Source organism: Strix uralensis, chromosome 2 (genome assembly GCF_047716275.1).
Source record: "Strix uralensis isolate ZFMK-TIS-50842 chromosome 2, bStrUra1, whole genome shotgun sequence".
Classification (NCBI taxonomy): Eukaryota; Metazoa; Chordata; class Aves; order Strigiformes; family Strigidae; genus Strix; species Strix uralensis.
In genome coordinates this window covers 128890014-129034192 of record NC_133973.1, presented here as the reverse complement: position 1 = coordinate 129034192, position 144179 = coordinate 128890014, and the positions used below count along the sequence as shown (strand labels likewise).

The window sequence follows — 144179 nt, the reverse complement described above, 5'->3', positions numbered from 1 at the left end:
TGTGATCAGAGCCATTGAAACCTAGATGAACAGCTGGTGGGTTTTTTTCTGGGAGATTAATATCCTGGCTCTTTGTCTTATTAATGTAGCAGTCAAAGGCAGTTCAAAAATAAGCAACTACTTTGACTATAAGATACGAATTTTTTTTTACACCCTCTAACTCTGTTTTTAGTCAGGTGTCCTAGATATCAAAGATTTTCGAGCAGAGACTGGAAATGAGGTTGCTGGATTTTCCGCCTCTGCTCAGAGAGCTGTCTTCTGCCCTACAGTATTCTACAATCAATCTCTGTGTAGAAGAGCAGAATGTTTGCTGTCACCAGAGGGAAGACATTGCCTCCAGCCCTGCCTGCCTGACAGCCTGGTGGTTAGGGTACCCTCCCATGTAGCATGTCAGGTGAGTTTAATTCCCTGAGGTTGGGGAGTACTTTCATCATTAATCTTCCAGCATCTTGCCTGTATGCTCTCACTATCAGGAACCTGAATGAAAACAGATATCATCTTATTCTGTATTTGAAAGAAAAAAAAATCCAATAGCATTTAACAAGTTCCCAGTTTGAAGAGTTTTGAGAAGACCTACCAGATGTAGCACAACTGTCATTAAAATTTTAAGATGAGAACATGACTTGGATGAGAGCATTTCATGGGCAGTTTGATACCTGCTGGGAACAAGAGATGTCTAGGCCTGGGCAGAAGGACAACCTTTAAGATGCTTGAGAACTGCCAGGCTTAAAATGATCTGTCTAACAGAGCACGTAGTAGTGACAGAGCTCTGATAAAGTGGAGATACCATCTTACTGTGCAGAGAGAGAGAGTCAGGAACTGTGGTAATTAGGGCCACGCACATACCTTCGGCATCCGGAACCATAAGCACAAAGACTGAGCAAACTGACACAGTACCAACAGAGTGGTTTGGGGACAGCCCCAGGGAACAGACATTTGTGTGAGAAGGTGAAGAAAGATTTCAGAAACCTCACAAGGTTGTAGATGACAGAAAAAATTGGTAGCAGACTGACTAGTTAAGAGAATTAGAAGGGGAAAAAAAGAAGAAAAAAAACCCCACCTCTCAGAAAAAAGAAACAACAAAAAAACCCATGCCATCCTTTCACATTAACCCAGACTCACTGTAGGACAAGATGTGTTAATCAGGCTGTTTCTTTTGTCTTCAGAACACTGTCTCTACTCTTAATCTCTTAATAAATCTTGTTGTTTGGGTTTTTTAAAAAAATTAGATCATTTGATGGAGAGTGGTCAGCAAAGTAACCATCTTGCTGTTCAGATTTTTTTTTTTTTTTTTTTTTTTTTCCAATCCTCTTCATCCAGTGTGGGGCATCACACTTCTCTGCACTGTATGACATATAGCATATTCTGTTTCCTCAGGAGCTTTTTTATTGTGTGCATTACTGCAGAAGATAAGTGTCTCTAACTTTCACAAATTTGCATGCAGCCTTGTGAGATGTCCTCATTTTACAGATAAGAAACTAGAGCGATTAGTCCCTAAGATGCTTACTGGTTCTGGGTGGGTGAGGTTCTTCAGTTCCTACATCCTTCAACTTCCCTCTTCTGATCTCCAGTTATGCTGGCTTTCCACTTGTTACATTACAGGCTTTACAAGACCAATAGCCCTCCTCATCTTTGTGCCTCGTCAGTGCTAAATAAACAAAGCAGGATGACAGAAGATAATTTTTTCCCACACAGATTGAGAAAGAATTTGTGGTTCTGGCCATCTTGCCAGGCACATGTCAAGTATTACTTAGTTAAACAACAGTTTGGAGAAGAGAGAAAGTTTGGACTCTCAGTACCTTTTCGTTGCCTCCACTTTTTCAAAATAGTTCTCTAGGCTATGCAACATACAGGCAGACTTAGTTCACAAGGGAATTGCTGTAGGAACTATGTGCTTTCCAGCCCACAAGTAACTGTATTTTTGTAGACTAAACATAACAGAGATTCTAGCACTGGAAAGACGGTCCAATTTTCAAAGTTGACTGTCCTGGAGACTCCAGTCTCTGTGCAATGTTAAGTGACCCAAAATGCAGAAAGACAACATGTAATTTGTATTATTATTTATTGAATTACAAACATCCAAGTCTGGATTCTAAAAGCCTGAAAAAATGCTTTAGTGTGCAATATCCATTCCAGGTCAGGCAAATGGCCTCCTACACTGCCCTGTCTCTGAGGGTGGCCAGGGTCAGATGCCTAAGAAAAACACAGAAGAAAACAGTGAGAATCTTAGGGGATGCTTCTGAAGAATAATCTTCCAGCATCTCACTATTTATGGTCCAAGGAGTTCCTGAGAGTCAGTCCTTTTTTTAATCCTTGAGGTCTTTTTCCTTCCATTGATTGTCCATTGCTTTAAGAACCACATAGACTTTCAGTGTCCACTACCTCCACTGGTAAGAAATTCTACAGCTGAACTACAGATGAACAAATATTTTCTTTGCCTGCTTAAGACCACTTACCTACCAGTTTCACCTGACATCTCCTGTTTATTGTTTTAGAAGTTGAATTGTACTGTACTAATGTTTACCAAAGCACTCAAGATTTTGAAGATCTGTATGTACCCTCCTCCCCAAAGGTATGTTTCTTCCTGTATAATACTCCCCAATTCTGCTATTAGTTATTTCTCAAACTTGAATCACTCTGGTTGCCTTCTCAGTTGTACTATAACCTTTGGAAAGGGATGGACACTGTTTGTGTAGCACTGGTCCAACAGAACCCTGACATTGTTTCTGGACTCTGTAATTCAAATATGTGTAAGGAACAAAGTTTTACATAGAAGAAACTGAGAATTTTAGAAGTGCGAGAGATTTGTATAATCCACTAAGGCAACTGTCAGTTTTAGTCAGAATAGGACCAATTAACAGCTTGATGAATAAACCCAAGAAAAAAATACTGTAATGTGTAAAGGTTGTACTGAATGTGCAGAGCAAAATTTTACTTTAATGTGGAAAGATGTCACACTGTAGTGCAAATTTATGAAACAAAATGAAAAATTGAAATTAAATAAGAAAAGCTTGTGGTTTTTTTTAATGTTGACTAAACTAGAAAAGATATGCATCAACATTTAAGTGACATCAAAGAGCTGCAGGTGATGGAACAAAGCTGATATAGAATCGTTAAAAGAAGCAGTAACCAAAGTTACAAACATTTCGGATGGTACTGAGCCACTCTACCTACTAAATGCCATCAAGAATCCTACTTGCTAAGTGATGGTATGGTGTGGCCTAACAGGAGAGATACTAAAGATAATCTAAAGAAAATGAAGACTTAGAAATAATGAGCAGTGTCAAAAAGTACGTGAAAGTAGAAACAAACTGAAAAGAGACATTATTGAAGAAGGATGGTACTTCAGGGATCTTCTGAAAGAGGCTGAAGAAATAATTTGTGAGAAGATAGTGAGGAGGGAAATGTTACTGCCAGCTTGGAAGAAGCTGCAATATGACAGCCTCCAATCACATAGTTGTACAGAAGAAAGATAACTAAACACAGACTGGGAAAGAGAGGAAAATGGATATGATTTAATTATCTGAACAACAGAGCTGATTTTAGCCACATCTGAAGACAAATAGAAGAAAGGTCATCTGAAAGAATGTGAAGCTGCTAAGAAACAAAGGAAATTGGTAAACAACGTTTTAAAAAATGAGAAATTGGAATAAGGAGTGGAAGAACTTCCAGTCCTTGTCCTTATTAAATGGGATTTTGTTGAATTTAATCCTGTAAAACATTCAAACATAACAAACAATCCACAGAAAGCATAAAAACAAGGATCAGGCTGCTGCAGAAGTTCATAGAGTGATTCATCAGGCCTGGACCCTAAAATCAACCAAAAGCTGCAGGCAGGAGGAGAAAACTTTAAAACACGTCAGCAAAGCCACCCTAAAGACTGCCTTAGACTTTTGTATCACTAACTTGGAATGAGGATTCTTCTTGAAAAGCCAGAGACATGTCAAGGATTGTAAGACTATCAAAGTCTACAGATAAATATTTATGTTATGATCAGTTGTTATGAAGCCATAGAAAGTTTCACAGGGCAAATCACACTGGAATGGGAAAAAATCAGATCAGACTATAATGCAATTGACTTCATAACAGGAGGGTCATCCTGAGGTAGAAAGCAACACAACCAAGCCTCATTGCATTTCAAAATGCAGTTCAGATCCAGACAAAAAGAGTGGGTTTGTCCTCAAAAAGAATAAAGTTAATAGAAGTCATTATATAATAAATCTCCATTGTTATGGAGGAAGAACTGAGAGTTCCTTGAAACTGCGCTGAATTCTCATTTGCATTCAAAGCCATCTTATAACCCTCATGCGCAGGCGGAAAAAGGAGTGAGAGCAGCATCCAGAGGCTCCTGGAGATGGAAATCTGCAAGTCTGAGTCTGCACCAAGTGTCAGCTGGGACAAGACATCAGCAACATGCATTTCTGCAATTTATGCCTTATTGTTTCTGAGGTTTTCTTTCAAAACAGTGTTTCTAGTTTCATAGCCAAGAATTGAACCTCTTGCTCTGCTCCAAATCAAACTTACTGTTTGCAGTATGAGCTCTATTTAAAGTGAATTTAGGTGAATCTTACCAGTAAAAGACATCCTACGTATTTGGGGGCTACCAATTGCAGTAAATTGCTATAGGTGTATACTCCCTCTGCTTCATGTAATCCCCACTGTGTGTCACTTCTTTATTGCAGTGACAGAGGAAATGGTCAACGCACAAGTGGTAGGAATAGAGCCAGGACATGGCAGAAGGCAAGTGACAACTTTTTTTAAAAAAAGAATGCATTAAGGGAGACCCAGCAGGAAGAAGAGAGCAAGTGGTTCCCTTCACACTCCATAAAAGAATCATCATTTACTGTGTCCATAATTCTCACCCTAAAATGTTGTAAAGAACTTTACACTCAGAAAAACTTGGCAGCTAATGACACTGACTACATATGAGTACCCTCAGCATCAACAGGGATTCCTACAAATCGTTACACATCCTTTTTTTTTCTAACAACATGTTTCTGAGGAAACACCTCTTCTATCATTATTTGTCACATTCTTCAAAGAAATGGGTTTCAATGGTCTTTTCCCACTCTATTTCCCCAGCTAGCTGCATTCCTTTAGGATTTTCTATGAAGTATTGGAATTCTTTGCTTTTGATTGGAAGGAGAGAGGGCTTAAATAACAGTCTCCAAAGGAAGATGCCATTGGTTGACCAATAATGATTTACAGATATCCAACTGAGAAATTCTGTCAAACCTGATGTATGATAGAGTGGGGATTCCAACAGTAACTACTTCTCAATAAACAGTCAGCATTTTAAAAGCAATATACTATTACGGTCATCCTGCCTTACTTTTGGAGTATTACAGGTTAAAGGACTTTATCCAGCAATTCCTACAGTGAGCACATAGAAGAAATACTTGATGCCAAAGCCATATTTCTTAAAGATACCCACTCTCATTTAAACACTCATGATAAATAAAAAATATTCCACAGCCATTGGTTCTTAGTTTATTAACTTCCCTGTTGAAATGTTTCACTCTGTTCTCAATCTGAATTGATATGTCATCAATTTCTAGAGACGGGATCTCAGGCATACCTTGTTCTCCTAGATCAAAGAGAGTGTACTATCAGATTTCTTCTGTTGGTATATTGAGAAAGTACCTTCATCAACTTTGTAATATTTCTATTTGTAAACTAGTTAGGCTCAGTTATCACACCTGAAACCAAACTTTAAATCTCTCACTTCTTTTCAGAATGCTTAGGAATTGCTTGATACTTATGTTTGAAGAGAGTAACCAGATCTAGAGAAAATATTCCAGAAGTGGTCTTCTCTCTTCTGCACATGAGCATAACAACATCTCTATTCTAGCTGAAGTTCCTGTGATGGTAGATCCAAGTACTGTGTTTACCTTCAGTTACACCACCACACTTAAGTTTGCACTTCATTTGCTATGGATCATGTCTCAGCTCCTACCTCAGAATCATTTTTCCAGGAGACAGTTCCTCACCATGTGTATATGACCTTTTTCCTTGGCATTCCCTATAACTTTATGAAGAAGCAAATTATTCATAGGTACACTCCTTATCAAGACATAGAAACCAAAAGAAATACCAGGGAGAGCCTCCATCCCCTGCTAGACACAGGAGGAAACATGGCAACGAATGATGAGGAAAAGGCTGAGGTGCTTAATGCCTTCTTTGCCTCAGTCTTTAATAACAAGACTAGTTGTATTGAGGGAATCCAGCCTCCTCAGCCAGAAGACAGAGACTGGGAGAACAACACCCCGCATTCCAGGAGGAGATAGTCAGTGACCTGCTGCATCACATAGACACACACAAGTCTATGGGACCGGATGGGATACACCCGAGGGTGCTGAAGGAGCTGGCTGGGGTGCTCACCAAGCCACTTTCCATCATTTACCAGCAGGCCTGTCTGACCGGGGAGGTCCCGACAGATTGGAAATTGGCCAATGTGACACCCATATCTAAGAAGGGTCGGAAGGATGATCAGGGAAATTACAGGCCTGTCAGCTTGACTTCAGTGCCCAGGAAGCTGATGGAGCACCTCATCCAGAGTACCATCACACAACACATGCGGGACAACCAGATGATCAGGCCCAGTCAGCATGGGTTTATGAAAGGCAGGTCCTGCTTGACAAACCTGATCTCCTTTTACGACAGGGCGACCTGCTTATTGGATGAGGGAAAGGCTGTGGATGTAGTTTACCTCGACTTCAGTAAGGCCTTTGACACCGTTTCCCACAGCATTCTCCTGGCAAAACTGGCTGCTCGAGGCTTGGATGGGCACACGCTTCGCTGGGTAAAAAACTGGCTGGATGGCCGGGCCCAAAGAGTTGTGGTGAATGGAGTTAAATCCAGTTGGCGGCCGGTCACGAGTGGTGTCCCCCAGGGCTTGGTTTTGGGGACACTCCTGTTTAACATCTTTATTGATGATCTAGACGAGGGGATCGAGTGCACCCTCAGTAAGTTTGCAGATGACATGAAGTTGGGTGGGAGTGTTGATCTGCTCGAGGGTAGGGAGGCTCTGCAGAGGGATCTGGACAGGCTGGAGCCATGGGCTAAGGCCAGCTGTAGGAGCTTCAATAAGGCCAAATGCCGGGTGCTGCACTTTGGTCACAACAACTCCCAGCAGCGCTACAGGCTTGGGGAGGAGTGGCTGGAGAGCTGCCAGTCAGAGAGGGACCTGGGGGTGTTGATTGACAGCCAGCTGAATATTAGCCAGCAGTGTGCCCAGGTGGCCAAGAAGGCCAATGGCATCCTGGCTTGTATCAGAAATGGTGTGGCCAGCAAGGACAGGGAAGTGATCTTGCCCCTGTACTCGGCACTGGTGAGGCCGCACCTCAATTACTGTGTTCAGTTTTGGGCCCCTCACTACAAAAAGGACACTGAATTTCTCAAGCATGTCCAGAGAAGGGCAACAAAGCTGGTGAAGGGTCTGGAGCACATGTCGTACGAGGAGCGGCTGAGGGAACTGGGGTTGTTTAGTGTGGAGAGGAGGCTGAGGGGAGACCTCATCGCCCTCTACAGCTACCTGAAAGGAGGTTGCAGAGAGCTGGGGATGAGCCTCTTTAACCAAGTAAGAAGCAATAGGACAAGAGGGAATGACCTCAAGTTGCGCCAGGGAAGGTTTAGACTAGATATTAGGAAGCATTTCTTTACAGAACGGGTTCTTGGGCGTTGGAATGGGCGGCCCAGGGCAGTGGTGAAGTCCCCATCCCTGGAGGTATTTAAGAGTCGGGTTGACCCAACGCTCAGGAATATGGTGTATTTGAGAATGGTTAGTGTTAGGTTAATGGTTGGACTAGGTGATCTTCAAGATCTTTTCCAATCTAGATGATTCTATGATTCTATTGGTATAATTGACCTCCTTCAACTTGCATGTTATCTGAAAACTGCATGTGTGTTCATTTTATGTTTTGTTTTGAACCATAATAACCAGCTTAGAAACACTGTGCCAATACCATCATGAGGAAAAATCAGATGTTTGCTGTTTTGTTTAAGCAGAGTAAGAATAATGGTTTTATCAGTCAATATATGCTATGCTTATGCACATGTGAGTGTGGTTTCTTAACTAGTCCTCAAGCAATTAAAATTTATCAATACATTAAACATAACTCGTATCATTGCTTTCCTGGAGACAGTCTTAGCAAGTTAATAAACTTGTCCACTGAGCAATTCTGAAGACTAAGCTAAGTATCTTGAGTATTTGCACTTAAAGATTTAGGATGTTTAGATATTACTATTACTTGGAGTTTAAATATTGTTATGAAGTTTTTAAACTCAAGTTGGAGAAGAGGAAACAGCCAAAGAGCAGGAGAAAAACAGCCATCAGTCGTTCCAACTGAGATAAACAGAGACTGAATAACCATGCTTTAATATCTTTTTTTCCTGGCAAGATTCTCTGGTTTTAATTTGCTAGACCAACTTGTTGATTTTTATTTTTTTTTAAAAAATACTTGCCTGTCTGGAGAGAGATGTAGATGAACCTAAGGGAAAAGAAGATGTACTCAAAACAGTAGCACAGCATAAAATGTTCAGACACTGGAAACAGATGACTTCATCCTATTTTTGCCTGAGTCGGCTGGTTGTAAGAAGTGAGCTGGCCATGAATCTGTTCCAGCAATTCTTTGGAGAACTCAGGTTCACCATTAAGAGGGGTAGTGCAGTTCCTCTTCCTCCACATCAATGCAGTGGATATTTTAGAAGTTTGAAATGCACAAAAATTAAAGGAAACAGAAAGGTCATTTCTCCCATAGAAATATTAAGGACGAATTATGATTAACATCATAAAGGAATATATCACAGTATGCACTGTAAGCAGTAAGAGAAATTATCCAGGATATTTTTTTGCAGTAGGGAAAATTATTAACAAATTAGAGCAAATAAATTCACCCCTGAATGCCTGTACTTTTCTTAAGACACCATTTAACAAGGATATTGCTTTTAATTTCTCTTCTAAAAAACCAAAGGAAAAATCTGCTTTCACTTAAAAAATAAAACCAAAATTAAAAGGATCTAATCTAAAAGTTATTTTCTAGTGAGGGTGTCTCTGCAAGTTCATCTTATGCTGTTCATATTCTTGTTTCCTGTCCTCCATCATGCTTAGATAAGTATCCTAAACCCATGAAGCTCTACAGAGCATTCAGCTTTATTGATTATCTCTCTTGACCTAGTCAATCTTGTCACAAAGTTATTTCCCCACCAAGCTGGGACATAGATTTCTGCTTTTTTAAAGGAAATGAGAAACACAGGGGTTCCAGACTGCAATGGGGCTACATGTCTTTCTCCGTGTTGTAGTGAGGCATAGGTACACATACACACAGGGATAATCTCTCTCCAATATTTTGACAGAACACAGTAATATAACTTAGTTCCCCAAAATATTTTAGGTTTGCAATTCATATTTTCTGTTAAAGGAACAAATTAAAATTTAGTTCTATTCCTGGAGTTGTTTATTCTGGGGGTTTTGGGTTGTGGGGTATTTTTTAATCAAGACAACATTGTGTGGCCTATAAATTATTTCTTCTTGGCAGCTCTTTACATGTGAAAAAAAAATGTTAGAAATTTAGGCAAAAGATTTGTAACCTTGGAGCTAAATTCTGTTGCCATTTCTTTAAGCCTAATCCAAACCAATTTCATTAAACTGAGCTGCATCTCTGCAGTGCAAATGAAATTGGTTTCAAATGTCTAAGTGATATTTGCAGTGTACACAGACACTTGTGCAACCAAATCTCTTTCCTCTTGCAATAAGGGGTTATGTTCAAAGGAAGACAGTAGCTGAGGTGAAGGTAAAAGGGCTGCATATCCTGATCCAAAGTTTGTGTGACAAATTCTCAGTGCGTTTGCATAACTAGCTAACAAATTTTGAGGTTTGTTTGTTTGTTTTTTTTTTCCTGAGAGTTTTAAGTACCTCATTCTGCACATCCTCATCTTTAATAGTGAAAACCGGTCTTCAGCCATGCGATGCTGCATGTAATGGAAGAGGTTTACATTACACATAAGGTTTCTAGGTTACATGAGCTCAGTAATGACAATGAATCACCTTCTAGACTGTAAAGCAGAAAGCATGATGGTTTCCTCCAGAGAAAACAGAGAACAGTTTATGCATCATGTGTAGCCTTGCTACAATTTTTCCCAATGGGGCAATAAAATAGTTTTAAGAAGTCATAGAAGGGAGGAAAGTGTTGCATTCCCTTTTTGCCTTTGCTTCAGAAATAGCAGCTGTGCCAAAGACATGAAGGGATAAGTGTTCAGAAGTGGAAAAATGAGCAGATTTAGGCTGCTATAATTCAAACTCTAATAGAGGAAAATCATAACTACCATGTAGAGACACAAGAATTATGAATATGAATGAGTGAATTTTATATATAATTAATTCTAATTATTTAATTGTATAATGGAAGGGAGATTTTTGCTTCCTATACACTCCTGAGCAGCAGGGTGCCAGGCACCTTGATACACCCTTACAGGAATTTCTGTATTATAAGCAGCTCAGTTGCTTCACAGAGATGCTACCCTCTCACCCTAATCTTGCAAAGGTGTAAGAGTGGGCATGGCATCATTTCCACATCTCTTCCTCTCATAGGAGGAAGTATTGCACCTCAGTAGAGGTGGCAGAGCTGTACCAAGGCATTTCAGTGCTTGGGGCAGGATGTTGATTTCCCTTCCTCCTACTGCTCCAGCCCCCAAGTCCACTGGTCCTCTTCTGCCAGGCAGATCCTGTGACCATTATTGCTCTCGTTCTACATCCCTGATACTCCCTTACACATACCAAAGGAGACCTGAATATAACTCTTCTCCCTGGAAGATATCATTAACTCAAGTTGTCCTGGGAGTTCAAGCTACATTTTCTCAGCTCTGCAAGAACTGTAAGATCCTCAGCATTTACAAAAAGTGTTGCCTTGGACCTGTGATGCACATTTTCATGGAAATTCATGTGGTACTTTTCTGTGCTTCAATTTTCTCTTGTTACTTTTTCAGGCTTAAGAGACTAAGAACAAGGTTCTACTTTCCTGTCAGAAAAAGAAACCTCAGTTTGTTAATATTGGACATTTAATAGGTCCATTCTTGGCAGCTCTCTGGGGGTTTATATTTGTTTTTATAGGCTTATCAATAAAAAGATATTCCTGTGAGCAGCAATGCTGCTGTGGCATCCTCTGTATCACTGGCTTGTTGGCTGAGTTCAAGTACAGGCAAAAAAATACAAGTGGAAAAATCACAAAAATGTCTTTTTGAGTTTGTTTCTTTACCATAGTTCAAAAGCAGAAAGCTCTGTTGATAAGTAAAACTTCCTGAAGCACAAGACTCAACAGTCAAACCCCTGTATACTGCAACACACTGACATTAATTCTTGGTGTGACTGTGAAACAAATTATTTCAGTTTTGTGGACCTTAATTGGTTCATTTCATGGAAATAAGAGAAAAAGTATTTTTATCTTTGCTTTTAAAGAAACGTCAGGTCCTTGAACATAAAAAACTGCAACTACTTAGCAGATCATTCATGGTTTGAAAAATTTTAACTGTCCCATCATGCTTTGTTTATGACACACTTCTTCATCATAGCTCATGTTAGTACTTGAAGACATGTTGTTCTCTTCAGCAGAAAATTATAATTTCAATTTTTTTCTTTGCCTTTCTCTAGGGTAGTCTGAAGTCTTGCGTCCCAGATGTGTACCAAGGCTGGATTATGACTCATTGCTGGGAAGAGACCACAATCACAGACAGGTTGCCAAAGCCTTGGTCAATGGCATTAATACTTCCTTCTCTCTGGTAGAAATATGTTGTCCAATATATCACAGCATTGTGTTTGTTGTTTAAAATTCTTTACTGAAGCCAAGATAAGGGAAATTTATTGCATCTCCTTTATTTAGCAAACCCCAGAAATCTTATCAGGGAAAATAGTTGGGTTACTGAATATTGTTTGCTCTTGAGAAATTCATGTTGCTTTTTCTCCATTTCCCACACACCATCCCATTGTTAAAGGATTTTCTTCTTCAAATTACACTGTGAAGTCTTTTATATAATCAACTCAGTCTAACATATTCAAATTCTGGTTTATCCTCTCTAAAAGTTGCGTATAACATCTGTCTCTCATCTCTCCCCTTCTTCCCCCACTATTTGGCAATAATCATCACTAATACACTCATGTTTAATGCAATCAGAGTATCTGAATTCTGGAATGAAATATATCTCATTCTCCCCATACATACACTCTCTCCCTTAGATGCTAAGCATCTTGAGATTAGCTTCCACTTCAGTTCTGGCAATTTTAATTTTCATAGCCAGTTTAATCAAGATATTGATTGAATGGAACTTGAGTTCTGACTGTTCATAAGATAATACCTGGGGCTCCTACTTAGAATTTCTGCAAAAAGGAAAACAAATGTTTCCCATGTCAGAGAGGAGTGAGAGCGGGGCTGCTGCACAAGAGAGGATGGGCTGGGAGCTGCCAGTGGCCACAGCAGAGGCATGGTGCAAGTCCCATGTATCTGAGCAGAGCAGGATGCCGATAACAGGATCCATCAGCAGTCCCAGACAAAGGAAGGTGATGAATCTGGTCCAGCATGTATCTAAGGGGTCCAGAGCAGCAAGAGACAGGCTGGAGACAAGACTAGAGACAAGTCAAGAAGCTAGGTCCAAAACCCAGACAAGAGACAGGGCTAGAAATGTATACATACAGTATAACTCAGGCAAGGCATAAAGATACAGCCTGAGCTTAAACAGAGCTCCTGGAGAAATGGACAGAGGGTGCATGGAGTGGAGGTCCCAAGGGGAGGTCAGTCAGGACAGTTAAGGCCTGCTGGCACACTCAAACATCATGGTGGTCTTGAAAAGCAGTACCTACCCTACTCCAAATCACTGCATGGACTTAACAAAAAGAAGCCCTAGAAAGAGAAAGGATGAACAACATAAACCTGAGAAAGAGCCTGGCAATAGTGTATCTGCTTGAATACTTCCTTGACTTTGACCCCTTCATAGCCACCCATTTCTGCAGACATCCATCAGACAGAAGAAGCTCTTTACTGTTTTTATTAGTCTTAGAGTGTTTTAGGACTCTCACTATGAAAATATCATGACAATAATTTGTAAAATTATGATGGCAAACCTGTAGCCTTGGACAAGAGTTTATTATTTTCATTAGATTATGACTGATTTATCTAAGATTTACTTCATTTTTGCACCAATTTGACCAATTTGAAATTCCTTTATGCTCAAATACAACCTGTAAATAAAACCTACTTGTCTTACTATAAACAGTGATCTGTTAGACACCTGCTGCATAGCAATGCATCTAGACAAAATGAAAGCTTTAAAACATCAAAATCACTGACAGTTTCTAACAGTCACTTCAGTCTTCTGTCACTTTCTCTTTTTCAAGTTGCAAGCACATTTAATGCCATTTTAAAATTCCCAGTAAGTGTAGGGGCTGGCTTAAATTCCTACTGTCAAGAGAATCTCACCAAAGGTAGTACAAGGTGAAAATGTTGTGACAATGTTTTCTGGTTCGTTGATAATGCAGCAGAAGATATACAGAGGCTGTAATGACAGGGAGTGCATATTTGGGTTTTGAAGGATTCTGGGATTTACAGGTGGAAGAACCTGAACCAGCATGTAGACGTTCAACCCCAGCCAGGGAACGCCAATGGCAACTGCTTGAGTGTGTTTGGAAGAGAGGGGGGCAGGAGAGTGGGAAGCAAATTAAGTCCTGTCAGGTAATTACATCTCCAAAGAAAATCTTTTTTCCCCTTACTAGCTTATACAGTAACATTGCTGGGTTTTGGTTGGTGTCTCCAAATCTCTATGTCTTTTTCTCAGTTTCAGAACTCCTCTTCCCTATTTTCTATTGACTGCGCTGGCACAAGTCATTGACAGGTGTTACTATAACTTTCATCACATGAGGAAGTACAAAAATCTGATGTTTTGCAACTGAAGTTGCAGTGCTTTACAATTCAGACAAGGCTGATAAGGGAACAGTTTTCTCTCAGCTCACAGACTGCACAAAGTCTACATTTTGTAGCTGGCTACAGCTTCTGTCAAGAGAAAGCAGATGGGGATGTCATGGTATTTTCATAGTGAGAGTCCTAAAACACTCCAAGACTAATAAAATCCAAAAAACCTAATGATATACAGACTGCTAATAGTTCCCCTGCTGTGAGACACAGCTTTAATTAAATATATTCACAGTTAACTAACTGCAGATTGGAGGGAGTACTGGGACTGAAAGGTCGCCAGTGAAAGATCAACAATGACAGTCAACAGTCACATTAAAAAAGAAAACAAACCAACAAACCTGCTTCTTGGGCAGTGCCTGGGAAAAGAGACAATTTCTTATGAATAATCTGTAAAGTACTCCCCATTTCTGCAATTTAAAGCATAAAATAGCAATCAAAAATAAATAAACATCACCAGCAGCACCCAAGGATGACAGATTTCAGATGATGGAGGCTTCAGCTGCAAAATAGAAAAGGTTCCCAAGACAGTCTGGCCCTGCTTTGAAACGTCACCTCTCACTCCCTCTCTCTCTTTTTTTAGCTTCCTCTTTGGGACCTGCCAAGCCTAGTAGCATTTCCTCCAGAAAAATTCTTGATATGCCAAGGAGTTACTCCCAAAGGGAATGAGCCTTCATTAGGGACCAAAAAGGGCATCTGGTTCAAATCAAATCCTGGATCAGAGAGCAGGAATATTTTGCTTTTACTGATACTAGACTTCTGCAGTTTCCAGGGAACAGAATGGGGCACAGAATGCCAACTCAATTAAACAGCACTGTTGTTTCCTCTAACTCCAGCAGGGAAGTTTGCTGTTGCAAGGCAGAGACTCCTGGGAGCCACTAGTTCCTTGCTATGTGACCTTGGGCAAGATTCTTCATATTCTCATACCTCAGTTAACTGGCAAGAGTGTTGAAGTCTTAATTAACGTGGAAGAGACATGAAGGTGACCGTAGTACAAGTGCAGTCATTATTGCTTTCACATTTGGACTAGCTGATACATTCTGCTCCTGTTGATCACCTTCCAAAACTGTTTCAGTTTTAAATAAAATACAGTGACTGTTTGAATAAGCTAATTTGTAAAGTAAGAGTTATGTTACAGCTAATCTAGTCAAATCTAGGGGATTGCTGAAAGAAACAGTCAGGGCTCCAATCTCCTCTATGCTCAAATGCTGCCTTGTGCTTATCCTTTCCTGACTGCTCCATAAACTGGTAGTGCTCACTAAGGGCAGGAAAAAAATCTATGTCCATTAAATGAATGATTCTGTTGGACTTATAGAGCAGACCTGACGCTGTCAGACCAGACAAGATCTGGAGACAGCACATAGGAAACAGCAGGAGCACATTTCCAGGGAGCTGGTGTGGTGTGGAACAGGGAATGGCACCTCCAGCCTGATAGCAGTGAGCTCCCCTTGTCCTGTCTCAGACTTATGCATGAAACCTCCCCTCTGTCCAAGCAGACATCCCCACAAATGATTCAGTTTCCAGATAAGGAGCACAGGCTCAGCAAATTCCCCCCTCCAGAAATCTTCAGAAGTTATGAGGCCTTAAAATTCAATAACAATTTTAAAAACAAGCCCACGTATGTCTGCCTGGCACCCTGTGGCCCTGGAAGCTATTTCTTGTGCTTTCCTTTGCTTACTTTTTTCAGAGCTCTTTCCAGAGAGACAGGAAGCTGGTAAGTGAGACTGGAGGAGTTGCACAGGGAAGTATAAGACTAAATTTAAAGTTTCTAATAAATATTTAGACCATTCCTTCATAATCATACTAAAACATCAAGACAGCTTGCACATTAACTAGAGCTGATGAAGGCCGAAGGAGAAGGGAGGAATTCAGTGGCATGTTTTAGAGGGAAAATACTTCACATTTTGCTCAATTTTCAACTCTCCATGTTTTTCCAGTGACAGTTGTTACAGAAAAATAAATACAATGTGGAGCAAAATAATTGGTTTATCTTTCAAAATAAAAATTCAGTGAGGTAGTTTTCTCCCCTGATTATTCTCCCATTTTTTCAATACTGATCACTCTTTTTTTCCAACAAAGGAGAGGGGGCACAGTAAATGAAAGAGAAAGTTTTACAATTCACTACAAAAATAAATAATTCTCTTCCATCTCCTGATCATTAAGCCTCCCTTTGGCCTGATGGAAAGAGAACATGATTTCAAAAGCTGAAATTTGTTTACTTAATTAAAGTTATTTCATTAAAAACTGATGTTGTTAATATTGCAAAGTCACCTAGTAGAAGGGAATAGAAGGAAAAATTGCTTCAGCAGTTGTTTTGGACCAAGGCATATTCATGCTCTGTTATCATATTTTGAAAGTAAAAATTTCCCAGCAAAGGAGAAAAAATTCTACCTCATCCAAGCTTCCTCTGATCCTACTTGTTCCTTGAAATTTAAATTAGCTCCTACAGCTACTGATGAATCAGATTAATAAATCTGCAGCACACAGGCATACTAACACATGAATCCCTTTCTTTAGTTCTAAAATAATTTAAGAATTATGATTGCTTATCCTGTGGTATTTAAAAATTAGAAATTGTTCCTTCTCATGATCTCCCTCGCTTTTAGAAGAAGCCTGATGAGAACAGAACTTTATTTCCTTAAATTTCCTTATTTTTCTTTTGCTAGTTCCCACCCTTTTTTGGATTCCTCTGAAGTTGGAACTTGTCATATTTGTTACATAATAGTTGAGTAATCTTCTATTTTTATCACCCTTAATCCTTTTTTCTAAGGTTCAGCCACTAAGTGCCATAAAGAAAAAAACCAAAGCTCTCCCTCCAGAATGGACACATTGAGTAGATAAGTTGTAAGGGCCTGTCAGGCAACATTGAAATGACAGTTCTATGCTTCACCTTAAAATAGCAGATCTAGGAGGTATTACCAAAACATCAATTAATATGCATTCACACTAATTGAGGGAACAGAAGGCATGCGTCCTTCAGAGATCTGGCCTGTCATCTTCAAACCTGCGTTTGAAATTAAGTTTAATTAACCCCAAAGGATAAACGAAGACATTTAGCATCCCGCTAAATCCATCATGAATCCCTTGGAAATGAGAAGCTAACAAACATATCCCGAAATTAAGTACTTTTGTCTTTTAACAGGGAGAGAGAAAGCAGACATTTCCTGACCCATATTAATAATAGTGTAACTTCAGCTTCAGCAACAAATATAGTTGTGTCTGCAACGGCTCAGGTCCACTGGAAGCTGACCAGTTGTCCTCCAGTGAACTAAGGATGTATCCGATGTGTTTCTGGTGCAGCAGGTATGTTTTCTTTCCATGCTGTGCATCCATCCCAACCCAGATGGTGCTTCACCACTTGTCAGCTGCCATAAAGAACTTTCTCTGAACTGGGGAAAATCAGAAGCAGAGATAATCAGTGTAGAACTTACTCAGGAAAAGTATCATAAATCTACTGTTCACATAGGTGTTACCAGAGGCCTTTCTCATAGGAAAACAGAGTAGGCTGTTGATCTGTTTCTGCAGCAGATTCTCAGCAGGAATATATCAACTAGCCAACTGGTGATCTTTCTTAGGCCTTTTCTTACTGTTGTCATATCTCTTTTCTGAGTGATAATTGCACAGGTTTCTGGAATCTGAGACTCTTCTGAGACAGAATTCATTTGGGACAGAATGGAAGAGGGAGCTGTTACCCTTAATGAATAAACCAAGCAGCCATTATGACTGGGACCTTGAACTCCAGTTAATTTGTGTGTAAGTTATAGAATTTTTAGGCATATGTGTATTTTTTTTCTTTTTTCCCTTTTTCCCTTTTTTAAATTATACAATCTCTAAACTTCCAGTGGTAAATCGAAGTAAAAAAAAAAAACAAAAAAACAACAAACTCAAAACCAACACTAAGCCTATTACTATGCACTTTGTAATACAGGATGCGTAAAATATTCAAAAAATATGGGAGGTGTTTCTAAATTTTAATCACGGTGTCAGACTCACTAGGCTACAATGGTTGTGAGATCGGCAAGGTTACAGTCTCAACCATGAAGCAGGACAAAGACTGAGGCTGTTTGCTTGTACAATGATGAACCCCATGCTGCTCTGGTAAATTATTCTTTGTACTCCAGCTGATTAGGAGAAAGCAGGAACAACAGCATTGACCAGGTCAGTGCTTCCAGCTTCCAGCTTCATTGCCCCTTCCATCAGTGAGGTGGCCCAATGACTCTTTAGCCTCATGCATTAAGAAGCCAATTTACCTTTAATGGACGTAGTCCTATCCCCTGTGCAGCAGGGACAGAAGAACTGGAGGCAGTAACTTCATCAGCTGTCCCAAGCTTTGCCATACTCCTCAGTTCCTTTGGGGCCTATGCGTCTTTCAGTAGGTCCATGGACAGCCAAGGGAACCTCCCCACAGAAATCTCTAAGACACCTGAATTTCATTAATAAGTTTGCTGTGCATAAAATAATTCACAGGGTTGTAGAAATAAATGCATCTACCTAATGCATGGCTTTATATAAAATGTGGGAAGCTTTACAGTGTTTTAATGCAATTTTAGATTGAGATTTTATTTATAAGGTGACTGGAATGCTGTGATTGCAATCCAAAGGGCATCTTCCTTTTTAAACAGGCACATTTCAGAAAAAAATGGTTAACATTCATTTATTCATAGTCTCACTTACTATGACCCAGAATGGCTCATGTTTACAAGTATCTGCATGATTCTGCAGGCCACCAATTAGCTTTTCTGCAGCTTTTGAAAGGTGCAACGACTTGCAAGTTTTACACCAATATGAAATAAGTAACATAATCACTCCTAACTACAGACACTAACACTTTAAACTGAGGCAATGCCATTAACATTACAATAATGCTTTCTTGGATTCACAATATGATGAAGCATAGGTCAGGGGTTTACAGCCTTCGGCCACCCAGGATGGGTCAAAACTTCCTTTTTATTTTTAAAAACCTATGAATAATTAAGATTAATGTACTGAGCATTCATTTGTTGTTTTAAACTCAAAATCAGGGTAAATTTAGCAGATGCTCAGATAAACATCTGTAGCTCTTGTTAAAATAATAAAAACAAAATTTGTTTTCTTGGAAGGCCAGCCTAAATCTCATTCGCTATCTGACTTACTCTCAAAGATAGGATTTCTTTGGAGAAACAATTCATGTAAAACTGTTTAGTGTCATAAATTCCCAGTCCCAAAGCTACCAAGAGCGTCTCCTGGCTGAATATCATACCTGGCTTTCTTACAGATTTGCTGATTTGTCTCACACTTTAGACACACTCTGTAATTGTTACCTTTATATTTAATATTTTAAAAGAAAGCATCAATACTTTCAAAAAAATGAGGACAGGTGGTGCTTTGAAAAATAAGCACTTATATAGTGCTGTGCTTAAACATGTATATTGAAAAAAATCCAAAGTGCAAAAAGAACAGCTTGGGTAAGGCTATATATACAAAAGTTATTTTATTCCTGCAACATAACAGTTTATTGCTTGTTAGTCATAAAACTAAGGCAATTTACTTCTCAGTACTTGCAGACATCTAACACAGGCTATCAAGTCCATCACCACTCTTCAGCAGGCAGGTAGAAAGCACAACAGAACTAATAATTTTTAATTGTACGACCAGACTTTCCAGAATCTTGGAACAAATTTTGAGGCAAGAATTCCTGTGATCTCAGCATCACATCTACAGTGCACTCTGCCACTGAGTGTGCAGAAAACAAGTTAGCTGTCCTGCAAGAAGCAGTCTAGGCAGAGTAAATCAGAGCTTGACACAGCCTAATTTCTCCTGCCGAGAATCTGAATACAGACCATAGAAACAAAACAAGCTGTGTTAGTTCGGATCTCTTATCTAAATTACACTGGATGTTTTGAGGATCCAGACACTCAGGGTAGGTCTAGACTTTCATTCTTCATTTCATTGTTTTAATTCTCCCAGCCAGACTATGAAGTTAATGCCTGTTTCATTTATAGGGTTTTTAAAATAAAATATAGGGGGGGTGTGTATAAAATATTTTTAAATATTTTGGATTATACCAATGGAACAGTATAAGAGGGCAATATCTTTCTATTTTTGCTCTTATTTAGGTTGTCAGCTTAACAGGGAAGAAGGAAGTATAATACTAAGCCCACAGGGATCCTGATCTAAACAGAGGTTTGTAAGCATTATTACTGTATAAATAATAAAAAATGTTTCAATATTTTTGAAATTTTGGAATTGCTGACTGTTAGTTATTTTGTATAAAGAATAAAAGTCTTAGAAGGCCAAACTGACCAGACCCAGTTATTTCAGTGTCATCAGTAAATGGAAGAAAGCATCCATGGATCAATCAACCAATCCTGGCATAGTTCAGCACTGCAGCATTCTTATTGCAGTTCACAACTCATATTCAAACACCCCAAATACAAATCCCATTTCTGTCATAGCATATAAATCAAAGTATTTCTAGCAGGTTCCTGTTTCTTCTTGAAGACAGTTTACCAAAAGGCAATGCAGTTTCAAAGCCATCTTTTGTCCCCAGTACAGAGTACATGCTTGGGGAACACCTTCAGAATTCATTTTAAATACATGCTGCCAGCAATAGCTAACACCGTGATGGTAGCAAAACTGTTAGTGCAAAGCATTCTGGGATGATGACTTAACTAAATACTTCCTTTTCAACACAGAAAAGGATTTTAATAACTATTCATATTAAATAATAATGCATAAATCAGGACATTTAGTGCAATTAAGCATTAGAAAAATAAGCATTAGAAATACACAGCATAAAATACCATCTCTCTGTTTGTCAGTTAGGATAACACAATAAAGTAAGCAGATAAAACAGAAATAAAGATATTTACTAATGTAAAGTAAGTGAGCCAAAGAGAAGTTCTTTACTGACTTCATTACTTAGCTCACTGCAACCTACTAACTACTTTCTCAAGTGTTATATATCAAGGACACAGACTGAAGTCAGGAGCTGGAATAAGAATTGGAGCTGGATTTTAAGGCTAGATAGTGGTATGCTTCCTTGTTTTGTGCCTTCTGTGTTTAAAAGGCAATATTTTATTTGGCTCTAACATTAAATAACCAAAAATTAGCCACCTGGATAAGAATGCAAGCGTCATCAGCATCAGTGCTAGTATTTACTTTGCAGAAAAAGATGCAGAGGTCAAAGTGAAAAGTGGTAAGTACAAAATCTGACCTTACGGTGATGTGGCACACTTACTGCATGCCCTTCACAATTCTCACTATGGAAAAGAGCCAAGACAAAGCATCCTCAGAGTATAATTCAGAAATGGCTTTTATACAGCTGCCCATTTCTGGCATGGTAGGTTGAGGTAGTATATCCAACTATCTAGCTGCAGTTCAGTTCTCTGGGCTCTAGGTGATAAATTATCATCCACTGGTATTATTCCAACTCAGTGGGAACAACTTTGGCCAGAACTTCTGTTCCCCTCTGCCCACAAATGCATCCTAAATCATTATCAGATTATCTATCCTTAATGGGCAATCTGTTGACCTGAGCAGACAGCATGTAATTTGTCTGCATAATATTCTGAGCCCATCTGTGTGACTGGTAACATGAGCTCTTCAGATTTTTCCAGTCTTTTCCTGGGCTGTTCCACTAAAAAGATATAATGGTTACAGAGAAGTGGAATTTAGGACAGGTAGACTACCTTGCTGCGTTTGTGAGGTACAGTTAATTTAGATAAACTAAAGTTTAGAAGGTTTATCTGTCAAGTATATAGACAATTTTTTACCTGTCATGTAAAATATAATGCAAGTTTGTAAATGGAGTAAAAATATTTATAATTATATGAACAGGGAGTGGTGATATCCAGGGCCAGGCAGTCACTTACCCTTTTAAAGTTCTGATTCTAATGGCATCTTTTAATGGATAGCTTCCTATGCATATCAGAAAAAATAAATCCTACATAAAATCATATAAGTCATTTGTGCCTCCTTGGAGACATGGGATTGGCCCTGAATCTTGAATTCAGGAAAAAGACCATATAAAACTAATAATGATTAATGGTCTATTTGTTTTTTTCTTTTCTTTCATTGATCAAAGTCAGTCTTTGTTGCAACTCAGAACACCATGGATTTTGACAGATTCACAACAGAACATTTGATCCATGAGGTTTTCATAAACTTTGCTAGACATGACCTGGGAAAGCAATCTTTTTTAACTGTGGTACCACTAATGAAATGTGGAAATAAAAAGATAGCTGTTGATACAGTTCCAGTTTAAATAAGCTGTATCCAAACCAAACATCTGAGATCTAAAATAGAATAGGAACTAGGTAGTACAGCTGAATTCATAGAAGTACTTAGCCTGCTAAGATCCACGCTCTCCCCCAAATCTTTACAGAATTCTAATTTCACCTCTCATGCATACTGTAGATCACTCCCTGTGGGGCCGGAATCACCAAACACAGAGATTATTTCTAGCACCAACGTGGAAACACTGGTTCCTTAATTCTAGCTGTAATTATTTAATGTTTTTTGCATAGGATATTCTTGGTTCAGTCTCTGGGATGTCAGTGTTTATATTGGTAGTCATGAATTCAGTGTCATGGAAAATGAAGTTTAAGCCTAATAGAATAGCTCTGTAATAGCTGTTTTAATTAACTCAGAGAAGAGAAGTATAAAAAGGGCCCCAGTGTTAAACAGCTTACCTCCCAAAGCACGTCTGCTTATCCATTTTTGTTTTGATGGTGATTTATGGCTGTGATTCTTGCATAGCGAAGTAATAGCAATACTGCCCTAGGCTATATGTTATGAGACTTAAAAGAAAACAAGGGTGTCCATGAGTTGTATTTCACTATGTTACACCACAAATGTGAATTCTATAGCAAGATAAAATACATATTAAGACATACATACTTAGCTACCCCATCTCTTCACCTCCTTTCAGCCTGCTACTCTTGTTTCCATTCTGATGCTCCTTTTACTACCTTAAAATGTGGAAGATGCTCAGCATCCCAGAATAGATAAGGATCAATCCCACCATAAACGGTTTCTCTTTCATCCTGGATGCCTTTTCCTTGAAATATAACTCCGCACACACTTGCAAATGAGAAACTAGCTTGCCATACCATAGGAAAAAGGGTGATGCCCAGCTTGCATCAGAGGACAACAGCTCCTCAGTTTAGAAGGACCTGGAGGGGACTTGAGAATTTAAATCTGCTGTGGAGGTGCTGAGAGACTTCAAACAGAGCAGGTTTCCCATTGTATAGGTGCTATTTGCATGGCAAGCATCTGTCTCTGCTGGAAGGAATCCACAGTGTAAAAGCAATTTGTGGCAGACTGCCCATGTCTGCTTTCCCTCCTCCGTAGCCCCAAGAGGGAAGAATGAGGAAAGAGCAGGAATGTCCAAGATGGCCATAAGCATTTTGGTCAACAGTTGTAAAACTTTTTCTTTATTATTTAATCGGCTACCATGTGAGATGTGCAGAGTACATCCCTCTTCATAGTGTACAAATGCAGACTCCAAACAAAATTACTTTAAGATTATATATTTAAAAGGTCAGTAGGAATGCATTTGACTGATCTCATACAGGCCTTTTCCTAGCATGGGACACAGAGCCCTAGCCCAGCAATTCCAGTATGCAGGCACAAATAATACTGGAAATAGACAAAATTACAAAATTTGTGAAGTGACGTTACTTCTTTTGCATCTTTACTGTAGACAAACTTGTAATTAACTTTATTCAGTTTTCTCAGTTACTTAAGCTGCCAAGAAAAAGCAGTAACATCAAAGTCCTTCATCACCTTGTTAAAAGATGACTTAATGACTGAGGAAAGATACCAGACTGTTCAGCAGACTAACAGCAACAGAGGGTATGTTCCTATTTAAATGGATTTCTGTCATATTATCCAATCAAGTTTTCTTGAAAGCCTTATTTGGCTCTCCCTATGTGCAAATACATTTATAGAGACAGATCGTTTCTACAACATTTGTCCATACACAGGTAGGTTAGAAATCACTAGAATTACTAGGAGTCTGGCTTGCTTGCTCTATACACATGGTACAAAAATTGTAAACAACATGGGATGTGTTAGGCAACTGCAGAGGACTCCATAAGCTCTCTTCATAAAACCATTAACATTCTGGCTAAAACTGACAAAACTGACAAAACTGACAAAACCGCCCTCTATGGATCAAGAACTCACCCAGTGACATGAGAGGGTATCTTGAAAAGATACCATCAGTGCGTAATACTTGGACTGAATGTGCAAAACTATATATCTATCCATTAATATGATTTGGTCCCAATTTCACTTCTTTACAACATTCACTAGTCATGATAAATAATAACAACTGGAATATTATACACTTCCCTGTCCTTTGCAGAAGGATCACTGGGTTACACTGCTATAAGTCAAGGGCACTCTTGAAGTGGTAAGTGGGAGGAAAACACAGCAGGTGCAGAAAAGAGCAGAGCTCTCTAGGACTAAAGAAAGCTGTCCTTGTCCAGAGAAAGGAAGTAATTATATTCCGCACTCTGCACAGACAGAGCACTGTTATTCACTCAGATTTTGTCAGTGTTGGTAAAGCTCGTTTCCAGTTCCCTAGAGATCAAGATTCATTGCTCAGTAGAGACATGCCTATTGAAACTGTTTTATTTGCAAAAGTAACAGTTTTACAACTGGAAACAGTAGAAAGAGTTAGGTAGCTAAAATACACTCAATATAATAGAAAACAGATGTTATATGAAGTAGACGTATTACAAGGCCCAGCTGTAAGATCAGGGGACATCACCTACATTCAGCATTGCTAGGTTCATATAGTTTCATATATGATCTTTAAATTCAGCAGTCATCCAGTTTTCCCTGTTGTGCTTACCTTTCTAAAAATTATAATTTGGTAGATAATATTAATTATAACAATAAACATTCCCCTTGGAACTATTTGTGTGTCCATAATATAGGGCTGAAATAAGAACAATGAAGGAAAATACAAAGAGACACTGTTATGTGTTTTTAGTCTTATTGCTGGACTCCTTCGCTGTAAGGGAGAGAAATTTGATGAATGCATTTCGGGTGTCCAAGCTCCACAATCTCAGCTACTTTCAGTACAGAGTTGTCAGTTTGTTCTTCCTCTAGTCTATTGCCCTAAAATATGATTACATATACACTCTAAAGAGAAGTTGCCTTTTTCTTATGCAAATGGGCAAATTCTGTCCTCAGTTACCATAACATAAATCAGTCAAATACCTGTAGACTGTAGACTGATAAAGCCTAAATGAAGAGGGTTGTTTCTGTCTGGTGCCACGGGGCTTAATTAGGATTTAGGTAGTGCATAGACTTCATTATTGCTTTCAGCTGAGAAATAAATTTCCAAACATATCAGTATGAACCATGATACAGACATGTACTTTCATTTAATTATTCTAAACAAGCAACCACAATGTTGGAAGGATGTTTATGTTCTTCTAAAAAACTTATAGAAGACCTTTAAGGTAGTCTAATTTTGAGACAGCAGCTCAACATTATTTAATAGAGCAATAAGCCATCTAGTTCTGATGCACTGTTGATTTTGCAGCACACGCACATATCATCTCTGCACTTAATGGGTTTCAGACAGCTAGGGATGATCCCAGCGCTGTGAATCCATGAACACAGGTTTGTATCAGTTCAGCTAATAACTTCCTTCTCTCATACTGAGGGGAATAACCAAAGTTCTGCCCTCAAAGGAAGAGACTTTTGTCTTTGGAAAGCAAGAACAACACACAGATGGAAATAAACCCACATTCCCTTTGTAGAATCTTGTTTTAAAAGTTCCCAGACACCCTTTTCCCAGTAACCAAGTATGTTTTGGAAAGTGGGCAGTCCTTCTAGTAAAGAGCCCTTTCATTTTCATCTCACTGTTCTGAAGCATAACCTCCATCATTGTTCTGGGCCTGGGAGGTATCCTTTGGAGTGATATGCCATGCACAGCCCAAGGTGTTTTCCCCCTCCCAAGTACATGACCCAAGTCACAAGTTGCATTTCAACAGATTTCCAGCCCTTTGACATGTCATTTGAAGATACATGGGAACGAAAAATGCAAGCCTAAATTTTTCTCAATTGCTTTGGACTGCAGCAATACTGAGCAGCTGCAACTTGGAATCATATTCTGTTCATTACTTAAATCCTATGTACAAAGGTATCATCAACTGCATTTCAATATTTTATGGAGTATGTAATCCTTAGGTGTCTTCACAGACCAGAAAGTTCTAGGTAGGCTATATGCTTCATTTCTTTTAATCGCATTCATTGCAAACCAGTAATCCCTCAGAGAGTACAGTCTAGCTATTTCAGAGGGCAAAGAAAGTTCACCCTTCCTATTAGTTCCCCTTTGACCTAACTTTGCTTCCACTTAGGCTCTGTCCTAAGTGCAGTCACCCCTTGGGGTCTCTTAAAGTTGGGTTCCTTCTAAAATGGAGTTATAGCGTTGATGGATAAGGGAAGAGCAACTGATGTCATCTACCTGGACTTGTGCAAAACATCTGACACTGTCCTGCACGACATCCTTGTCTCTAAATTGGTGAGATGTGGATTTGATGGATATACCACTCTGTGGATAAGGAATTGCCTGAATGGTCACACTCAAAGAGTTGAGGTCAACGGCTCAATGTCCAAGTGGAGAGCCGTGACAAATGGCATTCCTCAGGGGTCAGTATTGCGGCCAGCGTTGTTTAACATCTTTGCTGGGGACATGGACAGTGGGATTGAGTGCACCCTCAGCAAGGCTGGTGACTACACCAAGCTGTGTGGTGCGGCTGACACGCTGGAGGGAAGGGATGTGCCACCCAGATGGATCTTGACAGGCTTGAGAGGGGGGTCTGTGCAAACCTCATGAAGTTCAACAAGGCCAAGTGCAAGGTCCTGCACATGGGTTAGGGCAATCTCAAGCACAAATACAGGCTGGGTGATGAGTGGATTGAGAGCAGCCCTGCAGAGAAGGACTTGGGGTTATTGGTGGATGGAAAACTGAATATGAGCCAGCAATGTGTGCTCACAGCCCAGAAAGCCAACCGTATCCTGGGTTGCATCAAGAGAAGCGTGGCCAGCAGGTCGAGGGAGGTGATTCTGCCCCTCTACTCCACTGTCATGAGATCCCACCTGCAGTGCTGTGTCCAGCTCTGGGGCCTCCAGCATAAGAATGACATGAACCTGCTCGAGCGAGTCCAGAGGAGGCCACAAAGATGATCAGGGGACTGGAGCACCTCCCCTGTGAGGATAGACTGAGAGAGTTGGGGTTGTGCAGCCTGGAGAAGAGAAGGCTCCGGGGAGACCTTAGAGTGGCCTTCCAGTACTTAAAGGGGGCTACAGGAAAGATGGGGAGGGACTCTTTATCAGGGAATGTAGTGATAGGATGAGGGGTAACAGTTTTAAACTGGCAGAGGGTAGATTTAGATTAGATAGAAGGAAGAAATTCTTTACTGTGAGGGTGGTGAGACACTGGCACAGGTTGCCCAGAGAAACTGTGGCTGCCCCCTCCCTGGAAGTGTTCAAGGCCAGGTTGGACGGGGCTTTGGGCAACCTGGTCTAGTGGATCCCATGGCAGGGGGGTTGGAACTAGATGATCTTTAAGGTCCCTTCCACCCCAAACCATCCCGTGATTCTATGATTCTATGTTACTTCTCTGAAGAAAGGTGACAGCTCTGAGGGTGCTGAGGTACTTCATACAAAACCTCAACATCAGAAGCACATCTAGAAACTGAAAGTGTGGCTACTAGAGAAGGAAATTGGAAACTCTGCCATGTCTGTCCTTTGTCACACACAGACAGTTTTTTGCATCATTTCTCCAAGAATATCCCCCAACCAAGGAGAATAAGTCTACATATCCCAAATAGTAAAATCAGTCCCCAAAAGAAGAACTCTGACTTCCAGAAGAGCATGTTATAACCTGAACTTCAGAGCTAAAACTGGCATTCAGTCTATTGCATCCAGAAATTCAGTAGCTGCTCAGTTTTTCTTCTAATTCAAGCATATTAATAAGTAATTATTTAAATCAAAGAGCCGTCCTCAGGATGCATCTCAGACTGGGGAACTGCTGAGATAACGGAGATTCAGAAAACTAACTCCCCCCTTTTTACCACATATTGAAATAGTCTAGCTTTGCACCGGGGACTGTAGACCACAGTAGTTAACTTATGACCATGTCAAAAAGTGGTTTCAAACTCTGCCAAGAAATTTCAGAAACGAGTGACATCCACCTCTCTTTCTATCCCATTTAGCAAGAGATCAGTTTTAACCTTGTTTTGTTGTATAAAACATTCTTTTCCTGGTTTAAGAGTTATAATATTATTTTGATTTTACCTTTGGATAACAAGTCAGCTAGTAGAAGATTGCCAAACTCAAACATTAAAAATACATCTATGAGTCAGCTCCAAAGATGCAACTGAAAAGAAAAAAAGTGATTAAAAAAGGCAGATTTGCACATTTAAATATCTAAGATAATCTGAACACGTTTTTGAGATTTAATCAATAAGCATGAGGTACAGTCTCTTTTTTCTTTTTAAGGGAAAAATACATTAGAATTGGGACTTTTACACTGAGCAAAATGATATCTGTTTAATCAAATTCAAGAGATGACAAAAGTTTAGTATCAAATTCCATGTAGACTTTCCATGGCCAACCATTTCTACCATCACAGATCATTTAAGTCTTAACATATTTTTCCTCACATAGTTATCCCTTTGAGGCAGGGTAGTAGTGACATTTGAGTTTCCCAGTGTCTCACAACAAGTCTAGGAACAGAACTCTGGCATTGTTTGCTCTGTGATAGTCATTTCTTCACGAGAACATTCTTTCACATGATACAGTTATTTTGTTTCCAGCCCCATAGCACTGATTGAGCCAGACCTTGTTTACAGTTTATTCATCAGAACTGCTGAAATCAAGGCACAGGAATAACCACTCACACAAAACTGAAGTACATTAGTCAGAACTGTATCGCAGGGACCTTGCCTTCCATACATACATTTTATCTTCAAATCAAGCATCCTTCTTGCCATGAGAGGTAATAGAAATCATCCAAAGCAAGATATGCCCCACTAACATGACTGTTCATTATTACTGTGTATAGCAATAACTGAGAAAATCAAGAGTATTTAGGGAGACAAGTGGATATCGAAGAGACATTGGCTCTAGTCCTACATCCTATACAAGTGTAGAAAGGCATGCTGCCTGCTTGGTACTTCAATTGACAACACAAACAACAGGAATTGTGAAATTTGTCTGGCACTGAGAAGTTCTTTGGAAGCTGAAATTAAAAGGAAGACCAGTGTTTTCAGTTATGAAACATTTCCATGAAATGAATGTACTCACCTGGGAGATGAGAAATACATACTCCAAACCAGTCAGTGCACTTGTCTGGATCTGGATTTCCCTACATCTCAGACAACTGGCCTAATCTCCAGATGAACAGCTTTATCTGTAGCATGTAGAATTCTGGAAATGAGAAAAGATAGATTTATTAAAACTATTATTTCAAGAAAGATACTGGTTTCAGACAACAAATATTTCTGGTACCCTGCCTTTTTACGCTTTCATTACCTTTTCGCTCCAAACATGAGCAAAAAGATCTCAACAAACCTTACCCCAATCTTTAGTAACAGCAAGAGTCTAACTTCTAATGATGACAAGGGGAAATTGCTATTCTGAGAGGCCACTCAGGCAGATACCAAAGTTTAAGTTAAATAATACTAACAATAACAATAATATCAGTCACAGACATGTGGAAGGGAGGAAGGGTTTGATTCCATCCTCGTGGAGTTTTTTAACAACTATTTTTTCTGAGAATACTTAAGGATGAAACTTTAGAGCTATGCTGCAAAAGCAAAAGCCACAAAACTGAAGTTTCATTGTAAACAGTTGCTTTTCAAGAGCAAGCTATCAAATTTATCAGTAACAGAACTCCCAAATCACACCTACACACCTTGAAAGCCCTTCACATACACTTCAGTAACTCAAACACACACAGTGTCCAAAGCAGAGAGGGGCCCCAAACTGCGGATCAGATTTTGAAACATACAGGCGTTCAGAACAGATGTGCAGGGAATGTGTCCCCAGCTTCTGCTGAACCACAGTAGTCCATGCATTGTCTGTGTGCTTTCAACTCAGAAACATCTAGGCAATGCAGAAAGGTAGGGAACTGTTAATTCACACCAGGCCCTGCCGATACACAATCTAGCGCATGTCTGCACTATTAATATGTGTTTTCTTCAGCTCAGAGACTGTAGCATCACAAAACAGCTGTTAGCATTGGTCCTTGAAGAAGACAGTTAAGGCTGAAGAAACAATGTGCTTGCATTAAGATTTTTAGGCTTGTGTAATGCTTGCTTCAAACTTGAGTATCTCAAACTCTAAATCACCAAGAACACCATCAAATAACGAAGAAAAACAGAACAGCAAAGTAAAAATGAATTCATGACTGCAGCAGTATTTTATGTACAAGAAACCCAAATCTCAGCTGAACCTCAGAGAACCCTGAAGTATTGTATTCAGTTCTGCAACCTTCCTTGTCACTGAAACAACAAACCTACATAGGAAAAAAATGTTTCAAGACAATACAGGAGATGGAGATTTGATTGCCCCCCAAAAATACAAAGAAATGATTAAAACTTACCTAGGAACAAGGAGTAATTAAAATAAATCCCTTTCTTTACAAAACAGATAGCCCATTTATGAGGAAATATGTCTAGATTAGTCTTGACTGATGAGCCAATAAAGAAATTAAAGGAAGAACACAACAGCATTGAGCTTTTAAAGAGAAAGGAATATAGTACTTGGTCAGAAGAACTAGTGAAAAAGCATAAGCTCCTAGAATCATTAAATCCTCTGGATGACAAAGAAGAAAAATCAATAATAATAATATAATCCAACGAACCATAAAGTCTAATATTAGAAAAAAGTAGGGCAATGCTATAAGGAAACTGAAAAAATTCACAGATGAGTGGCCTACCCTTAGCAAAGAACCTGATAATATCAAAAAGAAAAGGTAAAAGAGAAATGCAGCACAAATTGAACAAACACACTCTTGGGGAGAAACTAAGAAAATAAAAGTGAACCCAGAGGAAGGAGAACAGAACAACCTCACAAAGAATGCCTTTACACACGCATATGGATTTCTCGGCAAAATTCACAGGACAACTCTCCTCCTAATATTTCATTATGATGGGAAAAATACAATATTCCGTCAACTATCCCAATTTTGATATATAAATTAGTAGAGCAAATTTCTTCAAGGCAATTGAAGTACACAGGAACCAGTGCTAAAAACAAAGGAATGCTTATCCACAGCTGATCTCACCCAAGACAGAAAAAGCACTACCACTAATAGTAAAATATCCTCAGCAGTGCAATTCACTTGCTCCAAAAATCAATAGCACTCATATTCATCTTCCCGCATTTAAGCTACCCAAACTTTCTCTGCTACAAAGTGAGGTGCATGGGGTGGAATGCAGCAAAAATACAAACACTGCCCAATTTCACCAAAGCCGCATCTCTAGATAATGATGTAACAGTATTCAACATTTTCACATCTCTATGATTTCTGTGAAGCTGCTTTCTGGGGAGAACAGCATAACAGCAGAGATTCTCCACACCACATCCCTGTTTAAGAGCTCGGTGGCTGGTCTGGACTGAGTGATAGCACTGGTCCTGGCCGAGGGACAGTCTGATTGACAGACTGCTTCCTCGCAGAATGTGAAACTCAGCCTGGAAACAGAATAGTCAGTCACACTGTCACTAACAAAGAAAATCCCATCTATGACCCTAACCACACCAAGACAAGCGGAGCTGATAGAAAAAAGTGCCTAAATGGGGACATGCATTATATCCAACGGAGAAAATCACTGCAGAAATAGTTCTCAACTTCAAACAAGTTCTTTGTCTAAAAACCACCAAGCAACAGCTCAGGGATTTTTCTATGTCATTGTTTCAGTGTGCCTTTTGTCTATTATTTCTAAGAATTAAAGCTTGATCTTTCCTCTATGTCAATACTAGCAAATAAGATATGTATCTAGATACCTCAGCTCTTTCTAAAGCTATTAACAACAGGCATTCAACTGCAAACATCCAAATTCCTCTCTCTCTCATCTTGTCAAAAGAGCTTGTGATCTAATTGATACCAATTCTAGGAAGCAGAGAAGAAAACCTCATGTTTTCATTGTGGTGTTTGTGAATTCATTTGCAGTAAGTGCATCACATTACCATGAATATGTCTGTAAGGGCTTTAAGAGCAAGACAGGGCAGTACATTTTAAATTGATTGTTTGGGAGGAATATCTTTAACCCTGCCCTGAGAATGTCTTAAATGAGGCAGAAGAGCTGGATCTCATATACAGTTTGGTATATGAACCATCAATGTCAAGTACTGTTCTATAGTCTTAATATTAACTGCAGAGCTGAAAGGCTTGTTTACATAGAAGCCTCTTGTATTTGGTGTTTGAACTGAAGAATAACCATCAACCAGAGTTGCTCTAACTACACCATTGCAGACTGGACTAATAGAAAGACAGGATCAACAAAAAGTACTTAAACAGACACACAGTGAGGAACAGGACTAGGCAGAGCATTTCCTCTGCTGTGACCCCAGATGACCAACAAGGAGATGTGTGTCAACAGTGATCATCTTGCTGGCCAAGTGCAGTTCATATTTACACCAGATTTATGCCAGCCAAAGACGATAATATGGCTCGTATTTCCAAGCACTATTCACAGCTCCCAGGCTGGAGCTGGTTCAGATCCACTCCCGTAGATGCAGCTCCCACTGCAGTTGATGGAAACTTCATCTGTGTAATTGTACCAATGTAACAATTATAAAATTGGACTTTCAATGCAAGTTTTCATTGGATTATTTTGGCGGTGCTTAGTTGACAGACTGTGGTACACCTAGTAGTTCTGTGTATTTGAACAGACCTATTAAAAGAAATAAAAAGGATATCACAGTAAGCCCCATAATAAACAGACTACTAAAATCCTATTTCAGCAGCAAGAAGCAGCATGGCCCTTCATACAGGTACCTCGTGTTCTACTAATCTAGAAGATTGTGGGAAGATCAAATTAAAGCAGAGTGAGTCCTCAGATGAATAAGAATTGAATTTCATTGTGTTCCTATAAAATCCCTAGATCTTGATCTCCAGATCTCTGGAAAAACTCTTTACATCGTGATAAACTTGAGAGGAGACTCTGGATAATCTGGCCTCTTGTATGCAGAAGCAGAATTAATTTTAGATTTTTTTCAGCTGTCCTCAAAGAAAGGACAACGTAGGGTCATAATTTTTTTTAGATTACCTGAAATAGGGATGTTTTAGTTGTTGCCATTATCAGCAGAAACAGCTTATTGTTGAAGCTATAATGTCTTCTATCAGACCTCACAGCAGCCTTTCTTTCCACACCTGTAGGAATGCACATACCTTTAGAGCCAGAGAGATCTCCAGCTGCAGTTCCAGAGTCCTGCAGCTCCCTCTGCTCTCCCCACTAATTTGCAGGACCAAGAAGACATTGCCCAGGTCCAAGGTCACATCAGTGGTACCAAGGTAGTTCCCTTCTTTAATTATACAAGAGGGATAACATCAGTTATGGGACCTAGGGAGCTAAGAAGAAATGAACTGGTTTACAAAATTCATGTTTGAGAAGACACATGTTGAGACTAGGACTGACCTGGGGATCTTCACTCCATCCTCCATTCTGCACCACAGAGTTTGGAATCTAAACTGCCTCAGATTGCCAGCAGTGGGAATCACTTGTGCACTTGTGCACATGACAGTCAAGCATGGATTTAACAACAATGCTGTTTTTCCTTTCTTATTATTGTGTAGGACAAGGCAGCATCATATCACTACCAAAGTACTGCACTACAGATAAATTATGTCGCAGCTTGACATTCTGTTAACTTTCTGATCATCCAAAAACATAACCTTGTGAATTCCAGAACTATGAAATTTCACAATCAAGAGATTAATAATTTGTGACTGTATTTCCAGAAATATTAAATTAATGAAAGCAAACCCATGCATCTCATTTCTGTTTTTTTCTTTTCATTTGGGGATTTTTTTGTGGTTTCTTTTTAAAAGAATTGTGCAAGGGAAAAACTTTAGTTAGAAAACAACCATTGAAATTTATGGATTATCTGAAAGTTGGGAATCGAAACAGCAGTGAATAAACTCATTTATTTCCAGTCATTTTCTTTCAACAGCCAGTAGAAGACTGATTTACTGATAAAAGCAGCTATTTTTCCCCACAGCCTGATACAAAATAAATTAGTTACCTTTATAATACAGTGCATGGAATTTAGTATAATGCAACTAAGGCAGAGGGCACCTGCAAATGAACCAGATGTTAGATCATGAAGATGACTGAGCGATATACTTTTGCACAGTTCTCACTGAACTGTTAGCAGTTGGACAGAACATCTGGTGCTGGGAATTCATCAGCTATTCTTCATCAACTTACTTTCTAACAGACTGGTCTAGGGGTGACTGTGAATGCTGATCGTGTTTCCTTAGAGTCCAGGGAAATCACAACATGTAAGTGGAATATAAAGAATGAAGAGAAATAAGGCAGGGCCGTGAACAACATCAAAAGAAAACAAGCAAACAAACAAACAAAGGATTGTTGGAGGAGGGGAAGAGCCAGGTAAAAACGTAAATCAATTTCATGTATTTTAACATCAGAAACCCTGAACTGATATAAGAATATTCAAACTCACTATATTAGCTGCTTTTAGCAAATTAAAGCTCCACAAGCAGCAGTACAGAAGCATCTACTCTATAGCAGACTTGGGATATACATGTATTTTTACCTCTGCAAAACTTTTACTACTGCAGTCTATTCTGGCAGCCTTGAAATCAGTGTCTTAGCAAAAAGGTCAGCACCACTTGCACCTCTGCAAAAAATGGATAAAAAGAGACGACTCTCATGCTGAGTATGCTCATGTCCTTGAGCAATGAATTCCTTTATTTTCTACTTAAGCCTTAAAGAAGGCATCAGAGTTATCCCACTTGTGCCTACACTCACTTTTCACTGGAAGAACAGCATTACAGTTTCTTCATCCACTTGGCAAATCACCCTGCAAAATTGTAAGTATTTCCTACAGGGACTCTACTCACAAGTCTCTTCCCACGTAACTGATGACCAAAGAGTTCATCTGTAACCGTTAATCATCTCTAGGAATTCACCAGTCTGGTTCACTGTTCCCTCTCATGGGAATTTAAATTTTTAATGTTGCAAGTCATTTCTTTGTTTAATAATTTATATTCCTGCATCAAGACTTCCCCCAAAATTAATAGCACTTGCACTGCCCAACATAAAAAGTTTTTTTAAAACACAGCTAGGCCAGAACAGAAACGGTGGGCACAGACCTTAAACCTGAAAATGCTACATAACATCCGGTCAGTTGCTGCAGTGATTTGCTCAGTCCATGCAGCAGTGTAGGAATAACAACAAAACTGACAGAAAGAAAGAAAGCCTTAAAATGTCCAAACCTTCTTTAATAGAAGAGTTATGATATTCCGATATTGTAAGCTTATGGAGAGCTGTGTTTCATGCAGTCTTAAATCTTTGTTAAAAAAACTATTGTCCTTCTTCCTCCTGACTCTGAATCCAGTTTTATTTTTTTGGATTCTAATTCATGTTGTCAGCTTTCAAGTCCAGACACTGCCAATCTACAAATACAGCAGCTTTTTTTCAAGTTTTATAGTGTTCTAGGATAAACATCTTGGGGAAACATGACATGTGGATTAACCCTTCCACTTTTAGCACTGAAGTACTCGCTTTAGTGATCTGTGCTATGTTGAGTCAAAGGGCATTCCACGATTTCTGAAGGGCTTCCAATAAAATTGTGCATACACAGGAGATCAGGTAAATTAGACATAGGTGAGACCTATCAATGTTAGTAGACCTGGAAGAGGCCAACAGCCCACCACAGAGTACTACTACAAAGCCTCAGATCAGACAGGTGTACAGTCCCAAATTAATCTCTAAATTATCTGCTATGAAAACAATTGTCCAAAATCTTCTATGTCTTCTACTTCCTGATGCTTAATTTTAACATTGTGTCAGACATCAGGATGAGCTGCTACATCCTCCAGGGTATAATCTATTTTACAGTCAAGAACTGTTGAAAATTACTTCATCTAATTTTCTGCAGAGTCTGGTGCTCCTGTGTTTTTTCTTAACCAGAACTATGGACTAAAACCTCACTGAAATCTTCGTAGTATTTTCTGAAGTGAACTAGAATTCCTCATTCCTACCAATAAAATAATGAGTTTGTTTAATGAGTTGGGATATCCAGTATCAATTTTATGTTGGACCAGAAGTGTTGACACAGTTCCTTGAGTCAAAACTATAATTCCCAAACAGAAATTCTGATGGGTTTGCTGTCCCTTTAATCATATGGCTTTGCACAAAACCAAATTCCCTGCAGACTTTTAGAACTTTACCCTCATCCTCTCCCCACTCCTATTTTCCTCTCTACCAGTGTTCAACAGGTGTATAGATTTTTCAAAAATCTATATTTTATAAACAGATTTTTTCCTATCTGTTTTTGCTCAAACATTCAGCCAGACAACTATGACTTCTCACTGTTTCATCACTTCTACATCTTGATCCCTTTCTTCTTTTACTGCAGAAAACTTACAGAATGTAGAGGTTCTAATAATGACTTTCCCCTGGAGTAGCTCCTGAAAGCCTACAAACCATTGCCTCAACCCATGCCAGATTTTCAGGAAGCAACTTCAGCAGACCAAATTTGCAGATACTTTCTATAGGACTATCAAGTTATTAGCCATGCTAAAATGCAGGTCGGTTTTTCCATGACGCAAACTTTCTTGGATTTTAGAGTAGTCGTATCCCATTTTTGGATGACTGCATGTTCCTGGATCATGAACTTGATTTAGAGCAGTTCTGCTCTGAACACCCCACTTCCCACATTTTTTTTAGAATGCCTTTTCCAAGACACTTCCTTTTAGCATTTCAAAAACTAACTACTATTATTCAGCTGCAGAACTAATTCATTCCTTGCCCTTCCAAATCTAGGTAGTTTTTCATTCCAGGAAAGAGATTTTCTTTGGACATGTGTGATGCTCTCTGCTAACCAGTCTTGCATTTCTAAAAATGCTTTTTATAAACAAGTTTTTTTACACTGCCAGCACTTAATGGAACTGTTTACCTTAATATTTGAATTACTGCCAATTTCCTTTATGTTTGAACAGTTCAATAGAATCTTTTGCCTGGACATGGAGCTGTACTTATGACCAGCTGTCACCAGTTATTTTCATGTTTAGCACCATAGCAAACTCCTTACTTTCTAAGTGTCACAGAATCACAGAATGCTTGAGGTCGGAAAGAACCTCTGGAGGGTATCTGGTCCAACATCCCCGCTCAAGTAGGGTCACCTAGACCTGGTTGCCCAGGACCAAAGAGTTTCTGAATATCTCCAAGGATGGAGGTCTCATAACTTCTCTGGGCAACCTGTGCCAGTGTTCAGTCACCCTCACAGTAAAAATGTGTTTCCTGATGTTCACAGGGAACCTCCTGTGTTTCAGTTTATACCCCGTGCTCCTTGTGCAGTCGCTGGGTACCACTGAAAAGAACCTGGCTCCATTTTCTTTGTACCCTGCCTTCAGGTATTTATAGACATTGATAAGATCTTCCTGAGCCTTCTCTTCTCTAGGATGAACAGTCCCAGCTCTCTCAGCATTTCGTCATAGGAGAGATGCTCCAGTCCCTTCATCATCCTTGTGGCCCTTTGCTGGACTCTCTCCAGTATGTCCATGTCTCTCTTGTAGTAAGGACCCCAGAACTGGACACGGGACTCCAGGTGTGACCTCGCCAGTGCTGAATAAAGGGGAAGGATCACCTCCCTCAACCTGCTGGCAATACTTTGTCTAATGCAGCCCAGGATACCATTAGCCTTCTCTGACACAAGGGCACATTGCTGGCTTATGACCTTGACATTCTTTAGATTTCAAGTCCAACCAAACATTCATAAATTGTTTTATTGTCAATTTAGCTTTACAGCCCTTGGTATGCCTGTACTACAGATCTCCACAAGTCCTCCATCAACTCAGAGACAGCTGACTCTTTCTTCAATATTTAGCTTTTGGCACACTTTAGCTAGCTGACTTTCTAGTGCATGTCCTGGACTTGCATCATTTCTAGACCAATCTGTTTTCTGAGAGCAAATTCTTCAGTTTTATTAGACTTTACCTTGGCCATTAAGATATGCCTTCACACCTAGTCATTTATTTGTGCTACAATGCTGAACTAAGAAAATAAGCTATCCTTATACATTTTAATGTAAACTGGGACATCCTGACCTCTGGCCAAATGGCCCTTTGTCTAAGCTTTCTTACCATTATAGAGAAGACTTTTGTAACTGTGTGTTTCAGACTGCCTAGACATTTTGCATTTATTGTTCTAACAAAAGTATTCAACTAAATACCATTTTTTTTCTGCTTTTTATGGTAATAAAAATATAATGGTCTTTGGATCATATGAAGTTCTTCCACTGTTTGTTCCACATTATTACAGGTGGGTACTGGCTCACAGCATATCTTCTTGATTTTTCAGGTTACCTTCCTGACCGGAAAGAAATGATAAACTGGCTTCTTTTAAATCATGTAGAATAAGAAATTGTGAAAAGGCTAGGTGACAGCATATGTTTGATGCTGCTGGTGGTTTATAAGCATCTGAACCCTTTGAACACAAGGGATGAAGACAAACGAAGGCATTTTCCTGGCTTAGAGCAAGCATCTTTCCAGAAGTCTTCTAACCCATTCTCCATATTTCTAAATTTAGATTGATTCGTTCTTCCAACCTCAGTTCCAACCTCTTCGTTCTCCACCTCAGTTTGCATCATAAACACCAAACATCCTTCACAGAGGTTATGTTAACTACTGAATGCCATTGCACCTTATTCTATTTTGGGCAAAATATTGGGCAGTGTTGTCTTCTATAGCTATTTTACATGAAAAGCAATGATGTAGTAAAGTTTGCCTTAGCTTTTTAATCTTATATACTTCATTGTTTATACAGTAAAAGACTTGAATGTATAAACGTTAATAGACACAGTTCTAACTTGTCTGTGTTGTCAAATAAACATTGTTTTTTGCCTGAAAGATATTTCTCAAGCACATCATCATCATATTAAGAAATTTTTTTTTCTACAAATTTCTACAATTTCTACAAAATGCCAGGTGTTTTTAGGAGCTTTATCAGATAAAGTTTTACTTTCCAGCAGAACCCTATGCTGTTGAACATAAAATAGGTGTTGTGCTCCATGCAAAATATCAAATGTGAGGGAAGCAATGAATGTAAGGGAAACAATGATAAAATTCATATATCACCAATCACTCCACCTGGGAGTCTATTAGAATGGCTACCTCAGTTAAGTGCACCAAAGCACAGTAATTCAGTTGACTGATGCTAACAGCCTGTTCAAAAGAAATGACAGCTACTTAATATTTCACTTCATACCTTCTAAAGCACAGAATTCTCAGCTTCACAAGGGTGGGGTGCAGCAGAACCTGACTCCAGATATATTGAATTCATAATGCAATTGATATATCATCTGGGAATGCCTGACAACCTTATCTGGGGTGTCAGATTTTGATGAAGTTCAATGACAGTTGGTCTGACTGATTAAGCACAGCTTCACCTATGCCTGCATTTCAATTTTCCATATGCATGAATCTGGGAGCATTCCATTCTGTCAGACTAAAGACTATCGTCTACCATCTGTATTTCTTCCAAGACACCTCTTTACATGTCTAGTATGTAAAGTCACTTAATTTTCCACATGGCAATCAAGAAAGGATGTGGATCAACTGGAGAATGTTCAGGGAACAGGCCTAGTAAAAAGTCAACTAACATTTACTAGAAGAAAGAAAAAAATTGAGCTGTTTTCTTTAGAGAGAGAAGACTGGGGAGATGTGTATTGACTTTTCAAATACGTAAGAGGTAGACATAAAAAGATAAAGGGAATAAACTCCTCTCTATGCCTACCATGGGTAAAAGCAATATTAGTGTTTTAAATTACAGCAGTAGAGATTTTGTTCAACATTGGAAAATAAAAGCTTCCTAATAATAAGGACAATGAAACACAGGAATAAGTTGTCAATCAAAGTTGGTGGAACCTCCACCATAGAAAATTTTAAGGATTTATTGGATAGGCACCTTTCAGAAATGAAATCCATTTCAGGTACATCTGCTTCATGTATACCTTCATGTATAGTGTCCTCTTCTTCATCTGTGCTCCTTTACAACCTTATTTTCTATGATCAGGTCCTCCCTTTAAGTTGGGTTCAGAGAGGTTTTTCAGCAGCCCTATCCACTTCAGAAGGCACTTAGACATCTGTCTATGACTTCTGATGTACTTCCAACTTTAACATTTTCAGATAATACAAAGAAGCATTTCAGTTGAAGATTCATTGTTTGATGTTTAAGTCATGGATTTTTCTATGGCTCTGAAATGCAATTGCAACCTCTCCAATATATGCCATTTTTTCTCTCCAGCCATTTCCATTGATTGGGTAGAAGAAGATAGCTATGGAGTTGCAGCTAATGACTCTATTTTGCTACCTAGATACAAGATCTAGGAGGGGCTGTGTGATAAGTGGATTTTAGCACTCTTTATTAGTGTCAGGCCACAGAGTTTTGATTACGCCCAGTTCATTTCTTATCTTGCCTGCCAGATTTTTTGCTGCATGAGATTCAAATATATCTCTACTGAAAGTCTTATGAGAGAGAATACTGATAGAAAATTAAATAACTGTTTATGGGATTTTCTGATATGAAAATCCCAAGCTGCCAAGATTCATCTAAATCAGTTCCGGGAAAAGAGCAGGGCTAGAATAATATTATATTTTTCTAGTTCACATGGTGACTTATTTCATTAACATAAAAATTTGCTCTAGACCCCTGAATGATGGCTGTAAAGTACAATCAGTCACCAGCTCTATCAACATAAGTCAAACTGTATTTTTGCTGAGGGACAGAAGAATGTTCCATTACAGAAAAGAAAGTATTCTGCAGTACCTTACAGAACTTATTGAAATGTTTCAGTCCATATACAATTTAAAAATTGTCCTAAAGCTCAGCGTCTCTCTTCACCACTAGAAGCCATCTGCAATTCTCTGCTCCTCATGGTATGGTGGAAGTACAGTGGAAGTTTACCTACTTAAGCTCCATTTTCTTTCCAACTCTGAGAAGATCTGAGAATCTTAGAAGAGCTGAAGTCACTGAAGATCTAAGAAAAGGGTGTTATTACAATTCTTTAACACTAAAGAGTGAACTTGGAACAAATATTTAAGCATCCTCTATAAAAAAACATAAGATACCCAGCTGAAAGTACAGAATGTGAAATGCAAGTCCTTTAAGACATTGTAGATTCTGCTACTACAAAATGCACCGATTAGTCAAGGATTGATTTTCCAGGGCAAGCTGCTCTACAGGAGATGTTTCCTGAATGATCAATATCTTATTGCTCATTCAGTGAGTGATGAAGCTTGCCAGCCTGACAGAGCATTATCAGCTCACCTGGAAACACATCTTCCCTGTTCTCTAATATGGAGAAGGGCCATGAGCAGTAGACTTCTGTGACACAAATGCAATCCACAATGACATTGCCATTATCACATTAGCCTTAGTGGTTGGATTATTCATATATGTCACTGGCACAAGTGACTGTAAAAAATACTTCAGATTATGCTCTTTTCTAATAGCACACTCATCCCTTTTTTCCTGGCACATTTTCTTGACTTTTGACATTATAATCATGAAGTACAACTGAAGGACAGAGCCCATCTCCCTGCTTAGTCATTCCCTCTCCCCTCAAAAGTCACAGAAATTTATGTCACCTTCCCTTAAAAGCCTCCAAAAAAGGAGATTATGCTCTCACTGTGGGTAATCTCCCTATTTTTCATTCATGAGCGAATCAATTAGACTGCCTAAGAACTATGCCAGGTCAACTCAAGGGTCCTTGTAGTCCAGAATTTTATCTCCAACAGCTATAAACAGAAGAGTGTAACAACAGGACAAACACACAGTCTTCTTCAGACTACACTCACTGGCTATAATGAATTCTGGCTTAGGAAATCACTGTGCCAGAGTTGCTCAATGTTTTTTAGTAATACACAACCTAAAACTCACCTGCAACAGGTAGATTCTATGTGGAATAAGGAAACTATACTGAAGAATTATACAGCCTCAGAGTCAATTCAAGATTCATTGTTGCAATTTATATTGTAGTGAATATCACTTGAAAAGCTTCTAAAGTGTTCAATTAAGTTTCCGATTTTATCACAGAATCACAGAATCATCTAGGTTGGAAAAGACCTTGAAGATCATCTAGTCCAACCATTAACCTAACACTGGCCAGTCTCAACCACACCATATCCCTCAGCGCTATGTCAACCCCATTTCACTGATCTCCACCACTATCACTTGCTACCACAGTTCTTAATAGACTTCAGTGTGCTCTGAATTGGGCTGAGGAAAAAATTCAAGTCCTAACTTTTGGAAATTGTTGCCTAGAGTAAACGAAGAGTCAATTAAAAGTTTTTACAGTAGGATTCCCTTCCCTTCTCTGCTTGAAAGTTTCTATTCCTCTTCTTTTTTTCCCAAATGGTTATCTAAAACTAGTGACTTTGTTTCAAGAACATTTTCATTTTCAAGTCAGCAAAAAGGATTTTGTAAAAAAAAAAAAATCTGAAAATGATTATTTCAACCAATAAACTCTTGCAAAAACTATGTGTGCTTTTCCCAATCTTTTGAAAGAAAAGCATTTTAAAAAATTTTCTTTTTTTTTTTTTTTAAGGAATTTTCCTGTTCCTGTCCACCTTTTTTATATATATTGTTTTCTGCTGCAAACAATATACCAAGGTAAAAAGCCAACAGTGTCTGCCACATGTAAGATGGCAAGGATTGTTAATGAAAGAAATATACACAAATATTACAGGTGTTAAAGGTAAGAAAAAAAAGTTGCATTTATTAAAATTATTGCTCATGTGCCTTTTAAAAATCATTAAATTACCATTGATCTAACATCCTCATTTTGCAGATGCACCTCATCATACTTGTGATTTTCTTCTTTATTTTGATTTGCCTGATTAATCTCTGCCTCTTGTAAAGATTAACCATTTTAGATGGGTACATTCTGCAGCAAACAAGAAGCTGGGAATATCTCAGATAGGTTACATGATGCAGCAGTCTAATACTTTATCTAACGTCAGTATAAAGATTCCTGCATGGTAAGAACAATTCTTATATTTTGGAGCACCTCTGCAGCATACTCTGAAGGTATTAAAATGGTATCACACAGTTTTGCTTGTTAGCTAGTGGATAGACAGCTGAAGCAACTAAGGAGATACTAACATGGAATAATGTCTGTTTAGTACAACTGGCCTGTTGTTAATTTACTAGGCATATTTCCTTGACTTGAAAAATGCTAGATGCAATGGAGACAATATAGTTATTCATTCATTTTCAGATGTGGCCTTATGATGTCTGAAAACCTCTGAGCAGTGATATACTTCAGATAGGCAACCGCATAAATTACTTAGACTGCCAAAAGACAAATTGAAAAAAAACCTTGAGCTCCATACTTTATAAAATACCCAAGTGAATGAAACACCAGTGCGAATTTTGGAATGCTCTGGGCTGAGAGCTGGTGATGAAGCCAAGTTATGAGGTGGTTTCAGCAAAGTTATTTTAATCTTCTTTGGATGTTTTCTGTTTCTTCCTTTCCTAGCATGGCTCCCCTTGGATGGCTTCAAGTAACAAACTAGGATTTTAGACTTTGAGGAAAAAATTATAAAAGGGAAAATAATACGGAAATTTTAATTTTTGTCACTTAAGAAATTCCTGGCAAATATTTAATGAAAAAGAATACTGGGAGGTAATTTAAATCCTTAAGACCCCTTTGTTTAGATGCAGGTCTGTTGCACTGAATAACCAACTTAGGAAGTTTCTTCTCATTTTCATTTCATTAATCAAAAATGTGGAAAAATGGGTTATCTTTTCACATTGGATGCACAAGAGTAGAACACAGATATGATACGCAAACACCATCATATATTATATTATTTCTAAAAAATAAATGGAAATTGTGAAAAGGCCTTTGAATTACACAGGAACTTATGCCAAATGAAAAACCTGACTGAAAGTCTCCACTGAAATCAGTGTTCTTAAAGGGTAAGGACATAAATATCATGTTTAAATAGAGCTATAGAGAACAGCTTTAGACTATGAACCTGCCTAGCTTTCCCACCCTGAAATACCCAAGGGCTTCATTAGCTGTAAGGTGGTATATCCAGGGAAAAAAACCTTACATTTTTAGGGCTCCAGAGAGGAAATAAAGGGCACATGCCTTTGCAAAGCTTCAGTAATGTTATTTTGATTAGAGGAAGGTTTCTTTCTAAGGAAGCTATTAACTACGGGAGTTTAAAATGCTATTTTAAGATACAGGAGTAAAGAAGTTGCACTTCAGTGAGCATTAGCAAATGATTTCTGGCTGCTTTTAAAGGGGTGCAGAGGGGTTAATTGGCTTTCTGCAAAAATGCAGAAGGATATGCTGACAGACCCAAGAATTATTTTGAAGACCAGATAAGGAAATATACATGCACACACACATTTTGTGGAAGTACTGTCAGCTAAACAGACAAGCATTGCAAGTTGTACATTCACAAGGTGTCTAAAATCCTGTAAAAACACCATACAAACCTTAGAGGAGGAAAAGACAGCCTGATGACAGTGGCTTGCTCATTTTATGGGTAAATTGAAGGGATAACTGGGATCTTCCTCCAAAGAAAGCTTGGAGGAGCGTGAAAGGTTTTTTCTGACCAACTCCAAGAGCAATGTAAAGAGAAAAACAACTACTTCATGTATTTTTTCAGGTTTGTCATTTTGCAGCAGACACCTGGGATGAGGGCTTCTGAGCTCCAGTGACTATCAAGCTTTTTCAGTCAGCCTGGATGCTTTGGGATATGAGCTAGAAGTTTTTCAGTGCTGTTTTCAGTTGTGGGTCATGTCAGTCCTAGACCCATCACATGAAAGGGGTGCAGCACAAAATAGCCCTAACAGCAGCTGTCCAAGACCTACTGAGTGGAAAGTGATTGTGCAGCACGTCTGGTGACTTTCTGTGCATGCAAGATTTCTGCACCGGGTTCCAAAAGCTCTGTAAGCCTCACTGACAGTGTTGGCCCCACCAGCAGTTTGTTGTTGGAAGTGCTAAGGCTAACAGGCTCAAGCCAGAGTTGACCTATAGATGAATCCTGTATATATTATAACTGATAACCATTGTGCTAGTGGGTATTGTACTAAGTTATAACAACTCACTTATGCTGATGTAAAAAGTGCTAAAGTGTTGAAGTACTGAAGTCTGAACAACAGGCCCCAAGCCGAAGCTGCTCACTTAGCATGTAATCATTAACAAAGTATGTAAGCTCACTAGTGAAAGATGCAGCTTAGACAGAATATAATCAGTAGTGAGGATGAAATGCTGAGAGAATGTATCCAACTTTCCTTTCGCAGCCTTGTTCAAGGCTCAACCCTAACCCTAACCCTAACCCTTGTTCAAGGCTGAGAACCCAAGTATTTCGCCTTGTTAGAAACTCCCTTGGTTTCCCCTCCTGAGCCCTGGCCAGGCTTTGGGTGGAATCCAACAGGAGAATGAAACCAGATATTTTCCACTCAAAGCAAAGGTGCCAGCTATTCTGGCTTGCTGATTTTTGGGTATATAAGGCTGGACCCGCTCACAGCGACTTTGGAAGCCTCACCTATGGGTGGATGCACCGCGTAGGGCTTCCCACTTGCCGGGACAGGCTCTCCAAATCCTCGCTGTAACCGGGGCTCCCCAGCGACTGCGGGTCTGGATGATGGTAACGGGTGCAAGTGGTGATGGATCTTTCTTCATCACTATTCTCTCTCTCTGGTAGTAATGATTTGATGCATTACCCTGCATTTTCCTATTTGTTTGCTTTAGGTGAATTATTCTGCCTTTTCTTACTGTATGTTTTCTGTATTACTCTGTTACATCATTTAGTTATCACCAGTAAAATACGCCTACTCTTTTCACTCTGGGCTCTGAGTTTAATTGGTATCCTTAACCAGCAACACATCGTTGCAGAGGGAGATTCACCCAGATACACATGCACTAAGGATATGATGCCTGCTTCTTTTGCCACATTGAGAGGAAAAAAGGGCGATGTCAATGATGGATTATCTTTCCCACAAGAACAGACAGGCCAAGACAGCATCCTTGGCATTCCAGTGACAGAAAGAACACATAGCATATCACACACTGATACTCAAATCCAGTAAGCATCTCTTTCTTGGGTTTATCTAAGTTCATCAACAGTCTTGCTTTCTGCACTTCTGTAAGCTCACCACTTTCATACTGGCACTGCTTTTGTACCCACTGTGTCTGATGCCATCAGTCAAATGTGCAGCAGAGAGTCTTCTTGTTTTGAAGTCTTTCACTTACACCCATTTTAAGCCCAAGAATGGATTGCCAGGCCCCAGGACTCCTGCTTCAAATTATACAGCTTACTTTAAATAAGCTGGCAGTAAAGTCCTGGACATGCCCTTCAGTGACAGACTTTGCTGCAGAAAGGACTGAACCCATTTCAAACTGTGAGAGTGTTTTGCATTTTATCCTCACTACTGATTATATTCTGTCTAAGCTGCATCTTTCACTGGTGAGCTTACATACTTTGTTAATGATTACATGCTAAGTGAGCAGCTTCGGCTTGGAGCCTGTTGTTCAGGCTTCAGTATTTCAACGCTTTAGCACTTTTTACATCAGCATAAGTGGGTTGCTATAACTTAGTACAATACCTACTAGCACAATGGTTATCAGTTATAATATATACAGGATTCATCTATAGGTCAACTCTGGCTTGGGCCTGTTGTCCAAGCCTTAGCACTTCAGAGAGAAAACAGATCTCAGATACTTGGTCTCTCATGAACAAAATCATTATCATTTATTGTCTCCTGGCACTGTTGAGTCAATGTGCATAGCTGAACACTAGAGGTGCATGAGGACAGATGATGGCACTTGGTTATCTGATACCAAGGTTGGCTTAAAAAAATTGTACCAAAAAATAATACATTTAATTAGACTACTGAGAGAAAAATGCTGAACTGTTGGTTGAAACAGCCTAAGATTCAAGCACTGAGTCAACTCTTAATTTCTATTTAATTTTTGTAGAAATTGTGTTGAATAGTGAAGAGAAGCTACTTAAAAAGAGGCATAGAAAGGCAGTTGTTTAGTGTGACACCCAAGGCAAAAAAAGGAAAATAACAGAAGAAAGTAGAAATACAGACAACAGGTAAATCCAGAGTCTGGCCCTCCTAGAGATGCTGATTGATATTTTTCATCCCTATTTTGGCAGAAAAAAGGTCTTTTAATTACACGTGGCAATACTGGCACCTTACTTTCCCTAAATTCTTACCAGCCAGTGTGCCCCACTGCTCAGAGAAGAAAAAACACTAATGGAAAAACAAACTCAGTCCAGTAAGAATTTCTTTCCACTCTTGCTACCCTTTCTAAAAAGAGGCAAGTACCATATCTTTGCAAAGTTCACAAATATATTCACTGATATCACTACTGTTATTAATTTCAGACAGCTACTATAATGACAAGTATAAATGTCCTGTAAGAAAAGGGTGTTGGCAGCATGATATATTATATTCAAAAGTCTTTTTGAGATTGACCTGGCTTTTGGTTAGGGACAGCTTTAATCATAATGGAGACTTTGTGACAGGGTCTTCAAACTTAAACTACTCATGAGACACACACATTAATCCTGGATAGTAAAGGCCATTAGTCCTGCTCTTCAAAAAAGCTGACAAATCTGATCAAACTCTTATCTAACGTAGAAAAAACATCCCAGTGAACCCTAATAATGGGAAGGATAACCCCACCCAGACTACGATTTATAGGAAAATATGTGAATTTCCTAATGTAGAGTTCAAACCACACAAAAAAATTCCCAGTTTCTTAGTTTTTCAAGAGCAAACTCCAATTATGCAATTCTAATTTGAAGCAGTATTGCTGTTACAAATGTATCGCTCATTTGTTCCTTAGTAGTTTCACTTTCTGGCTTTCATCCTAACACAGAACTGCAATTTGCAGGCTGCAAACACTGCACAGGGAAGTTTCATTCTAAATAAAACAGTTTCACCATTATTATTTTAAAACCACCCAAGAAAATGTATGCATATGATGTGTATAACAAAATTTAAAACCTGAATTTATACCATGGCATCAGACCACACCATCTTAAGATTTCTTCATATCATCTGTGGGCTTTGGCATCTATGCTAAAATAAATCCTAAACAAAGAGGTGTAGCTTTACTTTCAATACAGTTTGAGATTTGTCACTGACTTTAATAAAGCAGGACTCAAGTCTATAAACACTATTCAAACACGATGGAAGAAGACAGACATTTAGCCATGTAACTGACTCATATCAGATGGTACATGATTTAGAAACTAAGCATCATCTGTCCTCACACTCTTACTTTAAAATATTGCAGTTCAAAGGGTTTTTATCCAAATATCACTGCTCTGGAAATGATCATGAAAAGTATTCTGAAAGCATGACATCAGAATACATGTCCAAAGGTCAACAGGTGTTCTCTATGGAAGATATACCAAGCAGCAGTTTGGAGAACAGGTTTGTCATTTCACAGTTGCCTATTAAACGTAATGGACCAGATCCAGTCAAGAATGATAGGAAAAAAAGAATGTAAAAAAGGTTTTAATGCAACAATGCTACAATACTACTAGACATTACCAAGGCAGTGTGTGAAGAAAGATTAAATTCAGGAAGACTATTGCTGCCCTAATGGCCCAGTGGATAGGGTACAAAACTTCAAATTCCTCCAAAGAGAGAAAACATGGACCCTCACAGACATCAGAGTTTAGTCTTATTTTTAACTAAAAGGAGTTCAGACACTATGGGGACAAGGATAGCACATGAATATATACAGAAATAAAAGTCAAATATTGGGGGTTTTGCCTGAACCATTTGAAAAAATGAGTAAGCCTATTCAAAGCTCTTATAAATACTATGGTGAAAATTTTGGCCAGGAAGGGAGTAAGTTCTCATCCTCTTGATGTAAAGTTTTCTGACAGCACCTTTTACAGGAGCACAGAGCAACTGCAGAGCAATTCCCACAGCCTAGGTAGATTTGCTGACCTGAAATAGAATAGGATCTCATTTATAAAAGAGTGATGTCTGAGTACCTGTCAACAATCTGCAGACAACTAAGTCGCACTGATGCATATTGCTGAATGATGGGTAGAAAGAGGAAAAAAAAGGGTGAAGGTAGGGGGAGCTTCATTGTCTGAGTGAGACCATGGTGGAGATGGGATAGGGTGGAGTGTGTAGTAGAAGGAAAGAATGAACGTCACAGCATAGTGGGCAATATTCTACTTGGAGACTCCTTCACCTTCTGCTGATTTCTCTTATATTTCATTCACAGAGCAGTGTATGAGTCATAGTACCCTAGGGCATGTTAGAAACCAAACACACGCCGTGTTAGAAAACAGGTATATGCAACAGCACAACATTCCTCGACCTAATGTGATTACAGTGCCCATCTCTCACCTCACAGCACCATTCACGTCCTCCAGACCATTGGCCTGGAACACTGCAATGCTTTTTTTTTTTTTTTTTTATGGTATCACACACAGAAAACACTGCAGTCCTTTAACCAAACTGCCCTCCAAATTATTTTGGGGTGAAATTCAAGGCAGCAAATCTGATTAGCCAATCTGTTGATCTAGGCTGTTCAACAGACCCTTTCAGCTATGCCCGTCTCATTTTCTGCCTCCTCCCTTCGTTCCAATGCATCATTCAGTTATTCAATAAGAATTTTGGAGGCACAATTGCTACGCTATCACTATGATTGCAGGAAGAATCTTTCTTTTCTAGCTTGATCACTTTCTCCCTTTGCTCTACTGTCCTCTACATAGTGGTAACAGTACAAATGAGTGAAAAAAGACCTGTATCACTGTAACAATTTTAATTTGAGGACTGCTTTATATATTTATGTGAATGAAACTCAAAATTGAATAAAAGTGAGTGTGTGTTTATTCTGTAGAAGAGTGAGTCCCCGATGTAAAGCAGGGGATCATTTTCCAGTTGACGCAGCAAGTCAGAGCCAGAGTAAAGACAAGATCTCAGATGCAAACCTTCACACAACTCAGAGGGGCTGATTTTCCAAAAGTAGATTCTCATGCCTGTCTGCAAAATCAAATGAACAACAGCAACAAAAAGATAAGGTCTTTTGCTTTCTCTCAAATGGAATTATTGCAATAACTAGCTATTTATGAAAGTCTTAACACAGGTTTCTATTGAAGTTTTTAGATAACACTCTCTCCCCCCAAACTTGTGTTCCAGTGTGGCATATGAGAACCAGGCAAAGATATAAGAGTATATATTGTAAAGGATACAGTTGATGGGCATGTAAAGGCAGAGGCATTTTCATGTGATCTCAGGAGTAGTACCAACATTGCTCACTGGAATATAAACAGATATCTTCTGTAATAATAATAAAAGTTCAAGATGTTTATATTCTAAAAAAACAAATATGCAAGATGGAATTTCCTCATGTATAACATCTGTTAAAAATAACCACTGAGCTCTTCTGTTGCCATGCACACAGAACACATCAAAAAGGTCCAAGAGTACAGTCCTTGCACAACCAGTTTCTGAAGCAGTAGGATCAAGGGAAGGACCAACGGTCAAACTGAGCTTCACAAACATTTCTCCTGTTAAAAGCGATTGGCTGGCTAAGCACCATAGCATCATCCTTACTAATGACACCATTCACGATATCGTGAAGTATCCCAGCAGCCCAGCAAAACACCACATAAAAAGTTTGCAAGAGTACTTTATTTAACATAGAAGAAATAACTTCCACCCTCAGTGAAAGCACTTAGCAACCTCAAGGATCTTTCATAATGTAAATATTCCATAGAGTACCATTGCAAATGCATTTTTAAAGAATAATATAACTTTGGTTCTGCAGCAAAAAGGACTTTGGCAAGTAATTTACAGTTCCTGCAGTGCTCTATACCCTGTGTTCCTGTTAAGTAATAGCAATATGACATGTTCCTTCCTTCTTGTCTATCTGTCTACTGAAAGTGAAGCAGCTATTAGAGATCTATAAATTACACAATATGCATTCTAGGAGGTCAGGTTTTATCACTGCTCTACTGCAATACTAAGTTGAATAAAACCAACAGTAGCTTCACTATTCAAGACCAACCACCTGATCTTTAAGACTGGAAACAGAAAGGCACCAACAGCTCAGAGTATCTATATTGGACTCAAAACATCCTGAAGATATAAGGATGCAACATCTTTTATTTTAGTGAAGGACTGGCAAATAATATTCAAAGCTCTAACAGGCATGTTCTTTCACATTACCTAAACTGAAGGCAAATGATGACCTTGCCTTAGGACATGAAAAACATTCCTTTCTTCTAAGATGAAAATAAAAATAGTGTTGCCAGCTTTTCTCTCCAGAAGAGAATGAACAGTAACTGCTGAAATTCTTCCCGGTCTACATATGTGAAATAAAGTAGGTCAGGAAGCAGTCAATGGTAAAGCCTTTCAGAAAAGCTACCAGCAGATGAAATATGTGGGAAGGAAAGAAGTGGGCCTGTGATTTCTCATCCATGCAGTGTTCCAAATGTGTAGGCTACTGTTTAAGGTAGAACTGAGACAAGTGGATACTTTTGAATCAACTTCACAGTCATGTCCCTTTTGAAGATCAGTCCTCAGATCAAAAACAAGGATAAGACTGAAATAGCTGCTCACAGAATCAAGACTTCACTCTGCTTCAGCCTCTTACACTATCCTTCAGCCAATGAGTAAGAGAGAGGGCATAACTATGAGCAACCTATGCAAGTGGCTCCCACTTTGTGCTCCCTCCTAGGTACATCATCACATCTTCATTCCTGATAACTGATCTAACGTGTTGGCTGCAACTACTTGACCTGAGCTGCATCCCACCACCATGCTGCACCTTTCCATCAGGTAAACACAGCAAGAGAAGAGCCTGTGGCACTGCACTTCAGCTACAGCTTTACAGTCCAACAGGATTCTGTTAAAGAGCACACTGTCCTACCATGAGACACTCTGATCCCAGTACTCATACAATTTTCCATTTAATCTTGTACTTGACTTGATTTCCATCAGCCTGGAGTAACCTCAGAGTGGCACTAGAGCTTGCTGAGCCAGGAGCTTGCTGATGGCCAGGATGTCATGCTGGAGAGTGATTACACTTAGCTATAGAGAAGTAATTCTTCAATAAAGAGGAAACCTTCCCTTTGTTCATCCACATCACATGGTGACTGAAGAAAAGAAAATTATGTTACTTGGCTTGTCACCTCCTCAGCCTACACAAGTGCAAGTTTCCCCAGTCATTACCACATCCTAAATCCCTAACTGTGCAAAAAGCTTTGATTTTTCTTTGCCATAGAGAAAAGACACACACTCCCCTTACCCTGCACGTCCTACATTAGAAAGCATTTTTGGGGAAGTTCTAGCATCCTGTGTTGTCATCCGCTAATCCATGCAAGTTTTTGTTTTGGATTTAAACTTCCTTTGAAGGGTTCCTTTTTTTTTTTTTTTTTTTTTCTTTTAAGGAAAAAAAAGGCATTTAAAGAACCAGATAAAAATCCCACAGTCCTTTTAGATCAATACTCTCAAGGCTGGCCAAAGTCCAATTAGATTTAGAGCGCCACTTGCTGCCCTTCTTTGCATCCAGGAAATACAGACAAACTCCACTAATATCAAGAGATTTCTTCTGAAAATAAACAAATGTCATTTAGTCACTAGGCCTCATTTTGTTTCATGCACTTCTCTGTTATTTATGGCCCCTCCCAGGCTGCCTACCCAAATTATCCACTGAGTAGCAAAGGTATTAAAATGCTGGATTTTTGTATGCTCCCCAAATCTTGCCAGCTCAGAAAAACTCATAGCACACAGGCAAAATAAAAGGCAAATACAAACACATCTGGCAGCTCACAGGAAAAATCAGTTTCTTATGTTGCTATTCCTGTGTCCTCCTTGGACAGTAATTTCTAAATTAAGAGGCCACTACACTGAAATTAAAACCAGTTTTAAGAGCTCTAGAAAACAAAATGTTTAAGTGATATTGTTTGTTCAGTGAACGCTACAGTGCTAGTAACTCAGTTGGGATGTCTCTTGGTTCTGTCTTGATAAACTCTATGATCCATCCTGCTGATAACTCCTCCACACTATTTAGACTGTAAGTCATCTTCTAAGAAGCTCCCATCCCATGACAATTTTGCACAGGGTCCAGTCCAGCAGAAGCCCATCTCTGCAAAATGCTGACAATCATCTCTCTGACTGAAGAATATAAGAATCTGTTTTCAAGGTGCGCAAATCTGATTTCAACTTTCATGCTACTGATGATGGCAGAGTGGAAGAACAGAGGTATTTTTTTAACATTAGTGTAGAAGAGTGGAAGGCTGAGCTGAAACAAGGAGATAGGATCCTAGCAGGCTCCTCATAGGAGGCATACTCCAAGTGAGTTATAGTACTGCTGTAACTCCCACTCAGTAGGCGTGATGGAGGATAGAAGAAGGCATAAGAAGGAAGAAAAAAATGAATGGGGGCGAAGAAAGTTGAACAGTCTCTCACATTGAATGTATGAGATTTAAAGAGTGTCAGTGTAGTTGATAGGTTGCATGACACCAGATTCTGTAAAAGTAGGACTATTGTTTTCACTGCTTATGCTCGATTGAATGTGTATCACAGGCTGAAGACCTGACCTGACCTTACCTAACCAGACCAGAAAAAGAGCTACGAGAAGAATGTAACTTTCAAAGAATGAATGTACTCTACAAATTTAAATGCATGACACAGGCGCATCTTTTGCACACGTACGAATTCAGCGGGCTTGATTCCTCATTTTCCCAAATTGTAAATGCTGTAGCTGCGCTTATATAAGGCAAGTATAAGTGGAAATCAGAAGAACCAAACCCGTGATGTTCATTTTACGGTTATATTTCTTTTTGCTGACTTCGTTGAAAGCAAAGCGGCTCTGTCGGACTACGGTCTCGGGTCGTACAAGTTAAATAAAGAGGAGGCGAATATGCTCAGATTAGTGGGCAGGCTGTGGTTGCCATCTGGTGGCTAAATGTGAATAGTACAGGAAAATAATAGTCCCATCTGTCAATCATGCGTTCTTAAAATAATCTTTAAAGAACGTGCAAGTATTATCACTATATTCTTTTGTTTCGGGGTTAGTAACATGTCTAAGATATTCCAAGATTTATTACTTAAATATACAAGTTCTCAGAAATTTACTTCTTCTCTTTTACCTTTTGCTATGAGAAATCAATCATTGCGCTCTCCTTCACTCTCCCTCATGTAACTTACTCTCTGCAGACTAGCTCTAAAAAGACTTAAAGTAGTTGCATGTAGAAGAGCAAGAGATTCTCATGTTGTCCTCATCCTTTGTCTAATAGAACAATGACCCTACAGAGATTGCCACCTTCACCACCCCTGTGCCAGCACATCACTAGATCCTGTAGAATCTAGACAATATTGTTAGACAATAACAGATGGTGTTGATTGACTGATGTCCAGGAAGCTGATATGGAGGTGGCCAAGAGCATCAGAAGAAGGACTGATGCAGTTTAAGGCTGTTTCTATTTTCAAAATACCAATATACAAGCTTTCCATTCATTCTCCCCAGCTTCCCTATTTCTGTGCTGTCTTTTCAAATAACTTTGGCTTGTTCCAACAGAAGAACAAGTTGCTATTGGCAACATTTCTTTTTTAAACCCCCTCTGCAAGACTGTCTGAAGGATTTACCCTGTGGGTTCAGAATGTAGAACACAATTTCTCCAAGGACTAAATGAAAAGCTATAGTAAGTCAGGCTGCCTTTATTTAAGCTCTTCAGGTGAGGAAGAAATGATTACCCCTTTTGGTAAAATACTCATATAAAACCTTCAGTCAGGTGTGTATGGCTACAGTGCCATATTTCACAGGCATCCCTACATATGCATAGCACATGTCCCATCTGAGGCTGTAGGTGTGCCTATAACACAAATTAATAATATAGTATATGAAATGTCACATACGTTCTACAGAAAACTAATGTGATTTTATTCAGATGATCACCTTTACAGGTTTCGATGCAGAATAGAGCCAACCTTTGCAGCTCCTTCTTAGCATCCATGAAAGAACCTCTAAGTTCTCATCAATGGGTTTGTTTTAGTAGTCTTTTAGCAGCAAAACCTAAAGTCTACATCAATTTCACTGACCACCAACAGCCACTGAAGGGCAAGAACCTGCGAGTTGAATACTGTAATATTAAATACTTTGACAGACCTGAATTCTCTGTCACCAGTAAGATTCAGTCAGGACCTGCTCAGCTGATCTCCATACGTACCTACTGCCATACATCCTTTCACTTCAGTCTTCCACGATGGAGGTGCAGGAAATGTGTTTGGTTTGCACTTCTCGCATAGCAACTGAAGCACATGCGAGGAGATCTTTTTTTGTGATGATATTCAGCAATGAAAACAGACTAATACATGAATGTGACCTGCCCTCTCATGCCTGCCATTCACATCCAGAGAAAAAAACACAGACATGGTAGGTCTCACTAATTTCATTGACCTCATACTTGAAGGTTGAGAGGCAGATGGTAATTGTAACTGAACCACAGCGGTGCTGGAATTATTAAGGTATCTCTTAACAAGAGGGGAAGGAAAGGCATTTACAACTGAAGTAATTAATCTTGTAGTGACTGAGGGAAGAAGTGGACCCCACAGATCCAATTTCATTCACCCTGCAATCTGCCAGACTCTCATTTCAATCAATTTAGTTTAGTGCTGTTTCAAGCTCCACTAGAATGATGCATTTTCAACATAAAATGGCTCAGCAGAAGAGGGCTTTCCTTACACTGCTGCATAGAACAGCCAACGTGACTGAATTCTTGAAGTGAATTTCTTTCTTCAAACAATATCAAATTCACTGACTGAACATGGGGAAATAGATGTTAGTACTTCCCTTGAACATAGAGTTTCAGAGAACTGATGACTTCTCTTTAGAGGTCAGGGCAGGAGAAAGCGTTTTTCACCTTAAACTGCAGGACTTTCACAAGAGTAATTTTAAAGAGTTGTTTATTTCTTGCTTTGCCTTTCTTCAGCTTCCGTCTTTAATCTGAACTCTGTCCTTTGTTCATAATTTTTTTTCTACAGCTGCATATCCTTTTATTGCTCTCGCAATTATTTTTTTTATCAGGAGGTTGAGTGTACTTCAATTTGTCCTTCACATAGTGATCACGCAAAGTTCAGGAGTCTGATTTACTTGTGTATCTTTCCAATTTCACACCAGTGCAGTTTCTGTTTAAAGAGACTAGAGAGTAAGACTGCTGTAATTCAGGCCAACACTACAGATCTGTATGCAGTACTGAAAATCAGTGAAGTATTTAGGTGTCTGGGAGACAGTTCATCTGAGCTGCTGGGATATTTTTCAAGGAAAGACAATGCTTGAAATATGCAGACAAACGGGGGAAAAAAAACCCTCCCCACTTTTCACTGACTGCAGAAATTATGATACAGTAAGTTGAACTGTATCTGGTAGTGTTTTTTCTACACACACACAGTGCATAACGATCAAAACAACTTGCCTTTGCAGTAACAGCAGTTGCAAAGCCCAAGAAATCAGCTCATCATCTGAGAATCAAGTGTAGACATAAGGAATATTACAGGCTTTGGATTCAGGAAAGTTATTGTAGTCCTGTGGTCAGGACACAGGGCTGAGGAATCACAGCCCTTCCTGTCTGCTACAGTGACCTCAGACAAGTCAGAAAGACTGTACTTCAGACTCAGTGAGGATTAAAAGAAGTACCCTTCATAAAGTGCTTCAAACTACCTGGGAAAAAAGGCCAAGTATTCTAATTTATCCATATGATAAAAGAAATAAAAAAAGAGCATGAAATCTCCAACCACAGAATTATCCTGAATAGCACAAAAATTGAAACAGACATTGTAAACTTCTGGAGCAAATATTTATTTCTTACATCTGACCACAAAAAATCCCACTGAGAATTATTAACATCATTTCTGAGAAAATGAAATTCACAACAGGAAACTATAAAAAAACAAGCTTCATATTTTGTATTACGATGCAATCGCACAACAAACACAAATGTCCACAACAGTGGTGCCTATTTTTAATTTGTTTTTAAAATTTAAAGCTGCTATGTCTTGTTCACCAGCAGAATTGAGATGGATCCCTGCTTCTGACTACACATACTAAATCTCTTCTAGCTTCAATACAAGATTTTAAAGAATAAACAGCTAGGAGCAGACAAAATTTCCAAAACATATAACAGTAATAAACACAGCAGTACCACTATTCTGTAAAATTCAGAGAATACATATTGAGTAACTGTGACTCACCATCAGTAAAAACGGGTATTTAATAGGCAATATAATTTAAGTCTGTGTAGGTAGGCACAGAAAAAATCCCTCTTATCCTTTGCTCCTGTAGCACGCATAAACTAGGATATTAGTAGGCTTCAGAACACTCCAGTGCAGCTATGAGGAAAGCAGAAATGGTCTGGATGCTCATCTTAAAGCAGTTGCAACATAACTAAATTGCATTTTATTGATTTCTCAGAGCAGAAAGGCACATATTTTGATATCAACTATGCCCTAACACCTGAGAGGTTTTCCATGTGTACATCATTAATTCTGCTCCATTCTCCTTGTTTTCCACGTTGGCATCCCAGTCTTTGCTAGAACCACCAGAAGAATCTGTGCTTGCTATATGTGAAAGATCAATGCCCTCGGAAGGCAAAAGCTGAAAACAGCCACAGAACAAACTGCCTTTCTGTAAAAACTTGTTCACAATCCATAGAAAGATTCAAGACAGTTCAGCTATGGTAGAGTTAATTCTGTGCTAATAACAGGCCATTTATGTTCTCATGGTGACATTAACACAGGACAGCTTGAGCTAATTTAACATTCTGCTGCCACAAAAGGGGCGGATAGTCCCTGGATCATCTTTTGCCATGTCTGCAGCTTGTCTGACTCCTCCACAGGCCAATTCAACACCATAATCCAGCAGCAAACTGAAGTTGAGAGGAGTAAACACTCCTCTGTGCCATACTGATGAAGCCTAATGAATCAGTTCATGAGGAGTCCAGTGAGCATCACAGTTCGGAGAGAACTGACTAGTGAAGCCAACAGCAGGAGGAAGCAGCAAAAGCTCCCTCATTCAGTATAGCAAGCTGTTAAATCAGTGCAGGCATCTTTACTTAGCTTTATCCTTCTGCGTGTTGCAACACTGCGGCTGAGACTATCTCTGTTACAACTCAGAATTACCTCAGGTCTTTCCATGTGTAGCACAGATCCTTAGAGGCCTTCATACTAGTTCACAGTACCTTTCTCTTCCTTCTTTTACAATGTACTACCCCAAAATGCTGTGCCATTTGAATAATCAGACTCCCCTCTTCAAATAGATGAATTCTGCAGAAGCTAAAGTGTTCCAGCATTTCATTAGGAAGCCCCAGAAGATGGAAGCATAATTATTTCTAACAGAGTAACTAATGTCACCGTTCAAGACAGAAGGGAGTTAGAAAAGCACACCTGGGCAGGTAGTTACTATGGTAAATTCATTACCATTTTCACTAGGGCATAAGAATGGTTTCCCTTGCAGAATTTTAAAAGCTTGGAGAGGAGAAAAGAGGATAAAAAGGAACTCAGAGGAGAGAAGGAGGACACTGCTGCTTTTTTTGATTGCCAGCAGAGCCTCAGGAGAAGGAATGTTATCACAGCAGTGTAAATACTCCACAGATCTCTAAGCACACAGCATAGGGACAAGGCACAAACCCAACACAGAAAGCTAATAAACTTGACTACCAAAAACTAAAATTGGGGAGGTACTGTTTACACTGTTTATCTCAAATACAATGAAAAGAGTATATAGAAGGGGAAAGGAAAATACAAGTTATAGACCTACTTATTATTTGCATATCTTATATGAGTAAAAAGTGTGAAGCTGGTATTTTGAGTTTCAAAATATGAAGCTAGAACAGATTGTAAGAAAAGTTTTCTAGGTGAAAAGTCTTCTAGGTTTCATTTCCTGCTCTTCTATTGACACTTTACAACAACACATCTAATTTAATTCACTCATGAAGCATGTAACAATAACTTCCATCAGAAACACTTCCAATTTAATTACTGAGTGGTTATATAGCATAATAGAGACTTGGAACTCATGAATTTCTTTACTTTTTTCCAAAATAAATTATTTAATCCTACAGAACCCTTGGGAGCTAGGCAAGTCTTTTTATTTCACTATCTGTACCGCAAATTTGTAACAGAAACACAGAGTTTAACATTTACAAAGCAGACCGCATATTAATTTACAAGAAGCTCTCCATTAAAATCACAGAATCATAGAAAAATGTTAGAAGGGACCCCAGGAGGTCAATTCAGACCAACTCCTGCTCAAAACAGAGCTAATGTCCAAGTTAGATCATGTTGCACAGGGCTTTGTTCAGGTGTTTTGAAAAGCTCCAAGAATTTATATACCACATCTTTGGGCAGCCTGTTCTAGTGCTTACCCACTCCCATGCTGAAGGACCTGTAATCATGAGACTTCTTCTAGTTGTCTCTCATCTTGAGAGAGCAGTCAGTAGCAGATGACCCACATGATGTCCCCTGTTAACCTCTCCTCAAACCCTGGCACATAACCTCTCAGCCAGCCTGCCACCAATTCCACAGCAGAACTCTGTGCATTTGAGCATCCACTCTTTCACAGTTAAAACTCTAACAAAGACTGGCAGCTATAAGCAAACACACTTTTATTTGACAAGGTGTAAAAGCTTTCGTCAGACACTACAGTAGTGCTACCTCCACACTAAACTGGCTGTTCCTCCAGTGCATTGTAAGTGACCTAACTGGTTTCACCTTCTTCGCTTTATGGTCTAGCCAAGAGTTTGGAAGCTCCTGACCCAATCACCTATCACACTAGCTTTGTGACTCAGAGGAATGAAAGGCTACTGCAAAAACTGCCACTGAGACAACTTCTCCCCACCTTTCCCCAAATCCTGAACCTGAGTGAACTCACAGCATGCATTTAGTAGGTACATCAAGAACCCTTCCCACAACTATCTGTAAGCTTTATTTTCAGTAAATTAATGTGACAACTTTTTCACATGCTGAAGGGCTAGCAAAGAATAAAGTAGTAATCCTGCAGGTATATCAAAAGAAAGTAGCACAGAAGTTGATCTTATTGTATGTGTGTTTGAACAGCACCTTAACATACAACTAGGTTCCTCAACACCTTGCAATTGCAGATCCTACCTAAAATAGTCACATGAAATTGGTTTCAGTCGGACCTAAGGAAAACTGTGTCATGATGAATGATATGTAAAAGGATAATCCTAACCATAACATTGCTTGAGATTTGCATCTCAAAAAACTGAGTTTGTTTCTTCAGGTGGATGAGTGGAAAAAAGAAAATTTAATACACTCCTCACAGCTCAGAGATAAGAAAAATAACTTATAGTACTTTGATTAGTAGAAGATTTTCTATTAAAGCATAGAGAGAGGACAAGCATTAACTTTTCCTACTTTTGCTTTATTGAACGTTTCTGGTTTAGTGAAATGGCTTTGCCTGCAAAGTGACCTATACGATTCTGTATAGGAACAAGCATAACATTTTATGCATTTATCATGACTGTAATCTGTTCTTGAATAAAGCTTTCCTATGCCCTTTGGCTGCTGCTATTGTGTATTTAAGGGTCATAACGTCCTGTCCAAGCTCCAGGCACGCTGGAAGACTACATATATAAAATGTCTGCAAGCAGTAATTCACAGATTCTAAGTAGTGTGGGCAGGTCAATTAGTTTCAGAGTACTGAACAGCACCAAACTTTTGACAATATTCACATCTCAGTTTCCTCACTGTTCCTTTCCATCTTATTTTATTTGAATAAGTGTGGCCATAAGGCACTGGGATTGATTAAATCCCTCTGGAATATTAATTGAGAGATAAGATATGCTTTTACTCAGCATCTAGTCCCATGGTGCTTCATTAACTTAATTTCCAAGTGCTTCAAACAGAAATTAGCTGACCGAGGAGCTCTTTCAAGTTCCTGTGCCCAGAGGTGCCCTGGCCATATTAATCAGTTTAGGAATACCAGAAGACATGTCCATTCTTCAGCCCGTCTTAACTTAAACATCACATTGATTTCAGCTTCCGTCAATGAGTAGTGGTGGAGTAGTGAACACAGGCACATTATGCCCCTCCAGGTACAGAATGGGGAAGGAAAGTAGACTGCTGGGTAGAGGTACAACCTTCCACTGTGCTCATTTCCAAGCTTAGGTTCCCTATATATTTTAGGGGAGAGCTGGACATTCCAGAATGGTATCTACAACAGCCAGCACACTGAGAGCAACTTAGCAGGCATCTGGGTTTGACTTGACAACATGGCAGAGTACCCCACTCAGAGTGTCATTAAAAGCAGGGCTTTTGCACAATAGGGCCAGACTGCGTTGGATACTATAAAGCAGAAGACAGGACTAATATCACAAATACTGGCATTTTTTATAGTATCTGTCTGATCATTTGGAGATTTTTTGTCTCATAAAATTTCAAAACATGCTACTGTTGTGTCACTGGTGTATTGCTCTTTGCAACCAACACTTCTGGTTTCCACGGGGCCCATCTAGTAGTCTTGTACTAAGATTTCCTAAGCGCAATGGGCTCTGCAGATGAGGCTGGTCAAAGTCCAGTGTCTGGAATTCATCCTAGACTTAGGTTTTGTCTGCATCAGCAAGTAGTGTGGTGCAATAGGCACAGTCCTGTAGAGTGCTTGCACCTGCTGTTGAGAACAGGCTGCCCATGTTATATGTGGACACGGACACAACATAACTACAGACTTTGTGTCTTAAACATCAGCTGTGTCCCTAGCTGGCACCTGAGCAAGGGTTCTGAAGATGAAAATCTGTGCAGAGCCCAGAAGGTCACCTCTGGGTGCAAAGTTCCTCTCTATTCATGGACCTAAAGGCAGTCTGCTCCCAAGTGTGATGACCTGAGTGAATGGATAGGTTTTTCCAAAACAATACAGTGGAGATTTTAAGAGATGGAAGAAAGACTCCAGCAAAGTCAAGTGTGTACAAAGTTTGAGGATTGTCCTCAAACCAGCAGTTGGGGTGCACCGTCACTCTTTGAGGTTGTACCTCTGTAAACTGGAAAAAAAAAAACAAAACAACCCACAGCACAGTGATGTCTGGTAGTCAACCTACCTTCTGGTAGTAAGTCCTCATGGGCATACACCTCTCTGAAGAGTCTTTATAACCTTTCAGAGAGTGTTGGGTACTTGGGTATAATGTTTCATAAAATAAATCTCTTAAAATAACGGCTTTTACCTTTTTTTCCCCTCACATTCGCCAGGCTGGTGTTGCCCTCTCTTGCACGTGCTCTGAGGAGGACCGCATGGCACAGCCCTGTGTGACACAGTCACGGCAAAACGGATGTCCAAATCATCACTTTAGCTCCCCACCACACTTTGTAGCAAGTTAAAAGAAATACGAGGTGGCAGGATACCTAGGCCATGCAGGGAGTGGGGGGTGAGCACGCCTGGACCTGACAGACCTCAGCGAGAGTGGCAAGCGCCCGGGCAGTGGCTTCGGCACCCGGGCGCGGTGGCCTCTTCCCTGGGCGGTGGGGGAGAGCGGAACACCTCACGGGCGGCCCCCGGGCTCCGTGTGAGGCGGCCGGGCTGAGGCGTGAGCCGCTGAGGGGGCCGCGACCAGCGCCCGGCGCCTGCCCGCCCACGGCCGCCTCCGGGGCGGGCCGGGCCGCGGCGGGACTTCGGCCGGCGGGGCGGGCGCTGGCGGGAGCGGCGCGGAGCGGCGGGAGCGGGCTGGCGGCGATGTGGAGGTCGCTCAGCGCCGGCAAGGAGCCGGCCGGCCCCCGGGCAGCCAGCGGCCGCTTCTGGGCTGTCGTCCTGGGAGCAGCGGCAGGGTTCTTCCTCCTCGGGTTCCTCATCGGTACAGTGCAGACTGACCCTCCCTCGGGTCGGAGGGGCTCTCCCGGCCGCCCCTGGCCTTTCCAACCGGGGGAGGTGGCTCGGCGCCGGGCCGAGGAAGGGCCGGGCGGGGGGAAGGAGCGGGCGGGTTTCCAGCAACGGGGCTTTGCGCCGGGGGTGCCCGAGGTGAGTCCGTGCTCGGCCGCCGAGAGCCCCCTCCCTCCCTCCACACCAAGCAGGTGCAGTCACCGACCCCTCCTGGGATTTCCAGCTCCTCCGCAGGAGAAGGGGTCTTTGTCTCTTCTACTTGTTTTTTGATTTCCTTTTACACAAAGTAGTTATGCTGTGGGAGGAGAAGAGGTGCGGGGTTTGTGAGGAGGGCACAGAAGACTGGCCCCTCCAGCCTACTGCGTTGAAACCGCACCGGCCCAGAAAGGCGGGATGATAAATACAGGGCTGGAGGAGCGCTGACAGGAGGGGTGGAATAGTCTTTAATGTTCCACCTCCCCTCGGCCCAGACAGGCAAGCCTGTGGGTTACTGCCACAAGATTTCCCCTCCCTACCTGCCCTTTGGATCAGGATCAGTTTGGGGGAGGAAGGAAAACAAAAGAGCCACTTGTATTGTGAAATGCCTTTTGGTGTGTACTTGGGGTTCGTGCCACTGGGAAGCCCTGAGCGAATTCCACTGGTGTGGAAAAGAGCCTTTTACTGTGCCGGTGACTAGTGCCTCAGTAGTGCCAGCTTGTTACCTGCTCTGCTCCCCACCGCTTCTCTCATTTGCACTGCCCATGTAACTGCTGCTGCATTTGCACTGAACATGTCCAGCCTCTGACTTAAAAATAAAAACAGATGTCAGAAACACTTTCTAGCCAGGTGTTCCTCTCATCACTTACTCTGGTAATGCCTGCACAGTAAGGGAAGGATTCCAGAATAAGAGCCAGACAGACCAGAGAGTGAGAAAGGAGTTATAAGACATCTGTTCCTTACAAAGGGTGTCTGTGTTTCTGTGCATTTTTGTAAAGCTGCTGCCTTATTACTGAGGTGGCTGATACGACTGACATGACTGACAGCATGATGTTCTGGTGCTAAAGGAAGATAGATAAGTCTCCTTAGCATCTACAGTAAAATAACCGTGATGAATAAATATAGTATTTTATTCCCCTCAATATCTATCTAGGCAAATAAGTTCTCTTACTGTGTGGGGGACTGCCACTGCTATCACTGTGCAGCCTGTATTAGGTTGTGGCTGCTTGTCTGTGCAGAGATAAGAACAATTGTAAAATACATAGTGAAAATCCTGCAGTGATACCAAGGAGAAATGGTGTGTGTCATGGGAATGTTGCTGTAATGTTTTTACTGTTGTATTTTGCTGTGTTGTACAGGCTGGTTTGCAAAACCTACAGAAAAGAAGACATCTGTGAGTCCTCATGAGGACATGAAGGCGGCATTTATGACTGAAATGAAAGCAGAAAACATCAAGCAGTTTCTTTAGTAAGCAATGTGTAGACTAATCAGTCCGAAAAAGAAAAATTCAAGCAGGAACCAGCCCAAGGATGCCATCAGACAGAGGATGGTGTGCAGGTTTTCAGCCATAGGTTTTATCTAATGTGTCCCAGTGAGCTGTGATGGACAAAACAGTCCATCTCAGCTCCTCTCATTCTTGATTTTGTTGGAAACAATTGTCAGTAATCTCAGTACTTAAAGTAATTAAAAATTGGACAAGCTCTTGCTCAGCATTTGGTGAATGCTTGTACAATGATGCAGAGGTTCAACCTTTCTCTTATGTGTCCTTTTTCAGTCTACAGTGTTTATCTTCCATTGATTTTTATGGAAAAATCATTCACTTTAAATTAGGCAGTATGAATGTACTTAAATCAGGAGACATTAAATGAAAAATAGAGGAGTACATCAGTGTAAGAGACAAGAAAGTCATACCAGTGTTTGAGCCTTTAGTTCTTTCTCCAGTTTAGGCCTTAATAACATTGCTACTCTCCCTTCACACTTTGTTATGCTGTGACCAAATTTATGTGTTAATCTGTCACCATTCTGACCTTGTACTCACTTTCATGAAGAAAAATACGTTTCCAAGCTCTCTCCCTCTGCACAGTGAATAGCTGGAATAGACATAGTAGATATCAGCTAGTCATCTGATTAGACTGTTCATAATAATAAATCTAATAGTCTTAAAGCTTTTCAAGACCATGTTTTTTTCCTAATATTTTTTTTTTCATTTCATCTACCCTTTATATTAGGTGATTTTAAATATACTCTTGTTTCTTTTATTAAATCCTAGAAACAAAACTGCTAATATTTGTTCCTGAAAATTTAAACAGTGGAAGATGACAATATAGATATGTTAAAAATCTATTATAGTTTAATTACTGTAATTAATTTCTTAATTTCTGTAACTTAGAAGGTTTAACTACAAGGAAGATGATGTAGTATTATTTATTTATTTTAGAGATCTTGTAAACAGATACTTTTTCTCTTAGGATAGTGCGGTATTTGGTAAAAACATGTCTTTATTTGAGTCAGTAATAGACCAGAAGTCATAGTTTATTGATAGAAATTTACTTTCTGTGTAAAGGAAATGATAGAGTATCAGTTATTTTAGGAGTGATCAACAAATTTGGGTTTGCCTTAAATTCCCAGCCTGATTACATAGCATGAAGTTGTATCTTGCTGCAAAACTAAATTCCTGAAAAAACATTTTCGGTTTATAAGATTGTGGCAATACTACTGATTTCATTTTAAGTGCACTTACCACAAACTATTGCAAATAAATTAGCTGGAAAGTACGTTCTCTTTACTACATAACAGTCATGTCCTGGACTATATAAACACTGAAAACTGAAAACTTAGGATTTTTTACAGTCATAATGTGTGTTTTGGCTCCTACAAAGTCAACTGTTAAACAGCTCTGTAAAAGGACTGCTTTCTGTCCTCTAAACTCTCTGTCTCTATGCCAACAGGAAACATTGTACCTCATTTACTGTCACAGGGCCAGTTCTGTGGTGATATATGACAGATACTTAGCCACTGCTCAGAACTACCAGTACAGGCAGCGAACAGATTAGAAGAGGAAATGAAGAAAACCAATATGATTCAGTTAAATAGGAATATAATACAGGAGAACATTATTGCATACAGCAAATTTTAATGAAAATGTGAGACTTAAGCATTCCTAACTCTTACAGAAGACAGCGTTGGCTCTAACAATAACTCTTGGTTCAGAAAGTGGTACTGTCGCTGTAACAGGGACTTTTAGTACAGGGTTGGTACTCGATGTTGACATCATCAACATGGTTTTATCTAGCAGCATTCCCCTGCTAAGGATTTTGGAGAAAAGGAGGCTGAGGGGCAACCTCATTGCTCTCTACAGCTTCCTGAGGAGGGGAAGTGGAGAGGGAGGTGCTGACCTCTTCTTCCTGGTGTCCAGTGACAGGACACATGGGAATGGTTCAAAGCTGTGCCAGGAGAAGTTTAGACTGGACATTAGGAAGCATTTCTTTACCGAGAGGGTGGTCAAACACTGGAACAGGCTTCCTAGAGAGGTTGTTGATGCCCCAAGCCTGTCAGTGTTTAAGAGGCATTTGGACAATGCCCTTAATAACATGCTTTAACTTTTGGTCAGCCCTGAACTGGTCAAGCAGTTGGACTAGATGATCCTTGTAGGTCCCTTCTAACTGATCTATTCTATTCTATTCTATTCTATTCTATTCTATTCTATTCTATTCTATTCTATTCTATTCTATTCTATTCTATTCTATTCTATTCTATTCTATTCTATTCTATTTCTATAATTCTTTTAAAGTAATTTGTTTGATGGCTTGGTTCTCACTCAAAGTCAAGAATTAAAATTTTCTCCAATCTTACAACCGTTCCTTATCAAAGATCCAATTTCCTTCATTAACACCAGCTGGTGCAACACATGGTTCTGTGGCATGTTGATGGCATGATCATGATGGCATGACAGGATGAAGACATCATGATGACAACCTCATGCAGCTCGGAGTTTCTTCAGCTCATTTCACCACTGGACTTTCTCAATGATCTGGACAATTCTTTCTTTTCAGGCAATGGGTTGCTCACTATTTATTGTATCTTTCATTGTTTGTTATTCATGATGCCTGACTTTTAAGTCACAAGCTGTTGAGTTTTTGTGTTCCTTGTTTGTAAGCCACTGTGAACTCACTTTCTCTTGTTTGCTAACAAGACACATTCAGAGAGAACTTTTAGATAAATCAGTATTTATGCCAAAATTAATTAAAATAGTGGGATCCAAGGAGAATATCAATTAAAAGTAGGGATCAGAGTAATTATGCACATTTCTAAATAGAATACACAACAATAATTATACTTAATTTTTTAATCACTTTACAAGGAAGGTCAGTCTCATTATGCATAGCAGTGATTGGTCTAAAGTCACCCGGAGGACGAGTAAAGCAAGAATAGGCCCAACAGCTGATGTCCTCATGCCATTCTTGCTAAGCCACGCTGCGAGGAGGATGCAAACACCTATGATAGCTCAGGACAGACTGAAACCCTTTACCTTAACTTATGTATAAGACAGGCAAAAACATAGATTCAGAGGAGTCTGGGTACTTATTTAGCCTGGGTACATCTGGTCATCTCTAGGGGGATTTATTTCCAGCTAGGCTAAGAGTTCTGATTATTAACTGCTATGCCTGATCCTGACTCATTGCTTCTTTTTCTCTAGCAATTTTACACAGCTTCCTCACCTAGCAGGAACAAAGGAGAATCTGCATCTGGCACAGCAAGTCCAAGCTGAGTGGAAAGAGTTTGGTTTGGATTCTGTTCAGCTGGTTCATTATGATGTCTTGCTCTCTTACCCTGATGACACTAAGCCCAACTACATCTCAATAATTGATGAGCATGGAAATGAGGTACAGAAAACACCAGTTTTTGCAACCAGCCAACAAAATCACCTTCATACACCTGGGAAAACTGGGAGGGAAAGCTATCCTCTGTTAATGGTGTTGGGCCTGATCCCAAGTGCACAGAAATCAGGGGTTCCAGTTTGCCTTTATATTTTGTATTTTCATTTTGTAATGTATGTGCTAGGAGTACTAATATCCTGATTCATATAGCATACTGACATATGGATTAAAGGAGAATTATATAAGAGAGTTACTTGATGAAATTCAATTGTTTTAAAATTATTCTGTTGTTTAGAAAGAGGAAAGCAACCATGGTCAGCGTCATTATTTGCATTGATTCATTATACAGTATTGGTGATTCTGCTAAATTCAGTTTCTTGAAGATTAGAGTCTAGGCCTCGAGATGTACTATCACAAGTAACATCAGTTCATTACAGAGTAGCTCTAGTTCCCGTAGAAGCTCCAGGGATGAGCAGAATGCAAGTGGGTTTTACCATTATGATCTAACCTGCTCTTATCTCTTATTGAACTGAGACCACCTTAAGGGACCCTGTGTTCATTTAAGCAGGTTTCTGTGTGAAGAGTGGAGATGGGATTTGCAAGATCACACATTGAACCTGCCTACTGAAAAGGATGCCCAGTGCTTGCTAAAGTTTCGGCCATTCCTCCTTTAGAGTTCTAAAACTAGAGTCCTTTAAACTGCAAATGCATGTGAAATGTGCCTGAATAGACAGGACTTCTTTTCCATATTGCCTGGTTTATTTTTTTTCTTTTTCTCTTTCCCACTAGATTTTTAACACATCGTTATCTGAGCCTCCTCCTCCAGGATATGAGACTGTTAGAGATGTGGTGCCACCCTACAGTGCGTTTTCAGCCCAAGGAATGCCTGAGGTAACATAGTAGAATAGTAAAAGAAATGGAAGTAGAGACAGAAATAGAAGTAACAGAAATAGAAAAGAGGGAATACCATAGTGTAGTGTAGCATAGCATAGCACAGAATAGCACAGAGCAGTATAGAATAATGTGAATTTCCTGGGTCTTAAGCTTTAGTTCAAAACCTGACATATCACCAGTAAGAAAGATGTCCTTTATGCTTCCCAGGCTAACTGTAGGTCACCTTCCTGGAAAGTGGGAGAAACGGTCAAAGTTCTTCATACTAAGAGAGGCCAAGAAAGCAGCTCACCCATTTTCTGGGTGAGTGCTATAATCTGGGAGTTGTGGAAATGTGGTTCGGCACTGCTAGCACTATTACTTTTTCCTGCAGCTGCCTTTTAAAAATAAGTGGCAGTGACTGTGTTGAAGGTTAAATACTGTCAGAGTGGGATAGTAGCTACCTGCCTGCTAGAGTGAGACCCTGCAGAGATTTAGAAGTAGTTCCCATTCATTTCAGGTTCTCAGTAGATGGAGGAGGGAATATATCTTGCTCTGCCATACAGATTGTTAGAAAATTTAAGTTTCTTCTGTGTGGTGTATATTAACTAAATCCCAATAAACAGTTGGATGAAAAAAGTTAAGTTTTGAGCAGAAACTTTTTTAACAGAAATATTTAGCAAAAAGCAGGAAAAGTAGTGAAGTCATATTCTGTCAGACAGTAGTAGTAGTTTGGAACATTAGCATCATAAATGATGGTAAAATTTTTCTCTTCACTTCCTTTTTCAGTGATTGCAAAAGTACTCCCACTCAGTTAATGATGGTCACAAGTAAGAGGTGTCCTTTAGATCTCTAACTATGCTAAGAAAGCCCAGACAAGACATTTTATTAGCCCACACTATATTCTCAAAGCTTGTATTTTGTAATAGTTCTATAAACGTAAGGGATTTCATCACATCACCAGGAAATTATGATACAAAACTGTCACAATGCTCTGATAAATTTATTACATTGATGTAGTTCTTAGTACTGTTAATGAAAGTTAAAGAAGAAGAATTTTCAGAGATACTAAAAGAATTTAATTAAGGAAGCCTGATTTGCTGTGCACTATATCAAATAATGTCAGAATCTTCAAATAAGCACCTTTTGATGTAGTTTCAGAAATCTAGAGATTGAGTAAATTTGAAATTATTCTGCAACATCAGGAAAAATGCTATGAATACAGATTATATACTTTATTTCAGCTATAGTTGTAAGACCTTCTTCTAAAGATCAGAACTGTTCTTTATGTGATGACATCTACTTAAAGACATTACTTAAAAAAACCCTGAAAAGTGTGAACAGGTTTTCACCATAAAATGTTACTCTCATATGTTAACTTGTTTTGCACTTCACTGTAGAACAAGGGCCCTGAATGTAAGAACCCCGCAGGTTGCTATTAATTGTTATAATTACAGCTCTGTGATTATGTAAGCTAAACTATTGAAATCGACATTTTTGTATGTGTTGTTAAAAATACAATAGCCTACATATGTAGGTATTCTGTACAAGACATTCTAAAGAAATTATGTTAAAATGGAGGACCAAATTCCCCTTCTACTTAGTCTAAATAGACTGGAAGAACTGTCTTGACTTCAGAAGAGTTACACTTGATTTTACTGAGAGGGAAAACTACTCCATAAATTCAGAAAAACCTCCCCAAGAACAATCCTTGTGTTTATGAATTGTTCTCTGAACAGAGAGGACCAGAATCTTACTAGATTTGAAACTGTTTGACTTACTTAAATAGCATTCCCATCATTTAATGACTTTATTCTGAGTTCATTTTGCTTAATTTAAGAAGAAATTGTGAAACCAGTACAGTCAAAATGACCATACCACAGTCTTATCAGGACCAGGATATGCTGTATGCTGTTATATGAGACCACCTGAATGTCTAGTCAGCAATTTTTATCTGTATAAGAGATTTAAGTTTATACCTTTTTGAAATTAACTTGAAGATCTCTCTGGAGGTGTCTGGTAATATGGAGAAATGCACTAAGGAAGAGTTTCCTGTCACCTAATTTTAATTGTCTAAAATTGTAGGCATCTTCCCTAAACTAGTCTTTGAGGCTTTTTATAGGCATTTACTCTAAACCAGTCTTTGAGGTATAATAAATGAGAGGTGTATCCAGAGCTCGATTTATTCCTTCCTAAAATAGGTGTTTAAAACAGATTTGGGGTGAACTCTCCTGGACAGGGTGAGTTCTCAGAGAACTTTCCAGCTCTTCACTGGCTATGGAGAGCACTACAGGACCTTCTCAGACAATGCACACAGCTTTTAGGTAGCTGACATTAAGGAAGATGAATCACGTACCAAGTGTTGAATAACACAGTTGAAACACAGTCATGAAGAATACTTTATTCGTGTGAAAGGTGTATTTATTTTGACAGTCAACCACCTGTAGCTTCTACCGTATTGAATAAGAATCGAGTCCTGAGAATTTCAGAGGATATTGGCATCATTCAGTTTACTGCATAAAATACAATTGATATTTATTGTGGTGTCTGGGCCCAGAATACCTCCAGCTGTACAAGCCTGACTACAGCTTCAACAGACTAGAAAGAGAAGTAAATGCTGTACTCTGGTCACTTCAGGTTTCTGATTCAGAAGCCATATCTTAACATTCTCAATTGTGAACAAAGTCTGGCAGCTTTGGATGGTAGGAGTTTAAATTCATTAGAATTCATTTGCCTGCCTAATTGTCTCATGATCAAAAAAGAATTCATACTGGAGCCAGTCCCAGAGCTCATTTTTCCCAGCTTATTTTCTTACTAGATCACATACTCCTGACATATTCATTGACATTGTTGTTCCAAATTCTACCTCTTTCTCTCAGGGTGAGTTAGTGTATGTGAATTATGGCCGCACCGAGGACTTCTTTAAGCTGGAGCGTGAAATGGGAATTAACTGTACGGGAAAGATTGTTATTGTCAGATATGGGAAGATCTTCAGAGGAAATAAGGTAATGCCACTATATAAAGATGTTATTTGTGCTGTAATTCAGTTGATTTCAGGAGACTGAAACACTGACCTAAAGTGTTTTGGAGATTTTAGCATAACTGAGTTTTCATAGAGCTGTGTTCAAAGATTAATCTTTATTAGAAGATATTTGATAGATATAATACATCTATAGGACAAAAAGTAAATAAGTTGGAAAATTTTACATATTTTTATATTCATTTGCATACTATAAATTGTTCCAAAATATTACTAACATTCTTGGGAAATACACTCTAACTGTGAACTAGGCTGTTGTTGCCTATTAGTTCAGCTGTGCTTTAAGATGCCTATATTGTGTTTCTTTATAACAGTTTCTGTACACCAGGCAGAGACTATAACTATATGGAGGTTATTTTAAATTCTGTATTTATTCAATGTCCCTATCATATAAATATTTTTAAACTACAGATTTCTGCAGATTTCCATGGCCTGAGAGGAAAGGAAATAATCATGTGCATGCTTCAGGCATGCACTCAAGTTATTTCCTCAATAGGAATGTAAGAAGATAGTCTATTTTAAGTGTGTTTGGCTCTTGTACAAAAATTAGTTTGACCCTAATTTGGCAGGACTATAATTTGTATTTCTCAGTTACCTAAGGGTATCAAACCTTGAACCTCCTTGCTGGAATGCCAGATCTTATTATATGCTGTTGACTAATCTGTGAGCTTATAAATGGGTAACTCACTGGTTTACATACATACCATTTTCACCAGTGAAAAGTGACATGTAACTCATATTCTGGGTCAGATAATATTTTCACTAAATTGTTCACCACACTTAAACATACTATCTGAATGGAAAAGACTTAAAAATTGAAGAAGGTACTGCTGTGTGTGAATCTTTTCTTAAAATGAAATACAAACACGTCAGTGTTACTAATATCTAGAGGGGCGGTTGTCCTGTGGTTTGGAAATTACATGCCCTCTTTGAGACAAAGGGAAGGTATGTTAATTCTTAGCAGTAGCATTTCTAATGATTGTTTATATACTGAAGAATTCATTAGCCTGTATAAAATCTGGAGAACTGTACTGTTATTTTCTGACTTCCTAATGGTGTGAAAAAATAGGATAGAGGATGAAGGCAAGTACTGTATTTCTAAAAAAAGCTATGTTATTTCTGAATTAAAATACCCAAATTTAAAACTGTTGAGGATTAATTGTCACTCAGTCACTATACATCACTGTCATGTCTAGTAGCAAAACAGATTGGGGTGTCAGAATGACATACATTTTCTCTCTTTCACTCTCTACCAACCAGTATTATACAATAATAAAGTTGCATGAGAACACTTTTTTAATCAAAACAGCATGCAGGTCAGTCCTTCTGCCATAATATGCATAAGATACATACTCTTTGGAGTTAGTCGTTTTCACAGCCAAAGACAGTTTCAAGCTCTCCAGTAATAATCTTTCTGTGTACTCTGAACTCTTGAGATACTTTCCAGAGATCATTTAGGTAAATAAGGTAAATACATTACTAACTGAACGATAAGGTTGCATCGGTGTGATACAGTTTTTTCTATCCATGATGTGTACATTTCAATAGTCAGTTGATTGTAATGATCTGGGTGACAGAATACAAACTCAGGTTATGTAGTAATACCGTGAGGGATCTTTTCCATGTCACTGCAGTTATCTCCTAACTAAATTTCAAAGCAATAGCAAACCTCTTACTTTCATACAAAACCAGATATATGTATATATATTTTCAGGAAATTTTATGATATGAGACAGTTATGGGCCTTTTACTTACCTCAAGCACTGTAAAAGGCCCTGAGGAGTAATCACGGTCATTTATAATACTTTCGTTTGCCCCTTGAACTCTTGTGTCAAGCTATGGACTGGATAGGGACCAGAGATGTGCTTTGCAGGTGAAGAATGCTGAACTGGCAGGTGCCAAGGGAGTTATTCTGTACTCTGACCCTGCTGACTACTGCGCCCCAGGAGTAGATCCTTATCCAAACGGCTGGAACCTGCCAGGTGGAGGAGCCCAGCGTGGAAATGTGTTAAACCTGAATGGGGCAGGGGATCCCCTGACGCCAGGTTATCCTGCAAAAGGTGAGTGACACTAGAGAAGTCATGCTCTGGGGGTCTGGTTTCAGGAAAGGGGGCAAAGGTAATGGGGATGTTCTTTCCCTTGGAACAAAACACATTTTTTCTTTGTCTTTCTGTTGCTCAAAAGAGGCAGCTTTGGGCTTCATGTCAGTAGGCCACTTCTGCAAATGGTGCATGAGAGAAAGTGAGGGGATGTTAAGGGAGCCACACAGTGCAGTGCTGAACTGCTTAACTTCACAGATATACCCAAGTTAGCCCAGAGATCATGACATAAGTATTCAACAACTGAAGTCATGGTGTTCTTTCTGTTTCTGATGAGTGAGTCAGCAAGGAGCTAGGCTGCACAGCTCACAGATTTTTTTGCTTTTGCAGTTCTCCTTTCTTCAGGATTTAGGCTCCTTTCCCTCCACAAAAGCCCCTGCTGGCAATGCTGGGATCTTTCATGCTGTGACTCATGTCACCCTGGCTGCAGCTGAGGCTCATGAGAAGATGACCATTCCCCACTGGTCCATCACCTTCACCTCATGCTTCCTCAGCTGCTTATTTGAGCTCTGCCTAAGCTGTTTCATTTAGCACCTGACCCAGATCATTTTGACTGAAAGGCATTAAGAATCATTCACGCCAGCACTTGAGCCAGCATATCTGAGGGAGGCAGTCACCTCAAGAAGAGTAGTCCCTAGCGGATGGGGAAAGTTACCTCTAGCCAGCACAGCATGAGCTGGAAGAGGTTATGTGTTCACAACAGCAGCATGGCAGAAGCAGATCATGAGAAAGGTTTCTGGTTCCTCATGCTAGAGTCAGTGATCTCAGGGGTGAATCCCTGTCTGTTTTCCTCAACTATTCCATACCTGCTGGCTTGCAAACATCAAATTTTGTCCACAATGTGAAAATTAAGATTCTCATTTGTAAAAAAACCTATGATTTGTATTTGAGCTTTACCAGAACAAAAACAGCAAACCAGCATATTCAGTAGCCCAGTGTATAAGATTTCATCTGCATCTCTAATCAACTGGCAAAAATTTTTTAGTTCCCAGCTGAATGTTCCAGGCATCAGACTACAGGCTTTCTCTTTGCTCTTGTTCTTTATCTGTGGCTTAGTCTGAAGTTGTTTCCCACAGACGGAAATCTTTCTATCTAAAAGCTTTCAACACAAAAAAATTAGCAAGTAATTTTAAAATTTCCAGCCAGGTCTAAATGCATGTCTGCAGACACTATGGGAGAACCCTTGTTAGTGTCTCTCTGAAAACATATTGTTAAAGCATAAAAAATTAAATCACTGAAGAAATGTCAGCCTGTCTTCAAGGAAAGTGAAATTATCCCTGACTCCAGTGTTAGGACTATGCTATGAACTGTACAGATTTCTTCCGAGAGTTGTAAATATGAAAATATCTGTCTTTTGCTTTCAGAATACACCTACCGATTAGACAAAGCCAGTGGTGTAGGTCTCCCAAAAATTCCAGTTCATCCCATTGGCTATCACGATGCCGAGTTATTACTCTGGTAAGTGTATGGGAGACATGAGGAATTTTAAACAGACTATTTTTTGAAAGTTATGACAGTATTTGAAAAGAAATGGAAAATACTTTTGCACTGTGCTCTACTGTAGCTGTTGAAATAGTATACGTTTGTCATTAGGTGCTCTGTAGGACGTAAACTTGTTATCTATTACTGCATATCAGATACATGCAGAGTGATGTGGAAAGGATCATTTGCAAAATATCATGATCAGTCAAGTAAACTGAAGTTATAAAGTGCCTCTCAGTTTGAATAAAAGCAAAAATTTTTGAGGATGGCATGATACCTGTCTCGTGAAAAAGACCTCAAACGAAGTTGTTCATTTGTCCAGGGAAATACTTGCCATGCATGTTTGATGGGACAGTGTCTGTACTGTCCTCTGTTAAATGAAGGTGGGTGCTTTCTCTCATCAGGTATATTACATTGCATAAATATGAAGTTATGCTAGTGAACTAACATAAGGACAGTGAGGAAACTGCAGTATTATAGGGGATTTAATACACATCTACGTGTAAGTAAGTGTGCTTACTAAACATGCAAGTGACATGAAGACAGGCTACCAGCTTGCCAGAGGACAGCATTAAAATTCACAATTATCTTGACACACCAAGTAAGTTCTCTAAAAAACCTAAGGTGTGATTGAGTTTGCAAGTGTACCATTTCCCTAAAAATCTACCAGTAATCATCTGTATGAACTGCAGAGATACAGAGCAGGAAATGCCAGGTTGGCAACAGTACCATGGACAAGTGTTTAGGGCAGTAAGTGAACATAATCTTGGGTGTGTATTTGTATAGGAATTTTACATCTAAATCACATGAGCAATCATTCTGCTCTTGTCTGATGCCTCTTTGAATATTGAGTCAAAAAAAAATTCTATCTTGGTTTTCTATGCAGGTTTCTTCTGAAGTATCGAAACTATTTATTTTTATATGAGGCTGAATTTTACTGTCTTTGGTGTTTTTGCATACCTGATGTTCATTAACACTGGTTTAGTGTTTTTCCTATTTCCTCTCAAACTTTCATGGTCTAATATATCTCCAAACTGTCTTTTCTCTAAAACTTTCTGGTCATCACTGTTATGAGGATAACTTCTTATAATGATAAAGGTATAGGTTAAAAAACCCTCTTTTTTCCACTGCCAACTGGTAGTGGTAGAGCAGATTAATATGTATAAATATGAAGTAGCTAGGTATTTCTCTTCAGTAAGTTGTAAATAATTATAGAACTTGGTTTTAATAATTATGAATGAAATCTAAATCCTCTAAAAGTACTGGGTACTTGTTTTCACTTTTGTCTTGAGAAGTCATAACTTCTGGTTATTCCTGCCATTAAATTTTTATATGAAAAATATACTGAGGACTTGAAGACATGCTGAAGTTTCTGTGGAATACAGTTTGACTGAATTATGCATTTACAGTAAAGGATATGCTTTCATTTACAATAACTATATTTTGCCTTATAAGAACCAGAACATCCAGCATACTTTTCAATATTTTTTTTTGTGTTTCTCACAAGTTCATGTCAAAATTATAAATCCTTTAGAATAGGTGAATAAGAATGGGTGATTGCGATCCACTGGATTACTGCATTTCCAGTTGTGTTAACTGAGAAAAAACATCTCGCCTTTGACAACAGAACAAGAAAATGACTGGGACTGATCATGTTTCTCCAATTTTAGGCATCGTTGAAACACATCAGCTCTGTCTATGCTACCAGATTAAACAGTGTCCAGGGACAGGCACTGGAAGACAACTGCCTATGCTGTTAAACTGTTAGAATGGTCTAAGTTACTCTCTGCTAATTCAAGTGCAAATGCATTTTAAGGCAGTAGAAAGTTCCAGGGACCATTTACAAGAGGCAGTTTGTATGCAAAACCTTTGGAGGCCAACACTGTATTCCAGGATAGCTGTAGGCTGTTCCAAGCTGATCTCAGTGCTCAGGACTATTCCTCTATGTTTATTTGCTAGTATTAATGTAGCTGAAAACACAGATTATTCTCCTGTGGAAACTTGTAGTATACATTGTCAAAGACAAAGACCATCACTGTGGTCTGTGTGTGCATGTGACCTAACGAAGTGTGGTTCCTGGTTCCTCATTTGTGTTTGGTGCTATTGTAAGATGTCTGTGAGTAATAATGATTTTTTTTTTTTCATAATAGTAATATGGGAGGATATGCACCACCGCATAGTAGCTGGAAAGGAAATTTGAATGTGTCTTACAATGTTGGTCCTGGTTTCACAACAGATTATTCTACAAGGTCAGTTTTGTTTCATAAGGAAAGCATGCTTGGGATCAGAGAAAAACATTTAGAGCAATAGAATTTGACCAAAGGTAGAGTAGCTGGGGTGATCTGCATCATTCCTTTGATTATGACCATTTTCTGGGCTGAAATGTGCTCAGTGCAAAGCTTCAGTAGGTTTACATCTTGATTGGATGGATATGACTGAATTGCTTTAGTTTCAAGCCAGTCCTGAACCAGTTTAACTTGAAAAACATCTAGCCTTTGACAAACTATTAGATGAGACTGATTATTTTTTGGGGAACTGAATTTATTTGTTGTCTTTTTAAAATTCATGTGGGTCCAGTTTCTGGTCTTACCTATTGCCTTATATAAAACAGTATTAACCTACAAGTCAAGTTTTCCAGAAAAAAAGCTTTAACGACAATGTAATTTTTATTGCTTCAGATTGTTTTTAAATTGATTTAGTAATTGCAGTTTAGGACTGAAGTCCAGGTGTTTCAATATTGGCTGAGCTATTGTTCTGACTTCTTTTGAACCGTTTGACATTTTCCTTATGTCTTGGTCATACCACGTGAAAAAATCTTTCTGAAAAATATACAGACAACCCTTGAGGATGATTTGTTGCACCTCCAGCTGTGTTGTAGATAAACACACAAAGAAAGTCTCTTGATGCAACTCAGGACTTTCTGCTACCTGAGGTGCCACATCAGTATTGACTGTGCTGGAGTCTGTTCTGATTTGCACCAACCTCTAGATAATTAGAACTATTTACCTTTTTAACATTAGATGGTTTTAATTTTTCTTTCACTCTTCTGAATTTAAAAATTAACTGCTAGCAAAAAGTCATTGAATTTGGAGTTCTGAGCCTGTTATCTGTATAAATCTTACTGACATCAAGAACAGTACATAGCTTTTAAGGACTAAACGGTGTTCTCAGTTGCGCAGATATAAATCCAGAAAAAACTACATTGAAATATTTTCAGGATTTACTTTAGTTTAATGTAGGGTAAATTTGGCCAAAATGCTTTCTTTACAATTTATATTGTACACTTTTGAAAGGTGTCAAAATGTTTTATTATCTAATCTGGTGGATTTTCTTTGGATTTTCTTCCCAATACACTAGAAAGGTGAAAATGCACATTCATAGTAACAATGAAGTAAGAAGGATTTACAATGTGATTGGTACCATCAGAGGCACAGTGGAACCAGGTAAAGTCATTTGTCTTCAGTGTAATGTGAGTGTGCAGTGACCTCTACATGCACTTCATAGTTACAAGGGGGAAATGAGGAATATAGTTTTCTCTGAAATATTGCACTACATGATCATTGGTGTTGAAATGTTTATTGCACCAGCTTTCATATGGTTCAGGGTATGTCAGCACTTTCACTGTAAATGCTGATTTTCAAGGGGGAGTCATAACGAAGACAGAAATATTTGTCTTCAGGCAAGAAACTCTGTAATTGAAAGAATATTCTTAAGTGGATATTCTTCCCTACTAAAACAGGAATGCATTTTGCATTCCACCTGAAGACATCATATCCACCACTGTCTGTCTTACAGTCTCTTGTAACCAGTGTGATTTTACACTCTAGAAGAACAGATATATAGACATCCCCAGTATGATAATACATCATTTAACCTGAAACTACAGAACTTCCCTGTTGCCTGAAACACAACTGTTAACTATATTATAGTAGCATAGATGTCTAGTCTGACTTTGATCTTATTAATAACATCTTTGTCATGATTTGGACAACCCTTTTTATGATTGACTACATATATATTCAGAGAAATACTGCATTCAGCACACCTTGATGTTGTGAGTTGGCATGCTGTACAAATGTAATTAGTGGATCAGCTTTACCGTGAAACAACTATTGTAAAATATAGCAAGATGCTTCTATCTTTAGAGGAAAGGTGCAGTAGTTCTAATAATAAAAGTAACATTATGGAATTTAAGAGGTTTTAAGTCTTATGGGATCAAGTTATTGTGTTTGACAAATTCTTTAGCACTGGCTGAAAATGCAGAAGAATGTCTTTGGAGATTTAAAATGTCTTTTGCCTTTCTATCATGTATATTATAAACTATTAACCTTTGTTGTCTGATACCTACATGGAAAATTAGAAGTTACTTCCAATTAACGTCTTCATGGAAGGAAAATTTTTTTCTAAGTAAACCTCCATAATTAATTTCTCTAGACAGATATGTCATCCTGGGAGGCCACCGTGACTCATGGGTATTTGGTGGCATTGATCCTCAGAGTGGGGCAGCTGTGGTTCATGAGATTGTGAGGAGCTTTGGAAAACTGAAAAGGAAAGGTAATGTAATGAAAGAATAAAGCACACCAGAATAATCACTGCTCTCAGCAGGACCCATTGATTTCTCTGGGATTTAAGCATATGCTTAAAATTAAATGTGTATCTGATCTCTCGAATAAGCACACTGCTCTGCAGCTGTTAACTAGTTCCAGTTACATCCTTGGTATATGTGAGGTACTTTTCTACTCAAGAGAAAGTAACAGAAAAACGAAACACAAAATGAGGGATACTGAAATAAATATGACATTTATGTACAATTGGTTACTGTGTATTTGAGGCTGGTCAGACTGGTTGTTTCAATGGTCCTATAAAACTGTGGTGGACTGATCAAGGCTTCATCAGGGCAACATTGAGAGCCTTCTCAGCACTTGACTGCAGTTTGGAGACAAACCCAAGAGTAAATAATGTCTGTGTAATGCAGAGAATGAGCTGTGCAAACATAGTAGGAGGTAATGGTTAAAAATATCTCATGCCTAGTTACATTAGAATAGGAACAAATGTCAACTATACCAAGTTTCTGCTGCTGTCAGAGCAAATGCTGTCTCCCTATCTGACATCCCATGGAAAGAACCTCTGACATAACTCAAATACTGTGCTAGAGGAGCTTTTTTTGCCTACCCATTACAGTTAGAACCTACTGACATTTAGTTTTCTTTCCATTCCCTCCCACTTACTGATATCAGGGGAAACTGTCTTTGGAATGCAAGCTTAAAAAAAAAAAAAAAAAAAGTGAAAAAGGGAGCAAAAGATGAAAAGATACCAGTAGCCTCAAATAAAACTGGGCAGAGATAGAGAGGCAGGGCAATAGAGCCTTTTCTGTTTAGCCTGGGTTTAAATCAAATGCAGAACTTCAAGTGGAACATCATTGTTTTGAAGGTGGTCTGTCAAAGTTACAGTGAATTCCTTAGGTTTTGAAATCCGGCATTTGGGAGACAGGTCAAAGAAGTTCAGTAATAGTTATGAAAAAATGCCAAACACTTTCTGTCAAAGTAGACACTGGTATACAATGTGTACTAAATTGAACAGAGCAAAAAAGAGTAGAAAAGCTTTCTTTCAAGGATTTGTGCACAAGCACATTATTTTTCCTTGTTCAGAGTTTTAAATTTTAGAAAATTATCTTCCCATTAAAGCTGAGGGAAGAAAAAGAATACATTATTTGATGCAACACTGAAGTAGAATTGAGATTGCTACAAAATAAGCAAACCATTACTAGATGAGGTTAGTGAAGAAGTTAAAGTTCCTTAAACACACCTCTTTCCTCACAGCTCAGGATAAAAGATGAGCCCCCCAAAAATGACATTTGTTTTCATGTTATTTACCATGTAACAAGCAGTCTTTATTTCTGTAATACAGTTTTCATGGTCTTTTATTGCAGGATGGAGGCCAAGGAGAACAGTGATATTTGCCAGCTGGGATGCAGAGGAATTTGGCTTGTTAGGATCGACAGAATGGGCTGAGGTAAACCAATAGTGTTCAAAGAGAAGTTTGCACAGTGGCAGTTCTTTGAGAAATCTGTACTAGAAAGCAACACTTCTTCCGTCTCTCTTCCTCACTCTCTCTCTCTCTCTCTTTCATTTCCTTTTGAACTTCCAAGAATATATGGCTCCTTGCAGTATATGATGTCTTTCCCTGAAACAGCTGTTATTTCTGTGGATGGGAAAATAGTTCTGAGGAAAAAAAGTTCATCAGCCTTTTCTTCCTCTTTTCCTTCTCGTAGGAAAATGCCAAAGTATTGCAAGCACGAGGAGTGGCTTATATCAATGCAGATTCCTCCATCGAAGGTATGTAGTTTTGACCTGTGTTTTGCAGGAATAGTGATAGTATATACAGATGACTGGGAGGCATTTTGGCTTGGAGATCTGTGTAAGTTTCAATGTGATAATTTTGTTGCATTAGTTTGGGAGTAGATATGGGGAGAAACTGTGACCCAGAATCATAAAGTATCCTTCAGATAGTCCTGTTACTTCAGGGAAGAAGTCCATTACAGTAGCTACACTATTTGGGAAGTCATGGGGAGAGACGAGAAGTGTTGTGGCCCTGTCAGCAGTTCTATGGCAAATCTTTGGAGTCAGCTTCTCCTCTTAGAAAGTGTGTAATAAACATAGGGACATAGAAAAGCTCTTAAGGGTTGCTTCAGAAGCTGGGCTGTAATTCATCCTAACCAATACAAATGCACTGACAAGATCATAGGAGAATTCTACAGGGAGAATCAGCTTGTTCCTTGAGTGTAGCTGTCTAGTCCCTTTCTTATTAACAAATAATGGTTTCAGCTGAGTAAAACTTGCTCCTTCGAATAGTTTTTCCTTTTTTTCAGGAAACTACACACTACGAGTGGATTGCACACCACTGATGTACAGACTGGTGTACAGTCTGACTAAAGAGGTAATACTGCTTGAAATTTTTAGCCAGCATGTTCAGTGCTCACTTACTGGATGGGGCCCAGTGTCTAAAATATGGTGTCAGATGTTTCTTTCTTTCCTGACTGCAGTACTCCTTTTAAAGTCAGTAGCTAAGTAACTGGAGCTTTTTCCCAGGAGTGGCAAAGGGATTCAAGCTTATACCTTTAAATTATTAGCTATTCAGGATTAGGGGATTTTTCCACTCCTCCTGTGAAAGTATTCCTTCTAAGAACAAAAGAGTAAAAAAATGCCATGAGCCAGAGGACAGAAACAAGCACAAACCTGGCTGCCCAGTCCAACTACTAGGGTGCCCATGGTAGTGGAGACTTTGACTCCCTTTAGGCAAGGGAAGAAATTAGGCTTGCTACAGCATTGTTTTTAGCATGATGTGACAGGTTTGGTCAATGTGCTCAGCTTCAGTGTCCCCTGTTGGTTAGTCATGGGCTCTGACCATGATGCTCTCACACATATTTGGATGGCACACAAAATTAAAAGGCAAGGACCTTTCTCAGGCTGTAGCCTCACCATCTTAAGAGGTAAAATGTTCCTTGCTTTGACAGTGGGTCTTAGAGACTGGCACTAAGGGGTTTTTATTTCTGTTTTCTTTTTTAATGTTCATCTGAATTAAAGCATGAACATTGCTTTAGTCATCTTTGTGTGTATTTTATATACATATCTATAATATACATTCAACTACTGTATATATTCTATGAATCTACTATATCTGCGCTCATCTGCTGTATATATTCAGTCCTCCCTTTTCCAGGGTTGATAATTTGTTATCTCTTGGAACCTGGCATTAGACCGGTACAAAAGTAAAGGAAATGTAGTAATTCAGTATAATCATTTTCTGGCAATTGAAAGACAACAAACAAAATTTAACTCGGTTAAAATTAGGTGGCCAGAGAAAGATATTTCTGTCCTGAACTGCAGAAGCACTGATCACCTGCAGTTCCCATAGTAACCTATGCTAAGTGCAGGTGGTCAGAACAGTCAGAAAATCGAGTCAGCAGAGTCTCAGCTTGGACACCAAGAGCCTTCATTAAAATGTTGACCTAAATACCAGTAAATACGGTTACATAACCCTTCCTCGAGCTGGGAAGCAGCAACAAATGCTGATGAATACATGTAACCACAGCTTGTTGGTAGCTGATGTCTGAAGAGAATGCTGATCAGGAAGCAGGTCCCCTGTGATCCCATTAAAGTTAATCTGTGGCAAAAACTGTTAATGCTGTTAACACTGTTAACACTGTTCTATGAACAATTAGCTTTGTGACCAAAACCCCAAATATATTAGTTTTATTTTGATTCCTATTGTGGCATAATTCTTAGATAGTAGATATTAATATCTATTCTATTATTAATATCTATAATCTTTACTAAATTAAAGATAATAAAACCTCATCAGCCCACCAATAAAAAGGAAAGATGAAAAAATAGCCACAGTATTTAACCTGCTCAGTAATCTGGAAAGTAGTCAGAGTGATAGGAACAAACTTTAGGATGATCATGATTTATATGCCTCTGTAGCAGCTATGATGACATAAACACCAAGTACTGTACACTTTGCCCTTCTAAGGTTACTGCTGCATCCATGAAAATAACTTTTTGTGAACTAAAACAAGGTAGAAACAGTTTTGAATTAATCCATGACAAAACTGAAATTTCCTGCGTAAGTGAAAGAAAAAGTTTTGGGTTTGTGAGGGATTTTTGTGTTGAATATTTAAATTAAATTCTGAAAATCTCATAAATAAATATCAGAATGTAAATATTGACTTGAAATATTTTGCTTTCCGTGTGTTTTCTTCCATCAAAAATTACCTGGTTTTAGCAAATAAACTGTTCCTCTGGAAAGCGCTATACATTTGAAATGTTAAAATGGAAATGAAGAAAGGTTGAGGGACTTAAGACTGTGACTTATTCATTGCTGTAAAGCCATAGGCTTTATGTGATCACAGGTTGTATATTTGTTGCTTGGTAACACTTAAAATTGTTCCCTTTGTCTTTTTTTACAATATACTTTTTCTAGATACCAAGTCCTGATGAGGGGTTTGAAGGAAAATCTCTGTATGAGAGCTGGTATAAAAAAAATCCATCAAGTGAATATAAAGAGGTCCCCAGGTCAGTGACAAAAGAAAATAAATGATATACCAAAAATTATTATAACTTGTGTGGGTTTTTAAGTGTGGGTTTTAAAGAAATACCCACTTGAAAAACGGAGTGCCTAAAAGAAATGGTGTGATTCTCAGCTGGTGTAAATTTCAGAGCTTTATTGATTGCAGCTGATACACTATTGTACAACAGCTTTGTGAACTTGCCTTTGTAGCATGAACAGGAGGCTTTATATATGAAAAGTAAAGTGTTCGTGCAGTTTATAGAGATTTAGACAAATAAGGGTAGTATGCACAAGCCAGCAGCAGGCACACAAGATGCTAACGCAGCAGCTTTTCCTTGAACTCGCTTCCTGTCTCCTGGAAGGCCTTCAAGTTTGGGTGACTGGGGAGCACACCAAGCAGGATTTTACAACACTGTCCTTCAAATTTACCAGGCTTTCTCTAAAGAATCTCAGACTGATTCTATTCCATGGAGCCATGCTGATACTGTTGTGATTTCTCTGAGTTGAGAGCTCGGGATAGTGGAAGTTCAACAGGAGGAAGGTCATTGGGTCTTCTCAATGATTAAAGAGAGCGAGTTAAATTCTCCTCTTGAGAGTTTGATTTCTCTGACCCTGAGAATGATGACTGTGCTTCTCTAAGAATGCAATTGATAAGGTGCATGTAATGTAGGGGTCACAAGCAATTCATGGTATATTGACAGAAATAGTGTACTAGGGAAAGACTGTAGTGACTGCGACAGCAGAATAAAGAATTGCCACGGTACTGGGAAGCAAACTAAAATTATACTTTAAGTATTGTCACTCAAGGCATTTTCCTTTTTCTTGTTAAAAGAATAAATAAACTGGGTTCTGGCAATGACTTTGAAGTCTTTTTTCAACGTCTTGGCATCGCTTCAGGGAGAGCACGTTACAGTAAAAATTTGGTAAGTCTGTGTCTTTGTAATTTTGTCTCCCTTGTAACTGCCGGAATAATATCACCTGTAATTGAGCCATTTAGACTGCCAGTTTTTTGGAGGAGTTCGGTTTAGTGTGTCAGAGTGGAGCCCCAGTTCATTACTAGAACTCTATGTGCTACTGCAACACAAATATTTATTAAATAGGTCAGCTTGGTGTCAGTCAGACGAAAGACCTTTGCTCAGGATAAATGGATGTGCTCAAAATTACCTATGGTTGATGAAGGGTTTATAAGTGGCTTATGATGACTTTTGAATGATTTTTAATAACTTACGAAGTTCTGAATTCAAAATGGTTCATTTTTAATGGAAAATACATGTTTGACTGTGGAGCGTACTGTGAGAGGAGACTGACAAATGTTCAAGGAGCAATCTATTCAATGTGGTGTTTTCCTCTGAAAATGTGTATCCAAAGGCACAAACAGGAATGACTGTTGAGATCCAAGCAAAGAGAGGACAGGCAATCTCACCTTAATTTAGCCAACTAAAAGTTATGTGGCTGTTCTTAGCTACCTTCTTTAGGCTCTACATGGTCAGTGGAGAGAGGTATCTCCAAATGACTGTTCGTCATAGGTTGATGTCCAAGAGAACCACCACTGAGCAGTTCTTCTCATTCGACGGTCTGCAGTAGCTACATAGGGTTAGTGTGACCTGAACACTGAACTTTACAGTGCCTTGAATACCACAGCAAAGGTTTTCAAGCAAAGCTGAAGTATCCACAGCTGAATAATGGTTTTGTTTGGGTTGGTTTGTTTCAGAATGTAGAAAAATATAGCAGCTATCCAGTTTACCACACTGTCTATGAAACCTATGAAATTGTGGAGAGGTTTTATGATCCCACTTTCAAGAATCATCTGACAGTAGCTCAGGTACGGGGAGGGCTGGTGTTTGAATTGGCCAACTCCGTTGTGCTTCCTTTTGACTGTAGAGATTATGCATCAGCTGTGAGCAACTATGCTCACATCATCTATAATTTGTCAAGGAATCATGAAGAGGAACTGGCAACATACAATGTATCCTTTGGTACGTACAGGCTTTCATCGCACTCCTCTGTTAATGCTAGCAGTGCCTTATCTTAATGCGTATCTTAGTCATGACCTGGTATTTACCTTGCATTGAATGAACAGTAAATAAAATAAGTGCCACACCCTCAAATAATTTGAAATTTGAATATTTTGTCACTAGTATGCCTGTGTAGAGACTATGCGACTGCCAAGTAGAGCTGACACAGTTACACATTCATGGTTCACTGATGATGGCAACAAGATATCTTTGTCTTGGTCCCTAAAAATAATAACACTGCTTTGCAGTGTTGGATAGTTCTCTGTCCAACACTGATCATAGGATAACTCAGGTTAGAAGGAACCTCAGGAAGTCTCTAGGTCAACCTGCCCAAGGCAGGGTTAGCTCTGAGGTCAGACCAGGTTGCACAGAGCTTTATTCCATCTGGTCTTGAAAACCTGCAAGGACAGAGACTACAAAACCTCTGTGGTCCGCAGTGCTTGACAGTCCTTAGGGTAAAAAGATTCTCCTTATATCTAGTCAGAACTTCTCTTGTTTGAGTTTATGTACTCATGATGGCAAGTGCAAGCACCATGAGAGGTTTGCCTCATGGCTTGGTCAGGCAGGAATGGTTCAGCCCTGTGCCACAATAGGGATCTTCTACTGGCATGTGAAATTTTATTTCATGTTATAGGGATTCACAATACGCTTCCTGCCTGAGAAGCCTTTATTTTATTTGCAACATTATATACTATTCAGTTTAGAACTTGGCTGCTAATGACCAATATCAGGTATGTGTGTCTGCGTGTGCACACACACAGATGTACTCTCAGTCTTTCTCAAAACTCTGTATGTGTGGAGGTACATACCAGTAAAACACAGCTTGTTGTGATTTATAAATCCCGGACCTACTTGAACAGTCTGGTTCTGGCAATCCATGCTCTAGTTTTTGGTGTTTCTGTACATTCTTCAAGTAGGAAATAATAATATTTACAAAAATACTGATTTCTATTGTCTGCAAGGCAAATTTTCACACAGAATTATGTAGTTTTTAATGTAGAAATATGGGGTCATCTGATTTTCGATCAGTGAGAACTGACAGATCATGATCACAGTGAAAGATAAAGCTTTAATTTGAAGAATTTGATTTGTTAAATGATTTCTTTGGAATTTGAAGTTAAATACTTCCTTCCTGCTCCCTCCAGATGCTCTCTTTTCAGCTGTGGAGAATTTTACAGAAGTTGCTGCTAGCTTTCATGACAGACTGCAACAAATAGATACCAATAAGTAAGTTTAACTCTTTTTTTTTCTTCCAGTCAAATGCTCCATTTAGTCCTCTGAGCTCAGAGGGCATAGTCTTCACTTGCATTTAGTCCCCTGAATAACCTTGGTGACAAATGACAGACAGTCATTTGTTTCATTTTAAGTCCTTATGGAGTCTTGTCTTTAAGGATCTGGTTACTCTACGAAAAAAAGTATAGAAATGTTGGATTAGTGGGCATCAGAGACACTGCAGAGCCTGGGAATCTAGCCATGTCAGCTTCAAAAAGTGTCCAACTAATTAGTGTCAATTCTTGACAGGTTTTAGTTGAGGAGCAGTGCCAGGATGATACATGGATGTAACTAGAATGTTGGTTAGCATAAGCAGAGACAGCTGAGGTGTGTAACTCCCTCTAAGTAGAGACACGTCCTAAGATTTTGTCACTGGATTATCTTTAAAGGATGAATGTTGACTCGTGATCTTCGTTTGCCAGCACTCTAGTTTTCAAGATACAGGTAGCACTTACTGAAAATAAAAAAAATTGCTGTACCGTGATTGTGGTTGTGGTAAGCTTTTTTGATGAGCTTCCAAAAAATTCTATACACCACCTATACCAAAAAGTCTAATTTGCATTTGACTAATTTGCACTTTCTTTGTAGGCCATGCCCAGAATGACAAACCAAACTTTCTTTTGTACATACATATGTGTATGTTACAGTTCTTGGGAAGATTCTAATTTAGTCATTAGTTTACCGTTATGGAAGACTAAGTGAGAATAAAAGCCATCTTTTTAATGGCACCCACTTTCAAGATAAATGACTTAACAATAATTTCTTATGTAAAATATGACATTTATGATATATGACATATATGTGGCATTTTCAAATTGGTATCATTGATGGATGGCTTAAATCTAAACTTTAATTCAACCACCCAGTTTCGTCTTCCGTTTACACCAATGTAAACTTGAAACAATTTCATTGGTGGTAGTAGTTACTCCAGCCTTACTGTGATATAAGTTTTACCTTTTTTTAATTGGTGAATGCCTTCAAAGCTTTACAGTAAGTTACTTTGGATGTAAACTACCAACCCCACATATATTCAGTATAATCTTCACAGTTCTTTTATTTGTTAAGCATCAGTAGTATGCTCAGAGCCATTCAAAGCACACAGACACAGATGGTCTCTGCTCTGGGGAATTTACAATCTGCTGTCAGAAAAACACAATTCTTGGATGACTCAAAAGATGATTCTAACATCACAAGGTTCCTGTTTCTCAGATGTTGTGGTTTCACATAAAAATAAATGTGATTTTATTGAAGTAGTTCGCACCTGGCTGGCTTTGTGGAAAATAGGGTCTTCAGAAAGCTGTTGTACAAAGGAAAATAATGGTCTGCCTAAGCATCCTAATGAAAAGGAGATAAAGGAATAAGATGCAATATGAGAGAAAATACCTGAAAGTCTCCGTCTTCTTTGATACTATTCCTTGGCCTTTCAAAACAACTTTAAGAGACTTTAAGGTTATGAACCAGATTGTCTCACAGTACATATCAGCATAATTCTGTTGTGTGGGTTAGCTGTCTTTAGTGGGCTATACTTTAAGTTCAGCATCTTGGATCTACTGTCTTTCATAAATCAAGAGCTGTGTACATTGGGGCATGGGACGAAAGTGGGCCAAACACTCTGTAGCTAACATATTCCTGTTTTCTTTTTAGCCTACTTGCTGTCAGAACACTAAATGATCAGCTCATGTTGCTAGAAAGGGCTTTCATTGATCCTCTTGGATTACCTGGCAGGCCATTCTATAGGTAAGAAAGGCTTATTTTTCACTTTCTGCCTGGAATACATTATGAGAATTCCTTTAAGATTTAAAGGTCTCTAAATGGAATTGTAATTATTTTATTCAACATGGTAAAAGTAGATTAAACAGGACAAATAAGATTGAAAAGGGAAAGCAACATTAGGGGAAATTTCAGTGAGATACGCTATACAGAATGAGGAAAAGTCTTGTTGGAAGCCTATGCAGATCAGTAAACGCATTTCCATTGATTTCATTAGACTTCTAAACATATCTGTAAGTTTGGCCCTGGACTCAGTTGAGTAATTTCAGTGATAAAGGATCTTCAGGAAGTTATTATTATTTGAAAGTGAAATAGGGTATAACTGAAGTACCTACAATTTGATCTATTATAGCAGAACAGTCATGCAGTACTTCAACAGCAGTGAAGTGAATTCAGTAGTCCTTTCATCCAGTTCAAGAAGTTAATCTTGTTTGAGAGGCAGAACAGTCAAGTCTAACTTTTTGGTCCTTCTACCAGTCTACATAATTCAGAACAGTAATCTTTCCACTAAAAAGTAACTGTAGAAGGAGAACTTGAGATCTACAGTCGTTGTACCTCTGATAGCTTGTGATTAAAAATCTGTGGAGAACAGTCTCTTGTTAAAGCATCAGCTTTCCTTCCTCAAAACATACCTGTATCTGTTGGAGACTGTATATCTGTGAGAAAAGAAGCTGGCTTTTTTTAATCTCTCCATTTCATCTAAAATGAGAGAAAGGTAAATATTTTAGTGAACTTCATCTCAAGTCCTCTTAGCTATAAAGTTCTGGAATTCACATGGATAATGTAGTTTATGTTATTTTCTTGCTTCATAGATTATAGGTACTATTGCTGCAATAATCTCATTTATTTACATCTTCAGTGTCAAGAATTTAACAGATGACACAGAAACAGATTAGTTTTATCCAAAAAATAATATGTTTTGTTTTCCTAATGCAGAATATTGGTTTTTTTTTTTTTCCTTCAACTTCCCTACAGACATGTTATCTTTGCTCCAAGCAGCCATAACAAGTATGCAGGAGAATCATTCCCAGGGATCTATGATGCCATGTTTGACATTAAAAACAAAGCTGATCAACATGAAGCCTGGGAAGAAGTTAAGAAGCAGATTTCCATTGCAGCCTTCACTGTGCAGGCAGCAGCAGAAACACTGAAAGAAGTAGCTTAAATATCAACAACATAATCATCAATGAAGACTACATATGGCAGTTTGCAGAAGCCTTAAAAACAGAGCATTTAAAAACACTAGGCGGATTATTACAAAGAACACAAAATCAAAAAAATCTTGTTCTTTGCAAATAATATACCCAAGTAGAATGCATTTAGCAATGTTAACAATGTAATGCACCCCATTCGGAGAGCTCAGGCTTTAGATATCTTCTGAAGTGAGAGTGAAAAAGTTTCATGTTTTCGCTCAGCTTCATGTTTTAAAAATTGCTAACCACTGGATTTATTTTCAGAGCTTTGAGTTTTGCTAGCCTGATTATTATGGGAGTCTTCATAGTGCATCAGGAAACCAGAAGTCATTTCCTGTTTCTATCAGTTTCTAATTTTGTTGTTGACTTTTGATTATTTACCTTGGAGTTGCATAATTATACTCCAGGATAGCCCTTTCAGCTCTCCTTTTACACAAAGATTCATGTATGAAGGTGGGAAAACTGTCACATACCGTGTGCAGGATGTATAATGATCATAACAAGTTTTGGGCAGACAGCCCAGAATACTCATCCATGACGTTCTTATCTTCACATGCTGAGTCTTGCAGCTGTTTGCAAATAAAAGGCAAGAAGCCACCTAAGTCACCAGAGTAAAATCAAGGCAATACATCTTGTCAGACATCATCTCACAAAACATGTCTTTCGAGATTCAGACCTACTTTTATTCTTTTATCCAAAATCTACCCATGCTATGCCTCTTCCATATCAAGGTATTTTTAATATTAAGACAATTAGAAGCAAAGAAAATTCATCATATCCTTAGTTTGAATGTATACCAAATTATTACTGTCTTTGTAGAGTCTGTATTTCTGATTTTGGTGTGCAGCTTACTCCTATGACAGGCTGCTCAAAAGTCTACTATCTACTTTATCGCTGCTGGCTGCTCCACTGCTCCTTTTGCCAGTGGAGAATTCATTATGATGGTCTATAAGCCACCTCTGGTGAAATTAGCCAGGTTAGTTTAGATCATCGGTTAGGTTGACCTAGAGGATTTTGTCTGCAGTAATCAAGGGAATGATAACACAAATCCACCATGCAGAAAGGAGCAGCAATAAACAGCATCTGTTAACTAGCTGGGTACAAAAAGTATTTTTCTATTGCTAAGGAGGATGAACTGAAGCGCCAGACTCCAAAATTGTGGTGATCTTTCCCTAATGACCTACCTGTAAACTTCCTCAGCAACTTTTTCACTCAGCCCAAAAGACATAATTTTTTAATCTCTGGCCTAACCGTAGCATTGTTCCGTTTAAGTTTAATTAGAGCCCTTTTTGGGAATAGCTAGCAGATAATATACAATGTCAGGGCCGAGGACCTCACAAAATACAGAGATAGTTACACTCTTAAAATACAGCAACATCCATTTTTAAAAAAAAGTCTGTGGGCTGTCACCTAGTCACTGCAGGGAATAGGATATAGGAACAGAAGTTCTCTCTCTCCTATTGACTCTGTTCCCCTGCACACAAAAAACTCAAGACTAACTGGTCTAGAGAGAGGAAGCAACTGGTTGTAACGCAGTGATTTACATGATGTTTTGGTAAAGTGGAATTCAAACTGTTCAGTGCCTTCTCACACATTTGGGTCTGCTTTGTGACCCATCTTTGTTCAGTGCAAACCACAACCTGTAGCATTTGAATTTGTAAAGCAAATGGAGCCTTGCTTAATTTTTTAAGAGAAGAATATCTTAGATTGACTCAGTCCAGCTCGTTCTCCAAGCCCTAACCCAGTCTCCTGTCAAAGAGATCTAAGACCCTATGCTCCATGCTGTCAATGAGGGTCTTTCCCCAACTCGCTTGTCAGCATGAAGCTTTTCTGAACTCCATTCTGAGAAGCCTAATACTAGGTGCTGACTTATTTTGAGACAGCCACTGTGATTCTTATCCTTAGCTTATCCAGCATCACCTTGGATGTTCCTGGTCCCACTACACAAAACCACCACAATTTACAAATTTGTTATGACAAACCAGCACTCATTCTGTTTTTCCTCAATATACTGGGCTGCAACTTGTGCCTGTTCAACAGCATCTTCAACAGGTGCTAAGACATCTTTGCATGTTTATCTGGGCCTTGCTGAGAGAGGGGAAGACAGACAGTGGGTGGTAGGCAGGATGGGTATTCTATGGTAAGCTGTCTGTGCTTGTAAGTGTATACCTCAGACTCCTTCGTTTCTGTGAGGAAGGAAGCACAGGTGTCTAGTTCTGCAAGCCCCAAGTTAGACAAGGTAGCACCTAGCATTTAGACACATCATGGCCCATTCTAAAGTTCTTGATCAGTTTTTAAATTGAAAATAAAGATGCTTTTTAGTCTTCAAGAACTTCTATGCAAATTCTGGCAAGAACATTCTTCTCACTAAATCATTTCTTATTGTCAGTCTTCCATGGAGTCTAGATAGAGCCACTGCAGCCTTCAGCTCCTCAGAGATTATTCCAGGCAGAAGTTGCTGGTGTTATTACTGGACAGCAAAGGGCAAAGCTTATGTAGCTAATTACTGAAGCTGCATGATCTGTAGTCATCTGTCCAACTCATATGTCAAAATATATGCATGGATGCATATGCAACTGTCCATTTCCTATGTGTGTCACTAGGATTATGAGTTCTAAACAAAAAGCAAAAAATGAAACAATAGTGTATGCCTCGAGAAATGTCATTTCACATGACTCATTTACCAGGATGATACAAAGAAACAAGGGTCACATTTCACATTTATGATCAAATTTGGGCCAACTGACATGTGCCAGGAAATGAAGACATCTTGTTTCTACCAGACAAGTGGGAAACAATGGTTAAATAAATAAGTAATATGCGTTAAAAGCACTGTCTGTTAATATGTTCTTGCAAACTTTGTAGCTGCACTGAGAAACATTTCTAGTCCATTGATTTTTAGAGCTCAGAAAACTGTCTGAACCAGCCACATGTGCAGAGAGGTGGTATGCTATGGAGTAGTCTACTAAGAAAAAGGCAGACAATGAGAAGCCAGATACAGGAATAACTACTTTTTAAGCATCTGCATTTTTTGTTAGATCTGCCAGGGTATCTCAGGGGCATACCTATTAGCTAACTCAAACCCTGACTGTCAAATCCTTTCCTACACGAGGAGTCAAGATAAGATTTATATGCTAATTCTCCTTCAGCAAAGTAGAACTTTAAAGTCTTTTTCTAGACTTCTACAGTGAGTTGAAATTTAACACTGCCAAATGCTGTTGACCAGATAGCTGATTTGGCTCTCAAGCTCTGATACTATTCCACAGTAATTGGCCAACAAAGACTGTTGAATTAAATAAATAAATAAAAAAAATCGGATGTTAACAGGAACAAAACCCAAAATCAACTAAGTATGTTGAATTTATAGTTTATTAATCATCTAACCTGAGCCAGCTGTTCATGTAACTACAGATGTTTTTAGCTAGAGATGGCCATTAGCAGAGCTGTTTACTATAATCAACTTTCAGTTCTTTTATTTTCTAAATATGCTGTGAGTAATACTTGGAAGAACTAAGATCCTAATGCCAGACAGCTCCTTGCAAACACTCATTTGGCTTTTACAGTTATTGCAGACAAACTCACCAAGTCATTGATTTATATACACCAGCAGACTTAATTACAAGACAGGAGCTTTAGAAGCATTTAGCAAGCAGAGGGAGGAACCTAGCTGGCACTGTGGCATTGTTGAGAGCATCCTTTCCAGTTTGAGCAATTATGTTAAAGAATCTGGAGGTGAAATGAAAAAGTAGCAGTATTTTTTGAAGAAAGTACTTCCTATCATGATCATAAATTGGATGGTCTGAAAATTTTTCCAAAGAAGTCCACACAATGACCATCCTAAATGACCATCTAAATCAAGTTAAATGAAAGCATACATGTGTGTTGAAAAGGTAGAAACTATACTTGTGTTAAAATGAATCCTTGCTTTCATGAAACCAGCAGTCAGTGTTACTTTGGCTGGAAAGTCTGTTGACCTGGCAGCATAATTTCTAAATTAAGATGCTGTTGACACAGATCTTACTTCAAGTGTTGATTTAGCTGAGACAGAGCAATCACTGGTAGTCAAGATCTTTGAGATGGGACGTGTGCTCATCTCTGCTTGTATGAACAGTTTGAAATGTGCTGCTGGACTACAGACAATACCATAGTGGAGCAGAGCAGCCAACTCTCACAGCTGGAGTCAGAATAAATTGTATTCTTTCACCTGATGGACAGCAGCTCCCCAGTGCAGGGGATTGTAGTAAATGGAAGAATATCACACAATTATAGGATCATAGGATTGGAAGAGAACTCAGGATGTCTCTAGTGCAAACTCCTGCTCAAAGCACAGTGAGCTCCAGGGTCAGACCAGGTTGCACAGAGTTTTATCAAGTCTAGTCTTGAAAATCTCCAAGGATGGAGATCGCATAACCTCTTTGTGCAACATATTCCAGTGCTTCACTGCCCTCATGATGGAGAAGCTTTTCCTTATATCCAGACAAAACCTCTTGTTGTTTCAGTTTATGACTGTTGTTTCTCATCCTCCTGTCATGCCTACTGAAGAGGCTGGCTCTGTCTTCTTGAGAAACTTCTTATACATGCAGGAAGATATTGTTTGGTTTATGTTCAATGCACAGTCCTTTACTCTGCCTCACTAGATACATTCCTCTTGTAGAAGAAAGGATCAAAGTTTGCAAGATGAACTTGTCAGCTGACAACAATGTAAACTTTATTTTAACTGGAGTCTGATAATGGACTCCTGAAGTTCAAGATAACAGAGACTCCAAGCATCGACATTTACTACCCTTTTAACCTGATAGTCAGATAGACTGCAGAGGCCGTGAGAGAGTTTTGGGGAACTGCAACTGGCAGAGTCAGAAGGAAACTACTCATTTGAAATTGCGCTTGAGCATTCCCCTGTTGCCATTTTTCCTGCAAGAGCTGCCTTTTCCACACACCAGGGCCCTTTGATCTCTCAAGCCACAAGTTCAACCTTTAGTCAAACAACAGGTCAAGCAGCACAACAGTAGCATATCTTTCTTGCTGCTGATATTAACCTTTGGAGCCCAGTTGCTGAGCAGCTACAACCTACAATTTACAAGCCCTGTCATTCATTCTGTGTATTATGTGTTTTTCTGTACTGTTGCTGGTTTTGCTAATTGGCTGCATAGCATAATTATGCATTCAACAAAAAAATGCATGCTAGTTTTGCATTTGTCATTCATGTGTATCTGCCATTTTTGGAGCTTTTTTAGTTTACCACATTTTGGGGGGTTTTTGTTGTGGCTTTTTTGTTGGGTGTGTTTTTTTTTTTTTTTTTTACTAAGCAGAATATATGTAGCTATCTACAAGTTCTGCTAGCTTCAGCTGAACCTCACTCTTGTTTTCACTCTCAAATGTGCAATTCTCACTACTCCTGAGCTCACTATGAGGCCTATGCTGTAACTGATAGTTTTCTTGCTAGTTTTAAAAGTGGTATTAATTTGAAGAAGTACTGTGTGTTCAGGAGTTTGTCTGTATTTTGTACTTTTTTTCCAGTTTTGTCACCTGGTCTGAGAAAATAAATCTCTCCTAATCTTTTCATGTTGCTTGTCTTGCATAATTTTTGTGACTACTTAGGACCGGTTTTATCTCCCATCAGCCTCAGGTCTTAACGTTGATTACATTTAGGCTAAGGTTGGTATTTTCAACATTGAATAAAATACCCAATTATTCTCAGAGAAGCAGCCTTAGCAGTATCTCGCAGATAGTAGAAGTGCTAGCAGGAAAAGCCCCTTGTAAAAGAATAGGGTGACTGACAGATGCAGTTTTGGTTTGGTCAGGAAGTTACTCAAAGAGAGATGAGTCTTATGGGATACTGATTATGTAAAAGCTCAGAGCTTTCTCCTTGGCTGCTAAGTGAGATGCTCAGTAATAGCTAAGAGTGAGATGAGGTTTGGTTTGGAGCAGCTTTTTACACCTCCTCACAGATGTGATTTTGCATTCTAGGCATGCTGTAATTAAGATCTCACCATAGCAGGCTCATTTTAATCTGACTCCAGTTGTTCTGAGGAGCATTTGTAAGACATGATTCTAGAACTTTGGCTTTGTGATTTAGTAACATGTATAGTGGGTTATTTAGGCCATGTCCCAAGACTCAGGAAACAGTGAACATGCAGGATAGATACTGCATTCCTTATGCTGCCTATCTTGGAACTGGTAGTACCAGCAAAGGGGAGAAAGTAAAAGAAGTACAGAAAAATAAAAGAGAGGGACAAGAAAGGAGCAGCAAAACAATGCTAAAGAGAACCACCTTTTCCAGCGTAAGCACTGAGGAAAATGGAAGCTGGTATATGAGGAGCTAGTTTTATTCCCCCTCCTTTCTTTTGGAAAACTTAGTTCTAACTCCTCTTTGCTCTCTCCCCACATTCTTTAAGAAGCATCTGGATTTCTGCACCCTGTTCCCCCTTCCAAAAGGGAAGCCAGTAGCATCTATAAACTTTGTTATCAAACCAACTTTAAACTTCTGTTCTCCTGGGTGAATGCTATTTATTTTGCCTTTATATGCTCTTTTTCTCATCTTCCCAGGGAGTGTGTAGATGAGATAGCTCAGAGATACTTTTGCAACATATGAGCAAGCAATTTCAAATATCTATGTATAAAATAGATATGACCCAAGAGGGACAACAAAAATTCTTGTGCAGTAATGTCACTCCTTACACTGGTGTCCACAACATACCAAGCTGATTCATAGAATAGAATGGGTTGGAACAGACCTCCAAAGATCATCTAGTCCAGCCCCCCCTGCCATGGACAGGGGCATCTTCAACTCAATCAGCTTGCTCAGAGCCCCGTCCAACCTGGCCTTGTATGTTTCCAGGGATGGGGCATCTACCACCTCTCTGGGCAACTGTACCAGTGCCTCACCAGCCTCACCGTAAAAAATTTCTTCCTTCTATCTAGTCTGAATCTACCCTCTTTTAGTTTAAAACCATTCCCTTTGTCCTATCACTTCAGGCCCTACTGAAAAGTCTGACCCCATCTTGCTTATAAGCTCTCTTTAAGTACTGAAAGGCCACAATAGGTCTCCCCAGAGCCTTTTCTTCCCCAGGCTGAACAACCACAACTCCCTCAGCCTGTCCTCACAGGGGAGCTGTTCCATCCCTCTGATCATCTTCACAGCTCTCCTCTGGACCCACTCCAAGTCTATGGAAGAAGCAGTAAATAATCCCTTATTCAGCTGGGAAAGATAAATAAATATTTCAAGAATTTAGGGCTGGAAAGAACCCAAAAATTCCAATGTATGAAAATAGGAGGTTTCAGAATGTGGCTTTATTCAACACTGGAGTAGGACTACAATAATTCATGAGAGAGAGACCTACTTGTTTTCAAACAGTTGATGGCACAGTTGTTCGGTAATCTGCTCAAGCAATACATATGTGAGGTTCATTACTTTTCTATGCCTGATGAAGAGCATGAGTTTAAACATGACTGGATAAATTTGCAGGACTGGTTTATGAAGACTGTGACTTTCTTTCCCAGTGAGTATTTCACTCGTTTACAACACCTGAAGGAGTTTAGGAGAGAAAAAATTAGCCCAGATTAACCAATAATTAGAGCACCTCAACCTAGTCAGAATGACAATTTTTTACAGAGGACTTCACTTTCTGAGGGAAATGTTATAACTCCAGGGCTCTTCTGAGTAACAAACTTCCCTGCCATTTATATCAAACTCCCACTCTTGCTATGGTATGTCTGAGCCATCACACAGCCAAGGAAACACAAAGCTGCTCAAACATTTCCATCAAGGCATGGATCAGTGCAGGGCACCCAAGAACTCTGTTTTTTTTCCACCCACTCAACAAACTTCCTCATGAAGAGGAGGAGGAGAAGGGGGAGGAGGATGAGGCGGTGGTGGTGGTGGTGGAGGTGCTCCAGGTGCTGGAGCAGGTGTTGCCCTGCAGCCTGGGGACGAGGCCGCAGTGGAGCAGATCTCCTCACTGCAGCCGGTGGAGGACCCCACACCAGAGCAGCTGGATATTTCCTGAATGAACTGCAGCCTGTGGAGAGCCCACACAGGAGCAGGGGAACAGTGGGAGGAGAAAGGAGCCACAGAGAGGGGCAGTTAGGTACTGATCATAATCCCCATTCCCCACCCCCTGTGCCGTGTGGGGTGGGGGTGTTGGAGGAGTCAGGAGTGATGGAGTGAAGGTCAGCCTGGGATAAATAGGCAGGGAAGCTGTTGTTTTAATTTTTGTCTTTGTTTTCTACTACCAAATCTATTTTAATTGACAATAAATTAAATTAATTTTCCACATGTCAAGTCCGTTTTGCCCGTGACAGTAACTGGTTGGCAATCTCTCTGTCTTTATCTCAAACCACGGACATTTCCATCCTCTGTTCTTCTGTCCCACTGAGGAGGGGGAGCGAGTGAGCAGCAGGGTGGGACTGTGGCCCTTAGCCAAGGTTAACCCACCACAGCTGGGAATATATCTCATTCTTTCTCAACCTTAATCACGACTATCGTAAAATCTTCTTCAGCAGCACAACATTTTCTATCTGCATCCCTTTTTGAAGCCTGCATATGCAGAGAGATCATGGCCAGTTCTGAGCAGCCACTTCTTTTAATGGGGTTAAGCATTTTGCATTGCTCAACAGCATTCATTAAGATCAGCTCTAGTTCAGCATAAAGTATTAATCTGAACTGAAAACAGAAAAAAGGATAGAATAAGTTAAAATGACTTGAGCATATGCAATACAAGGCCCCTTGTATTGCTCATTCTTTTCACTGAACTTCACTTGTCCATGCTTATATCCTAGTTATGTCCAAGACTCACTCTATAACGAGAGGAGAAGAAAAAAAACACTTCTAAGGTATAACTTATTTCAGTCTAAATCAATGCCTGAAGCAAAGCACCTGTTTCTCACCACCGATTTCTGAAATAGGAAGCCTGCTTCAGAAGGTGAGGAATTGGCATTATACGTCTCTAAATAAGATGAGATGAGCCTCACCTCCAATGCCTGCTTGGCCCATTCTGTGCTGGCTTACCAACACTTTTAACAGATACGTAAGGCAACATATGCAGGGTCTCTAGGTCAACCCACAAAAATTTAGTACTCTAGGTCATAAAAGATGTGGTCCGTGGAAATGCACAAAAAGCAGTCTTTAGAGTTTATCATTTGAATGACACTCAATGCTCTGTGAAGAAGCCCTGTAAATCTATGAAGGTATATGGTACAAGTAGGATATGAAAATATTGATCACTAATAAGGGAAAATAGGTTCACAAGTCATACGAGGACTGTGAAACCCCAGCTTGGTACTACAGAAATATGAGACATCAGCTTCACAGACCATGATGGAAATGAAGCAGAATGATCAGGCATTCCTAGTGTGATCTGGTGACTTGATTTCATGTTTTTTAAAAAGTAATCAAGTCAATGTATTATTTACTGGGTTTGCATCATCGTTCATAAAATAGTCACTCATGTGAGGTACCTTAACCTTGGATTTGAATCAGGTTTCTACTCTAAGGAAAGACTTTGCTTCAAATTCAATTCAGAAGTCTCTCCTTTGTGGTCTTTGTGTCTTTGGATGGCAGACTGGGAAAAGGCAGCTTTCCATTCAGCCTAGTCCAGTCTAAACCAGTAAAGCCTACACGGCAACTGTCCTGGTGTTACTTCAGCCCCTCCAAGTGATATGTGTTGCACCAGGACTAACATTTATCATGACAGATCTTTTTATAATACTCTTCCTATTGTAAACCAATATATTTTCTCAATGCTTTCTGATTAACATGAGAACGTCACACTCGACTTTGCAAAACATGAGTTTTATGCACTTCCTTTATATGCATTGACATTTCTGGGACAGGTCTGGCTCAAAAATCAGTCCAGGAGGAGAGGAAACAACAGCATGGATGTTAAATTGCCAATGAGTTTAAGGCTCAGAGTCTCCTCTAGACAGTATGACAGTTGTGTCCCTTAGTTGCATCGTATTATGTAATTAGAAATCTCAGCGATTCAAATAAGAATAAAAAGAATCACAGAAAGGCAGCAAATGAGATTGCCTTATATAGTCCCTTACATAGGAATTAAAAGTGTGTCATGCCAGCTCTCACAACATAGTCTGCCCAGAGACACCTGAATCACAAACATTGACTTATATGCTTTGGTAAAACTTCAAATTTCACTGTGATTTTGAGAAATTACTAAGATATTAGTAAGATACCAGTATTGTATTATTGACATTGACTTAGATTTTAAATTTCTGAGGATTTGAGGGTGGTTTTAAATCTATATAATGAAAGATTGGAAAAAATCTTCAGTAAAAGTCTGCCCTGGATTGGATGCAATGTGTGGTAATGTTTCAATCAAGAAATTCAGAATAGCAGCCACATACATCGGTATGTGAATCTGTAAGGAATTCCACGGATAATGGATGTTTTCTGAGACAGAACAGGTAAGAGAATGAAAAGTTTTTCTTTGATGGTCTCAGATGAAAATTACCAGAGATCAAGCGCAAAGCATCCTCGTTGTGCTCTTGACAGCAAACAACCTTGTTGTGAGGTCTGTCTGGAGCCCATATCACACAGAATGCCCTCAAAATCCTTCCTCATCGGACTGACTTAAGGACGTGACTCTTGGCTCATGACCTGCATGTTTCCATACTGCTCTGTGAGTGACCGGTCGGTATGTTTTGAAACTGTCATGCCCACATGATCCTAAAGCACTCTCTGATTGGCTCTGCGCTTCCTTTAGATCAAGAAGTGCTCATGTAGAACAATATGCAGATATAGAGAGAGACATTTCTGTATATGTGTGGACAAATGTGTATAAATATATATTTATTTATACATAGATACACTTTATGTGTATAAATACATCTATATATGTGTATATGTTGCACATTATATATATTATATATACACATATATATCAATATAGTAAGGAAATAAGGATCATAAGAAAAGACCCAAAAGTTTTCCCAACCCCCCACGCAAACCAGAAGAGCCAGCCAATGGGTTCATAAGTCAGAAACTTTATTTCAAGGTTGGTTCCGGACAGAGAAGGTGGGTGTCACGGAGCTCCCCCTGTCCAAGGCTGTGGGGATCTTCCAGCTGCCTGTGGGACCGTGGTGGGGTGCGGACTGGGGCTGTGTGTGCTTCCTTGTCCTCGGGTCAAGGGCTTTGCAGAAAGCTGCAGAAGTCTGAGGAGGGAGGGGATGGGAGTGTGCCAGGGTCTAGTCCTGTCCCTGTCTGGGCCTCAGCCTGTGAAAAATAGGACAATATGTACAAACAGTGGGAGCAGCCACCCTCAGTGACCGTGGGCAACCCCTGCCCAGGGCTCCCCAGCCTCAGGCCAAGACTGTCAGTCCCCATCTCCCTGGCAGCCTGGAGACACCCGTCCTGGGGTGGCCATGTCACCAACCCCACCACCAGCCTGCTGCCCACTGTGGCACGGCCACTACATTGCTGAGGCTGCTGCCAGGAGCAGATAGCTCCAAAATGGCACCAGCCAGGTGTTATTTTGATTCCTTATCTTTACGTCGATGTCCTTGTAGAAGACTGCAAATCTCTCCGGCTGAGTGGCCAAGGACAGGGGTGTGCCATGGTCTGGTCACGTCCCCTCTGGGGCCTCTGGCCCTAGAAGGCAAAGGAAGAGCAGCCACTAACTGTTGCACCCCAGGCAACCCCTGACTCCCTGCCTGTGGCCCAGCTGTCGCCTTCCCTGCCCTCCCACCTCAGCCTTTGCTCACCCACCAGCTCGCCTCCAGCCTGGCTCACCGCCCAGCCCTTTTCACACCCTCCCTGGGCCAGCTGTGTCACCGACCCTGCTGTGACACGGCCCTTGCCCACGTTCTGCTCTGACAGAGCCACTCTAGAACCAGGGAGGGGCTGCCAGGGGCTGATGGACGGCCCAGCCCTCAGCTGCCCAGGGAAAAAGGGCTGTTGCTCTTCAGATTTACTCAAATGCAGTGGGCCAGATGATAACTCGGGCCTCTGAGGAAAATGGCCAACATGGAGAGCCCACTGTTGCTCCTGTCTGTGGGGGACAGCCTGTGACCAGGGCTGCGATCACATCACAGCCTCTCATCACCCTCAGCCCACCCCACCTCCCCTCATCCTCCTCCTTGCTGTCTGGGCTGGGGCAGGGGGCAGTGGAGCCCAGCATGAGGGTGCAGACAAATAAATGTGGTGTCTAAATGCTGGGGAGAAATCCAGGTCTTTAATACTGACCTAGTGCCACTTTGGCTGTCAGAAAGCCTAATGTCCTATGAATAGACATGAAACCAGCAGACTACTGGACCTGAGAAAAATGCTTATCCAGGTGGGGTATACTAAGGCATCTGAAATTGCACTAAATACTTATTTCAATTCCAGTTTTATTGCCTGGAACTCCACTGGCTCTGGCTCTGGACAGTTAGCTCACACCTGCCTGCACAGAGCAGGATTCAGTCATCTGTAAACAGGCTCTGCAGTATCACTTTAGGGGTTGTGAGAAGTCTCACCTGACCTGTAGCCGCTACACCAGAGCAGGGCAAGCCTGATATAAATGCTGCCCTGGACTGGTTTGCTCTGTCTGGAGGTCTCAGACACTCCATGAGCTCCCAGGTGTCACGGGGTACTTTTCTGTTGGGAACTGAACACTTTCTGTACAGAATATTTGAAGTGCTTAAACTTAGGTGCTTAGCGCACTTTAGATATCCTGGGGCTTGATCCCAGGCGGCCTCCTGTGTCGTACATGGCAGCTCTATGGCATAGAGGAATCAGGAGTTGACAAGTAAAGATAAGCTGAATAAATTGGGTGTGGTGTAGGAGAAGGTGTTTTAAATTTTGTCTTTATTTCTCACTACACAAGTCTATTTTAATTTGTAATAAATTACATTATTTTTCCCTAAATTGAGTCTGTTTTGCCTATGATGGTAATTGGCAAATGATGTCACTTTCTTTATCTCAGCCCATGAGCTTTTTCATCTTATTTCCTGCCTCTGTCCTGTTGTGGAGGGCATATGATTCAAGGCATAGATTTAGACTGTAAATTATACTTGCATTTAAATGGAACATATAATACTCCACCAGTGGCCAATCCATGAAATGTAAGAATATGCCACAACTAATAGTACTAGGACTTTATTTTAAGTGGTAGAAGCCACTTGGTTGCTGTTATTATTCAACCTCAGCACTTCTGATGCCCTTATCACTTTAAAAAGACATAGGCATAGAAATAAATACATTTCAAACTTTCTCACTGCTGCTATACTTACTTCTTCCTCCACTGATGTTATAATTATGTGATGCCTAATTTTAATAGTAATCTCCAAAAGCCCTTGTCACTTTACTGTCTATTATGTGCCAGTCCTACACCTGTGGTGCTATATAAATGCTAATAATACATCAATATGCTCATTCTTTATAAGTTCTGTAGGTGGAATTCCATCTGGTTTGTATATGTCAAGTGAGATGTTGGTGTGAAAAGTCTTTGCTGTTCAGAATTTGTGATGGCTTATGAGCAGTTGGGAAATGACAGAAAAAAAAGATCACAAAACTGGACGTGCTTTTCATTTGAACAAAGACATCCAGACGTATGCTTAAGACAGTGGCTGTGCCTGGTGCAGAATACCCAAGTGGTGTAATTCTTCTCTAATATCTGCAAAGCTTTAGTGAAATAATTTGGACATTAAACAGTTTTTTCAGCTGTTTCTGAATATTTTCAGCTCAACCTAGTGTATTTAAGAAAGTTTTGATACTTGGAACACTGCCATTTCTTTCACAAAATGTATCTACTTGGGAGTGAGTGGTAAGAACTCAGAGCATGTCCAAGGTCCCGGAAAAGCTTTCCTGTCTTCAGCCAGATAATTGGTCTTAGATGGGCAGGTCCTCGGTTCCAGAAAGATCAGCCTTGGCTTCCATGTAGCCTTGCAGGAACTCACCAGCAGGGAGTGATGTGCAGGGCTAAAGCAAGTTTGTACAAAGTATGATGATTCTATGAAAATATCTTGACTATTACCTGGGCTGAAGTTGGGTCCTTTCCCATGACATGCTGATGGATTTGGCTGAATTAGACCAGGAAAACTTGATCCTAAGAACCTTGTAATCCAAAATGTAAACAAGCTAGAGAATATAGGAAATAATTTTGCAACTTTTCCCAGCTGAAAATTGGATGACGTCTGGAAGTGTCCCCATTGGCTAATCCAAATTGTATTCTGAACAGCTCTAAGTATTCATCATTTGCCAAGGATTAATACAACCACAGATTATAAAGGGGAACCATTCAGTGCATCTTTTGTAAGGATAAAACAAGTTTTCCCTTCCTCCATTTCATCTCTTGGACACTTCCACTGGAACAAATACTGATTGTGATTAAGGCTAAAACAGGAACTTTCAAAACCAGAAACTCCTGATAATGAATAGAAATTAGCCTTTAAAAGAGTACTTATGCATTGCTTCGTGCACAGTCTAGAGGTATATTTGTTACAGAGATACACATACAGCTACATACAAACTGTCTTGTGGGGTGAGACTAAGAAATGAATGTTTTCTTGAACTCAGAAACTCACATTATCATCATCCAGGGATTAAGGCTGGTTAGGCAGCACGAGAGCTGAGAAGCACAGAAGCCAGGGACAGCCCTGGGGCTGAGGGCGGGAAGAGGAGGAGGAGAGGGAGGAGGAGGAGGAGGAAGGCAGCTGCTTGTCTGCCCTCCTCGCAGCCTGCAAAGCTGCCGGCCACCCGTGCCCGTATGGCCAGGAGCAAGGCCACCGCCCGCACATGGCTAGGCTGCCCGGGGCTGCTGGGCTGTTTCTTGCTGGGCTTTCTTGCAGGTGAGTACAGAGACACGGGGGCTCAGCCCGCAGCCTGTGCCCTCTATGGATACTTGTGTGCAATCCCTGTTGTGATTAACTCCCCATCAGGGAGCTTTTACTGTGTTTCAGGGACATTATAAAATACTCGTCCCACTGTTTTTCTAATAGGTTGCTCTCTCTAGCAGTTTGGGTCTTTAGGGTGTGAGGAATTATAATGGCTGTGTGCTTCAGCCCAAGATGAGCCCTGGTGAATTGACAGCTTCCCGTAATGGGTAGTCAGATGGTGAAAGAGGAGAGATTATAGAAGGGTTTAAGACTTCTGTGATTGCAGAACTGCTAGGATTATTTTTTTATTTCTATTTCCTGATTTTCATTTAAATACTTCTTTTCAGTTACTATTTTAGAAATTAAAGGAAGAATGTAGAGAAGGACTTTTGACCGACAGCCAAGAGTGGAGTCGCTGAATTTTTCATCATGAACTTTACTAGAACATTAGATTCTTTTCTGCAGTCACTTGCAGCATTTTAAGTCCAGAGCTGCATGTCTGTTTTAAACTTGTGTTGTAGCACACACCTAAAGCTAAAGCATGAAAGAAAAATCCATTTCTGGTCTTTGTGCTATTCTTATACATTTCCCTGAACATCCTCTTTTGGCCATGCTCCAAAACAGGATACTGGGCAAGATGGACTCTTGGTCTGATCCAGTACCATGGTTATGTTCAGAGTGTTACTACAATTGTATTTAGTCAAAAAAGTCGTATATATTGTGCAGGTGACAGCACATATACTTGGCTTTATTATGACAATTTTCCCATCTTGGGATTTTCTAACTATAATAATAAAATCATTTGTTTGCTTGTTTGTTTAAAGATAAATTCATATAGTGGATATACTCCTTTCAGATTTATGGCTACTGAAAAATCTTTAACTTTTTAAAACTGACTTGGGTCACAGTTAACTTTGTTCCTTTACTTATTAAATAGACTAACCCCACCCTTCCCCAAATCTGTAACTATTATAATGCTGGTAGGGTGGCTGCTGACTCCTGGACCTTCACTTTAAATACGCTTATACACATATTTTAAAATATATATATATAAATTAAATAGGGGAATTTCATCATGAGTATCAGGAGTTCAATCTTCACCCTGCAAACAGTTAATTGAGAATTTAAACTATAGTTTAAAATTAATGAGATGAATCTGCCTTAAAAAGGGGACTGTATTTACCAGAGTTTTAGGGTGTGCTCTTTTAACTATGTCACTTTTTTGGCAATTCAGTCAATGAAGTATATTTTACTTTTTTGCTTCACTTCTATGTTTGAGCCAGCAAACACTGACAGAGGGTGCTCTAAGCCCTGTTCATCCTCATGGTTTTAATGAGACTGTTCAGTGCTTTAGGTTGCACATGAGTTTAAACATGTGAGGACTGGGGTTCTTGCTAAGCAACAAGCTTTTCAAATGTGTTTCAGGATGGTTTACAAAACCGACCGAAAAACCCCCCAACTCTTCAGATGTCTATCAAAACGTGCGACAGAAACTTGTGGCTGAAATGAAAGCAGAAAACATCAAGCAATTCCTTCGGTAAGCCCTGCACATCTTGGGTTTTGAATAATTTTATCAGTCACAAAAGCCAGAAAGTGATAACATCAGCTCCAAGGAACAGCCTCTGAAAGCAGAGCTGTTAATATGGTTTGGAAGTATTTGGTTTGTACAGAATGTCTGGGGGGAAAGAGAAGGGAGAGACTCACAACCCTTCTGTTTCCCCCTCCCCATTTTTGAAGTTACCTTTTTGGAGTGGTTGTACTGTTAAGTGTACTTCCCTCAAGCTGCATTACTGCCAGTGCTTATCATGCTTTTTGATTATAATTTTCCATAGTCTTGATTTAATGCAGTATAAGTGTCTGGTTTTATTTCACAAGTGTCGGAAGCTCTAACATTGGATAACTTTGCTTTGTCTCAGACTGAGATGATTTTACTGGATTTGAGATACACTGATTGCTATTCATTACATTTGATTTATAATCTGTCCACTGTCTCCTTAAACTTTCAGTTTGAGCAGCTGGTCTAAGTAGGAAATGAATATATTAAAAACGTAGCATTAAAAATGCTACAAAGTTTGCATGGCGCTGAGTTACATGTGTACTTAAAATTGATAATTCCTTTAGTGTGGCCATATTGGATAATGTGCTGTTAATTGGGTGCTTGAGATTCCACTACACCCTGTCTTCTGTTTCAGAAGATGAAGGTCCCTGTCCATGTGTGTGTGTATGGTTGGTTAAATCTTGCATGATGTAATTCTTATTAAATACATTTTTTTGCATCCTAGTGCATCCATGTGGTTTTTTCAAGACATCTAAAATGCTGAGGATATGGAAATAATCTTTTGTTTTGCTGTGTATTCCACTGGAAATTAAAAAAAAAAAAAAATCATTCCTGTGCATATTTATATCTTCTACAGAGGAACAGATATATTCACACAGAAAGTAAACAAATATAACCTCTGGTTACTAATATATTGCTATTCAGCACGTAAGTCAGCAGCTGCATCACAAACATCAAAGGATTACTGACAAATTTGATTTCTGTACATTTATTCTAAAACTGAATGTTTTCATTTCTAACATCAATTAGCATTTTAAGTCTATAGGCCTTATCTTACTTTATGTTTGTTGCTCTCAGTAGATTGGAGAGTTCTTGAAGATTGTGTTTGAGTGAGAGTCTAGGCAACATGGAGATTGATGACAGCATGAAATAGCTCTGCAATTATGCTAAAGTTTCTTGGCCATAGGGTATTAATGGTATCTGGTTTGTCTGCTTGCTTTGATGATGGGCCAAATGCTTAATACTGTTATGGGTTTTTTCTTAAATTCAAATAAAAAGCAGGAACTGCAGAAAAATTACATTAATACACTATCCAAAAAGTTTGTTAAAAGCATAAAAAAAATGTGAACTTGAGAATTTTGATCCATATTCTTACTTTTTCAGACTACTAAATCTGCTTTTATCAAGTGGGGAAAACAAACTATGAGTTTCAGAAAATGCAGACACTTTGACCTTTAGCATTGAATCATAGCTCTGGAAAGGGTGAAACTGTTTGGAAGTGAAAAATTGAAAAAAGGCATCACGTGTTCTTCGGTATATTTTTCTATATGGCATATGTAGTATTTAAACTTAATTTAAAGGAATTAAAAGGCACTTAAAATACTCTAGAGAATTAAAGTGCATGAAGAAAACAGGCAACAAACTTTGATAAAGGTTGCTTCCAGACCACGGTGCATACCTGCACAATTTAAAGAGAGGGAAAGACAACAGCAGAGAGCAGATGGTTGTGGTGTACTTAGAGCATCTAGATGCATTCAAATCCAGGGTGCCCAGGGGGATTCACATAAAAGACCTGGATGTTATGATTGCAAGGCTGCTGTCTATGAGAAGTTCTGGTGATTGAAAGAAGTTCCTGGTGGCTGAAAAAGGCTGATGTGCCCATTTTTAAGTAAGGCAAGGACAACCTGGGTGGGCCGTGAGCTGCCCAGCTTCGCTTCAGTCCCTGGAAGGGTGACCAAAGAGCCTTCTGGAATCTGTTTCCAAACACATGAAGGACACAAAGATAGTTAAGAACACTCAGCATTTACTTACTGTTTGTTTATGTATGTTGTATGTATGAACAAACTGTGTGTTTGTTCAGCTGCCTTATCCTAAGGCCTCAGGAAAGATACTCTGCTCTGACTACATTTTGTGCTTATCCTGATGTGGACTGATAAACAAACATGTTACACAGCTCAGACTTTAACTATCAGTCCTTAGTTTTCATGCATGTGTCTTGAAGAGAAGCTTTATACACACTGATCCTAGTTCACTATTGTGCCTCTTGACATTTGCTCCTTACTAGCAATTTTCTGTTTTATTCTAGCTCATTTACCAAGTTGCCTCACCTCGCAGGAACTGAACAGAATCTTCTTCTTGCCAAACAAATTCAAGGCCAGTGGAAGGAATTTGGACTGGATTCAGCAGAACTTGTTCATTATGATGTGCTTCTTTCATACCCAAATGAAACGCAGCCAAACTACATCTCAGTAATTGATGATCAAGGGAATGAGGTGATCTTTTAAATGATTAAACTACATTTATGTAAGACTTCTTTAAAGAAACAGTGTCTTCCTCTGTTTTCCCAGTCACTCATCCCAGCATGTGCTTTATAATATGTTAAAAAATCCAGCACAAAGGGAACTCTTATTTAGAGTTTTCCCGACTGTGCAGCAGAGCAGCAGAGTGGCTGAAGTCTCAGTGCCTCATACAGTAGAGAAAGGATGTGTGCAGAAGCTGCAATTAACACCAATAGACCATAAGGTCTAAGAATGGCCATACTCATTCAGATTAAGGATACATCTAGGCCAATAGCCTGTTGACATAAGCAGCCTTAAGTGGATGCACAGGAAGTTTAAAAACAAAGAAATGTATTTAAGGCATGCAAATCTTCCAGTGTCTACCTGTTTTCATCTCAGTGGTTCTCTGAGTGTGGTGCAAGTAGTCTCTTTAAGAATCCTCATTAGACTTCTTTCCCAAGTATTTATCCAGTTAGTGACTCTCCTTAGAGTTCTCTTCCAAGTACCTATCCAATCTCTGCTTGAACATCTGTACAATTTTTGCTTCCACAACATGCTGAGGTAAGGAATGCCACACAGATACTATCCATTGTATGAAGTACTACCTCCTTTCGCTGACTCTGAACAGGATCCTACCAGCTTCCTGCGGGGTCTCCTAAGTAATAATAAACAGTTGGTCTATAGTCACCTTCTCCATTTTGTGCACACAGGGAAATAAAGAAGTAGATGTAAAATCTGACAAGGAGTCTGAGCGAGGACAGGAGATGGGACTGCTAGAGAAGCATCATAGCACATAGGTAGGGATGAACAGCCCTGGTAGAAACTAAGGAATATATGCTCGGGGTCAACATGAGCTTAGAGGTGAAAGAATGAAGAAATTCTTCCAGAAATCCTGTAACAGTCTCTCAGCTATAATTTCACAAGGTGACAAAGAGTGAACATGAACCTTGAGGCAACACGAGTGTTACAATACCTAGTGATAAAAGGCAGCACATTTAACTGGAGCATAACTAGCAAAGAGGTGAGGAGTAATAATAATACAGGTGGGAGTAATCACAAAAAATACCTGTGATGGCATGGATGAACCAGATGTCTTTTATTGCCACCACTTCTTGGTAATTTTCAGCTAATTCTTTGCTTAGGTTCAGGCAGCGACTGATGAGCATCTTCTGACAAGTGATCTATCTCTCTGTATTCATATCTGCATTCTGTTATAAAAATTCAGCTATGTATCCCTCACTGGTTTTTTGTTTGAACTTATGCATGCTAGTTAGAATTGTATTTTTTGCTAACAATTTATGGAAACTAGCATATAATTTGTTATAACCAAGCTTAGTGTACAAACTTGTGCTGGAGGTAGAGTGTTTGACCAAAGACTTCTGTTATTTATTGATAGATTTTCAATACATCCTTGTTTGAACCACCTCCACAGGGGTATGAAAATGTTACTGATATACTACCACCATATAATGCTTTTTCAGCACAAGGAGTGCCAGAGGTAAGAAAAAAAGTATGTAAGGGTATTATTAGCTGAAGTAATATTTTGGGAAACACTTGCTGGGATAGATTGCTCCAGCTTCTCAAAATATTTGTTGTAGTAGTTTTAATTAATCATTAGTATAAAAGAACATTTAAGGACAGATAGGCCACATACTACGTGAAGGTTAGAAGTCTCCTATTACAAAAAAAAATTCTCAAATTGCTAGAATTCTGAATCACATAATAAGTGAAAAGCTTTTATCTTTATGGAAAATGTTGGATACATCTCAGATTGCTCCACATTAGTCAATCATATGGAGAGGACTTGCATAAGTCTTAAGTAGAAATAGTAATATATAAATCAATTTGGAATACATTTAGGGTTAAGTGAATGTCTTCAAAGGCTACAAAACTCCTTCACTTAATCTGATAATTCATCATGGAGGAACAAGTCAGGGACAACTTTGCATTGCATAAATGAATGAAATTGTGTAATAGCGAGTGTTTGTGTATGCAAGGAATACCACTGTTTTTTCATGGCCACAGAAGTTTGTCAGTTTAGCAAAGTACGTTAGCTTAGTTTCCAACCTCAGTTTATAGGTCTGATGTTAAGTGCAGGATAATATAGAGAGGTCAGCAGCTTGAGCCAAGGCTTCCTATAGAATATTATGGATATCTTTTGCTATTGTTTTTATGAGTACTGGATCTCGTTTGTAGAAATGCAAAAAAAATAACTATATCGTACATAGTGAATGAAACTCTGTATTTCTGAAAACAGATGTTTTGTTTGCTGAATGACCAGTCGCCATAAAACTGCTTTTCTTTTCCGTGCAGGCAGATCTGGTATATGTGAATTATGGCCGTACCGAAGACTTTTTTAAACTGGAGCGTGAAATGGGAATTAACTGTACAGGAAAGATTGTCATTGCCAGATATGGGAAGATCTTCAGAGGAAACAAAGTAAGGGTTGTGTTTTATATTTTCCCTCAGTGGGTCAGACATTGCTCATGGTAGAGCCGGTGGGAACTAATGAGGGCTGTAAGTTGGAACATATGAGCAGTAGGAAGTCTGCGATGTATCCATTGTGACTGCACTCTTTAAGAATAACTTCCAAAACAATAAAAACATGAATGTATTAATCTCCTGAGACTGAGATGACTGCAAACTCCTTAGGCAGTTCTTGCAAGGAAGAGATTAGTTTAGCAAACTGACTAGTTTGTAGAGCCAAGGCTTTTAATAATTTTCATCCGCAGGACTGCAGTATTTTGAAGAAGTAAGTATTTGACAAGGAGTCTGATGCATGGAGATTGAATAACTAACTCTTCTGACTGCAGATACCAGCTCTGACAGAATTGGTGATGGTGGAACAGTGGGGATAGTGGTCAGTTTTTGTGCCTCAGTTTTGTGTCCTGTGTTTTATTTTGTGGCCTTGAACTATGACTAGAGGTGTGACACAACTAATGGACATATTGGGTTTCACAGTGGTTTGTTCTGCTGAGTCTGTGTTCACTCTTCCACATATACAACTTCTAAAGATGTGTCCCCAGGGAAGTAAATTGCAACATTCAGATTTATTACTGCATTAAAAAAAAAAAAAAAAAAAAAAAAAAAAAAAAGAGGCTTTTCTTAAAATCAAATAATTTCACAGGTTAAAAATGCCATATTAGCAGGAGCTCAAGGGATCATACTTTATTCCGACCCTGCTGACTACTGTGCCTCGGGAGTAGATGCTTATCCAGATGGCTGGAACCTTCCAGGTGGAGGAGCCCAGCGTGGGAATGTGCTAAACCTGAATGGAGCTGGGGACCCTCTAACACCAGGTTATCCTGCAAAAGGTGAGTGAAACATCTGCACACTGGACCATCAAGTACTTTATAATCTGGTGCTGAAATTTATTGTGGCACTAGAAATTATCTATTTTCAGTATAGATGCAAAGAAAAAAGATGCTTAAAATTATTTTTAGCAGTAGTTAATTTCCTATTGCAGACCAAGTTCTACCTGTATGTCATTTCAACTGGTTGCTTTTGAGTTAGGCAGGGAAAGCAAGTTTTTAGGAAAAACTCTTTGTATGATCTCAGCCTTGTAACTCTTAGAAAAGCAGCAGAAAATGGCTGAGAATTTATAGTAAGTTTTAAATTTCTGTGTTTCTGAAGAGGACCAGTTTAAACTAGTTTATAGTCTACCATCAAAGAGGAGTAATAGCTCTGGTTGGAGGTATGTTTCCTTGCTGATCCTAAATTACAAGCAGAAAACCAGTTTAAAATCCTCTTTACAGGGAGTAAAATTTCTGTAGTAAAAATAACAGTAACCTGGAGTCTTTTCAAAAACCTGGCACCATGTGCTTGTCTTGTCCTTGTAGGCATCCTGAACTCAGTCTGAACTAAGATGCCTACTAGTCCTGCCTGCTGGGAATGGGGTGGGAATACAGGGGTGCTTCTGGAAAGCTCACTGGCTTGTGTGACCATTGTTGGGGGCATAAGACAACAACTTACTGAAAAAACAGGACAGATTCTGTGTGCCTCACTCACCAGATTTAGACATTGACTGTCTTCAACGTAGGTAAATGCATCCATGGATGTCTTCTGCAGCTTGCCAACAGGCTGCACAGGGGCTGTCTTCACCTCACACACCAGCTTGGTTATCCCACAGCCAGCTTTCAGGAGGTGTAATAATATGGATGGACAGTAAATCTAACCTTGCATCAAATGTGGGGACTTCTCTTACACAGTTATGCAGATGCACTAATGCATTTGTGGTTCTGTCATTAAATTTTTGTTTCCTAGAAGCAATATCTAAGAAATGATGTCAGAATTAAAAAAATTGATGCATGCCTGTGGCTACTGTGTTGCTGCACTGTTCAAACGTACTTCCAGTTTGATGAAAGTTGCTAAGAAAACTATAAACTTGACATTTTGTTCTGGTTTCTCAGAGTACACTTTCAGGTATAAAGTTAATGAAGGTGTAGGGATTCCCAAAATCCCAGTTCATCCCATTGGATATCATGATGCAGAAGTATTATTACGGTGAGTATACATCAGTCCTCCTCACCAGAAGTCAGTATTCACAAATGTGCAACAAAAGTTTTTACACTAAGATGGTAAAATCCATGCTGTTACTTGTATTTATTGCTCTTTTGTAGTAGTGTGTGGTTCAGAAAATGTAGAAAATTCAAAGCAATCTGTTTCTGGCATAATGTTTTTAAGAATTTTGTAAACCCACCTTGTTTTAGGTGCAATAATCATTAAGGGAATTTAAGGTTTAGCCTGCTGGTCAACTACATTTGTCTTGGTTTTCACTTACCAGTGCAATGGGAGGACCCGCAGCTCCAGACAGCAGCTGGAAGGGAAGCCTCAACGTGTCTTATAACATAGGGCCAGGATTTGCAGAGAATTCTTCTACAAGGTCTGTTTTGACATTTTCCTATTTAAAATATATTAAAAAAAATCTCAACAAGGAAGACTGTTAAACGATGTATCGAGAGATATTCTGGAGAAATTTACTTCCTTCTGAGTGGGCAACACTTGGTGATAATTGTTAGAATTTGGAAATAAATTCTCAAAACTATGGTCAATGGATAGACAGATTCAGAAGGTATAGGTCTAGCACTGTCATTCCAACTTTACTCCTTACATTAAGGTTCAGATGTGTTTCACTGGTACTTTTCAAAATGGCTATATAGCAGTAAGTAGACACTTTTTAATACTGTTGAATTTACCCTAAACTTCCTCTCCACTTCAAGTTTGGTCTTTATTTTCTGTTTCTGATGACCAAGGGGACAATAGGACAGCCAGCTTGTACCAGTCCAACTGGGAAGGACTGACAATTCAGTAGTTCTCTTCTACGTATGTTTCTTTTGTCCACTAGCAGCCTCCCAGGGTTTCTGTGAACTTAGAGCTGTGAAGTGTAGCAATGATTTGGGAGTCCATCAGGTGTTCCCCAAAGCTGGTAGGCCCCATGTTGAAAGCCCTGAACAACAGGACAGAAGAGCCCAATGCACATATATCTTACTAATTTGTTTGGGTGGAACTGGCCTTTGACCAGTTGGAATAGCAATAGCATGTTTGTGGTTACATTTTTTCAGCTCTAACAGAGAAATACAACTGTCCAGGTCTCTAGCGCTACTAGCAGAGTCGCTCTCTAGCAGACCAAGACACATAACAATTGCACTTGGCTATCAGGGCTCTCTCCATGAGTGGCTCTCAGGGACAGTCACAGAATCACAGAATCACAGAATCATCTAGGTTGGAAAAGACCTTGAAGATCACCTAGTCATAGCATTCTTCCTTCTTTATAACTGATAAGCTGCAGTCGATAAAGCTAAAGACCACTTTTCTATCACTTTTTCACATAATACTTTCAGTTTCCATGAGAAATTATTCTATGAGGACTAGTAGTGGACCACAATGAACAGTATAAAAATGGTGTAACATTATCACCTCTCCACCTCCTGCAAAACAAGAGTATGTCTGAATATATAATTTTATAAAGATTTCATTGATCATTATTCTTTTCTGCTCTGCTTTAACACTAGCTGAAAATAAATAAAGTAGGGATAAATAAGTAAGAAAGCATATTTGACATAATTAAGGTGCTGTTTGGAATGTCTTGAAGAGCAACAGTGAGAAAAGAAACAATGTGATTCATCCACAAAACATATACATGGGAAATATTTTTGAATGCAGTTTTTAACCTCTTCCTACTTGATAGGGTAACAGTTTTTGTAAATATGGGCTATTACTAGATATACTTTTTTCTCAGAGTAGCTCCATATCAAAATGAACCTTTTGAGTCTAGGTAGAAAGTCACTTGCACATGGAAAGTGCAAGTATATGCATGCTCAAGGCACTGGTGTCAGTTATTTTCTGGGCAAAGATCCAGTAGCTGTCCTGAAGTAGGTTTTGATTTTGACAGCTATGCAGATTTGCTGCTGAAAAGATAACTTCAAATGTGAAACTCTTGGGCTTTTGCCAGACACAAAAAAAGCACTGTTTGATGCATTCTTTCTGCTACAGGTTAAGAGGGGATGAATACTACATTATTTTTAGTTCTCCTAATACCTGAATTTCCTTCCTTTTTATAAAATTTCTCAAGCAGATTTTACTGGGGTGTAGGGATGGAGGATTGACAAATCTTGATCACTTAGATCTGCTGTCCTAAACAGAGATTTCAGTTTATTCCTGGATGAATATTTCTAATGACCTTCTCTCCAAGTTCTATCTTATTACACATAATTGTATTAGGAAACCAAAATGTATTCTTTATAAAAATATGTATGTCCACAATTAAAATTTTGGTGAAAATGTAAATGTATTTTTAATTACTGTATATGATTTTCAGTTTACTCCTCTAATTATCTGCTTGACTCTCATAAGTAACAATTCAATAAATTCTGTAAATGTTTGCAAGTTTATAGATTGCCTGCTTCATAGGGTTGTTTCTAAGGCACCTTTCTGTCAGCAGGTTAACTTGAAATAAAAAATGGGACACTCATACAGCATGACAGGTTAGATCAGTGCTGAACACACAAAGCAGAACAGAAACATAAACTTTCTGTCTTACAAGTTATTAACATTGGCTTTTTATTTCTTTCTCAGTCAGAAATGGCTACTTCATATTGTTTTTCATTTCAGAAAAGTCAGAATGCATGTTCATACAAACAATAAAATAACACGAATTTACAATGTCATTGGCATCCTCAGAGGAGCTGTGGAACCAGGTGAGCATCGTGTGCTTGATGATTTTAATTCCTTCTTTATTTTGTGTTTGTTGAAACCTCAGGTTTTTTAGATAGTCAGATAGTATGGAATCTGAGAAACCCTTAATAGTTGTCCTGTCCCTCCAATCACACTGTTTTTCATTGGCATTGGCATAGAATGATAGATGTCAGAGAATTTTTTTATACTGCCTGTCATTTTACAGTAGGTTTCCCCCTACATCATCCATACATTTTGCCTTTGCAAAAATTAATCCAATGTAAAGTACAGAAAGCTAGTGATGATTTCAGACCTCAACATACTATTGTTGATACTTAATAGCAGGTCGTATACATGAAAGACTTTTAAGGGGAAAAATATGTATAAAACATTTCTTGTCTTCATTTATATACTTCATTAGAGTAAGTGAATGATTGCAGATTACCTTAAAAAATACATTTGTAGCACTGCTATTAAACTTTGTATTTTGTTTGACACAAGTAGGGATTCAGTCGAAGGAAATACAGGTAACCTAAATGCATTTTTAATTAAGGATTGCTATTATGTGTTTGTTTCCAGATAGATATATTATTTTAGGAGGTCATAGAGACTCTTGGGTATTTGGTGGTATTGATCCAACTACGGGTGCAGCTGTTCTGCAAGAGGTTGTACGGAGTTTTGGTAAAATGAAGATGGAAGGTAACTTATTACAGACATAAAATGATGGATATGGAAAACAGCAGCTTTGAGGAACTGTGTTGCATGTTCCCATAAGCAGTTGTGTTGATTTAACTTTTAACCTCTACAGAATGTTGTATTTCTTATTATGAAAGATGCAAATTAATTGAAGAGATGCATATGTAGCATTGCATCTTGGCTGAATTTATTCTCTCACATTTCTCATCCGTGTAATAGTACCCTCTTAGTTGTGTAGAATAAAAATATTGCATTAAGAAGAAATGCCCCTGCAATAATATGTTGGTCTAAGGAGTTTAGAGAGGATTTTTTTTTTTTTTACAGCTATATCAATTAAGTACTATTTTTTTAAAAGTGATTTCAATTAACTGTGGTGATCTTTCACTAGACTTTATAACTTTCAGTTGACTTTCAAGTTTAACTATGTGATTGCAGGTTGGAGACCTAAGCGAACTATTATTTTTGCTAGCTGGGATGCAGAAGAATTTGGATTATTGGGTTCCACAGAATAGGCTGAGGTAAGTAAAAAATTAGTGTAAAGAAAGCAAAACTTGAAAGTCTGTTGCAGGCAGCTGCAATACCCAATGACATCTATTCCTAGGCTGCAATCAATAGTACAAGGTAAAATTGGAGCACAGCAGACTCCTTCAGGTGCTGTGAGGCCCTCATATAATTTACAAATTACCTACCTAACGTCTTACATCATAAGTGCACAAACTCTTCTAAGATTTAAAAATCTACTTTAATTCAAAGCTAATGTCCTTCAGTGGTCGCTATGTGGAAATCTACCCCTTCATTTAACAGAATGATAGCATTTTATAGAACCTAAGTTGGTTTATTTTCTAATTTTCTACTCAGAAAATTCCTTACTTTCTATAAACTAAAGTCCAGATTATGTACCTTTGATCCATAAGCACACCAAGCCCTTTGTGTAGAAACTAGTCCTTCTGGGCAAATGAAAGGGTAAGTAGTCTGTGAGTGAACAGTTTCAAATTCCTGTGAAACTTCCAGTATTGTAGAGTTTCAGGGGCAGGACAATTGATTAATTCTGTAGTGGGATCCCTGACTATATTCCTGCCTTATAGAAGGATGTTGAGAAATTCAGAAGTGAGGTTCTGAATGTTTTTCTCTTCCTTTCCCTGTTGGGTATGTTCAGTTCTTAACCCTGTGAGTGGATTTGTTCAGCCCCAGTAAGAAATATAGGTCTTACAAGAGTTTTCATTGCTTTGTCTGTAAAATCCAAATTAAAAATAGAGCAGGCAGAAAATTGTCTGATGAAACATTTCTGCTGAATTATATCAACTTATTAGTACTGAATAGTTTAACAGAAATGTATTGTCTTGTTCTTCTGTTAGAATTTATTTACAAGGCTGTATTTAGATATGTGGATAGAGTTTTCAAAATCTATAAAAAAAAATTAATCTTTTTATTTTAGTTTATTGGCAGGTATTTCAGTAAACCACAAAATTACATGGGAAAATGACACATGTCAGAAGAAGTAACAAAACCAGAAATATGCTCCCAAACACCAAAGGGATTCCATCATTCTGTTAAAAAAGCTGAGATTTCTATTCCTTTGGATTTGCACTAATTCTTTCTCCCATAAACTGTTTGGCTTCCAGCTGCAATAGACTCTCTGCATCTTACTGTTGGTTTATGGGACATTAGATGAAGAAAGCACAATTTAAATTATCTTTAAAATCACTGAGAGATTTTAAAATTTACTTTAAATTTTACTGAGAGATTTTAGAGTTCTCATTAAAGTTTCATCCCAACTGAACTCCACTGGTAACAAAAGTATACTGTATATAAAACTTTATTTGCGATTTCTTTGTCTGTGTATCTGTGCACATATTGAGATACTGTAAAGAAAAAACACACAATTGTTCTAACGGAGGAATATGAAACAATGGTACTTAAAAGATCAATGTCTCTTGAGCAAGTCATGAATAAATTAGTTCTTTTTGTTTGATTTGTTCACATATTGCTACTGTTGTTCTGTAATGTTTTTTGTTTTATAATTTAAACTCTAGTAATCTGTCATCCATTACTTCATGAAACAGCAGCTGTACTAGATTAGAAAGCCATGAGCACAATTTATATTTGAACCTCAATGTTTTTATATTATTGTTTTCTTGTTTTATCTTGGTGGTGTGCATCCCTACTCTTTTACACCTAAATTATATTCAGTTTCTCTAGAGACATTCCTCACAGTTTACATTCATGTTTTCTGCAGCTGCCAGATCTGTCCCGTACTAAATCTTGAGGAAAATTAACCCATGATATTCACCATCTTCTGTGTAACAAAAAGACTCTGCAACTGTGTCAACATCCTTTTGTTACATAGACAATCTCCATTGCTCCTAAATGAAGGAATTTCTTTATGTTGCAAATATGCTTTTGCATATATGCAAGGCCTCATGTATGCATATACAGGCTTGTTCCCTCCCTTCATATTCTTTTGCAAGATCTCCTCTACAGTTTGTTTTAAAGATATTCATTTCATTATGAAGTTATCAATTACTAATTCCATTTTTATTTCACATGAGTTACAAATGATTAGTTGGGTTATAAATTGAATGAATCAAGTAACAATTACTAAACTAATTAGAATATCTATCACAAAGCCAAGACTTAGTAAAATACCACTTACTGATTAGAATATCAATTTCAAACATAATTACCAGTTTGCAAAAAATCAAACAAGTGTGTGTATATATTTAGCAGAAAAGCAATGCTGGTTGACTCAAAACATTCAGATTCATTTTAATATGAAGTGTCAGTGCTCTGACTTATCCCTTTTGAAATGGAAGAGTGTAGAAATGACAACAATACTCGGTTTATAAGTGTTAAAATTGAGTTCAGTGCTGGGAGCTCGCACGCATAACTAGGGATTAAAAGCGTGGAGGAATTCTGACTGACCTCACAGTCACATGTTGCATGTTCAAAAAGGTGTGCAAGTACAGAGTTAAAACACACATATAACCTTAATTTACCCTGTTAGAATGTTGTTCAGTAATTTTCCTGTTCCATCTTGCTCCTGTGTGATGCAGTGGGCAGCACCTACATTTTGTGGATGTCTTCCACAACAAAGTAAGTCCCAGAAAGCAGGAGTGAATTTCACGTGCCTAGATCATTGACCCATCCTCAAACATTAATATAATTAGTAAGGTATGTAGTGCTACTTATCCTGACTGGGTTCTTAAAGGTAATGCTGTAAAACCCACTGCACTTAACATGATCTTGACTAAATGTCACTAATTGAAAATAATAATTACACTTTTACAACCCCAGGAAAATGCCAGAATCCTCCAGGAACGGGCAGTTGCTTACATCAACACAGATTCTTCTATAGAAGGTGTGTCTTTTATTTTTAAACTCACTTTACTGCATAGATGTCAATTTTAATAGTTCACTGTATATTACTTATTGCATCCAGAGCTGGCAAATGTAAGACAGATAATGTGATGTTCAGAATAAGTGTGAAAATACAGAAATAAGTGGAAAGAGAGAACAATTTAAATTTTCATGTTGCTTTCTTGTTGCAAATAGTGCCATCCATGAGCTGCAGCCCACATGTCTGGAGTCCAGAATGTCTCCTTTGGAGGAGTTTAGTATTCTGTGCTGATGAACTGAGAGGTCTGAGTGTTAAACTCTCTCTTAACTGCACTAGCTTTAATTCACAATTACAGGTTTAATATATGACATATTGCACCTTGTTCTGATTGCAGCTCCAGATCCTTTCCCTGTAGAATTATAATATTTTGGGACACTAATTTATTACAAACTTAAGACAATTTGTGTCAAGAATTTAAGTTTACATTTTGTGGGGGTGGCACCCATTTTGGTGCTTCGGGCCATTGTGGTCACCTTGTTCATTGCTGTGAGCTCAGAGAATATGCAGGGAGTTACATATGTATTATGGCAGGGCTTTTCTAGAAAAATAAGTGCTGTTTCACAAAAAAGTTGATCCATCATTATCCAATTTACTATGCCCTTCAGATTATGAGAAGAATCTGTCATACAGGAATGCTGCTTAGAAACTGGACTTTGAATTTTGGGCCCAACATTATGACCTAATTCACAAAGTACTTCTTAAATTATACTGAGCTTTATTACAGAAGGACTTAATTTATAGTTGTCTATGCTGAAATAAAAGTCAGTAGTATCCTGTGGAGCTGTCCTGCATCATAACCCCAGTTATTTAGGGCATTGCTCTTCCCAAGTTAAACCCAACTTATTTGGGCTTACTGTGTGTGAATAAAATGGATATCAACAGGCATATTTAAGAACTCTTTTTATTCCTGTCAGCTGAAAATTTTGTCTGTCACAAAAGGATTGGAAAGAAAGAAAGAAAAGCCAAAGCCAGTTTCTAAATGCTCAGTTGGAGTTGGGGTATAGGGAGGCTTAGAGCTGTTCTTCAATTATGCAGCCTACATGCTGTGTAAAAAGTAGAGCAGAATTTCACGCCTAGAAGATCTCACCAATGAAATAATAGCTTTACAACTGCTTCATATTCTCAGCATGGGTTGTAACACATATTTTTTAGTTGGTTTGCAGCCAACATGCTGCTGCCTTAACAATTTTCTTCTAAATCTTGATTATTCAAACATGTCTCTTGCTTTATGCATTAAAGAAAATGTGAAAGTAAAACCACTGGAAAAGAAATATGTAATAAGGAAAAGAACACCATATTCAGTGTACTGTTTTAAGTATGTTGGACTTCTTTCACCTAACTGAGCATTAAAATCTCCTGTAGAGCCATAGCATCCATGTACTCTGCCGATTATTTTAACATCATACATTCTCCACAGCACTTCTTATGCCACATTTTGGACAGTGAAATATTTCTATTCATTGTCCTTTAACAATGAAAAGAATAGTGGGTCACCCTTTTGAGCATTTTTGTGACTTTAATTTCCAGTTCTCAAATATAGACTCTCCTTGGAAACATCATTGACATTATCTAGTACTTTTTCCATCATCATGGGGTTTTCTGTAATTGTCAGTCTAGTTCTCTCGTGAGTACACACTGTGCAAAGGATGACCCAAAGGTCTAAAGCCATATCAAAGCCTAATAACTGTGTTTTCTGAGAGCTTATGTTTTATTATGCCCCAGCCTTCTCATCCCTCCTTCCTTCTTTGTTGTTGTCTGTATTTGAGGGCAGAGGTGTTTGCCCAGCTGCTGTCTGGTGGCTGTAGTCTTTAGAGAAGACTGTTTTACATTCCTGCCTGCCTCAGAAGTGGTGATAGTTTCTTTTCAATGGGGCTCTTGCTGCTGTAACTGACAACTTCAGTATGAGATACTTACCTAGCTCAACATAGCTCACAGGCAGTGTGGAAACCTTGTGGGTGTAAACTGTAGGAGCCACAGCATGGTGGTAAAAGGGGAGGTTTAGGACACAGTAGATAAAAATATTACTCTGCATTTTTGTTGCCTCCTGTTTGGGTTAGACTTAGTTCTGAAATATAAAATGCCAGATGTCTTGCAAGTCTCTTACTCAGAAAATGACCTGTCTTTCACGTACAGTCTTGCAAAAACATTGAAAAAGTACTCTTTATGATAAGAGAAGAAGCAGCGGCATTGAAAGTCTTCTTAAAACATCTTGCAGGGAATATGTCTTTCCTCCTGCACAGTTCCTGAATGCACTAACTATTTTTAACAACCTACAAAAAATAGGATGTTGCCATTGCCTTCTGTTTAACACAAGCTTTGGGAAGCGTATGAGTGACAGGGGTTTGTAGCTAATGAGGGATAGTTAGTCATATTTTAGAACTATGAGAAGGCTTAATTACATAGCTGTATATCTACAATAACCAATGGATCACTGTCATATAGTAGCAGTAGCTTATACAATGTGACCAAGTAGTCTTTTTCTCTATATATTCTGAGAAGATCTAAATTCTTGCCTTGGAGTCAAGAAGTTTGTCTAAGAAAGGACTATAGGGTTTAATCCATTAAGAAGATAATGCCGCTGGTATGTGAAGGGAAAATTTCCTTGTCTTTGTTTCATTTTCAGGTAACTACACATTAAGAGTTGATTGCAGCCCTCTTCTCTACAAACTGGTGTATAATCTGACAAAAGAGGTACAGAATCAGAGTGTCTATTCATGACTTCCTAAGAATGTAAAACTGCAAGTTTATTGGACAAAATTGGATTATTGAATAATACGGGATTTACTTTATCACTGTGCTGGAAGAATCTTAATCCCACCAAAATCAATAGCAAACATCCCATCAGTGGTACGCAGTCCAGGCTCACAGTCCCTCAGTATTCTTAGAGAGGTTGAAAGGTGTCACTAACGTAAGTGGAATAGTATTTGCAATATATAGTAAAAATAATAATAATAAAAACAAGATAATAAGACACTTGAGCAGGATCAATTCTCTAAAGTGAGAAGCATTTGAGGAAATAAATTGCATTTTAAATTTCCATTTCATGTGCAAAAGAGAACCTATTCATTTTTACATTGGCTGGCTACCATTTTCTCTCTGTCTGTTTCCCCTTCATATCTCATTAAGCCCCTGAAGTAATGTGATAAATATTGAAGGATTGAAAGGGTTTTGTAACAGGCCAGATGTATGGATTTGCATGATTACAAGTGGTCTAATCACGTCTCCTTTGCTTTCATCTCTCAGGGTGAATTATCATAAGGCTGAAAGATTGTGACCCATTAAAGATGAAACTTCATTGGCCATATGAGAAGTTAACCACATTAGACACCTAGCATGAGCCATTGTCACTACCCTTAGATCTGGATTCATCTCAATTAACAGAAGACATCTCTGTCTGACTTAAGCAACATAGGCTGCCTTTAAAGGCAATGGGTAGAAATAGGAACCTTTGGGATGAGATTCATTTGACTGAATGTGGTTGTCTACTCTTGTACGTACAGAACTCTCAAACTATTTTTCCCCCCTGAGATTAAGGGAACCCAGGTGACTTGGTCCAGTGTAAAAATCTGCACTGTAATGCCACTAGGTAGAATGACTCCAGCTATTAGTTTCCCACCACACTAGATGCATTCATCCTGAGTTATTTTCAAATGCAGTAGACTTTCTTTTAACACTAGAAATGTCGTGGTTTGAATCTGGGGTGGTTTATCTATGTTATGCTCATGTTTATCTCCTTTTCTTTTCTTTTCTTTTCTTTTCTTTTCTTTTCTTTTCTTTTCTTTTCTTTTCTTTTCTTTTCTTTTCTTTTCTTTTCTTTTCTTTTCTTTTCTTTTCTTTTCTTTTCTTTTCTTTTCTTTTCTTTTCTTTTCTTTTCTTTTCTTTTCTTTTCTTTTCTTTTCTTTTCTTTTCTTTTCTTTTCTTTCCTTCTCTCTTCTCTTCTCTTCTCTTCTCTTCTCTTCTCTTCTCTTCTCTTCTCTTCTCTTCTCTTCTCTTCTCTTCTCTTCTCTTCTCTCTCTTCTCTTCTCTTCTCTTCTCTTCTCTTCTCTTCTCTTCTCTTCTCTTCTCTTCTCTCTTCTCTTCTCTTCTCTTCTCTTCTCTTCCTCTTCTCTTCTCTTTCTCTTCTCTTCTCTTCTCTTCTCTCCCTTTCCTTTCCTTTCCTTTCCTTTCCTTTCCTTTCCTTTCCTTTCCTTTCCTTTCCTTTCCTTTCCTTTCCTTTCCTTTCCTTTCCTTTCCTTTCCTTTCCTTTCCTTTCCTTTCCTTTCCTTTCCTTTCCTTTCCTTTCCTTTCCTTTCCTTTCCTTTCCTTTCCTTTCCTTTCCTTTCCTTTCCTTTCCTTTCCTTTCCTTTCCTTTCCTTTCCTTTCCTTTCCTTTCCTTTCCTTTCCTTTCCTTTCCTTTCCTTTCCTTTCCTTTCCACTGTTTCCATCTTACTCTTTCTTCCTTGTGGGGGAAGAAGCTGTTCTTGTTCAAACACTAGCTGTGACACTTTGAACAGTGGAGGACATTCTGTTTTGCCTATAAAAATTTCCATGTCCCTAGTGCCACAGGATCTTGGATAAAATAATTTATTTTCTGTCTGCAGCAAGCCACTTACCCAGGAATATGTTTTTCTGAAAAAAGATAGACAAAGTGAAAAAATTATTCTGGGCTAAAAATAGTACCTCAGTCTTGATCTTAAGTCAACTATTCAACTATTTCTGGGTTGGAGTAGAAAACTTCCATTAAAATACCATATGAAGTGCTTGAGACCGAGTTTTTGAAAATTTTCCTATTCAGTGTTATTTAAGCTTTTAACAGTAGAAGCATAATGTAAACAACAGAAAAACCTGACAACTAGCCCATAATTCCATGCTGTTTCCCTGCTAATAAGCTCTTGGAAGTACATTATATTAATCTATATTCTTCATAGCTCCATTTATAAAGGGGATTATTTTATGTTAAAGAGTTGTTAGTGAAAAGTCTGACTATTTCTGGAGCTCCTTAAAGCCACTGTTGGAACATCTTAGATTTATTTTTTTCTTATTAGCTTGCTATAGAGAAAACCCACAACTGCTTTTTATTTTCTGTTGTTCCACGGAGCAGGATTCTGCAACAACATTTTGATTCTCTAGTGTTCTCTGCTTTCTGTACACAGTCAAAAAGTGTTTTCTCCAGTTTTATCATATTGTCTCTGGCCAAAGAATCTCATCTGCAATCCCTTGTTTCTTTTTACTCATTTTTTTTCACTGTTTTGCTAAATAAATTTGAGACGTTCCTTGCCATATTTGTCTAGAGGAGTGTTTTCCTCTTTTTTTACTGCTAAACCTGGAAATGCTTCTCATCTTTTTGAAAAATAAAATCATGGTTCAATTTTGACAGTGTTTCAACATTCTAGTTTTCATCTCAGAACCATCTTTCATTTACCGGTATTGATGTGCCACCAGTGACCTCCAGTGATCCATAAATCACAGGCTGTGAAACCTTTCTCTAGAACACTTACTCTTATGAACTTTGCTGTAAGATCATTCATAGAGATTGTTGGAATTTTCCAAGGAAAAAGATGTTTTGATGGACTCTTGGAGAGAAGTCAGGGATACCAAAGGGCGTGTGCTGAAGGACCACTTCTAACTATGACACCATTTTTGTTGGCATAGAAACATGTATACAGATGACTGATAGACTCCACAGAAAAATGGCATATCTTTTACTTGGCTCACTGCTTCTAGCATCACAGAATAAAAAGGGTTCAAACATCTTTATTCTCCAGGTCTCTAAAAATTCCAGTGAATTGGATTAGGAAAAGAGGGGGAGAAACTAAAGCAACAGCTAGAACAGGGAAGCTCAGTTTTGCAGAGGGATCTGCTTAATTTTCTTTTTTTTTTTTTCTTCGCTTGCATTTAGGTATCCTCTTATAAAGGTAACCAAAGACTACAATCTGTACCTTTGCTAATGAGTTGTGTCTTTTCCATTAATCCAAAAAAACCCTCTAATTTCTGTAAGGGCTAGAAGGACAAAGGCAGAGAGATTGCATTCTTAGTTTTGCTGTTTCAACTTCAATGCATTTGGTTTTGGATGACATTGGGAAGCTAGATGTACACATCAAAGTCTCAGCCCATTACGTCTTTGAATATCCTGGTTATTAGTTTTGTGAATAGGAATAGTGAGAAGTCCTGTGCACCTTAGGAGTCCTAGTTAATTCCTGGAAGCAGCCACAGCACCATAATGTTCCCTATGCTTTGCATTAGGCTTTTGTATGGGATTGAATTTCATTCAGGAATTCCAGTACGTGGAAGAACATAAGTGCAGGTGTGGGTGATTATGCATGTCCAAAAGAAAGTTATTTCTTTTAATGTTAAAGAGTCCAGCATCCAACTATCCAACATCCCAAGATCTCTTTGTTCTTCCTGTTTTTTAGTGAGCCACTTCTCACCAGAAAAATGTAGTGTACATATGAAATGTCATCTTTCAGGAGTTCTGCATTTAAGTATGGTTGTCAGCATACAGCTGGGACAGTTAGCTGTTGACAGTCTTTTTTGGCCCTGCTCTACTGCCAGGCTTTAGACAATTGGTCACTACCAGCCAGTGTCTGCAACAGTTTAACTCCAATTCCCCTTTTCTGATCATCACTTCTTACTTTGTATTTATACTTAATGAACTCTGCATCTTCCCTTGAGGTAGCAGTAAGCTTATGCTCATTCACAGTTTGGATCTAAGTCAGGACAAATAATATGTTTTACTGCTAGGCTCTCAGTGTTGTATGAAAAAGCTGGCCAATGGCTTTTACATTACCAGAGCTGCCAGAACAGCATCTCTGCCAAAGCATGGAGTACTTTTACTCCCATATGTCAGAGTTCAGCTTGCTCTTATTAATGTGCCATTTTCAATTTAGCCCTAGAACTTGACCGAAGTGCCCTGAAGATGACAGCAGCCAAGCAGTTACTTCACAAAGTTGTTATTTTTCTGCTAGCTGCTGACATAATCTCCAAGGTCAGAACTCTTGGATTTTCAATTTGGAGACTGTCTATTTTTCAGTGCAAAATTTAAGTCTCAATAATAATGTGAGACCATGTATCTAGCCATGAACATTTATGCTTTGTATTTTGGGAAAAAAAAAAAAAATCCCAATCCTCTCCACATCATAGCCAATCTTATATTTAAAGACCCATGTCTATTAGGATTGTTAAAGTGTAGATGGAGATGAGAGGCAGAGTCTTGATTTATTTTTACCTCTGCCACAGATTTTTGAAGAGCTTTGTCAACTAATATTATACTCTTTCATAGTTTTCTTGGCTGCATGATGACTGTACTAATACCTAACTTTTCCACCCCGGTTACACAGTTTTTTGATTGTTTTAAGGTAAGGGTGGGACCTACATTTGTACATACTGTGTCTTCCGCAATGGTTCTCCAGTCTTGGTTGAGACCCCTTGGCACTGCTACAATATAGTCAATGACTGGTTTTGACCCTTCTAGCACAAGTCTTTTGTACTCTTTCTCTACAAAAAGCAGTGAAGTTTCAGGCAGACACTGTTGAGAAAATATTGTTGCTGTGTGGGGCAAACGTCCACAGGGTTAGGGCTGTCATCTCCCCTTGCCTGCTCAAAGGAAAGCAGCTCGGGCATCCTGGCTGCTGGAGGAACTCCATAGTGTTATATATGCTGTTGTGTGTTTACATACACAGTGCTTGCTATAAGCTGGTAAGAAGTCCTAGAAATCCCCAGGATCCACTTCCCCCGGAAGTGGATGAGCTCCAGCCAGTGTCCTTGAGCTTTTAACCTGCTCTTCTGCACTGTCTGTGGTTGGTTCCAAGTGTCTGTGAGATGCTTTTCATGGTTGGGATCCATAAATGTATGTAACAAATGCAAATAGTGTATGTGTACTTCCCTGCATGCAGCAGAGCTGTTGATTAAGAATGATGCAGATAGCCATAAAGGTCTCCTTTGATAATGAATTGAGTTAGAGGTACTTCCAATGAGATTATATTTTCCTCTCCAGATTTTAAGCCCTGATGAGGGTTATGAAAATAAGTCTCTCTATGACAGTTGGCTTGAGAAAGACCCTGCAACTGAAAATAATAGCTATCCCAGGTAAGTTCTTAATCTGTTTTATCTTTCCCAATATTTTCATCATATCATGGCTACTCTCCAGAATTTTTCAAGATGTGCTATTGATGACAGCAGTACAAAACCTTTTAATACAAGGTGAGTTTCTAGCAATATCTTTTAAAGTAAAATAAAATAAAATGTTATGACTTTTTTTTTAATGATGTTGACATCTATGCCTGCTGTAAAATGAACCCTCACAATTTTTAAAGGCCTTTTATTAGCAGAAAAGCAATTTGGAAAGCAATCAAAAAAGAGCAGGGCAGGGAAAGGGTTCAAAATATAGTTTAGTCATCCTGCTAGACGAGATAATATCAAAATTGTCAGGACAAGCAAATGTTCAGTTGAAAGAAACTGCCTAGAGCGATAATTAAAAAGCTCGTGATACTTATTCTTTGTTTATACAATGGATGTAAATGTAATACATTACAAATCAATATCTGAGGGTATTAAAGCTTCATATTTGAAGGTATTAAAACTCCAAAACACTCTTTGAACCTGTGACTCACGGGGCTAAATCTTATTCGCAATGTGGCATTACTCTTGTAAGGTAAATAGAACTGCCCCTTTGTGTGAGTTGATCAAAAAGTTCAGCACCCTATCTTGCAGGTTCTAGTTAGATTCATTAGACTCACTGAGACTTCTTCCTTCTGAAAAAGCTACCAGAGCTGATCTTTCTCAGTTGATACAAATAGTTCCTTGCAGAAATTTATACTAACAGAAGAACTTTAGCTGGAACAGAAGAAACTTTTTTGGTTTTTAGCTGAGAAACACCAATAATTCACCAGGCTAGACATATAAACCTTAAACTTAATATAAAACTTAAATAAATATTTGAAAGTACTTAGACTATTACATGTTTTTATCTTTTCCTCTGTCTTACCACACCAACCCAGCAGATGGCAATATTTACTCGTAAGTAACAAAAGCTAATTGTGTCTTCTGCAGAGGAAATTATTTACCAGTCTTTGATTCTACTGTGGAATATGTTAAGTATATAAACACATCTGTCTCTACGTATATCGCTGCCCAATTCATATTAGTCTGTAAATAGATGATTAATGTTTTAATATTGCAGAGACATGTCTGATACAATTTTATGGCTTTTGTGCATAATGTGTACTCTTTTTTAAAAAATGTGGTCAGTGCCATAATCCGGATTGTTACCTTTAAAAGATCTTCCTAGAAATATTGGGTACTGAATTAGTGTGGTGAAATAAAATCAGTTAGCGTAATTAAGCTTGCCACTCATCTAGTGTCTGATCTTACTAGTCTCCCTGATGTGTCCTCCAGAGGAAATCACCTCCATTTCTTTGAAAAATTTGCATTTTTCATACATTACTACCATACTATACAATAAGTGCTCTTACTAAGATGTTGTCTTTCCTACGTGTAGAATAAACAAACTAGGATCAGGCAGTGATTTTGAAGCTTACTTTCAGCGACTGGGAATTGCGTCAGGCAGAGTCCGTTATACCAAGAACAGGGTAAGTCTTCCAGATTGCTTGAAGAAGTTAGTTTGATAGTGCTGAGCAGTCATCTTTTAAAAATATTTATTAATGATTAATAAAAAAGCTTCAAAGAATCTTTGACTGGTTTGTATATCAGTGCCAGTTCTTAATTTAGCAAGAAACCTAAATGTTTGGAGAATAAAACATGTTGCAGTGGTGTGATATTCTATAGGCTGTCAAGTTCACAGGAACGTATTTATAGAATCTGATTGGAGGTGTATATTTGATTCCACTATACTACTAGTAGGCCCAGTAATATACAAATCATCCTTGATTGTGTTCAGAAATAACTACACAAGATGAAAGGGGACCATGATCGAGGACTTCTATCCAAAACCCCAATCTGTTTTCACTTCTAGTGAAGGCAACCTCTGTACAAGGGAACTGAAGGCAGGTCTGTGTAATTAGAGAGAAGGAAGCCTGCTCACTTAATCTTATGCAACAGTCCATGGATTCAGGTTGTTTTAGTTTCTTAAAATGAGCACACAAAAATGGAAAGGTAGTAAATTGTGTTTTGTAGCAAATAGCTTTTTTGATTTGGAAACTGTGCAAAACATCATAGTCCTTAAGTGATCAATGCATCCCTTAACTGCAGTTAGAATACAGGACACTGACAAATTTGCTTGCTCTTTTTCAGAAAGCAGACAAATTCAGCAATTATCCTGTTTATCACACTGTGTATGAGACCTTTGAGTTAGTGGAAAAATTTTATGACCCTACCTTCAAGAAACAGCTAACAATTGCCCAGTTACGAGGCAAATTGGTTTATGAACTGGCAGATTCCCAGGTCATTCCATTCGACTGTAGAGATTATGGAGAAGCCTTAAAAGGATATAGCAATAGAATTTATAAATTGGCCAAGAAACATGAAGAACAGCTGAAACCTTACAAAGTATCCTTCGGTGAGTAATATCCACAAGACTATTTCTTAAGTGCATTAATTAGAATCATGCAGGGACACGTTATATCTGTTACAGCTCCAAAACTGAATTCCTTACTTTCCTCTTTCAATTCTGCCATCATAATAAAAAGCCTCTATTTTTTCTTCTAAACATACCACAGATTTAACACATTATTCTCTAGATAAGAGGATTATAACAATTTTCATGCATATTATTAATTATGGGTATTATGACAGTGCTCATGAGCAGTCATGGACCTCAAACGCAGAACAGATATATCAGCCTGCTTCTCAGTTTCTTGCTTAAAAGTGAAGCCAAGTTAAATGTTTATGGCAACTGCCTGGAACTTGAGAGACACAGGTGCTCGTTCCTCCTTAGCCAAAGACTTCATCTTACCCTGGGAAACTTGCTTACCATTTGTCTCAGGGCCTGACTACCACTTTTAGGCCACAGAAGCATTTCTCTAACTCTTCTGCACAAACACATCCATTTGCTGAGCACCTGAACACATTGCAATGAAGCATATAAAACAGGTCTGAAGCAGCAGAGTGCTCTGGATCCCAGGCTACGATAGCTTCCACAGTAATTTTCCCTCTCTCCTTTTTTAATTCTTGCCTCATTCATCCCTTGTGTTTCTGGACCATGGAGTATTTTCAGTCAGTCCTAATCACTTGCTATCTGATGGACCCATGGTTTAGAGACATAAAATAGCTTTTTGGAGATCCAGTGAAACATTAGAAAGAGATGGAGATCCAGTGAAACTCAAATTGAATCCTCATTTGGGGAAGATTAAAAATGACATTTAAAACTTCATGTAATGGTTTAGGTGAAAAATTCTTGACTATTTTGAAAAGACACCCTTTTTTGTAAAAAGGCCACTCGAGACAGAGGAAGCCTTGTGTGATGGATCATCTGATCTGAGATTTTACATATCACAAGGATTTATTTCAATATGTTCCTGTGTTTACTGCAGCATTTCTTGTAAGGAAACATCAAATCTGGAATTTCTTTTTGCAGTATAGAACATTTACCAAAATTTCTGTTAAATCATTTATTTTCATTGTTTGAGTTTCTTTCTCATTTCAGATTAGAAGTTGCCCAAACTATCTTCTGACCAATGCACCTATTTTTGTTCCTAGATTCTAGAAGCAATCTTTCTTTAAGCTTTTTTTTTTCCCAGAATATCACTTAATCCTCTCCTTAATAACTTTATAGAAGTGTCATTTTGACCATTTTTTTACAAGGCATGTTTTTCAGTCTTTTCAATATTTTCATGGCTCTTCTCTGATGCCTGATAAGTTTTAAATGATTTCTTGAATAAAACTACAATTTCTAATTTTTATTTATTCTACTGCACGAGAGTACATTAAAAGTTGTAGGCAATACTGAGAGAATTAAAATTAATTTCACTCAATATTTTCATAGAATTGCCTATTGATGACACTGAGTGTCAGAAAAATATTAAGCCTGAATAAGTCACATAATTGTCCTTCAGAATAATAGCTTAAGGTTTTTATCTGCCCTGGATTCATGTTTCAGCTATTCTTCTGCAACAGTGAAGGCTGTAAACCTTTTTTCATAAAATACATACTTGTAGTCATATGCTATCAGGAACTAAGGTTTGCAGGGGAAAAAAAAAAAAAAAAAAGTGGTATTTTCTAAAATAACCAGCATTGACAACACTGAATATCTAGTGAACATGAACACAAATTCTCTTACATATTTTCAGATGATCTTTCTTTTTTTCCTCTTAAATTCCCTCCTCCTGCTTCTGAAATATAGTCTGTTGCCATGATATAGCCATGATGTCAGCATGGCAGAGCTCTGTCCTCCAGCAAATTTATAACTATTGCCACAGCTGTGGACAAGTTGTCATGGGTCTGTCTATACTGCAGTTCGTGTACAGCTTGCATACATAAAATCTGTGCCTCTAATTATGTAAACTAAACAAAAATATTAATACAAGAAAAGGCAAGTGTAGGCTGGTGATGAATACATGTTTGCTAGAAATAGAAGAGCAAATGAGACTGCAGGACAGCTTTCAATAGGAGGCCTGGGAACGAAAAGCCTATCACACTAAATACTGTGATAAATCTAACTACAGAAAGCCTATCACACTAAAAGAGTGTGAAACATTTATAAACAGTGAAGGGCCATAGTTGCCCATGGAGGACTGGATATAGGAGATGACCTAATCTTATGTCCCATATTCCTGTACGATCAAAGAGAGGATACTCTGCTTTATCTAAGGTTTTCTGAAATTTGTGGGCAAAATGTTCAAGTTTTAAACCTTCCTTCTTTGAAATTGAGTTGAGTTTTGGTAAGGCTAGAAGTTGTTCTCCTCATAACACCCACCTGTTACTTATTCTACAAAAATTAGCTGTATAGATTGATACTTTTCCCAGGTCTGTATTAAATAGACCCTTCCACAGGAAAATGACCACAGCTGATATTGTCATTAAAAGCGAGGCCTGCTGCTTCATTAAAAAGAAAGGCCTACTTCTTCTTTGACTAAGTTATTCCACATGGCTTGGATGTACTGCCAGGGACAGAGTAGGAGAAAGCAACTGGCTTACTTGTCAGCCTGCCCGCACACAGTCAGGCACTACCAGCCCAACCCTGGGGTTTGAGCAGCAGTGCTGTGGCACGGCATGCAGGGCCGTGGCAGAGACAACCCCTGTGCTGTACCTCCAGTGCATGTGTGGAGCAAGGACGGGGCTTGGCTGTCACTTACCTTGTTTGTCACTTGTTTGTCACTGTATTCCACGAGTTGTGTCTTTTATGCCTCACCTAATTCCATTCAATATACGTATCACACTCTTCTGTTATGATAGGAATAGGACATTATGTCCCAAGAGGGAAATCCTGATGTCTTTCCACAGCCTGCTGGAAGAGCGGGTATTTTTGATGTAAGTCAGGCTTTTTATAGCTAAATGCTGCAGTGCATCCCTTTGTTAAAAAGGAAAATTCAGAGTTCTCCATTTGCAATGCCAGACAGTCTTTTCCTTGCCAGGCAGAGGGAACATGTATACTTGTGAAGCTATATCAAGCATTCTGCTTTATTGTTGGCCTCACTGCACAAAGTCTTTGTCTATTATTGCTAGTAGTGCAGCTTTTTAAAGTCTGCACTAGGGAAACTAATGGATTATGGAAAGACAACAAAAATAATGCAATTATATCAGCAAACCAAATGTAGTTTTCCTCCAACTGGGCAACTGAAATGTATATTGTGCTCAGCAGATACTCTGAAGTTGTTCACAAAGTCCTTCCTTTTCTAGATCCTCTTTTTTCTGCTGTGGTGAACTTCTCAAAGGCTGCTGCTGAATTTCACAGGAGACTTGAACAAGTTGACAAGAAAGAGTAAGTCTGAAAAAAAAATTTTTTTATATATATGTATATCTGCCTTCAGTACCCAGGGTGGCAGTTTTTTCTTTCCAATGACTTCACAATGAGTTTCTTTGATTAGCGTAGAACAGAACCCTTGAACTCTGAGACATCTGCTAAAATGAATTCTGCTTCCCATAATGAATAGTGTCAGTTATAGAGCTTATTGCTAGTATCAGCTTGTCATCCAAATCATTGTAATACATGGAAAGGCAGGTAACAGTGAAAGTTAAAGTTGGACTGAGCTCTGTATTTAGACACCTACACTTGAGTGTTGTAGGTGATGCCAGCATTTGTACTGGCAGCACATCTCAAGGAGCAGGATGATGCTTCAGAGTATCTAAGATATGATGCTTGCAAACGTAAGGGCCCTATGGGACTCACATGCCCTCGGAGTTCAGTGACTGGAGGCCAGATGCTCCTAGGCACCTCGTATGGTACCAGATAGTTGTGCTTAGGCAACTGAATCCCATCCTTACTATGTTACTATGTATAGATCAGAGCAGAAGTTTGGACACTTGGCTTATGGGTAACACTTGGCTTATGGATGGACACTAAAATCTAGCTATCTTCATCTTGACCTAAATCTCAGCCTTCCCCTCCCTTCTGTTAAGTGGGATCTTTCTAGTTCCATTTAATACTAAGCAAGCGTCTGATACTCTCAGAAAGTCTTCCATTTTATTTTTCGTAGTGTGAAATCCTGTAGTTGAGTTTTCTAACACAGAAATCCCAATGCATTAATATTACATGTATTGAATATCTCCATTTGCAAAACCTCATCTTTTTGCAAACTGTAGACCATCTTTGTCACTTTTTTTACTGTCCAAAGGAGAGGAAAGGTGTTTAAATGAAACTGGGAAGTCATGCTTCTTTATTGTGTGAAATGGCTCTGTCTCCATTATTTGCAGTCCAGTCGCAGTGCGAATCATGAATGATCAGCTGATGTTTATAGAAAGAGCTTTCATTGATCCTCTTGGCTTACCAGGAAGGAAGTTTTACAGGTGAGGTAACAAGTTTTTGACCTGCCTGTCTAAGGCACTGTATTTTTTGCAGGTGAGCCCCTCCCTGAGTGATCAGTTGAATTGCTATATAGGCCTCGTATAGGAATTACAGTTCAACAGATTGGTTTAGGTACAATCCAGTGAGTAGCTGAATTTGTTTATAACCCCCAACAAGAACTCCTTGGCTGTACCAGTCTAGTTCCTCTTCTTAGGTCTGGCATTCTGTTTTTATTAGCCATCATACTTTGTGACTGTCACTTGCAGGTGTGTTCTTCTGTTACCACTTGCTCTTTTAAACCTGTACAAAGTGAGGACTGAGTGAAGAATCGACTGTATTGAAAAGAAAGGAGAAACAAGGGCAGAGTAAAGGGAGAAGAGGATAAGAACAGATGTGTAGTGATGGTCAGGTGAAGAGAGAAGTCCAGAAGAGAGAGCTTGGAGAGAGACCTTTCAGCACAGGATAGATAAAGGCCCATAAGGTGTGCTGCAGAGTCCCATCTGTGTCAGCTTTGGCTGCTTCTATAGATGCTCCTATTAGCTTAAATCATTAACTAGTTATTCCTGAAGTTTTCTCTCTACAGCACATGGGCCTGGAGAAAGTTTGGTGCACCACACCCTTTATAGAAGCCTAGTGCATTTATTAGTAACACTTGACAAAAAGCTATCTTCCAGTGTCAGGTGTGTGACTACCTCACTTTACTCTCCGTATCCCCCTTTTCCTAATGACTGGATATATCTGACTCATTGATCATTGGCTTTCACACCAAGCCAGAAGTCCCTCAGGCAGGTAAAATTGAGAATCACACTTCCATCCTCCTAGGATAAACTGTCGTTCACGCTTTTGGAAGAATGAAATGGTTGTTTTCTACAGTTCTTCTTGTTGGATGTTAGGTATCATTTAGAGCTGTCTGGATTTTTAATTTTTTTTTTTACTTGCTTGCACTTATTAATGTAGTTTTAGTGTTTATTTTGATTTGGTAGGACTCTTTCACAAGCTACAAATGCGCTTTGATGCTTCACATGAACAAAATCAATTTAAAAGCAGATCTGCAACTATTCATTATTTAAGAAAAAAACCCCACCAACAGATAAAATTGATACTTTTGCACAGTTCTGTTCCAATATGATCACTTCTTCTTTGAAGAATTCATGCTCTTCTCAAAAACTCTCCCATAGATTTTTTTTCCCTCTTTTTACATTCCTTTCCCAGATCAGCTGCTTAGTTATTTTCGAGGTTTCTATTCCATTTCTCATTGTACACCCATAACTAGTTTTATTCCTTGTTCCAGACTGCCACATTAGTTCAACAGGTTTGTTGAGCTCCCATTTTCAAAAAATTTAACATGGTTTCTTTCCTAATTAGACAAATGCATCGTCTTGTCCCAAGGAGAAGGCTACCTGGTCTAAAGCTGTGCCCTTTCCCATCAATTTTGTCCTTGGGGCTGCTTCCTCCTGTTCTTTTAAAGATGGGTCCAGCTAGATTTCCTGTGTATTAGTAAGTTCTGATCTTCACAGGATTCATAGCTGCTTTATGTAGCACACATCCAGTTCCCTACAGTGAACACCGCCCCCCATTAATGGTTACTTTTATTTAGTATGCCTACACTTTTTTCTTCTTTCCCCACAGACATGTCATCTTTGCTCCAAGCAGTCACAACAAGTATGCTGGAGAGTCCTTCCCGGGGATCTATGATGCCATGTTTGATATTGAAAGCAAAGCAGATCAGCATGAAGCCTGGGAAGAAGTAAAGAGGCAGATTTCCATTGCAGCCTTCACTGTGCAGGCAGCAGCAGGGACACTGAAAGAAGTAGCATAGGATGATGGCTGTGAAAAGCTCAAACAGCAGAGTCTGAAATGCAGTGCAGTCAGGCTATGACAGTGTCCCAGTCTCTCCTGGCTGCCTGACGTATCTGAGCCTCCAGCCTCCTGAATGAACGCAAGTGTACTGGTAGGGTGAGCAGCAGCTGTGTATTAAAGAACTCCTGAGCTAGAAATTACTGCTTCTCTGATACTGACAAAACTGTAGCTTTAAGAACAACCCTAGATGGAAGCAAATCTGGGGGTGAGGAGGGTGGGGCAAAGGAAGAATCAGTTCCCAATTAGAGTTTTCTGAAAGATCTGCCAATTTTGAGACTTGCTATTTTGGATGTACAATTACAAACCCGGTTGTTTGCCAAGATACCTGTAAAACTTGCCTGTAGCAGTGATCAACAGCACACATTTCAGGAGAAAAAATATAACACTCCTCAGCACACGCATGTTTCTTGTTCTGACAATTACTTTTATAATATAAGACACCAAAGGCATCTCTATATTTTAGAATCTATTCTGCAGGACTGGTAAATGCTCATGATACTGATTTGATTTCTTTCCCTGAAAAAAAAAATTCTGGCCCTCCTGCTGATTGCCAAAGCAGTACTAGCCATTCTTGATAATCAGAGAAAACAGCTGCTTATATGCAGAAATCCAGAAGCATTTTCTAGGGCAGTGAGCGCCCATCCCTCTGAAAGACACTGTGCAATTCCCTCCTTTATTTACACCTTGGAAAATGAAGATTTTTGGGGATAACTAAAAGCTGACATCCCTGCTCCTTTTGGCACTTTCACTGATAGCAGACCCCTGGCAGATTTTTTTCCTACTTTTTCCCAGGAGTTCTCTTCCATGCAGATGTCTTCTTCCAGTTGAGGGAGCTGGAGGACATTGTCACTATTGGCATGGGGCTTGAGGTTATTCCATCTTTGGGTAAGACCTGAAGAAAGTTTCCCATCAGGAGCTGCTTTTACATTCAAAGAGAAACTAAAATGCATGAGAAGGGTAATTGTAAAAAACTGTTTAATTTGTAAAAAAATTGATTCTTGCTTCATTTGTCCTTTAAATGTACTTTTCATCTATATGCTTTGCAACTAATAAAATTACTAGAATTTTATTAAATCACATTCCAGTTTGTGGGAGCTGATAATAACCAATTTCTTCTCTTATGTAAAATATACTACATTTTTTCTTGCAACTATAAATTTCACCAGGTTGTGGGAATAAAATCCTTTTTGTTTTATGGAGAATAGAACAGATGTGGTACTAAAAAAGACAGAATTAGAGGAACAGGACAATTACTAGGCTACAGAAGGAGTTGTTCTCATCTCAGATGCCTTGAATTCAGTCAAGGGAACCAGAAATTACCATAGTTCAGTCTTTTGGGAAATTGTTTTGGGGGTATATGCCACCAAGAAGAGAGGCTTTCATTGGCAGCACTTCCAGTAAGCCTTTCTGAAAGATGAAGGACCTATGGATATTGTGCTCAGAATTTACTGTTAAATTGCTTTTCACAAATCAAGCCTTAGGCACATGAGGAGAAAATTACACTTCCACAGTCCATACTTTACCTCTTCTGTTGGAAAAAGTAGTGCTTAACTGACCTTGTCAGCAAGCACATGTGACATGAGTAAACAATGCTGAGGACACCAGAACAATAACTACATTTTTGTTGTTCGCTTTACTTCTACCTAACTGGGGCCACTCACAGTTACTAAGTTGTTCATCTCCACATCTGTAGCTTAAGGTGTTGCTGAAGGATGAGATACCTTGTGAACAGTGACTGGTACGTAACTGCACTGGGCTTTCTTCCCTTTTCCTAAATCACCCACTACTCCTGCTCCACCATAGCTTTATGTTAACTGCAATGGGCAGTAAGTGAATGTGCCCCCAGGGAAGGGTTAGGATATCTGGATAACAGAAAAAAGCCACTAGTGACTCTTCCTTGTGAAGAGCAGCCAGCTTTGCATCTGTCAGCAGCTGCTGCTGCAGGATCATCAGAAGATAAGGCAAACAAGGAATTTCCACATAAAAATGAAATATCTGACAAAGCGTGCTTCCTCCTTCATTTACAGAAATCTCTTTAACAGTATAAACCAGTGAACAAATGTTTCACCAGTAAACATATTTTTTCAGTGGTAGTTGGCCTTTGAAGTTCTGTGCCATTACCCTGCTGCTGCAAAAGAACATTATCTCTTTTTGTTTCCATGTGCAGTTTGAAGCTGTAAGAATAAATTACAGCTCAAATCAGGCTGAATGCACAGCTGGCATCGATTGCTTTGTGCCTCTTCTCAACTTAATTGATAATTCTGTATGAATGTACAATTCATCATGACCCACTGCATCCCAAGAAGTATACAAAATAGCTTAAATCTATATCTGTTCCTCTCTGTAAAGTTCTACTGAGGGAGAGCGATACCCAAACCCTTATAAATAAGGAAACCAAACCACTTATAAATGGCTTATACTAATTGATTTCCATAAAGTCACACATTTTTGGCATTGAAAGGATCAGTTACTGAGAGCAGAGATTGCCTCCCCTGCTTTAATCAGTAGTATTTCATTTCCTATAGATGGGCAACCAAGCAGCTACTGCTGTCTCCCAGCCCAAAGGCTGCTGTATTTGTGTAGCTCTGCCTGCCCATAATTTCAAAATGTGGGGGGATTTTTCAGGGTCTCCTTACAAATGGATAGCATTGGACCACCTACTCTGTCCTTCCCCAGTTCAATTTTCCCAGTTCATTCACTCAACATGGCTGAAGCAATCTGTGAATCATACAGCTGGGAGAAACAGACCCTTCAGCCTAGACGGAGGCTGCAAAATAATTCGGCAAAATTAAACTTTGATGAACCAAATATCACTTGGATATGTGGTTTGCCAATTGTCTCCTTAGAAAATCAGTTTCAAAGGGACAGGGCCAGGAGGTTTATTTCAGATTCTCTTAAATACCTTTGGTTTGCGTTTGGAAAGGAAGCTGGAACACTTGGTCAATTTAGTGATGGCTGGAAAGTGGAGATAAGCTACATGCTCCATTCTGCACTGAGTACGTGATAAATACAATCCAGTTACTCATTCATTTGCACCAAAAATGGTGGTAACTTAAAATAGTTATTCTGCTGTGTTTTTCAATCAGTCAATAAATAGAACCACCTAAAAAATGCTCTGCAGAACTTAAGCTTAATAAAAACTCAGACTAATTCAAAACTTTTGACAATTAAGATTTGACATTAAGTGATGCCAGTGCTTCTCTCAACACCCTGTAATTGAGCAACCCTTCCCAAAGTTGACTCATGCATCAAGGGACTGCCTCTGTGGAGCAACGAAATGAAAATTTCCCTATCCCAATATCTCGATGACTGAAATACAAGTACACCAGCTGCAGAAGTTTCATAAATCTCAGTAATTATACAGTTCAGGTGTTAGAACAGGACATTTGGATTTGTCTGTTTTTTTGGTTCAGCCAAAGCAGTTTGTCAAGTCCAGGTCAAACTTTTAAATTGCCTCAGCTGATATAAAATTGCATTCTTTTACAACAGTGATAAAAATAAAACACACTGTGTAACTCAGTGTATCTATTAAGGGAATGACATTGCAAGAGAAAGGTCCTAAAGCAGTCAATCAGCCCATCAAGCAGATGATCACAATCAGTACTGGTGCTGTACACTGACTTTTCCGCAGACGTGATTTCTGTTATTCTGTCCTTCTACAGATAACCTATAAAATAATCTCTGCATGTTCATAAGGGCCAAGAGAATGTGAACTCTACTGACTGCATAGTATTTTGCAACAGAAGAGGACCTGAACACCTGGCCAGCAGCCCTCAGTGACCTGGAACCCTTCCCTTGTGTGGAGCAACTATTGCTGTTCCTGTCCATGCGGCCTAATACAATACCACGCAGCAGGTTTAAAACAAAGGGATTACTCACACTACATGTGATTATCTGGTGAAGTACACTGCTACAGGAGCTGGTGTAGGGGTTGTGTACAGGAGCTTGAAACGGGTTAAAAAAGGATCAGACCCATGCAAGGAGTGCTCATGCCTCATGAGCCAGATGCAACCTTTCATTCAGAAGGCCCTAAAGCACTTGGAAATTAAAACATAATGTGAAGGGATTAAAACATACCTGCTTCATTCCTTGCTTTATGCATTTGTCATGGAGAGATTATTTGGAAAGACAGTACTTTGCACTCTCTCATTGTGCCTTCCACTGAATAGACAGCTCTTTGAGTGCTGCTGGTGGTCCTCTGTTGGTGTGCACTTGACTGAAACCCATGAAAATTAATAAAATGTATCTTTAAACCATTGCTAGTTCTCCTCTTTAAATGAAAATAATGATTAAGTATGTCAATCACAGGTCTTTTTACAAAACAAAATTGCTTGAGAGCAGAAAGAGTTTATCCTGTGGTGGTGTCATTCAGAGGGTAAGAGGTGCTGTGCAGCATCTGCAGAGACCTACTGCAGTGACCCCACATTATTTCTAAGGAAAACAGCAGCAAGATGAGATTCTGGAAGACCCTGACTGGGTCTGAAAATCACTGAGGACTTTCTGCACCACCCAGGCAATGCTGTAGAAACCCTCAAGGAGGCAGAGCTGAAATCTCCAGGGGATACAGCATCAAAAGCAAGTGGGGACCTCCTCTCTGCAGCTGGGAGGAATAGGATATAACCAGCATGGCCCATTTTTTCTCTCTTACTCTAAATTCCTCTATTTCCATTCATGGGATTTTTAACATACAGTTAAGAGTGCCATTAAGAGACCTGAATGATGGTGAACGTCATGGACTTCCCTACGGCAAAGCAGAGAAGACAACACTAATTAAATGAAATACAGAAATCTTGCTTCTGCTATGCTGTTCTCTTCCAAGCCAAACCAAAGTGCTATGTCCCTCACTGAGCAACACCTGCTACACAGAAATTGTCCCTAGAGAAACCAGCAGGAGCTGAATTTAGTGAGCAGCCTTTTTTTAACACAAAAGACTGTTTCCATTTCACCACTGTGACTAAAAGCAACTCCAACCAAGCAAGAGTGGCTACTGTTTAATCCTGTAATTTAGCTGCAAGTCTATGATGTATTAAAGTTGAGCTCTAACTCACGATCAGCAGTTACTTCTGTTAATCAGCGTCAGCAGGAGGAACTTAGAAAGCCTAAATGGTTTAGGAGCTATCTGTCCTATGGATTGCTTCTGTATTTGCTTGTGCCAGTTATAGTCTGTGAAGTCAAGGCAGCTCCTGTCAGTGTCAGCACAGTGTTTGTCCTGATGGATCCTACACCTTTAAACATCTTCTTATATCCAAGAAAATCTACAAGCTATTTTTTAACTCAACCTGTAAGGCACATCCATTTTCTGGATGAGCTTGGGGAGCTCAAAGAATGGAGGAGGAGGAGAAGGAGGACTGGTTTGTTAGAAACTTCATGCGGGAGGGCTGGACGTGGTTCAAGTAAACTGCAAACACATTACAACCTTCCATAAAGGGAAAGAACAGAAGAGGTGATAATAGGAAAAGCATTTCACAGAAGGGTATCAGATAAGAATAGACTTGCTATGTTTACATGGCACCTTCCCCAGATGTGCTTTGCTAGCTTGCTGACAGTAAGCTGCTGACTCATTCCTGATGCTGCCATCCACTCTACCTCCAAACTTGGCTGCATTTTCAGAAGGAAACTCAAGCCACAGTTGCTGGATACAGTGACTGTTGTGACAACACACCCTTACGTAACCATAAGCAGTAGGACACCAGGCCAGGGCAACACGGTCAGCTGCAAACACTGAGCACTGAAAGATTCAGCTCCCGCTGAGATCACTCATGCCTTCAGATATTCCTGGAACCAGCACCCCCCTCCTGAAGCAGTTTTTGCTTCCTCAGCTCTCTATATCTCCCAAGCCATGTTGCCATTTTCGACTTGAGCCCGCATGCCCTGGCACCTCCCGCCTGCTCTAAAACATCGTCTTCAGCCCACAGCTCAGACAGAATTAGCCTTGCAAAACTGTGGGCACTTACATCGTGTTGCCCGTTGCAATGGCAGAGGAGTAAAGCAAATATCCTGCCTGTCTTATTACAGGCAGAAGGAGACATAATTTATAAGTAAAGCCAAGTTCATTGTTAGTATACTTGAAATCTTAACTGTGTGATCAAAGAATGTTTAGTCGCTATTAGTTACAGAAAAAGAAAAACCAAATAATACTATTACAGACAAACCTTTCAATAACAAAGCAGTTAAAATGATTATGAGCTGTTTATCTTCCTGGGGTCACCGGTATCATCCTGTGCCCCTTCTCTAACCATCTCATGCCCATGGTCCTCTACACCACATCCCATGCCCCAGTCTTCAAGGCCTCTGCTTGTATCAGGCTGGTATTCCTCTGCAATGTGATGCTAGAATCATAAATCCAATTGTTCTACACAGAAAAACGGCTTGGTACTAGTATCTATATTAAAAATATGGTTATACCATACAACTATAAGAGGAGAAACAAAGGTAAAACAAATAAGGCAATAACTACCTGGTCATGTGAAAACTTGTAACAGCCAAACAAGCTAAAACAAAGCTCTGGGCAGGCAAAGCTCTGGAGCAGCTCATCCAGAGTACCATCACACAACATATAAGGGACAACGAGATGATCAGGCCCAGTCAGCATGGGTTTATGAAAGGC

General features: G+C 39.0%; 2 protein-coding genes across 3 annotated transcripts; both read left to right on the top strand.

Moving 5' to 3' along the window:
• The first annotated feature begins 62768 nt into the window (after positions 1-62768).
• LOC141939808 (putative N-acetylated-alpha-linked acidic dipeptidase) lies at positions 62769-96269 on the top strand. 2 transcript variants are annotated; one of them, XM_074860300.1, is made up of 19 exons: positions 62769-63018; positions 64379-64487; positions 67717-67903; positions 68687-68788; positions 71647-71772; positions 73681-73867; positions 75271-75364; positions 77539-77637; positions 78746-78831; positions 79823-79942; positions 81318-81400; positions 81660-81723; positions 82257-82324; positions 84371-84462; positions 85290-85380; positions 86169-86433; positions 87618-87699; positions 89389-89481; positions 90490-96269. In XM_074860300.1, exons 1-19 carry the CDS (start codon positions 62901-62903, stop codon positions 90677-90679), a joined length of 2256 nt encoding a protein of 751 aa, XP_074716401.1. In that variant the 5' UTR covers positions 62769-62900; the 3' UTR covers positions 90680-96269. The 2 variants fall into 2 exon arrangements, with proteins under 2 accessions (XP_074716401.1, XP_074716402.1); XM_074860301.1 differs by lacking the exons at positions 85290-85380; positions 86169-86433; positions 87618-87699.
• Positions 96270-105358: 9089 nt separating this feature from the next.
• NAALAD2 (N-acetylated alpha-linked acidic dipeptidase 2) lies at positions 105359-138651 on the top strand. Its single transcript, XM_074860302.1, is given in 19 exon segments — positions 105359-105488; positions 106941-107052; positions 109379-109565; positions 110968-111069; positions 111885-112010; positions 112699-112885; positions 113981-114074; positions 114355-114453; positions 116682-116767; positions 117324-117443; positions 117876-117958; positions 120735-120798; positions 123461-123528; positions 128810-128901; positions 130313-130403; positions 131065-131329; positions 134608-134689; positions 135622-135714; positions 137342-138651. Coding segments are annotated over 19 exon segments (2223 nt in total). The 5' UTR covers positions 105359-105406; the 3' UTR covers positions 137532-138651.
• The last annotated feature ends 5528 nt before the right edge of the window (positions 138652-144179 follow it).

Bases quoted from the DNA above. Each gene is read 5' to 3' on its own strand.
- LOC141939808 (XM_074860300.1), top strand. From the start codon at position 62,901: ATGTGGAGGTCGCTCAGCGCCGGCAAGGAGCCGGCCGGCCCCCGGGCA. The intron at 85,381-86,168 runs GTAAGTCTGTGT...GGTTTGTTTCAG, and splicing joins CACGTTACAGTAAAAATTTG to AATGTAGAAAAATATAGCAG. The intron at 86,434-87,617 runs GTACGTACAGGC...TGCTCCCTCCAG, and splicing joins AACATACAATGTATCCTTTG to ATGCTCTCTTTTCAGCTGTG.